At 40.7% G+C, this 144,179-nt stretch overlaps 1 protein-coding gene and 1 pseudogene across 7 annotated transcripts; one reads left to right on the forward strand and one right to left on the reverse strand.

Annotated features, from left to right (window-relative positions):
• The first annotated feature begins 7,303 nt into the window (after positions 1–7,303).
• Positions 7,304–86,937, forward strand: ATL2 (atlastin GTPase 2). Of its 7 annotated transcripts, none has more exons than XM_015112131.3 (14): positions 7,304–7,433; positions 38,935–39,179; positions 63,942–64,076; positions 64,322–64,426; positions 67,655–67,705; positions 68,326–68,382; positions 69,382–69,474; positions 71,463–71,601; positions 72,415–72,542; positions 81,471–81,527; positions 82,505–82,576; positions 83,247–83,678; positions 85,128–85,142; positions 85,237–85,480. In XM_015112131.3, exons 1-14 carry the CDS (start codon positions 7,316–7,318, stop codon positions 85,342–85,344), a joined length of 1,755 nt encoding a protein of 584 aa, XP_014967617.1. In that variant the 5' UTR covers positions 7,304–7,315; the 3' UTR covers positions 85,345–85,480. The 7 variants fall into 7 exon arrangements, with proteins under 7 accessions (XP_014967617.1, XP_028687586.1, XP_014967618.2 ...); XM_015112135.3 differs by lacking the exon at positions 7,304–7,433 and adding an exon at positions 7,782–8,465; XM_028831753.2 differs by lacking the exons at positions 85,128–85,142; positions 85,237–85,480 and adding an exon at positions 85,717–86,937 and having other exon boundaries at positions 64,322–65,770.
• A 9,132-nt stretch (positions 86,938–96,069) lies between these two features.
• On the reverse strand, positions 96,070–97,182 carry LOC710561 (glyceraldehyde-3-phosphate dehydrogenase-like; annotated as a pseudogene).
• Positions 97,183–144,179: the final 46,997 nt, after the last annotated feature.

The following is a 144,179-nucleotide window of genomic DNA, read 5'->3' on the forward strand; positions in this document are numbered from 1 at the left end:
GTGATCAGGATAAGCTTGAAAGATAAATATTTGCCAGGCCGACCAAGTGGCAGTGGCATTACATGCAATATTTGAGTCTGAACAAAGAACTATTGGGAAAATGAAAAGATGGAACTCATATTCTGAGCATTTATAATTGAAGACAAACCCCAAAAATATTTGGGAAGGGGAGAAATGGTGTGAGGCTGGGAGGCAGTGTTTGAGGTGAGTACAGATTTCACTATCAAAGTATAATGAAACGACTCTAGTGGCAGTGAATCCAATAATTAAATAGGTTATGACATGGACAGTGACTCTAAGACATTGTCAAGGTATAGTGTTTCTTCCTCCCAATCAGCCAGCCAGTTTTTAGAAGTTAGGAATTAAGCTTGAGTGTGAGTTGGAAACAAAGATTTGGCTGCTCTCTTACAGAGAGGTTATGTTGGCTGTAATAAGGCCAATGTATATATTGTCTTAATCTTAAAAGAGGCCAAGATATGCAGTTGCTTCTATGAAGTCTGGATTTCCCACTGATTTCAAAGGCATTCCTGGGGGCAGGCAAGTTATGAGAAACACATGAGGCGTGGTCCAGATAGGTTGTCCAAGGAGGATACCATTCATTACCCCGTTTTCAGAGGAACCTAAAGCACATGGCAATGTTTGCTTCAAGCTACAAGCACATTTTCTGTGTCCTGGTGTTTACTTTCACTCCTTTATTTTTTTGTTTTTATTTATTTAATTTTTGAGACTGAGTTTCGCTCTTGTTGCCCAGGCTGGAGTGCCATGGCACGATCTTGGCTCATGGCAATCTCCGTTTCCCAGGTTCAAGCGATTCTTCTGCCTCAGCCTCCTGAGTAGCTGGAATTACAGGCGTGCGCCACCACACCCAGCTAATTTTGTATTTTTAGTAGACATTGGGTTTCTCCATGTTGGTCAGGCCCATCTCAAACTCCCAACCTCAGGTGATCTGCCTACCTCGGCCTCCTAAAGTGCTGGGATTACAGGCGTGAGCCACTGTGCCTGGCTACTCCTTCATTTTTATTTTTTAAAATGTACTATAGGATATTATACTGTGCCTAGAGTTCCTGCCAGTGTTCTTTTGTATGAGAATTGTAATTAAAAAACCAGTATCTATCTACTTTTCAGAACATAAACAAGTCCAGTTTCTGGATTTGAACTTTTGTTCCTCCTGCTACTAAATCATTTCAGTAACTATAAGACACCTATGAACTCTATAGAAGTCAGTCGTTCAAGTAGGAGCTACCAATTGCATCTAAGACAGTGCTGGTTATCTTGATCATGGGTGACCTAAATCTGAACCTTGTCCTCTCCAGCTATTCAAAACAGTCTCCTGGACACCCAGAAGCCATGCTTCTAGCTATTTAGTTGTCTGTAGAAGGTGATTATAGAGTTTTCAGTACCTAGCCACAATGCTAGTCTGTTATCTGAAGATACATGGTTAAGAACATAGGCTCCAGCCTGACCAATGTGGTGAAACCCCATCTCTATTAAAAATACAAAAAGTAGCCAGGCATGGTGGCATGTACCTGTAATCCCAGCTACTCGGGAGGCTGAGGCAGGACAATCACTGGAAGCCGGGAGGTGGAGGTTGCAGTGAGCCGAGATCGCACCATTGCATTCCAGCCTAGTGGACAGAGTGAGACCCTGTCTTTTTTTTTTTTTTTTTTTTTGAAACGGAGTCTCACTCCGCGCCGGGACCAAGACCCTGTCTTAAAAAAAAAGAACATGGGCTCTCGCCAGGCGTAGTGGCTCTCGCCTGTAATCCCAGCACTTTGGGAGGCGGAGGTGGGTGGATCATGAGGTCAGGAGATCGAGGCCACCCTGGCTAACAGTAAAACCCCATCTCTACTAAAAATACAAAAAATTATCCAGGCATGGTGGCATGTGCCTGTAGTCCCAGCTCCTCGGGAGGCGGAGGCAGGAGAATTGCTTGAATCTGGGAGGTGGAGGTTGCAGTGAGCTGAGATCGCACCACTGCACTCTAGCCTGGCTAACAGAGCGAGACTCTGTCTCAAAAAAAAAAAAAAAAAAAAAAGAAAAAGATAAAAAGAACATGGGCTCTCAGAACAGACAGAATTCAGTGGTTCAAATTTCAGCTCTTCAATTTACTAGTCATATGGCCTTGAAGCAATTATGTAACATTTTAAAGTCCCTGTTTCTGTAGAATGCTGATGGTGAGGATGATGTCAACAATCCTTGCCTCATGAAAGTATTTCGTAGATTAAAGGAAATTATGAACAGGTATTATTACTAATTGTGTTCTTGCTCTTTAATCCCTTCTTAGACTTAAAAGAGCTGTTTTATTGGAGCTCACGATGGCTATCATTTATTGCCATGTGCCAGCACTGGGCTACTTTATCTATGTGATCTATAATCATAATGAAAAAGGCAAGGAAGAGACCTTTACTTTTTACAGCAGAGGAAACTGAAGGTCAGAGAGGTTAATGATCTTGGTCATAAAACCACGAGGTAGATAGAGCTGGGGTGTGAACTCAAAGCTGCTGTTCTTTCCACTAAGCCCTTCTGATACTCATGTATCCCAGTTTAAGTCATTGCCCCTGCAGAGGAATACGGCTAGGAAGGATCATTATTTCCCTCTTGCATTAACAAGGGACAGCTGTCTATCCCTTGCTCTAGAAAAAAAAGAACTTTGGCTGGGCGCGGTGGTTCATGCCTGTAATCCCAGCACTTTGGGAGGCTGAGGCGGGTGGATCACGAGGTTAAGAGATTGAGACCACCCCTAGCTAACATGGTGAAACCCTGTTTCTACTAAAAATATAAAAAAAACTTAGCCAGGCATGGTGGCGGGTGCCTGTAGTCCCAGCTACTTGGGAGGCTGAGGCAGGAGAATGGCATGAACCTGGGAGGCTGAGCTTGCAGTGAGCCGAGATCGTGCCACTGCATTCCAGTCTGGGCGACAGAGCAAGACTCTGTCTCAAAAAAAAAAAAAAAAAAAAAAAAAGAAAGAAAAAAAAAAGGAAAAGAAAAAAAAGAACACCTAATATTAAGCAGTAAACCCAGGCAGAAACCCATCTACCCACAGTGTTTCATATGGGGCTAATACATGCCTTTGAAGAGAGGTATGCGCCCATGTCCAGGCTCCTACAACAAATATTAGCCCCAGAAACCCTTGATGTTCTTTTCCTTTCTTGTTTTTTTTTTTTTTTTTCTAGACAGGCTGGAGTGCAGCGGTGGGATCTCGGCTCACTGCAACCTCCGCCTCCCCGGTTCAAGTAATTCTGCTGCCTCAGCCTCCTGTGTAACGGGAATTACAGGCACGTGCCACCATGCCTGGCTACTTGTTGTACTCTTAGTAGAGACTGGGTTTCACCATGTTGGCCAGGCCAGGTCTCAAACTCTTGACCTTGTGATCCACCCCCCTTGGCCTCCCAACACTTTGGGGTACCAAAGTAGCGTGAGCTACCGTACCCAGCAATTCTTGATGTTCTTAATTTGATCTCTCTTAGAAGGTCTTCTTAGACCCTGAATCACTAGCTTTGGACATAAATAAAATTTTTCTGCCAGTCAATAACCCAGAGTCCCTATGCTATTCTCTTCTATTTACTTACTTTTCAAGTACAAAGAGAAAGCCAAGACCAGAGTCCATTTTCTTGTTCACATCTACTCCAGCAGAAACTCCGATTTCCCTCTTTCCCTACAAAATATTTCCTCCCGGGCCCCTCCCCCACAAGAAGCCTCGCCTGTGGCAAATCAGTTCATTAGCCACAGTCACTGTACAAGTTCTGGGACAAATCAGTGGTCTCTACCCCTCAGGTCAATGAACGGAGCCTACAGAGTCCGTCATGAGAATATCGGCGACTGGGTCAAGCACATTGCTTTGTAGTACCTCCAGTGCTTCAGGTCTCTGAGGCCAATTTACCAGCTCTGTTCTGCTTTTTGTAACCTGGGCCTTGAAGCAGCTCTGCCTGTGTCCAGAACTCCACATAGTCTCAGAGAAACAACTTCTTCATTTCTGTAAACCATTCTTGCACAAGAAAATACATATCTTCAGGAGCAACAGTTTGCAAGCAGGGTGTAGCTTAAACAAAATTTCCAGGAAACACATCACTGAAAAGATAACAAGGTCTGCAGAGATGCGATTTGCCCGCAACATAAACAGCCTTTTTCATTCTCAGAGAGTGTAGTTTATCTCATTTCAGCCTCAGCAATATCCAACACCTTTTCTATTGACAACACTGCTTTATATTTGTCTTTGGCTTTTCCCTACTCTAACCTTGCCCTATCCATCTGATACCACCCCAGGCAAGAGAGTGGTTGCCACAAATGGATATCTAAATTGCTACCTCTCACAGGGGGGACCTTTCCTTCTATCTTTTTTTTTTTTTTTGGTCACCCAGGCTAGAGTGCAGTGGTATGATCTTGGTTCACTACAGCCTTGACTTCATGGGCTCAAGCAATCCTCCCACCTTGGCCTCCTCAGCACCTGGGACTACAGGTGCGTGCCTGGCTAATTTTTGTATTTTTTGTAGAGACAGGGTTTCATTATGTTGCCCAGGTTGGTCTCAAACTCCTTAGCTCAAGGGATCCACCCACCTTGTTCTCCCAAAGTGCTGGGATGACAGGCATGAGCCACCGCGCCGCCCGGCCCATTCCTTCTATCTTACACCATCTCCATGAAGGTTAAAATGATCTAGGGCAAGTTCTTGTCAGTTCTCATATTCTCAGTACCCTGTGCTTTCCCATAGGAGACTTATAAGAAGGAATGTCTCCCTGAGAGGTGGCAGGGAAAAAATTTCCTTAGGAATCACTGACTTTTTTCTGGACAGCAAAAAATTAATTAATTAATTCTGTTTTTTGAGCTGGTGGTGTCAGGCAGCAATCTTTTTTGAACGGTATCGCTTCTTGCGGAGCAGGGCTAACTCACAGGCAGTGTACCCAGGGTCAGCCTTTTTTTTTTTTTTTGAGATGGAGTCTCACTCTGCCATCCAGGCTGGAGTGCAATGGCATGATCTCAGCTCACTGCAACCTCCGCCTCCCAGGTTCAAGTGATTCTCCCACCTCAGCCTCCCAAGTAGCTGGAATTACAGGCACCCGCCATCATGCCTGGCTAATTTTGGTATTTTTGTGGAGATGGGGTTTCACCATGTTGGCCAGGCTAGTTTTGAACTCCTGATTTCAGGTGATCCTCCCACCTTGGTCCCCAAAGTGCTGGGATTACAGGCATGAACCACCAAGCCTGTTTTTTTTTTTTTTTTTTTTTTCCAGTAAGGGTTTGACTTCTCTTGATTCAGGTATAGTAACCACAGATTGGGGAGAGAGTGGGTTTGGGAGACAAGATAGGCAAAACACCAAAAAGAGAAGAACATAGGCAAGGGAAAAAAAAAAAGAAAAGAGCAAAGCAAAGCAAAACACGAAACACACAGGGTGGCAGCCTAGATTAGTAGATAGAATTGAAGTCCTTAAAATCGAAGGCACAGTGAAAGAAACCATAAGGTCTTTTATTACATGTAAGATGTTCAATATCTTCCAAAGGAGTGCCTATGCTAAGCATAGAGAGTGATCTGGCTTAGGTAAATACTGCAGTTTGGTAAGGATTCAGGTAGATTTTTGTTGTCATTGACTGTATCAACCTTAATTTAGCAAACAGCCTATGCTGTGCTGTTTGTAAATGGTTTCTTTTTTCCATGTGCCTAAGCAAATGTTGTTTAGTGAGTAAATGACAGCAAATAAATCTTTGTAGAACAATCCTTGTGAAGATTGTTTGCCCTTCTCCTCCTCCTCCTCCTTCTCCTTCTTCTTCTTCCTTTTCAATACTATGTTTTTCAGGCCAATGATAAAACAGAAAATGTCTTGACAAAGTGAGCTCTCCAAATCATATATCACAAGGACATAAGAGGAATATCACTTAACAAGTTGATAAAGAGCCTGTCACCAATATGAAGGAGGGGGAAGGGTAACTGTTCTTTGGATTGTGGAGGTGGTTCAAGTCCCAGAACTAGAACCGTAGTAACTCAAAGAATATTGCCAAGAACACGTATATAGTTATTCACCTAGATTTATATGACAATGAGAACAAACTCCATATTCTGTTGAAATATATTTGGATGGGCCGGGCGCGGTGGCTCACGCCTGTAATCCCAGCACTTTGGGAGGCTGAGGCGGGTGGATCACGAGGTCAGGAGTTCAAGACCAGCCTGGCCAAGATGGTGAAATCCCGTCTCTACTAAAAATACAAAAATTAGCAGGGTGTGGTGGCGGGGGACTGTAATCCCAGCTACTGGGGAGGCTGAGGCAGAGAATTGCTTGAACCCAGGAGGCGTGAGCCACCACGCCCTGCCTAAAATGGGATTTTGAAAGCTTCAATAACACCAATGCTTTTCTAGAGATCGTGCAGGGTGTGAATTTTAGACTTATGAGAAGACCTGGACAAAACAGCTGTTTGTACACCCGGACATCTGTTTTTACTGGAGAAGAGGAATTTCTAATGCAGCTGGAAGCATGGTAAAAATCCAAAGGGATCATGTTTCACAGACGCCTCCACAGGCTGACTTGTATTTTAAAAAGTGACCTGAACTTTCTACTGGATGTTACTGGATCCCCAGAAGAAGGTTCATCACAATTAGGAAAGAACCTGCCACGATTCATTTTACGATTAGAGTGCTTTGTGGCTTGCTTCTGCTAGGTGCTAGGAGCACAGGGCCAGCGTATACACAGTTGAGAAGATGGGGGAGGGTCTCATAAGTAGATGGGGAACGAATGCAAACAAACCTTAGGATGGTGGCGAGGAGGGGAAGCAGCAGTAGGGACTTGGGTGAGGAGAGAAAAGATCAAGCGGAAAAGCACGGCGCTGGCAACATCTTGGGGGGTGGGTGGGGAGAGAGGAGGGGAATGGCTGTGATGAGGAGGGGGCGATGAAAAGGAGAGAAGAGGTGCGAAAGCCACCTCACGTGCAGGACGCACGAATCAATTAGAGATGTAAAGCGAATTGGGAGGGAGGGACTTAGTTCTGTGGAGATCCCTTCTGCGTTTGCACAGCCTGGCCCAGCGCTAAGGGGGTGTGGTGCTGAGCTCAGGGAGGTGGGGGTGTGAGACGGCGGCGACAGGGACATCCCCGCTCCAGTCCGACCAGAAGCTTGGAGCCGGGGAGACGGATCTGCAGGCGGGCAGGGCGGGGGCGGAGCGAGAGAGCGATGGGCGGGGCGGGGGCGGAGGGAGGGCGAGGAGATACTGGGCGAGGAGATACGGGTCGAGGGAGGCGCTAGGACCCGCCAGCCGCCCCGCCGGCTCCCGGGAGGTTGATAAAGCGGCGGCGGCGTTTGACGTCAGTGGGGAGTTAATTTTAAATCGGTACAAGATGGCGGAGGGGGACGAGGCAGCGCGAGGGCAGCAACCGCACCAGGGGCTGCGGCGCCGGCGGCGGACCAGCGACCCAAGCGCCGCGGTTAACCACGTCTCGTCCACGACCTCCCTAGGTACGGGCCAGCGGGGCAGAGGCCGCGGGTCCCTGGTGGGGAGAGGACGCTGGCTGCTCGGGCTCGCGGGCACCGGCCGCAGGCGGCGGGGTCGGAGTCCGCGGCTGGCTGAGGTCTCCTCCCGCCGCCCCGCCTGCCCGCCGGGCCTAGCCTCAGCCGCGCCCCGCGCTCCCGCAGCGCGCGGCCTGAAAGGGCTGCTCGTGGGCCGCGGCTCCAGTAGCTGCTGCGAGAACCAGTGGCGCGCGCGTCTGCGCCCGGCCCGGCCCCCTGCCCGCCAGACCGCCGCGTGGCTGCAGCCGTGTCCGCCCCGACCTTAGGGGGCGGCCTTGAGCCGTGGCCGCATGCCCAGGGCGCGGGGAGGTCGGCTGCGGCTCCGCTCTGCCCGGCGAGCTCCGGACGTGGCGGGGCGACCCGTTAGCTGGCGGGCGCTCGCTGTCCCTCGCGCGGACCGGGAGGAAGGGGTGGCCGGGGCACGATGGGCCCCGCGGAGGAGGAGGTCGCGCGGGGAGCAGACACCTTGCTGCCGGGTCCGAAAGCTCCTTAGACACCCTTCCTGGAGGGAACCGCAGTCCGCAGGCCAGGGCTCTGTCCCCGGGCTCGCGTTTCGGGGCTCCTCGGCTCCCGAACCCATTCGCGCGGGTTGTGCGTGGCTAGGGTGCAAGTCCAGATTTTCGGTCTAACTGGGGTTATGAGCCGTTTACGAGTCATTTGGACGATAGTAAGGCCTGATCACTCTGAAAGTGTCTGTGGTGTGAAGTCACCTGATCCTTGACTCCCTGCTTTTGCTGAATGTGAGCTCCTACTGTACGTGGACCAGGAGCGCCCCTGCCCCCTTGAAGACGCAGTTGCGTTGGCAGCGCAGTGTTGTGTATCCCTCTCACTCATAACACCCCTATTTATAGGAGTTTAGCATTTGATCTCGCACTGTGGTGCGAATTGATCGCATGAAATCCTGATTGAAAATTTTGATGGTACTTAAGAAAGGCGTAAAGTTTTTTCAAAGGCTTATAAATAGTAAAAGCCTACGGTTTGGTAAGTACGGCCAAGATAAGAGTTTATTATTAAATACACTAAATACGAGCTTGGGTCTTAAGATTCCTTTTTTTACAGTCTGTAAAGGTTTTGCTGGATACAATGTAAAACATTTTGGTATGATATTAACCACAAGGACTCGCTTTAATAGGAAAGTTTATTTGAAATATACTTCATCATTCCCGGTAGTCCTTGGCGCATGTCAGAGGTGATGACAGACTGGAGTTTTGCTAAGGGAGAAAGAAAAGGAAATAAAGCTTATTTTATTATTGTCTGCCAACCAAAACACTTGACAGAACTGTTTGTACAATGGTAGCACTCTGTAGAATAAAATACTACCAAAGAAGAAGCTTCGCCTTAGATCTGTGCTGGTTGGATTTCTTAAGTAATTAGTTGTTTTGGAATGCGGATGGATTAATTTCGCTCTTTTGGTTGGACTCTAGGGGAAGATGTGTGTATTCTTTTCTTTCTTCTTTTCCTTTTTTTTGAGGTAAGAGTTTTAGATGCAGTTTCAAAATATTCTGTGTATTTACCTTATGAAAAGAAACATACATTTATACTTCAGTTATGGTTATCAAAGTTTTTGTGCTGTGGTACCTTGAGAAGAGGTGATACTCTTCAGATTATTGTTGAAATAGGGCCCACCATTTATTATTTAATAAATGCTTTTGTCTGCTACTCATAGGTTTTTGTCCTTTATTTTTTAGGACGGGGCAGGAAGACCTTCACTTGATAGCCATTCCTAGCAAATGATTGCCTAAAACAGCTCCTATATCTGCTTATTTGCTCCGAGTCACTCATTAATGAGTTAAAAACTAAATGAAGTTGGTAGGATTTGTGTTTAAAGTAAGAAGAAACAGGCTGTGAATGAACAGGGAATCATCTATTTTTGACTGTGTAGAAACTGTTTGTCTCCCTCTGCTTCCTGGAGAAATAAGCTTCAAACACCAAGTTGGGGTGACTCAAGTGTCACTTTAGTAGTTTAGTGTTAGGAAGATGATTTGTGTTTATTCTTTTAGGAATGTAGGATCTTTAGAAAGCCAATAAGCCCTCATTTTATTTGCTTTTAAAGTTGATAGGATTCTGTAGATATGATTAAATCTATTTAGTAAAGTGTTTTGGAATACTTCAAAATTATTTAGGGAGAAGGAGCTGCCTTACAGTAAAGATATTATAGGGAAAAGAAACCCTGAGTGAAAATAAGATTATGGCCTTAAGTACACATAGGTGTATTTCAGGATTTGTTTTTCTGTGACTGTATTGTAACTTTAAAGTTTTGGAATATTCACAAGTATAAGTAACTTTCTTGAAATTGTTAGACCTTTTCCAAAATTATGCTTTTTCCACAGTTGGTATTAGGCAGCTGCTAAGAATACGGGGAGACTGGTTAACTAGTTTGATGATGCTGAAGTTCAACATATGTTTTTTAAATTTGAGAACTTCATAGCAAGATGTATTAAAAAATTGTTAACGGTCATTTGGAAGACCTGTTTGACACACACAATTGTCAGCAAAGCTGTTTGGCAGGCTCTTAAAGTTAACAGCCAGAAATGTAAGGCATAGGAGTAGAAGTTAAACATTTTTTTGGTAATGGTGGTTTAGAGCTTTACAGAGCAAGGATTTTCTCCAGATAGGTGCAGTGAAGCAGTTTTTTTATTTTCTTTCTTCTTTTTAAAGTGTAATGGTATTCTGATTTTCTAGACATTTTGGGTTTTCAAAGTCCAGGTGTATTATTTACTTGCTCGAAAATTTGCCAGTTATTTACTTTAAGGAATGTAGATGTGAACATAGAATAACTGAACTTGATTCCACGGTTAATTCATTACTCTAGTTGGTTTCTTCCTATCCGTTAGTCCTCCACACCACGCGTGATACAGAACACTTGAGGGCTTTCTCTACGGCTTTAAAAATGGATAGCAGTCTGAGTGTGATGGCTCACGCCTGTAATCCCAACACTTTCGGAGGCCGAGGCAGGTGGATCACCTGAGGTCAGGAGTTTGAGACCAGCCTGACCAACATGGAGAAAACCCGTCTCTACTAAAAATACAAAATTAGCCGGGTGTGGTGGCGCATGCCTGTAATCCCAGCTACTTGGGAGGCTGAGGTAGGAGAATCACTTGAACCTGGGAGGTGGAGGTTGCAGTGGCACATGCCTGTAATCCCAGCTACTTGGGAGACTGAGGCAGGAGAATCATTTGAATCTGGGAGGTGGAGGTTGCAGTGGCACATGCCTGTAATCCCAGCTACTCGGGAGGCTGAGGCAGGAGAATTGCTTGAACCTGGGAGGTAGAGGTTGTAGTGAGCTGAGATCATGCCAGTGCACTCCAGCCTGGGCAACAAGAGCAAAATTCTTTCCCCCCAAAAAAAAGGATAGCAGGAAGAAAATACCAACCTGAAAATATGATGGCATTAGGATAACACTTGGTAGATATTATAGAAAGAAGTAGAACAATTAGTAAAGGAAGTGGAACAATTCTGTTACGGACATGGAGAAGCATGAAGTATTCAGAAGTGCAAGGCCAAAATAACTTTTACAAATGATTTTCTAAGTTATGGAACATGTCTCTATGTGCTTGGGTGTACACACATATTGCTAAACTTGGATACAGTTTTGTAAAAATATGTGTATTTAAGTAGCCACCTTCACTACCTATTCTGAGACAAATGGCTGTGTGGTGTATGGTCTGATAATAGTTACTAGAAACAACTTTCAAGTCATAAAAGACTAACATCCTCTGTTTTCCCGAGAAGATAGTATGTACTTTTGATTGATCTTGGATTTGGTCTTCTGATCAGTACAAGTAGAATCTAGGGGATTCCCTTGCTTAAGCTACTAGCTTAATAAAAAGTAGTATTCATACAACTCTTGTTCATACAACTTTATAATTGGCACCCAAACAACCACTTAGAGGCTAGCTGGATATCCTGCTGGCGGGTAACTGTAATAACTTGTTGGAGAAGTATGTAACTGGTGAAAGATACTTATCTAGGATCTCTAGTACATTTTATCTTTTATTGCAAAGATGCTCTGATTGTGGCAGCATTGCAAAGATGCTCTGATTGTGGTGGCAATGCGTCTTTAATCATAAAGAGGATATAATGTAGTGGGAAAAGAACGAGGAGTCAAATGAGTGATTTCACTTAAGCTCTCTGAGCCTTGAGCCCTCATACAGTAGTGATAATCTGTAACAAGGCTGTCGTGGGAAACAGATGATAGGGTACAAGTGTTTTGTAGTGCTTTACAGTTTGTAAAAGTGTCTTAAGGCATAGTAACATATATGTAACAATGTACCAGTGTGGCTACTTGTGTTATTATGCTATTATATATAACGTGCATATTTGCAATAAAAAGTTATCATTTTTCCTGTAATGTGGACAGAGATTTAGTTTGGGCAAGGGTGGTAGGCAAATTTTAAATTTTAGCTGTAAAATGTTGATAATATGTTCATGATAGAGTTATTGTAAGTATCAAATGTGTTAAAAGTGCTTAACCCAGTGCCAAATAGTCTGTTGGAGGTGGTGGTTACTATAACGGGTGGTTATTTAAGATGAACCTTTGAACTAAAAAGTAATTTTCAAAATAGGCAACTTGGAAGGTGTTTGTTCAGTTTTTAACATAAGATATGATTATATATTCATGCTTCTTAGCTATCTTCATTTTAATAAACGTGCATTTTAGACAGTTTAATCCTGGGGGCAAAGTAGTTCTTCTGGAATTGTTTATTTCAATTATAGGATTTCATGTGAGTAGTTACAGCAGTTTCCAAGTATGCTTGTCCCTTGGTATCCATGGGAGATTAGTTCCAGGACCTTCCTCTGATGACAGAGTTCAAGGATGCTCCAGTCCCTGGTATAACATGGTATAGTATTTGCATAGAACCTATGTACATCCTCCTATATACTTTAATCTCTAGACTGTAATACCTAATACAATGTAAATCATTGTTATACTGTATGCTTAGGGAATAATGACAAGAAAAAATTGTACATGTTCAGTACAGATGCAATTAAAGAATTTTTCTATTCCTGGTTGGTTGAATTCATGGATGTAGAACCCATAGATATGGAGGGCTGACTTGACTGTATAGTGCATTGGCTTTTCAAACAGTAAATCTGCAAAATCTAACTTGGATCTGTTATGCACAGGATTGCCAAAAAAAAAAAAAAAAAACAAAAAAAAAACCCTATTAACTTGAAACCGTACTAACAGTGAATCTCATAAAACCTTATTTTTCCCTTCATTTAATCCTTTAGAATAGAGTCATGGACAGTGATTAGAGCTACATCCATCTTTAACATTTTAACTTTAGTTCTGTAAACTTCCTATGACTTTTGAAATGGATTTAGAATGGAGACTTGGGTTTTAATACTAGGTCTGTAATGTTTTATTTTTATTTATTTATTTATTTATTTATTTATTTATTTATTCATTCTGAGACAGAGTCTCCCTTTGTCACCCAGGCTGGAGTACAGTGGCGTGATCTTGGCTCACTGCAATCTCCACCTCATGGGTTCAAGCGATTCTCGTGCCTCAGCCCCCCAAGTATCTGGGACTATAGGCGTCTGCCACCACGTCCAGCTAATTTTTGTATTTTTAGTAGAGACGGGGTTTCACCATGTGGGGCAGGCTGGTCTCGAACTCCTGACCTCAGGTGATCTACCCGCCTTGGCCTCGCAAAGTGCTGGGATTACAGGCATGAGCCACTGCACCCTGCCTGGGTCTGTAATGTTTTTCTGTAACATTTTTTTCCCCTTCCCAGTGGTTAATATCTACCCTAGCAAACTTATAGTGATTTTTTTTTTTCAATTTTGTTTTGTTTCTATTTTTTGAAATGAGGTCTTGCCCTGTTGCCCAGGCTGGAGTGCAGTGGCGTGATTACCACTCACTGCAGTTTTGACCTCCCTGGCTCAAGTAGTCTTCCTGAATCAGCCTCTTGAGTAACTAAGACTACGGGAGTGTACTACCATGCCTGACTAAGTTTTAAAATTTTTTTGTGGAGATGGGGTCTCCCTGTCTTGTCCAGGTTAGTGTCAAACTCCTGGACTTAAGTGATCCTTCCATCTCGGCTTCCCAAGTGTTGGGATTACAGGCATCAGCCACCATACCCAGCCATTTCTTTCTTTCTTTCTTTTTTTTTTTTTTATTAAAGAGGTAAAACCTATAAATGCACTTTAGAAATTTGAAAGCCTTCTATAAAGAAACTCGTTAAAGGAGGAAAGTTGGCGCAGTAAATGGGGAGCTTTTTAAACATTTCAATGAATGAATTTGTGGGATGCCAAAAGTTGGTTTAATTTTACCTTTATCAGAATTGGGGAGTTGATTTTTGCCATTTCCTAATCTTTTTTTTATCTTTTTATATTTTTTTCTTTAATTCCACCCCCCCCACCCCCCCGAGATAGGGGCTAGTCTTGTTGCCCAGGCTGGAGTGCAGTGGCTCTGTCACAGCTTGCTGCAACCTTGAACTTCTGGGGTGTGCCCTCCGCCCCCACCACTTCAGCTTTCTATGTGGCTAGGTCTACAGGCTTGCACTACCCTGCTGGGCCAGGGATTGATTGATTTGTTTTGTTTTGAGATCGAGTCTCGCTCTGTTGCTCAGGTTGGAGTGCAGTGGCACCGACTTGGCTCACTGCGGCCTCTACTTCTGGGTTCAAGCGATTCTTCTGCCCCAGCTTCCAAAGTAGCTGGGACTACAGGCACCCACTACCATGCCTGGCTAATTTTTGTATTTTTTAGTAGAGACAGGTCTTACTACATTGGTCAGGCTGGTCTCAAACTCCTGACCACAAGTGATCCGCCTGCCTTGGGCTCCCAAGGTGCTGGGATTACAGGCATGAGCCACTGTGCCGGGTGGGTTGATTTTTTTTTTTTTTTTTTTTTTTTTGAGACGGAGTCTCACGCTGTTGCCCAGGCTGGAGTGCAGTGGCGCGATCTCGGCTCACTGCAAGCTCCGCCTCCTGGGTTCACGCCATTCTCCTGCCTCAGCCTCCTGAGTAGCTAGGACTACAGGCGCCCGCCACCGCGCCCGGCTAATTTTTTGTATTTTTAGTAGAGACGGGGTTTCACTGTGGTCTCGATCTCCTGACCTTGTGATCCGCCCGCCTCGGCCTCCCAAAGTGCTGGGATTACAGGCTTGAGCCACCGCGCCCGGCCTGATTTTTTTTTTTTTTTGAGACAGAGTCTCACTGTCTCCCAGGCTGGAGTGCAATGGCGTGATCTCGGCTTACTGTAATCTCCACCTCCCGGGTTCAAGTGCTTCTCCTGCCTCAGCCTCCCGAGCAGCTGGGATTACGGGCGCCCACCACCGCACCTGGCTCATTTTTGTATTTTTAGTAGAGACAGGGTTTCTCCATGTTGGCCAGGCTGGTTTCAAACTCCTGATCTCAGGTGATCCGCCCACCTCGGCCCCCAAAGTGCTGGGATTACAGGTGTGAGCCACCCTCTGGTCTTGATTTTTTTAAATGACAAATCTGAGAGAAGTTTTGACGGGAAAACACCCCTGTTCTTAGATTTTTTTCAAGATGGCTATTAATAACATCTTCACAAATTGCTCTTTTCTTTTTAGCAGCACTTTTTATTTTTTATTTATGTACTTATTTTTGAGACAGGGTCTCAAATATGCAGCCTTCACCTTCTGGGCTCAAGTGAACCTCCTGCCTTAGTCGCCTGAGTAGCTGGGACTTACAGGTGTGTGCCACCGTGCCTGGCTAATTAAAAAAAAAAAAAAATTGGTTGGTGTGGTGGCTCACACCTGTAATCCCAGCACTTTGGGAGGCAGGTGGATCACGAAGTCAGGAGTTCGAGACCAGCCTGAGCAACATAGTAAAACCCCGTGTCTACTAAAAAAAAAAATTGTTTTTTCTTTGAGACAGAGTCTTACTCTGTCACCTAGGCTGGAGTGCAGTAGAGCAATCTCGGCTCACTCTACCTTCTGAGTTCAAGCGATTGTCGTGCCTCTGCCTCCCAAGTAGGTGGGATTACAGGCATGTGCCACCATGCCCAGCTAATTTTGTATTTTTAGTAGAGATGGGGTTTCATCTCTACTAAAAATGGGCTGGTCTCGAACTCCTGACGTCAGGTAATCCACCGATCTTGGCCTCCCAAAGTGCTGGGATTACAGACGTGAGGCACCGCACCCGGTCTGGCATGTACATTTTCAAGAGTAATGCCACACATGGCTAGATCCATTCAGAAAGGTTTTACCCATTTGTTCTTCATGAGGGTTAGGTTTGTGCTTGTTTGCAAGTACCTTTGTTCACGGTGGGTGTTGTTAATTAAAAATAAATGCCAACGTATAGGTAAAAATGGGCATAGTACTAGTTTAATTTGCAAATTTTTGATTGTAGTTAATGTTGGAATAGTAATATGGTAATTGAAAATGTGAATTAGTTAATTTACTTTTTTAGAGATGAAATATCAGTATGTAGCCCAGGCTAGTCTCGAACTCCTGGGGTTAAGTGATCCTCCTACCTTCACCTCTCAAAGTGCTGGGATTACAGGTGTTAGCTACTGTGCCCAGCCCTGAATTCTTTTTATTAATTGCTTTTTAATATTTTTTGAGCATTTCTCAGTATTTCCTTTATTGTTTTATAAAAGCCTGTTTGCATGCAGGAAATTATTTTTCATATTTGCTTTTTAATTTTGTATTTTTTGGTGAGAATTGTGTGTGTTGGTTTCTTTTGTGTTTTTCTTAAATAAATTGGCAATTTTTTTGAACGTATTAGTGGTAGTCTGTTAGTCTTTAGGCGTGCTATTGGAGTACTTTTAAAAAGTTGTTTTAGGCCAGGTGTGGTGGCTTACGTTTGTAATACCAGCACTTTTGGGAGGCCAAGGTGGGCAGATCACCTGAGGTCAGAAGTTTGAGACCAGCCTGGACAACATGGTGAAACCCCATTTCTACTAAAAATACAAAAATTAGGTGGGCCTGGTGGCTAGCGCCTATAATCCCAGCTACTACAGAGGCTGAGGCTGGAGAATCACTTAAACCCTGGAGGTGGAGGTGGCAGTGAGCCGAGATCGCACTGTTGCACTCCAGCCTGGGTGACAAGAGTGAAACTCCATCTCAAAAAAAAAAAAAAAAAAAAAAATTGTTTCAAATTGTTTTTTTTTGAGACGGAATCTCGCTCTGTTGCCCAGGCTGGAGTGCAGTGGCATGAACTCGGCTCACCGCAAGGTCCGCCTCCTGGGTTCACGCCATTCTCCTGCCTCAGCCTCCCTTGTAGCTGGGACTACAGACGCCAGCCACCATGCCCGGCTAATTTTTTTTTGTATTTTTAGTAGAGACGGGGTTTCACCATGTTAGTCAGGATGGTCTCGATTTCCTGGCCTTGTGATCTGCCTGCCTTGGCCTCCCAAAGTGCTGAGATTACAGGCATGAGCCACCGCACCTGGCCTTAAATTGTTAATGATATATTGATTGTTTATTCCTATCTCTTTTTATTGTCAGAGAGTGGGCATCTCTTTTTAGTGCCTAGTAGTGTGGTAGAAGAGAAGCAAGCTTAGGAGCTGGGTTCAGATCTCTACAAACAAGTTTTAGTTTCCTGAAGTAAAAACAACCTACCTGAAAAGTTTTAAGATTGAAAGATAATGTCTTGGCTATGTGTGGTGGCTCGTGCCTCTAATCCTAGCACTTTGGGAGGCTGAGGCTGCAGGATGGAGCTGAGCCTGGGTGACATAGTGAGACTCTGTTGCTAAAAAATAATAGTAATAGTAATAAAGATAATGTCTTAAAGTGTTTGGCATGTACTGAGTGCACAAAGTTATCATCTCTTCTCTTGAGGGTAGGACATGAAGGGACTGGGGTTAGTTTTCTTTTGGGACTAGAGGCCGGAATGGGACAGACAAATAGAGGACCATACTTAGACAAAGAATTAGCTTTTTTCCCTTGATGGTTTTAGTTGACATATTGTGTAGCTACCTTATAAAAGGGCTTTTGAGCTGCTTGTAGCTAATACCTACAAAAAATAATGTGGGACAGGTGCTTCCTCTAAGCTTTCGTGTAGATCATAGAGACTTTATGCATATTTGTGAGTTAAGTTTATTATTAAGCTTATATGTTCTGAAGTAGAAATTGCCACGTGTTAAGAGTTGTAGAGGAACATTTCATGGAAGAGGGAGGCTTTGTCACACTTTGAAGAATGGTTAGATTTTAGAGAGCAAAGTGTAGGCTTTGCCACTGGTTTGAAGATAAAAAGATAGGCAGTATTTTGGTAACTTTTTTATGACATAATTTAAACATTTGACCCTGATTTCTGAGAATTTTTCAGTCTAAGAGAGATGCTTAAAAAAATACTTAAAAGCAATTAGAGGCAACTGAAAGACCAAATGGTATTAGAGTATGCCTAATAAAAAAAAAAGAAATGGGGCTGTTTTTCCGTAGCCAAATAGAGCAAAGAATTGGTTTAAATAACTGGACAATTCCTGGAAAAACTGTCTGAGGGGCTCAAAATGCAACTTAAAAACTGTGCTAATGTCTCCTTCCTTCCTCCTGTTTTTGAGTGTGTGTGTTTATTTACTACAAAGAATCCTGACATGTACCCTCAAATTGCCAAACTAGAGAGGGGACAAAAGGAGAATATAGTGCGAAGCTCTGACTTTATTTTTGTTTTTTTGTTTTTTTCAAATTAGTCACATTTTATCTAGTTGGAAGGATGTTTATTTGTCTTCTTTTGGCACCATTCCCTTCTTTTCACAGCTGCTCTTGTAGTAGGAATTTTGTCTGTATTGAGCCAAGTCTGGAATTTGAGTGAATACTTACCTTTTGTTTTATTGAGACAGAGTTTTGCTGTCGTTGCCCAAGCTGGAGTGCAGTGGCGCTGTCTCGTCTCACTGCAACCTCCGCCTCCCAGGTTCAAACCATTCTCTTACCTCAGCTTACCGAGTAACTGGGATTTTAGGTACATACCACCACAACCGGCTAATTTTTTTCTTTTCGAGATGGAGTCTCATTCTGTCACCCAGGAGTGATCTCTGCTCACTGCAACCTCTGCTTCCAGGGTTCAAGCGATTCTCCTACTTCAGCTTCCCAAGTAGCTTGAACTACAGGCGCCTGCCCCCACGCCCAGCTAATTTTTTTTTGTATTTTTAGTAGTGATGGGATTTGACTATGTTGGACAGGCTGGTCTCGGACTCTTGACCTTGTAATCCACCCACCTTGGCCTCCCAAAGTGCTGAGATTACAGGTGTGAGCCACTGCACCTGGTCAATTTTTTGTATTTTTAGTAGAGAAAGGTTTCACCATGTTGGCAGGGCTGGTCTTGAACTCCTGACCTCAGGTGTTCCGCCTGCCTTGGCCTCCCAAAGTGCTGGGATTACAGGCGTGAGCCACCGTGCCTGGCCTTCTCTTTTTTTAAACTGCTGCCGTAACAGTCATCAGAGGTAGAGAGATGTGGCAGAATGGAACTTAGTGTCTAAATTTCCAGAGTATTGGCATAAAGCTTTTTGAAATTTGTCATAGTAGCCCTATTCAATCTAAATGTCTATTCTAAATTTAAATATTCTAACTTTAAGTGTGTGTGTGTGTATATATGTATGTATGTGTGTGTGTGTGTGTGTGTGTGTGTGTGTGTGTGTATGATTCCCTTGCTAACTGGCTATCCCAAATTTCATAGTTCTTTTATGGGCTTGATACTTTACAACTCTTACAAAGTTAGTTTTTGAGCCTAAAAGAGAATGCTTAAACTATATGCCCGAGTCAAGGAAACCTTCTCTGTTTTTGAGTAATTCTTGATCCCTGTGCTACAAAATCTTGAAGCTCTTAGAGTCATTGTACTAAAAATACTTCCGGAAATAGAAATGTAGTAAATTGTTTTTTTATAAGGCATGTAAAAAAGTGAGTGTCTCTTATAACAAATATGGAATAATTTAGTGTTATCTGTGGCCTTAGGCCAAAGAATGATGTTCAAGAACTGGCTCTTCCATTTTTACTGTCACCTCTTGACTTTGGACTTCTCACTTTATATCCAGGCTCTTGAAATTGCCTTATATCTGATTTGCTCATTACACTTCTTACTCATCACTTTGAGTTTATCTCTGCAACACATTTTTGAATCTCTCTCTCCTCTGCTCTGAAATTGTCAGTGGTACTCCTCAGGGATGATGTCCAGCATTCTTAGACCATACTTTTATTTTTGTTTTATTTTATTTTTTTTTTGAGATGGAGTCTTGCTCTGTGGCCCACGCTGGAGTGCAGTGGCGCAATCTTGGCTCACTGCAACCTCTGCTTCCTAGGTTCAAGTGATTCTTCTGCCTCAGCCTCCTGAGTAGTTGGTATTACAGGCATCCGGCACCACGCCCGAGTAATTTTTGTATTTTTACTAGAGACAGGGTTTCACCGTGTTGGTCAGGCTGGTCTCCAACTCCTGACCTTATGATCTGCCTGCCTTGGCCTCCCAAAGTGCTGGGATTACAGGCTTGAGCTACTGTGCCCGGCCCAGACTACATTTTTAAAGTTAGCCTGAATCTGATCCTCAGGGCTTAAGAGATGCAGCCGTCTTCAGAATGTCTTTATTGATAACCCTAGTTTAGATAATCCAAAAAGGACTGCTTTTTTTTACTCAAATAGCATTTCCTTTATATTATAGTATCCTTTTATACTTGTTTGTGTTAGAACTATTAAGAGTAAGGACTGTTGTTATTGAATTGTACTTCTGTCTAGCATAGTGCCTTGCTCTCTAGTTACCAGTGTGAAGTAGGTATGGTGGGAGGTCTTCCTCGTAATTCATGACACATTGGATAGTAGGTGTCCTGAGAATTGTTGGAGTCAGTGAATAGGAAACAGGGAGTTGCACATTTACTTATATTTAAATATATGTGCATATCTTGCCAAAGATGGGCAAATAGACTTTTATTGCATCCTATATTTTAAAGGTATGCAATTTAACACTTGCCCTTCTAGAAAGTTTATGAAGAAAAAATTTTTCCCCAAATATTGGGAGACTATGTAAATGATTTGCTGACTGTATAAATAAATATTAACTAGGAAATTTTTGGAAAAATAGCTGTATGCCAAGATTTGTTACAAAGATGATAAATAACCCCCCCCCCCACCTTTTAAATAAACAACTTGTATTTTTGGTAACTTTTTTCAGGTTTCTAGAAATACTAAGCATATAAGAATTCAGTTCTGAGTTTATTCAACAAACATGCTCATTTGATAATGAAGACACTAACAGTTTGGCTTAGTTGGAAGATGATGCATTTTGACAATTACAAAGACCTGGTTGTGCATCCTGAGCTGACTACTTACAAAATGTGTGTCCTTGCAGATTGCTTAATCTGAGCTTCAGTGTCCTCCTTTATGGAAACGAGGAAACTCATAGCTACTCCACAAAATGATTTTGAGGTTTAAAGAGATAATAGGCACATAGTAGGCACTCTGTGTTTTTCACTCTTTGTAGTAAAAGCTACAACACCTAAAATTATTTCATACAGTAAATTATTTTGAGGGATGAGAAAGTTACTAATAATATTTCCTCTTTTCCTCCAGATGTCCATGTCTTTCAGTTCTTTGCTCAAATGTCATCTTGTAGGAGAAGCTATCTCTGACTATTGTCTTAAATGACAACTCCTGCCTCCATTTCCCTTGGCTTGCTTTGCTTTTTTCTCTGTAGCACTTAACACTCGCTGATGTCATACATGTTTTCTCTTGCTCTATCTTTAGGATGTAAGCTCCTATGGGCAGAATTTTTGTTGTTGTTCTTAATTTTGTTTTACTACTGAATCTATAGTTCTCAGAACTGTGTTGTAGGTGTTCAGTGACTATTGAAAGAATAAAGATTTATGCATCTCCAGTTCTAGACCTTTCACCCCTTGTGTCAGAATTGCCACGGTGCTGATTAATGGGGTGCTTGTTAAAAATGTAGATTTCTGGACTCCATGGATCAGCTGAATTAGACTCTGGAGGTGGGGTCTAAGAATCTGTATTCTGAGCCGGTTACCCAGATGGTTCTTAAACTCTAGTGGGTGTGAGACTCACTGTTCTACGGTGTGGCTATGGCTCATTCAATATTGACAGTATTAACTCAGTCATAGGTCCATGATAAATAATTGAATTACAAATGTGTTGACCTTTCTTTAGTGAGCAGTTTTTTTACCCTGTGATATGTATGGTGAGGAAGGGTTATGTGTATTTGTAATTGTGATTATTTTGGTTACTCTAGTTTTTTTCCCAAACATCTAGTTTAATGTGGAACTTTAGGGAGCTAGAAATCTCAAATACCAGATGTTAGTGAATCCACCTTTCCCAAGCAAAAACAAGCTCTTTAAACCCATTCTTATTCTGCACTTGTAGTTTTGTACTCATAAGAATTTATTAGCTAATATTAGGGATTTATTTTAAATGATAAGCACCATTATGTGGACTGATTTGAATCTCCTTTCTATGGCTGTATCACTGGGGAACAATGATTGATCTGTTTAAGAATTAATCCTATAACATCGAAAAGCAGTTTGGTATAGTGGAAACAGCATGGGTTTAAAAGAAATCTTGATGCATGCATTACCTTTTAGCTGTAGAATCTTAAATAATTTTTTAAAAAATATTTGAATATCCACATTTCCTCTCTCTGAAATGGGACTAATAGCTAAGTTACTGGGTTGTTGAGAGGATTATTTCATTGAGTCATTTCAGTAAATGTAAGTTTTCTTGCCTGTGGAAGTAAATTTTTAGGCAAATTAAAATGTTTCATTCAAAGCAATTGTAATGTATTTCAAACTTACAAAAATGACAGAGAAAGATAAAATAGATACCCAAGTAGCCATTGCATTAATCTAATATATAATATTTGCCATATTGATTTCAAATCCTTTTTAAAAGAGAAATAAAATGTTACTATGCAGTTGAATGGTTCTCCTAATAACCTTTCTCTTTTCCCCTTTTTTCATAGATATACACCTGTCCTGAAAGTGGTGTATGCTTTCTGGTTTTTAAATAGTTTATAACATTTGCCTATTTCATAAATAATATACAGTATTTTGTTGTGTTTAAAACATGATGAGTGGTTCAGACTGTATTCTTTTGTAGCTTGATTTAATTTTTTTCATTCCACATTGGTGTGGAAGCTTATCCATATGTAAATATTTAGATCTTATGCATTAATTTCAATTCTCTGACTTTTATTTATCCATGCGTATTTAGGTTGTTCCAAATTTTTTTTTTTGTAATTACAAACAATACTTTGGTGAACAAGGAACCATGTTTCGTTCTTTTTGTATATGTATGCAGGAATTTCTCTAGGATGTAAACAACTTACCTAAAAAATATTAAAGTAAGAAAGTTTCAATATTGTGTGCTCTCATTCTTTAAAAATCTGGTCCACATAACAAAAGTATGTTCTCCCTCATCTCCCCCCAGAAAAGAGCCAGCCCAAGACCCTTTTTTTTGGTCTTGACTTGAGGTGAGATTTTCTTCAAGACTTCTCTGTAGAAGGAAATGAAGAGCCTTAATGCGAGGACTTGCAGAACCTGAATAGAATGTCTGAATTTCTGTCTTGTTGATTATAGAGTTCCCCGAGGCTCGAGGCTGGGTGTGGTGGCCCACACCTGGAATCCCAGCACTTTGGGGAGGCCGAGGCAGGAGGACCCCTTTAGTCCAGGAGTTTGAGACCAGCCTGGGCAACATAGACCTGGTCTCTATAAAAAATAAAATTAGTTGACTGTGGTAGTGCATGCCTGTAGTCCCAGCTACTCAGGAAGTTGAGTTGGGAGGATCACTTAAGCCCTGGGGGTCAAGGCCACAGTAAGCTGTGATTGTGCCACTGTACTCTAGCCTGGGCATCAGAGCAAGACCTCATCTCGAAACAAACAAGCAAAACACCCAAAATCTTAAAAAAAAATTCCCCTGAGCCATCGTTCATTCTAGAATCTCCTGACTAGCTAACAAAGTTGACTTCATAAATTTCAACCTCATTTAAAATACCAAATTTAAATTTACTTAAGTATTCTTTTTTTTTTTTTTTTTTTGAGATGGAGCCTTGCTCTGCCTAGGCTAGAGTGCAGTGGCACGGCGATCTCATCTCACTGCAACCTCTGCTCCGGGGTTCAGGCGATTCTCCTGTCTCAGCCTCCTGAGTAGTCGGGATTACAGGCATATGCCACCATACCCAGCTATTTTTTTGTGTTTTTAGTAGAGATGGGGTTTCACCATATTGGCCAGGCTTGTTTTGAACTCCTGACCTCAAGTGATCCACCTGCCTCGGTCTCCCAAAGGGCTAGAACTACAGGCGTGAGCTACCACGCCCAGCTAACTTTAGTTTTTTTTTTTTTAGTACACTTATATTCAGGTGTATGCTTTAAGAACTGGTTAATATTTGATGACAAACTTTGGGAAAAATAGTTTGAATTTATACATTTATAAACCATTTTACATTTTTCTTCATCTATTTTAATAAATGCATAAAGGCATTTTTATGCTTTAGTGTTCTTTGAGTGGGAACAGCAAAAATTCTGTGACATCAGTGGTAGTTACTATGGAAACGGGGTACATTTCAAGTGGAAAATAGTGTGTGAATCCTATAGGAAAAACAACTCTTTGTTTCCTGATTTAATAGTAATGAAGGAAGATGAATGATATTATATACTCTTTAAAGCTTTTGTTTTTTTTCTTTTCGTGATAGAGTCTGATTCTGTCGCTTAGGCTGCAGTGCAGTGGCGGGATCTCGGCTCACCGCAACCTCCGTATACCGGGCTCTGGGGTTCAAGCGATTCTTCTGCCTCAGCCTCCCAAGTAGCTGGGATTGCAGGCATGTGACACCACGCCCAGCTAATTTTTGTATTTTTAGTGGACACAGGGTTTCACCATGTTGGCCAGGCTGGTCTGGAACTCCTGACCTCAGGTGATCCACCCACCTCAGCCTCCCAAACTGCTAGGATTACAGGCATGAGCCACTGCATCTGCCCTCTTTAAAGCATTTTTCAGAGTCTATTTTAGGGTGGTCTTTTGTTGTTGGCTAGAAAGGGACAAGGCTAATGCAGAAACTACTTGGTAACTGAAATTGTTAATAGGTCCTTTCCTGGAGTCTTTAAAATTTTTGCTTTTGTAATTTGCATTGTAGTTCTAATTTTATATGAGATAAATTTGACTTTATAAGTTCTTAATGTTTTATAGGACCAGATTATAAGTTAAAATATTTTCTTGTAGTATCTGTTTGACTAATAGCTGTTTTTTTCTTTCAAAAAAATTTATTGAAGTCCAAGTTTGTGTCTTTGTCAGTACTTGTAATTCTCGTATCCCAGGGCGCATCGGTCTTGTGGGGGAGACCCAGCACTGTCATAAAAGCTCACCCAGGTGATTGGATGAGCTAGACTAATAGTTTAATAAAGCTCAACTAGCTAATAGTTTTCAATCCTAGCTGTATATCATGTTAACATTTTAAAATAATTTCTATAGCTTTTTCCTTTTTAAAGTAGAGATTGTTTTTTGTACCTTGACTGTTTTGAACTTTGGTATATCAAACCCTTGATAGCAACCCTGGAGTGGCTAGTTGTGTCAGAGTATTAGCAGTCTCCCAGGAAAAACAGAGCATTACAGTTTTAGCTTGAAAACTTTTTTCCTTCCTTGAAAATTTTATTTTAATATTGTTAGAAACTACATGAAATAAAATTAAATGAATGGCACTTACCTAAACACTTGTGAAACAGAGTGAACCTTGTTAGTCCTTATATCCTGAGGACCAACAATGTTGGCATCTTCTTGGATTTAATAATGTGGTTTCAAGCTCAAGCCCAGATTTATTGAATCAGAATATGTATTTGAACAAGATACTCAGATGATGTATATTCATGTTAAACTTGACAAGCACTGCTGTAGACAAAATAACATTAAATAAGACCTGGCCTTGATTTCCCCCCAAACAGTGGTTTAATTGTATGTAAATGAGCAAATTGGGCTGCATAATCTCTAAAGCCTGTGGGAGTGATATAATCATTTTAATTTTAAGTGTTGAGGATAATTTTTAAGCCTATGTACTAGAACTTGAATGTTCTCATGTATCTTGATATATATTCTAGGGTATATATGTATATTCTATTAATGCCTAAAACCTTGTAGTTCTTAGAAAATGCTTTTCCTCCCCAATATAAAAAAGTATCTCTAGAGGTTGTTTTTTTTTTTTTTTTTTTTTTTTTTGAGACGGAGTCTTGCTCTGTCGTCGCCCAGGCTGGAGTGCAGTGGTGCAATCTTGCAATCTTGGCTCACTGCAACCTTCGCGTCCCGGGTTCAGGCGATTCTTCTGCCTCAGCCTCCCGAATAGCTGGGAATACAGGCACGCCACCACGCCTGGCTAATTTTTGTATTTTTAGTAGAGACGAGGTTTCACCATGTCTACTACTTTTTTTTCCTTAATCCCAAATGTGATAGGAAACATTTGTGACTGAGGGTTCTGTAGGAAGTTAATCATAAATATATTAAACAAACATATGTATAGTAACTATAAACTTTTTATTTTATTTATTATTTATTTTTGAGATGGAGTCTTGCTCTGTTGCCAGGCTGGAGTGCAGTGGCACGATCTTGGCTCACTGCAGCCTCTGCCTCCCGGGTTCAAGTGATTCTCCTGCCTCAGCCTCTCGAGTAGCTGGGGTTACAGGCACCCTCCACCATGCTCAGCTAATTTTTATATTTTTAGTAGAGACAGGGTTTCACCATGTTGGCCAGGATGGTCTCGATCTCCTGACCTCATGATCCACCTGCCTCAGCCTCCCAGAGTGCTGGTATTACAGACGTGAGCCAGCGTGCCCAGCCGGCTAAACCTTTTAAATTAGAGTTCCAGCATTAAATTATGTACTGTATACAAGGTACTCCAGTTTACAGGCAACACAAAGTTTTTTGAATTAAAAAACCTGTCTGTAAAATACTGTTTAAGCATCTGATTTAGTATAGAATTAAAGGGACTTTAGGGTGGTAATTTAAATATTTCTTTAAAGCTATCTAGATGGTGAATAGACAGTTCATATAAGAGGAAACACATAGAGAAATGGTTGTTAGTGAAAGAAATGAGTATTAAAGCAGTTTGAATGGTGTGACTGAAGAACTTTTCAGTTTTATTTAATTTTACTAATTTACATTAAAAACAGTTTTGTTAGTATGGATACACATATGAATGGAAAATGATTAATATTTGATTCAGTTATTATGCTGGAAAACTTTGTTGGAACAACTTTTATACATAAGTCTACTTTTTCAGTTGTAAGTTTTATGAAATTAAATGATTATGTGTTTCTGATAAGCATTTAGTGTCTTAAGTTGAAATGTGCTGTAGGTGTAAAATACACAGCAGATTTAGAAGACTGTATGTAAAGTAAAAATCAGCCAGGCATGGTGGCTCATGCCTGTAATCCCACCACTTTGGGAGGCTGAGCGAGGTGGGTGGATCACTTGAGCCCAGGAGTTTGAGACAAGCCTGGGCAACATGGTGAAACCTTATCTCTACAAAAAATATAAAAAAAAAATTAGCTGCCTCACGCTTGTAGTTCCAGCTACTTGGGAGGCTGAGGGAGGAGAATTGCTTGAACCCAGGAGGAAGAGGTTGCAGTGAGCCAAGATTGCACCATTGCACGCCAGCCTGGTTAACGGGAGTGAAATCCTGTCTCAAAAAAAAGAAAAAGTAAAAAATACTGAGTAGGTTGAAATGATAATATTTTGGGTTAGTAAATAAAAATATTATTTAAACGATTTTTTAAAAAATGTGACTTAGAAAACTTAAAATTACATATGTGGCTAATTTTTCTTGTGGATAGGGCTGTCTATGCTATATAGATATACACGCACATATATATGTGTGTGTGTGTGTGTGTATATATATGTATTTTTTTTGAGACAGAGTCTTTTTTTTTTTTTTTTTTTTGAGGCGGAGTCTTGCTCTGTCGCCCAGGCTGGAGTGCAGTGGCGGGATCTCAGCTCACTGCAAGCTCCACCTCCCGGGTTCACGCCATTCTCCCGCCTCAGCCTCCCAAGTAGCTGGGACTACAGGCGCCCGCTACCACGCCCGGCTAGTTTTTTGTATTTTTAGTAGAGACGGGGTTTCACCATGTTAGCCAGGATAGTCTCGATCTCCTGACCTCGTGATCCACCCGCCTCGGCCTCCCAAAGTGCTGGGATTACAGGCTTGAGCCACCGCGCCCGGCCTGGCAGAGTCTTGCTCTGTCGCCCAGGCTGGAGTGCAGTGGTGCAATTTTGGCTCACTGCAAGCTCCGCCCTCTGGGTTCACACCATTCTCCTGCCGCAGTCTCCCGAGTAGCTGGGACTACAGGTGCCTGCCACCACACCCGGCTAATTTTTTGTATTTTTAGTAGAGATGGCGTTTCACCGTGGTCTTGATCTCCTGACCTCGTGATCCACGCACCTCGGCCTCCCAAAGTGCTGGGATTACAGTTGTGAGCCACCACGCCTGGCACTATTCTATATTCTTAATGGTAATTTTTTGTTTTCTTGTTATATTGATTGCTTAGAGTTGTTAAATTCTCCAAATGTGTCCAGGCATGGTGGCTCATGCCTGTAATCCCAGCACTTTGGGAGGCCGAGGTGGGTGGGTCATTGAGGTCAGGAGTTCAAGACCAGCCTGGTCAACATAGTGAAACTGGTCTTTACTAAAAATACAAAAATTAGCTAGACGTGGTGGTGCACGTCTGTAATCCCAGCTACTCAGGAGGCTGAGGCAGAATTGCTTGAACCCGGAAGGTGGAGGTTGCAGTGAGCCGAGATCACGCCACTGCACTCCAGCCTGGCTGACAGAGGGAGACTCTCAAAAAAAAGAAAAAAAAAAAAAAAAAAGAAAACATCTAAATGCGACTATGCATTTATCTATTTTTCTTTTTAGTTCTCGGAATTTTTGCTTCATGTATTTCGAGTTTCTTACTTGGCATTATTATAGCTTTCTGATGAGTACACATTTTATATTTGGTAATGCTTTTAGTCTTGAAGCCAGCTTTGATGTTTATGTAGCTACTTTAGCTTTCTTAATGATTAATGTCTGTATAGTATACCTTTTCCCCTTTTACTTTGAAACTTTTGCTTGAACCAAGCTCTGTCTTTCTATTAAAAGGGCACCTCTAAAATATAGTATGACCAGGCGTGGTGGCTCACGCCTGTAATCCCAGCACTTTGGGAGGCCGATGTGGGTGGATCATCTGAGGTCAGAAGTTCAAGACCAGCCTGACCAATATGATGAAACCCTGTCTCTACTAAAAACACAGAAATTAGCTGGGTGTGGTGGAGGGCAACTGTAATCCCAGCTACTCTGGAGGCTGAGACAGGAGAATTGCTTGAACCCAGAGGCAGAGGTTGCGGTAAGCTGAGATTGTGCCGTTGCACTCCAACCTGGGCAACAAGAGCGAAGCTCCATCTCAACAACAACAACAACAGCAACAACAAAAAAATACAGTATGTAGTGTTGCTTTTATTACCCAATCTGACAATCTCTGCCTTTTTATTGGAGTGTTTAGTGTATTTATATTTGATGTATTTATTGAATTTAGTTGGGTTTAAGGTTGCCATCTTGCGTGTTTTTCATTCATCTCTTTTGTCTTTTGTTCTTATTTTTTTACTTTGGGTTCATTGAATATTTTTTAGTATTTTATTTTGGTTCCTTATTGGCTTTGTTTTTGTTTTTGAGAAAGAGTTTCACTCTTCTTACCCAGGCTGGAGTGCAGTGGCGCAATCTTGGCCCACTGCAACCTCCGCCTCCTGGGTTCAAGGGATTCTCCTGCCTCAGCTTCCCAAGTAACTGGGATTACAGGGATGTGCCACCATACCCAGCTAATTTTTGTATTTTTAGTAGAGACGGGGTTTCTCCGTGTTGGTCAGGCTGGTCTTGAACTGCCAACCTCAGGTGATTCTCCTGCGTTGGCCTCCCAAAGTGCTGGGATTATAGACATGAGCCACCACACCTGGCCCCTTATTGGCTTTTTAAGCTATACTTTTTTTTTTTGTTTGTTTTAAAGCCATTGCTCTAGGTAGGGCTAATGATACTCATCTTTAATATATCTGTCTATTTAGAATCAAAGTTTTACCACTTTCCACTTTAAAATCATAACCTTAGGGTGTAATTTCATTTACTTTGCCTCGTAACATGTCTTTTAAAATTTTCTACTTCTACATACTTTATAAACCCCATATTGATCAATTATCTTTTAAGGAAATTAGTTGGAGGAAAGAACTAGTCTTTTATGTTTGTATCTATTTACTATTTTGGATTCAGAGCAATAGGAAAGAATAAAGAGACTTTCCATTTGATAATGTTTCATTTCAGCCTGAAGAACATTATATAGCTCTCATGTAATGCACATCTGCTGATGACAGATACTCTTTGCTTTTTTTTTTTTTTTTTTTTTTTTTGAGACGGAGTCCTTGTTCTGTCGCTAGGCTGGAGTGTAGTGGCATGATCTTGGCTCACTGCAGCCTCCCGGGTTCAAGCGATTCCCCTGCCTCAGCCTCCCAAGTAGCTGGGATTACAGGTGTGCACCACCACGCCTGGCTGATTTTTTGTATTTTAGTAGAGACAGGGTTTCACCATGTTGGCCAGGATGGTATTAATCTCCTGACCTTGCGATCTGCCCACTTCGGCCTCCCAAAGTGCCAGGATTACAGGTGTGAGCCACTGCACCCGGCCATACTCTTTGCTTTTGCTGTCTTTATTTACTTTCATTTTTGAATGATCATTTTCACTGAATATAAAAGTCTAGGTTGACACTTTTTTTGAAACGCTATAAAGCTATCAATCCCTTGTCCTCTGGCCTTCAGTGCTTCAGTGATGATGTGATAAGAAGTGGTTATTTGAATTATTCTGCTCTGTATAATAAGTGTATACTTGTTAAATGACTATATAATAATTATTTGAATTATTCTGCTCTGTGTCCTGTTATCTTTGGTTTTTGGTTTTTAGCAGTCTGGCTGATGTGGTTTTCTTTGTATACTGGAGGTTTGCTGAGCTTTTTGGACCTGTAAATCTCTGTCATCAAATTTTGGTAACATTATGACTATTACTTCTTCAAATATGTTTTCAGCTCCAGCCTCACTTTGTTCCTCTGGGATTCTAAATGCACGTTGGTTAGTGTTCCATAGGGTCCTGAGACTCTCTTAGTTTTTCTTTATTCTTTTTTCTCTCTGTACTTAAGATTAGAAAATCTCTTTTGATCTCTTTTTAAGTTTACAAACTTTCTTCTGTTACCTATAGTCTGCTGCTGTCCGTCCAGTGAGTATTTCATTTTAATTACTGTACTTGTCAGTTCTAGAATTTTCATTTGTTTTTTTAATAGTTTCTGTAGTTTTTTGGCTGAGACTCCTCATCTATTTATTTATTAAGACTTTATTTTCCTGTAAGTCCTTGAACATATTTACAGTATCTGGTTAAAAGCGTTTGTCTGCTAAATTCAACATCTGGGTCATGGCAGAATTGGTACTGTTAACTGCTTTTCTTTCTTGACTATGGGCTCCATTTCCTTCTTTGTTTGTATGTCTAGTAATTTCTGATTTATATACTGTATGTTAAATGTTATGCATTGTAGAGATTTTGAATTCTCTTACCTTGTTTTTGGTTTGGCAAGTTGTTTAATTACTGATGGATCTTGACCTTGGCTTTGCTTCATACTTCGTTAGTGTGGTTCTGTGGAAAGCTTAGAGGAAATCTCCCTGACTTAGTGGTACTAAATTTCCAAACTGTGTACCTTGCTTGCAGATCTTTTCAAGTCTTGGTTTTTTTTAGACTTTGATTGGATGGATTGTCAGTAGGCCTTACTCTAGAACTTGACCCTCAATTCTAAGATATGTCCATTCTAGTGTCTCAGCTTGATGCCTGAGGTATAGATGTTTCTTTCCACTCTGGCTGGGCCAGAACTCCAAAGCGTCTCAGTAATGTTTGACTTATGTTTCTCTCTCAACCCTGTAGTAGCTTCCTTCTGGTAAGCGTTGCATAGTATTGTGTTCCCCTGCACCTGTGATGCTTGTTGTCCTTGTCCAAGGACTTCTGGGCTCCATGTCTGCATAGATCCTTTTTCTCTGATATCCTGCCTCACAGATTCCTACTGCTCTAGTAATCTTGAACTCAGATTTTTGTGCTCTAGTTCCTCATGCTATAGTTAGGAAATTGTTCCCAGGCGAAGAGCTGGGAATGATCATGGCACTCACCTTGAAAGTTTCCTTGTGCTGCTTGTTGTCCATTGCTTGAAAAACAGTGCTTGAAAAGCTGCACCTGGCCAATTTTATGCTGTTTAAAACAATACATATATTTTTTGGCTGGGTGCGGTGGCTCACGCCTATAATCCCAGCACTTTGGGAGGCCGAGGTGAGTGGATCACCTGAGGTCAGGAGTTGAGACCAGCCTGATCAACAAGGTGAAACCCCGTCTCTAGTAAAAATACAAAAACAGTTAGCCAGGCATGGTGGCAGGTGCCTGTAGTCCCAGCTACTTGGGAGGCTGAGAGAGAAGAATTGCTTGAACCCGGGATGTGGAGGTTGCAGTGAGCCGAGATCACGCCACTGCACTCCAGCCTGGGCGACAGAGCAAAACTCCATCTCAAAAAAAAAAAAAAAAAGAAGTTAAATATATATATATATATATATATATATATATATATATGTATAATTTTTTAAGAGTGTAAATGTGTTTTTTAGGCTGCATAATATGTCAGTATATGGCTAAAATAACTGTTGGGCCACTTGCCAGTTTTGAGGTATGCAACATTAATTTTTGCCCCCAGAAATAAAATTGGTAAACTTGAACATCTTCATTAGCGTCTTTATTTCCTTATAATAAATCCCTAGAAATATATTTAACCATGGTATAACCTCTTTAAGGCTCCTAAAAAATATGTGCTAGAATAAACTTGAATACCTAGGTACTGTTTTCACTTGGTTATGAAACATAAATGTTGAGGTTCAAGTACATTACTTAGCTTTTGTGGGATAACTAATTTTTATAAGTAGACTGAATAGACTGAATCAAGGTTACTTCCCATAAAAATTTGTTTCAAGTTTTTGTTTGGAATGTGAATAATAAAATATACCTTTCATTCCTTTTGAAAGGTGAATTATTCTTTGTTCTCTTTTTATAAGTTTAGTTTTGGATTCATGTAATCTAACATTAATGCTACATTTTATTATAATGTAGATATGTAGCACTTTTTTATTATCTTAGTTATAATTAAGCTTGAATTTTGCTGATGGATCTAGGTCACCCCTGAAGTGTAAATTTTGCTGTTGGAATACATGCTGAGTGTATGAATTTGGCAGATTTAAGATAAAGTGTGATTAGACAACAAAAAGACAGGTGTCTTATTTAAATAGACTTTTTGTTTTTTTTAAGAGCAATTTTAGCTTCACCGCAAAGTGAAGCGAAAGTGTAGTTCACACATACTGTCTGCCCCTCCATATACACACTCTACCCCGCCATCAGCATTTCACCCACAGTGGTGCTTTTGTTAAAATCGATGAACCTTCACTAACACATTATCATCATCCAAAGTCTATAGTTTTACATTAGGGTTCACTCTTGGGGTTGTACATTCAATGGGTTTTTCACAGATGTATAGTGACAGGTATCAACCAATTTCGTATTATAGAGAATAGTTTCACTGCCCTAAGAAATCTTTTGTGTTATACCTGTTCATCCCTCCCTGTCCCCCAACCCCTGGCAATCACAGGTCTTTTTACTAAGACACCTTCCTTTTGTTAGGCCTTGTGGCAAATAGATATTAGGTAGGTACCTTAGTGTTAATGTATGGAGAGATATTTGAGAAGCAGGTGATCATCTGTAGGTGTCTTTTAGCTTTGACCTTGAAAGACCCATTTGGGGGCTAGAGTAGGGAGAACTGACTTGAAACTGTGAATCACAAAAATGTGCTGGAGGACTGAAATCTACTTCTCCCAGTAAATTTTTGACATTGAAAAATGGAAATAAAATCACTATTTTATACACAGGATGTAACTTCAGTTTAAAATTTTAGTGTAGTGCCGAAATTAAAGACTTTTAATTGTAGGTAATCACTAAATGCTAATACAGTATTTGCAGGTATCCTAATGAACTTTACATACAAGTCTCTTTTATTCAATTGCTTATATCAGTATTTGATGGAGTACTGTATTTAGTCCATATTTGGTAAAGAAATCACCATGGGGAGTAAGTAGACAGATGCAGGTGAATCACATCATTGTTATGCTCCATTATACCTTTGAAATCTATTTGCTAGCCCTTCTCTTTAAAAGGCTGTAGAATAGATAATGGTGACAAATATGTAGACATATTCTGTCTATTTGAAAGGCCTGTCTTTGTCTATGCTAATAAATTTGGTCGCATAGTAACTGTGGCCAACTAATGTAGGTGAATTTTCAAGTTAACAAAGGTTTTCTGCCCAGTGGGGGTTTTTTTTTTTCCTTAAACTTCTAAAAAACCAACTAATGCTTTCTTTACAATAAGAACTAAACTGTTTGTTGGTTTTAGCAAAATCACCAACCTCCACATTTGGTCATTGTGATATTTTAGCAGTTATTACTTTTGAGTTCTTTTTAAAAGTGTTTTACTTGGTTCATAATTGTTTTTTTTTTGGTTTTTGAGACGGAGTTTCGCTCTTGTTGCCCAGGCTGGAGTGCAATGGCGCAATCTTGGCTCACCGCAACCTCCGTCTCCCGGGTTCAAGCGATTCTCCTCCCTCAGTCTCCTGAGTAGCTGGGATTACAGGCATGCACCACCACTCGTGGCTAATTTCGTATTTTTATTAGAGATGGAGTTTCTCCATGTTGGTTAGGCTGGTCTCGAACTCCTCACCTTAGGTGATCCGCCCTCCTTAGCCTCCCAAATTGTTGGGATTACAGGCATGAGCCACTGTGCCTGGCCAAACTTCATAATTTTTATGGAATTTTTGTGTTATATATACTTAATACTCTTGAGTTGCCAGAGGTATTTCCCTAAACTATTTGATTATCACATTTGCTTATAAACTAGGTAAGGACAGGGCCAGACGTAGTGGCTCATGCCTGTAATCCTAGTACTTTGGGAGCCTGAGGTGGGTGGATCACCTGAGGTCAGGAGTTTGAGACTAGCCTGGCCAACATGGGGAAACCTTGTCTCTACTAAAAATACAAAAATTAGCCTGGAGAGGTGTTGGGCGCCTGTTGTTCCACCTACTCTGGAGGCCAAGACAGGAGAATGGCTTGAACCCAGGAGGCAGAGGTTGCAGTGAGCTGAGATCGCACCACTGCACTCCAGCCTGGGTGACAGAGCACTCTGCCTCCAAAAAAAAAAAAAAAAAGGAAGGGCAGATGTAAGACTCCTGAGTAAAATGCTTAAACTAGACACCTGCTAGGCTAGGTGTCAGGCACTGTTCTCGGTGCTGGTAGAGAATGGTTAATGGGGTGATTGGGATCCTTACTTTAGTGGCACACACATTCTGTGGAGCGGGAGATATAAGGTACACATTTAAACAAATGAAAAAAGATTGTTTTAGGAATTGAAAAGAACTATGAATAAACCTGTTTCATTAAAGTGTTAAGGAAGGGGATCTGTGATTTAGATTGAGTGGTCAGGGAGGGCCACGCTGAGGAGATAACCTTTGAGCTGAAGAGCTGGATGATGGAAACATAAACCATGTGAATTTGTAAGGACAGAGCATTCCAGATAGGGGACAACACACGACAAAAATTCTAAGGTGAGAAACAGGGTTAGCTTCCTCAGGGAACAACAAGAAGGCCAGATCGTCCAGGCTTCGGGAATGAATAGGAGTGTGTTGTAAAATGAAACATGCTTTATAAGGTCCCCTGCTCACTTCTAGAGAGAGGAGGCTGGGCCCAGATCGCATACGACTGTGGAAGCCATGGTAAGGTATTTAAGGGCTTTCTTCTTTTGTTTGTCTATTTTCTGCTTATGATGGGAAACTAAGTGGTAAATTGGCAATCCAAGTGGGGAGACATTTAGTAAGTATGTACTTACATAAATATTCAAGTGATTAAAATTTGGGGAGTATAGGATGACTAAACTTGGTTGGAATCCTCAGGGAAGATTCTTGTTCCTGGAAAGTGACTTTTGAGCTGAGATGTAAGGAATAAGTCTGAATTGATTAGGAAACAACACAGGGAAGAGTACTCTAGGCAGAGGAATATTATAGCAGAATCTAGAAAGAGCTTAACAGCAGCCTGAGGATCTGATGAAAGGCTAGCTTGGCTACCTAGTTTAAACCAGGGGTTCCCAACCCTAGGGCTTTGGACTGGTACTTGTCTGTGGCCTGATAGGAAGTGGGTCGCACAGCAAGAGGTGAGTAGCAGGCAAGCGAGAATTAGTGCCTGAGCTTTGCCTCCTGTCAGATCAGCGGTGACATTAGATTCTCATAGGAGCGTGAACCCTATTGTGAACTGCATGTGTGAGGGATCTGGGTTGTGTGCTCCTTACAAGAATCTAACTAATGCCTGATGATCTGAGATGGAACAGTTTTATCCCGAAACCACTGCTCCACGTTCTGTGGAAAAGTTGTCTTTCATCACACCAGTCCCTGGTACCAAAAAGGTTGGGGACCACTGGTTTAAAGAGAAGAATAGCACCAAATGAGGTAACAGAGATTGGAGGTGAGTACGGGACCTTATAGAGCATGTGTAGGATTTTAGTCATTAGTCCTCTGTAACAATGATTTTAAGGAGGGTAACTTGGTTAACTTTACATTTAACTATATTATTTAGTTGCTACTCTGTGGAGATTACATTGCATTGGGTAAGAGGACAAGAGTATTATTAATGAAGGGGGAGACCAGTTAGGTGCTACAATGTGAGATAAGATGGCAGTGACAAGTGCAGGAATGTTATCAATAGAGATTCAGAAATGAAGAAATTAAGAAGATGGTTATTGATTAGATTTAGGGGTAAGTAAAAGACGCATAGATGTATCTCTGTATGTCAAGGACAGCCAGCAGGTCTGTGCCAGAGCAAATGGGTGGATGACAGTGTCAGTACACAGCTACACTGGTCAAGTGAAAATCACCATAGCATTTTGACATTTCAAGGGGAAAATAAAAGCTTCTGTTGGATTGGTTATTTTGAAGTTACTGTTAACTTACACCTATGGTGCTTACTGTGTAGCATACATATTTCAACTCATTGAATCCTGATGACAACCCTGTGAGTTAGGTACTGCTATGCTTGTTTTACACACCCCCATTTTCCAGATGAGAAAACAGGTGCAGAGAAGTTAAGTGACATACATCGAGGCAGTTTTGCTGCCTAGTTCATGGTCTTAAACCACTAATTAAGCTTAGAAACTTATACCATTTGCATCCTGTTTTGTTATTTATCTGGACCTACCTAATGAGGCATTAGCTTAGAATTTATCTGTATTGGAACTTTTCCTGGAAAGTTCACTTTTTTGCATGCATTCAAATAGCATACCTGACTGTTGCTATATACCATTGATACAGGCAGTGATAATGTCCTCTTTAATTAAATAATGATTGCTTTTACTTTCAGAGATTCTCCTTTGAAGCGGCTTGCTCTTTATAATGCATTGTCATTGTTTGCAGCACATGTTGAAATAGTGCTGTTGACTTCGCTATATACGGTTAAAGGTGCCTTGTGATGTGGAGGTAAAGGCTCTAATAGTCCTTGCAAATCAGAGAAATGAGATGCTTCTTTTGGTAATAAGATTAAAAATCCACTAATGTAGTTATATAATCTTTGCTCTGTGAATATTGGTTATGTGGATAAGGTATTACTGAACTGTTGACTAATAATGTACCACGCCTCAGTGGACTGGCTTTCTCCTCAGAGTAGGACAGTCATTGATTGCATTGAAAACAGTGGATACCGTATGTGTCCTTAGAGTGGAAACTGACACTTAGTAGACAGGCTCAAGGAGGGAGTCTCTTAGAAATTTTGATGTGGGAGAAGATAAGGTCCCCTGGAGTAACTAGTTGCTACATGGGATCAAGCAGTTGGTAGAGAAGAAAGTCAGACAAGGTATGTGTCCTCTGAAGCTAGGTGTTTTTTTAAAGAAGAACAGAAACCTAGACTTTGGAAGTTTATCTCTGCTGTTTACATTTCTGTACTTCTTCATCACTATTCGGTAAAGTTATGTCTGCAAAGGTTACCTTAATTTTAGTGTGTTGTGGTGAACAAAGGAAGGGTTTATATGGCTGTTTTGGGGAACTATGTAGTCTTAAAGTGGTGGCTGTAGTGTTTGGTAAGAAAGAGCTCCAGTGGGAGATGAAATTCTGAGATACAAGTGCATGTCACTGACTGTTCTTTACTGAACATTAATCCTATGCTTTGCTTTAATGAGGAGGCTGTAGTACTAGGTTACTGTTATTAAATTAGGGACTCATTGTAAGTGTCATTTTTGGAAACTTGTTAGAACCCTAATTTTCCTCTTTAGGTTTCAGAATGAAAAATAACATGAATAATTTTTTTTTGTTTTGTTTTTTGAGACTGAGTCTCACTCTGTTGCCCAGGCTGGAGTGCAGTGGCGTGATCTCAGCTCATTGCAACCTCTGCCTCCCAGGTTCAAGTGATTCTCCTGTCTCAGCCTCCCAAGTAGCTGGGACTACAGGCATCCGCTACCATGCCCAGCTAATTTTTGTATTTTTAGTAGAAAAGAGGTTTCCCCATGTTGGCCAGGCTGGTCTTGAACTCCTGACCTCAGGTGATCCACCTGCCTTGGCCTCCCAAAGTGCTGGGATTATACCCACTGCACCCAGCCACATGAACAATTTTAATATACGTTTTTACGTTTATAAAGGAGAGTAATGTTTGTAAATTTTCTAGGTGATGCTTACAGGAAAATTGGGATCTGAAGCATTAGGTGAAATTGATTTTTCCCCTCTTTAGTTTTTATGTGCATACAGTTGCAAAAGTTATTTACAGAATAATACAGGGCTCAAAAACAGCTGCTGTTCACATTTAGCTGTTAGGACTTCATTGAGATAGAGGCCATATTTAGTATTATTATCTGTATGTATAATGGTATATGAGTCCATTTTCATGCTGGTAGTAAAGACATACTTGAGACTGGGCAGTTTGCAAAAGAAAGAGGTTTAATGGACTCACAGTTCCATGTGGCTGGGGAGGTCTCACAATCATGGTGGAAGGTGAAAGGCAAATCTCACTCACATAGTGGCAGAGGAGAAGAGAGCTCGTGCAGGGAAACCTCTCATAAAATCATCAGATTTCGTGGGACTTACTCACTATCATGAGAACAGCACAGGAGAGAACCTCCCCATGATTCAGTTACCTCCCACTGGGTCCCTACCACAACATGTGGGAATTGTGGGAGCTACAATTCAAGATGAGATTTGGGTGGGGACACAGCCAACCATATCAAGTGGGAAATCTTAACAGCATTCTTTGTCCTGTTACAGAAGGAGTGAGAAATCCAAAGGAACATTGTAATAATATATAATGAGGGAAGGGGCAATTTTTTATTTGAAATTTTGCTTTAGTTGTGGTCCTTAATGAAAGTTCGTAATGTAGGGATTAAAGTAACCACTTTCTTTCTTTTTAAATTCTAGGTGAGAATTATGAAGATGATGACTTAGTAAATTCTGATGAGGTTATGAAGAAACCATGTCCAGTACAGATTGTTCTTGCTCATGAAGATGACCATAACTTTGAACTTGATGAAGAAGCTTTGGAGCAGATACTGCTACAGGAGCACATACGAGATCTTAACATAGTAGTGGTATCTGTAGCAGGAGCTTTTCGTAAAGGGAAGTCATTTCTACTGGACTTCATGCTTAGATACATGTATAACAAGGTGAATAGTCTTTTAAATTGAACCCAGTTCAAAAGAAAAAAGTACCAACCAAGCCTGTTAAAAAAATAGACAAAAACCAGAACTGTTATCTTTTTTTTTTTTTTTAATTTAAGTGGTCTCACTCTGTCACCCAGGATGGAGTGCAGTGGTGTGGTCATGGCTCACTGCAACCTCAACCTCCCAATCTCAAGCAATCCTCCCACCTCAGCCTCCCGAGAAGCTAGGACTACAGGCGTGTGCCACCCTGCCCAACTCTTAAAAAAACTTTTTTTTTTTTTGTTGTTGCAGTGGGGGTCTCACTTTGTTGTCCAGGCTGACAGAACTGCATTTTTAATTCTACAGAAATATAATTCTTTATAGGACTTCCTGGTCAATACAGTAATGTAAGTTTGAGCTCTTGATTCTTCATTGCCATAATTCCCTTCTGCATATACTGCATAAGGAAGCATATGATTGAGCTTCTGTGTTCCAGGCATTGTAGCTCTAACCTAAGTTGTCTGAGTATATCCTAGAAGTCTCTGAAGTACTATTTATCTTCTTTCCCTTTTTGTTATTTCTTCACACTTTCCTTTTGGCCACCTTTACAGTGAGTAAAGTAGACGGATAGAGACCTTTGAAAAAGTGTGTCTATGTTCCTCAGACAAGTTAGTTTTAGTGACTATTACCTTTGGAGATAAAGTCCAGCTCCTTAGAGTGGCTTCTGCAGGCATCCATGATCTTTGAATCTCATCTCTTGCCCTTCATATGTCAAATAAACTATAGTTTTTGCTGTTCCTTGAGTATGCCATGTTTTTTCTCAAATATTATGGTATTCTTGTCTCATCTTTTCATGGGGGCCTTCCATGACATTTAGGACTATATTACATCCTCTTCCTAACTCATGGTTGTATGTTTTATTGATATTACTTTAGTTGCTTATTTTTTTCTGGCTACTTTAATCTCTGTCATGGGTGTGGGCCCTCTGTTGATTATCAAGCACCTGGCACAAGAATTGGGTCTTAGGAGATACTTACATTTTAATTGATGAATCTCTTTCCCTTCTATGGGTTTTCACTTTGAGATGGTACCAGACAATTGTTACTTACCTATCTCTACCTGACTCTTTCTCTCCTGAAAAAAAAAAAGGGGAAAAAAAATTTTTCACTTGAATTGGAATGTTTTTCTGATAATTGCAAGTTTGACTGAGGGAATGGGAGTTTGAAAGGGAACAGGAGAAGGAATTGGAAATTTTGGAGTGGAACACTTAGTGGAATTGCTATATAGGGAACTTGTGACATTCAGAAGCCACATGAATTATTAGAAATAACACTTTGACAGAATTATGTAATTGTCTAAACACCTGTGAGGATGATCACCTTTATGAGTTCTGTGTACATTTGTAATTGGGTGTGCATTCTCTTCGAGTAAGAAATAAGGTAAACATTCTCATTTTGTTTGTTTTTCCAGGAAGCTTTTCAGTAAAGTTTTTTCATGGGGATCATTTCAGGCATTCTCAAATATACCCGAGTATCAGTAACGTAGTTTATATTAGAGAACAATATTTTACATGTTTGGGACATTGAGAAAGATAAATCATTTTGAAGTTTTTCTCATTGATTGAGACACGATCTCACTCTGTCACACAGGCTGGAGTGCAGTGGTGTGAACATGGCTTACTGCAGCCTCAACCTCCTCTGCTCAAGTGATCCTCCCACCTCAGCCTCCCAAGTAGCTGGCAGTACAGGCATGCGCCACAATGCTTGGCTGATCTTTAAATTTTTTTGTGAAGATGGGGTCTCACTATGTTGTCCAGGCTGGTCTTGAACTTCTGGCCTCAAGTGATTGTCCCACCTCAGCCTCCCAACGTGTTGAGATTACAGGTATGAGCCACCACGCTCAGCTAAGGGTTTCCCATTTAGACTTGATCTAGAATTTGACATCTGAAATACAGAAATGTTTAAGTAGTGACATATTTTTTTAAAAACTGTACATTTAAAGATGATAAAAGATTTCTATATTTTGAGGTCCCCTTAAGTCCTTAAGTTAGCTTGTGTATATTGTATTTATCTGTGTCTAAGCTGTTCAGTGCAAATGTATTTTGTTGCAAGTAGGTCACAGACAGTAGAAAGTTAGAAGGGGAGGGAAGCTTAGATCACTTATCTAGGAATGGCAGATAAGTTTCACCTCAGGTGCCATTTCTGTTTCCATCTCTGATCCATTAGTAGTGGCTGTTCAGAGTGGAGTAGCAGCCCTGTTGTCGTATATTTGCCATATCTGTGCAAACGGAACTCTCTTTCCTGGGGGAGTTGCAGAAGCCTTGCAAAAGTTAAGGTGGCTTGAGCGAGGTTGTACATCTAGTTAATGGCTTTTAAGCTGAAATATCTTTATTAGCTTTCATTTATAGTATTGCCCTATAGAATTCCTGATATAAATCACCTTATTCTGTCAATCAAAAATTGCATTTAAATGATAATCTGATTTTTGGATAATGTGCCTCCACTACACTGATGATGTGGTGGGTCATGCTTTTCCTATGAGATAAAAGTTAAGAAGGAGAAATAATGGGATAGTTGGATTTATTTTATTAACCTATATGCCTGCACAGGTGGTATGCTAGCTGAAAGAAAACTAGTGACATACTGACAGTGTAAGTTTTCCATGTTGACCTGAGTCAATGTGTGTAAGTATGCAGTTGACGAAAGTAGTGAGTAGTTTTACAAGAGGAGATTAAAATCTAATCAAAGACAGAATTGGTGGGTATGGTTCTGGTGTGAGGGATTTTTTTTTTTTAATTTATTTATTATTATTATACTTTAAGTTGTAGGGTACATGTGCATAACGTGCAGGTTTGTTACATATGTATACTTGTGCCATGTTGGTGTGCTGCACCCATCAACTCATCATTTACATCAGGTATAACTCCCAGCCGAAACCTCTGCAGACGCAAACGACTCTGTCTGACAGCTTTGAAGAGAGCAGTGGATCTCCCAACACGGAGGGATGTTGACTTTCCCCTCCTAAATAAATGTTACACTCAAGTATTCTATGCCCCGCCCCCCCACTTCTAATTCTTATTTACTTATTTAGGGGTGTGCTTTAGATAAATGTATCTTTTCCTTAAAAAGTTTTTCCCCTTGAAGTATAATTTACATGCAGAAACGGTGTACAAATCTTAAGTGTACAGCTTGATGAAATTTTACATAGGTATACACCCTTACTACCACCACCCAGATGAAAATATAGAACAACCCCCATTTTGTGTTCCTTCTCAGTTAATATCTACCCCCGCAAAAGTAACTGCTGTTCTGAACTTCTCACCACAGGTTCATTTAGCTGTTTTTGAACTTTACATGAATGAAATCATACCATAGGTATTCTGTGTTTGGCTTATTTTGTTGACATTCTAACTTTGAGATGTACCCATGTTTTTGCATTATTTTTGTTTCCTTAATCTACTGTATGAGGGCAGGGCGCAGTGGCTCACGCCTGTAATCCCAGCACTTTGGGAGGCCGATGTGGGTGGATCATCTGAGGTCAGGAGTCCGAGACCAGCTGGGCCAACATGATGAAACCCCGTCTCTACTAAAAATACAAAAATTAGCTGGGTGTGGTGATGGGCACCTGTAATCCCAGTTATTTGGGAGGCTGAGGCAGGGGAATCACTTGAACCTGAGAGGCGGAGGTTGCAGTGAGCCGAGATTGCGCCATCACATTCTAGCCTGGGCAACAAGCGCGAAACTCTGTCTCAAAAATAAATAAAAATAAAATTAAATATTCTACTGTATGATTATGCCACATTTTACTTATCCATTTAACTGTTGATGGGGTTTTGCTTTGATATTACAATTTTTAGTCAACTGATTTTTTTTTTGTTTTGTTTTTGAGATGGAGTTTCGCTCTTGTTGCCCAGGCTGGAGTGCGATGGCACAATCTTGGCTCACTGCAACCTCCACCTCCTGGGTTCAAGCGATTCTCCTGCTTCAGCCTCCCAGGTAGCTGGGATTACAGACATGTGCCACCATGCCCAGCTAATTTTGTATTTTTAGTAGAGATGGGGTTTTTCCATGTTGGCCAGGCTGGTCTCACTCCCAACCTCAGGTGATCCACCCACCTCGGCCTCCCAAAGTGCTGGGATTACGGGCGTGAGCCACCATGCCCAGACTGATTTTTTTTAAAGTTGTTTTTTCTTTCTTTCCATTTTTAACACAATATTAGAGGTCATATGTTTTTTAAGTTTTCAAACACATTTTTTGTATTGAAATATAACAAAGAGAGCATGTATACCTGTTCCCTTTACCTAGTTTCTTCTGATGTTATCATTAGTGTGATACGTTTGCAAAACTAAGAAACCAATATTGGTACAGTACTGTTAACTAAACCCCAGACTTCATTCAGGCTTCAGCAGTTTTTCCATTGGTGCCCTTCTTTCTATTACAGGATCTGATACAGAATATGATTCCTAGATTTAGCTGTCATGTCTCCTTAGTGTCTTCTGGTCTGTGAGAGTTTATCAGCCTTTCCTTTTTTTCATGATCTTGACTTTGACTTTTTTTTCTGTTTTTTTTTTTTTTTTTTTTTTTTAATTTTTTTTTTAATTGAGACGTAGTTTTGCTCTTGTTGCCCAGGCTGGAGCGCGATGGCGCGATCTCGGCTCACGGCAACCTCCGCCTCCTGGGTTCAAGCAATTATCTCGCCTCAGCCTCCCAGGTAGCTGGGATTACAGGTGGCTGCCACCACACCCAGCTAATTTTTGTATTTTTAGTAGAGATTGGGTTTCACCATGTTGGCCAGGCTGGTCTCAAACTCCTGACCTCAGGTGATCCGCCCACCTTGGCCTCTCAAAGTACTGGGATTACAGGCGGGAGCCTGGCGATCTTGACTATTTTGAGGAGTACTGGTAAGGTATTTTGAAGAATGTTCCTCAATTTAAGTTTGTCTTACATTTCTGTCATGGTTAGACTGGGGTGATGGGATTTTGGCAAGAATACTACTGAGGTCAAATACCCTTCTTATCACATTGTATCTGGGGGTGCGTATAGTCATGTGATACTGCTAGGAATGTTACTCTTCATCTCTTGGTTAAGCTTGTGTTTGCCAGGTTTCACCACTGCAGACTTGCTATTTTTTAGTCATTAATTCCACCCCAACCTCAAAGAATAGGGAAGGAGGAGGATTAAGCTCTACCTTCTGATAAAAGGAAGGCATCTAAATATATTATTTAGGATTCTTCTGTTGGGAAGAGTTATATCTTCTCCTGGTTTATTTATTTATTCAATCCTTTATATCAGTGTGGGCTCATTTATACTTGAGTTATAATTCAAACTATTTACTTTAAAAATAAAAATTAACTTTTATTTTAGAATCAGGGGCTATATGTGCAGGTTTGTTACTAGGGTATGTTTCCTAATGCTGATGTTTGGGGTACGATTGATCTTGTCACCCAGGTATTGAGCATAGTACCCAATGGTTTTTCAACCCTTGCCCCCTCCCTCCCTCTCTCCTCTAGTACTCCCCATTGTCTGTTGTTGCCATCTTTGTGTCCATGAGTACCCTTATTTGGCTTCTACTTTTAAGTAAAATCATGTGGTATTTGGTTTTCTGTTCCTGCATTAATTTGTTCAGGATAATGGTCTCCAGCTGCATCCATGTTGCTGCAAAGAACATGATTTCATTCTTTTTCATGGCTGCATAATTTTAGTTAAACCCTTTCAAAGTGAAATAGATTGTTCCAGTGTCAGTAGGAACTGAAAAAACAGAAAAATGCTGATTAGATTGTCACATCTGGCTGTTGTAAAAATAGTTTGAATTCTAGGAATCAGTTTACAACGGTCAAAACTTAATTTAGTAGAATTACATACATGAAACTAAACACAGTGCTTGTGATATTGATGCTAAGTAATGGTGATAGCTATTATTACTGAATTCTCTTAGATAAGGATTCTTAATTCTCTATAGAGTTGCTTCTACTTTTATACCATTTCCTGTTTTTTCTTTTTAAAACTTTATTACGAAGAATTTTATTAATAAACACATGTAAAAGTAGACAATAATATAATAAATGCCCAGCTACTAAACAATTTTTAGCACTTATCAATTCCAATCTCATTTCAGCTATAACTCACTCTACACCTGATGTATTATTTCAAAGTAAATCCCAGAAATCATTTAATTTATAAATATTTCAGTATGTGTTTCTTAAAAATAAGGACTTTTTTGAACATTACAACAATTATCATAAAAATAATTTCTTAACATTATAAAATGTCTTGTAAGTGTTCAATTTTCAGTTTGCCTTAACTGCTTTTGTATTTTGTTTTTTTTTTGTTTTTTTTGAGACAGTCTTTCTCTGTCTCCCAGGTTGGAGTGCAGTGGCGTGATCTCAGCTTATTGCAACCTCTGTCTTGTGGGTTCAAGCGATTCTCCTACCTCAGCCTCCCAAGTAGCTGGGATTACAGGTGTGCACCACAACGCCTGGCTAATTTTTGTATTTTTAGTAGACATAGGGGTTTCACCATGTTGGCCAGGCTGGTATCTAACTCCTGACTTATAGTGATCCTCCCGCCTCAGCCTCCCAAAGTACTGGGATTACAGGTGTGAGCCACCGTGCCTGGCCATCTCAACTGCTTTTTGTTTTTGTTTTTGTTTTTTAATAGTTTGAATCCAGCCAGCTGAGGTCCACATTGTGATTGGTTGTCTTTAAAGTGTTTTAATGCATTTTAGGTTTCCCTTCCTCCCTCTCTCTTTCTTGGCAGTTTATTGTTGAAGATACTGATGTTGGTTATAGGGTTTCCCACTCTGGATTTGCTGATTGCATCCCATTGTTGTAGTTTTACATGTTCTGTGTTCTGTGAATCTTCTGTAAGTTGTTAGTTGAATCTAGAGACTTCATCAGACTCAGGTTTGACACTCTTTTGGCAAGAGTACTTCATAGATGATGATGTGTTCTTCCATTAAGATGCACATACTATTTTATGATGTAACGATTTTTGAATCTGAATTCTAGATATTTTCATTACTAAGCATTTAACAGGCATTATCTTACTTAGTATTCAGAAATAACCCTGTGCAGTGATAATTGTATTTCAACTTGGTAGTTGAAGAAATGAGACTCAAAGTAAGTGGCAAGGCTTAAATTCCAGACTAGGCAATTTGATCCCAAAGCCATTATTCTAAAAACTATTATGTAAAATTATGTTTGGTCATTTTCTCATATATCTACAATATGTAAAGTACAGGTTACTTTATAGGATATACCTACACTAAATTATTCTTTTGTAAATATTTACTTTTATTTACTTCAGAGTTGAACTAGACTGATGGGAGGATATGTGTGAGTGCAAATGTAAATTTCTTGCTATCCACTGGTATCTAAGCTTAGTAAATAAAGGGTCCTTGCTCTATTTGCTACACAAGAGTTTTAACTCCATCCACAGCATATTTGCTAATGGCACTTTAAAAAAACTGTCTTTTATGTTTTTATTCTTTGCTATTTAAAGAGCTGCTCCCCAAACTGTTGCCAGAGACCAGGAGTAGAAAAATATGTTTAAGAATCAATATGCACTGCTACATATAACTGGCCACAAGCACAAGTAGCTCAGAATGAGCCCTATGAGATGTTGAACTTGATTTTACTTTCTTCTTTAAGGATAACAGTGTCTGAGATTTCATGAGACATGTGCAAAACGTGAAGAAAAGCTTTGTTTTATGTTCTTTCTCAAGAATGAAATGTATTTGGAGAAGGAACAATATTTTAAAATGCTTCTTCCTTGGGTTATTTATTTATTTATTTATTTATTTATTTATTTAGAGACGGAGTCTTGCTCTGTCGCCCAGGCTGGAGTGCAGTGGCGCGATCTCCGCTCACTGCAAGCTCCGCCTCCCAGGTTCACGCCATTCTCCTGCTTCAGCCTCCCAGGTAGCTGGGACTGCAGGCACCCGCCACCACGCCCTGCTAGTTTTTTTGTGTTTTTAGTAGAGACAGGGTTTCACCGTGTTAGCCAGGATGGTCTCGATCTCCTGACCTCGTGATCCGTCCGCCTCGGCCTCCCAAAGTGCTGGGATTACGGATTACAGGCATGAGCCACTGTGCCCGGCCTATTATTTATTTTTTATTGGGTGTAACTTATATACATAAAGTGTATAAACTTTAATATAGCCAGTTAATTTTCATATACATATGCTATTGTAACCACTGTCTCTCAGATCAGGAGAGAGCATTTCCTGTATTGGAGGCTCTCTAATTCCCCTTCCCAGTTACTGCTATTTCCAGCTCTCAAGGGCCACTTTTGTTCTGACTTGTATTAATGTAGATTAGTTTTGCCTACTTCACATAAATGTGATTATAGAGTATGTACTCCTGTGTCTGGTTTCTTTCACTAAGCATTAAGACTGGTGTATGCACGTTGTTACGTGTGTCAAAAATATGTTGTATGTTATTTTTATTGCTGAGTGATATTTCATTGGATGAATATATCGTAATTTACCCTTTCTACTTAGAGAACTACGGGTTTTTAGTTTTTGTCTGTTATGAATAAAACTGCTAATGAACATTCTTGTACAAGTCTTGGTGATGTAAGCAGTAAATTCTGTTGGGTTTATACCCAGGAGTAGAATTGCTGGGTCATGGGAAAATACCCATTTAATTTTAGTAGGGATTGCCAAAGTTTTTTCCAAAGTGGTTTCACTAATTTTACACTTCCACCAGCATTGTGAGAGACTTACAGTTGCTGTATATCTTGTAAACAGTATTGTCAATCTTTTTAATGTTAGCTATTCTGATGTGTATTTTGTTGATTTAAAATTACCTATATACATCTGTATACAAGTTCATTTGCTCATAAAACTGCCAGATTTAATGTAGTTTAGCTTATTCATTTAATTATTACTTTAACTGAATTCACTTTTGAATATTTATTATAAGTGAAACTATAGAACTTATGTAACAAAATGTTGAAAATTTGAATTTTGTATTATTTTTGCCAATGTGAGAAGCAGGCAAACTTTGACCAGAATTTTAAGAGTCAATAAGGAAATAAAAATTGTGGGCTTATTATTATTATTATTATTACCTGAAAATAAGATAAGGGGATTGGGCTGGGCTTGGTGGCTCATGCCTGCAATCTCAGCACTTTGGGAGGCTGAAGCAAGTCAACTGCTTGAGGCCAGGAGTTCAAGACCAGCCTGGCCAACATGGTGAAACACCATCTCTACCAAAAACAAAAAAATTAGCTGGGAGTGGTGGTGGGCACCTGTAATCTCAGCTATTCAGGAGGCTGAGGCAGGAGAATCTCTTGAACCTCAAAGGCAGAGGTTGCATTGAGCTGACACCATGCCACTACATTCCAGCCTGGGTGACAGAGTGAGACTCTTTCTCAAAAGAAAAAAAAGAAAAAAAAAAGATAAGGGGATTGGATACAGAGGTTATGTGGACTATTTTCCCCTTAGCATATTGGGGTCCCTGGTGCTAAGACTTGGATTTTGGAATCAAAACTAATTTTTAATTCTTCCATATGCAGGTTTTAAATTGGATTAGATTTCAGTTAGAAAAACTTCATCAAATGTTGCCACAGGTAGAGGAATCAGAAATAAACGAGATGGAAGAAAGTGTTTACAATATTGTTTGAAGTCTTTATTGCAGTGTTTTAGGAGAGACTTTCTTGGTTACATTCCTGAACCTGTTGCCTGAAAATACTCTGTCCTTTGCAGCTTTTAGCTCCAAATGTATGTACTGCCTCTTTTGCAGTATCATAAATATTATGGCCCTCCTGTCATCACATATTTCCATTTTGGATTTGAGAGAACATAAATTATAGATCTTTTTTCATTCCAAAGTCTTTGTTCCAGTAGGTTACATTAACTGTTTCTAAAGTAATTTGTTTTATTTAGGCTGTTTATTGAAAAATACTTCAAGCAACAACCCGTTACACATAAACACTGACTACTCAAACACCAGCTTTAGAACATTTAGGGAGTTAAGCCGTCTTGTATAATGTAAGTTCCTTTTATGTTAATATTAACTGTTTTTGGAGGAGACTTCTTTTTTTTTTTTTTTTTTTTGAGTTGGAGTCTCGCTGTGTCACCCAGGTTGGAGTGCAGTGGTGCAGTCTTGGCTCACTGCAAGCTCCGCCTCCCAGGTTCACGCCATTCTCCTGCCTCAGCCTCCCAAGTAGCTGGGACTACAGGCATCTGCCACCACGCCCGGCTAATTTTTTGTATTTTTAATAGAGACGGGGTTTCGCTGTGTTAGCCAGGATGGTCTCAATCTCCTGACCTCATAATCTGCCCACCTCTGCCTCCCAAAGTGCTGGGATTACAGGTGTGAGCCATCATGCCTGGCTGAGACTTTTTTTTAAAGGTAATTAACTCCCTACCTCCTTCCCTCACTCTGCCAGGACAGTTTTGCTTTTCAGCTTGTAAATTTTTTAAAAAATTATTATTTGTTTAAAGATATGGTCTCAGTCTGTTGCCCAGGCTGGAGTGCAGTGGCATAATCACAGCTCACTTGAGCCTTGAACTCCTGGGCTCAGGTGGTCAACCCTGAAGGACCTTACTCTTTAGCCCAGCTTGGTCTTGAACTCCTGGGCTCAAGCATTCCTCCTATTTTGGCTTCCCCAAAGTGCTCGAATTGTAGGTGTGAGGCACTGTGCATGGCCCAACTTATAAATTTTAGTTCAGAATTTCTTTTTCTTTTTCTTGTGAGACTGGGTCTCACTCTATTGCCCAGGCTGTCCTTGAACTCCTGGTCTGAAGCAGTCCTCCTGCCTCAGCCTCGCAAGTAGCTGGGACTATAAGACATGCACCATTGAGCCTGGCTTCAGAATTTCTTTCCTTTAATAGGATACATTTTCTATGGATTGGAGAATGTATACCATAATTCTTTCATCAAGAAGCAAGTTCAAGCCGTAAGATTTATGTCACATTGCACTAATACATGGATGGTTAACAGAAACTTCAGTGGGCCATTTGTTCTCCCCTAGACTCTGGTAGTGTTATACAAGTGGGTTTCATGTGACTAGGAGTCTTTGTTGAACTTGTACACTAAGGGTATTTGATTTTTTTGTTTTTCCTTTTAACAGTGTTACTGAGAGATAATTCACTTACCGTATAAGTCATTCACTTAAAGTGTGCAGTTCAGTGGTTTTTAGTATGTTCACAGAGTTGTGCAACTATTACCACAATTTTAAAATGTTTCCATTGGCGGAGCATGGTGGCTCATGTCTGTAATCCCAGCACTCTGGGAGGCTGAGGTGGGAGGATTGCTTGAGCCCAGAGTTTGAGACCAGTCTGAGCAACATAGGGAGACTCCATCTCTACAAAAAATTAAAAAATTAGCCGAGCGTGGTGGTGTAGTTCCAGCCACTCAGGAGGCTAAGGCAGGAGGATGGCTTGAGCCCAGGAGGTTGAGGTTATAGTGAGCCCTGATTGTGCTACTGTACTCCAGCCTGGGAGAGAGAGCAAGATGCAGCCTCAAAAAGAAACAAAGTTTCCATTATCTCAAAATGAATCCCGGTAACAGCCCTTTAGCTGTTACCCCAGATCCTTTCTCCAAACCCTCAACCTGAAGGAACCACTAATCTATTTTGTATCTCTATGGATTTGTCTATCCTGGACATACATGTAAGTGGAATCTTAAAAAATGTGGTCTTTTGTGACTGGCTTCACTTAACATAATATTTTCAGGGTTCATCCATATTATGTTATGTATCAGTACTTCTTTTTATGGCTGAATAATATTCTCTCGTATGGATATACTACATTTTATTTATCCATTCGTCAGTTATTGGACATTTGGTTTGTTTGCAACTTTATGACTATTAGGAGTAATGCTATAAATCATATTAATATATAGTATGTTAATTATGTAAAATATATGTGTATATGTTATAATAATATGAAAGATGGTTCTTCCTTCATTTTTTGGTTATTTGTCCCAGCACCATTTTTGGAAAGACTGTTTAACACTTTATTGAATGCTCTTGGTACCTTGTTGAAAACCAGTTGATTATAGACATGAATTTATTTCTTGACTCTCAGTTCTATTCCATGATCTATATATGTGTTCTTTTTTATGGAGTCTTGCTGTGTTGCCCAGGCTGAAGTGCAGTGGTGTGATCTTGGCTCACTGCAACAACCTCCGTCTCCTGGGTTCAAACGGTTCTCCTGCCTCAGCCTTCCAAGTAGCTGGGACTACAGGCATGCGCCGCCACACCCAGCTAATTTTTTTTTGAGACAGAGTCTCTCTCTGTTGCCAGGTTGGAGTGCAGTGGCTCCAGCTCAGCTCACTGCAACCTCCGCCTCCCGGGTTCAAGCGATTCTCCTGCCTCAGCCTTCTGAGTAGCTGGGACTGCAGGCACGCACTACCATGCCCAACTACTTTTTGTATTTTTAGTAGAGATGGAGTTTCATCATGTTGGCCATGATGGTCTCTATCTCTTGACCTCGTGATAGGCCTGCCTTGGCCTCCCAAAGTGCTGGGATTACAGGTGTGAGCTACCGCACCTGGCCAGTTTTTTTGTATGTTAGTAGAGACGTGGTTTCACCGTGTTGCCCAGGCTTGTCTTGAACTCCTGCGCTCAGGCAGTCTGCCTGCCTCGGCCTCCCAAAGTGCTGGGATTACAGGTGTGAGCTACCGCACCTGGCCAGTTTTTTTGTATGTTAGTAGAGACGTGGTTTCACCGTGTTGCCCAGGCTTGTCTTGAACTCCTGCGCTCAGGCAGTCTGCCTGCCTCGGCCTCCCAAAGTGCTAGGATTACAGGTGTGAGCCACCACGCCAGGCCATGTCTTGTTCTTATACCGGTACCACACTATCTTCTTTACTGTTGCTTTGTAGTAAATTTTGAAATGAGGAAGTGAGTCCCATTTTGTTCTTTTTCAAGATTGTTTGGCTATTTGGGGTTCTTTGCAATCCCATATGAATTTTAGAGTTAGCTTCTCAGTTTCTACAGGAAGTTAGCTGGGATTCTATTGGCGATTGGTTGAATCTGAAAGATCAATTTGGGAAATATTACTGTGTTAACAATATTAAGTCTAACAGTCCATAAATATGGGATGTTATCTTTTAATTTCAAAAATGTTTTTTAGAGTTTTTGAGTATAAGTTTTGCACTTCAATTTATTCCTTTTGTGGATGTTACTATGAATGGAATTGCTTTCTTAATTTCATTTTTGAATTGTTCATGCAAGTTCATAGTTCATATTTACTTGACTTGCATATTGATCTTGTATCCTTGAAACAAATCCTGAATTTGTTTATTAGTTTCAATAACTTTTTTAGCGAATTCCTTAGAGTTTTCTATATACAAGATCATGTCATCTGCAAATGGTGCTTGTTTTACTTCTTTCTTTCTAATCTGGGAAACTTTTATTTCTGTGTCTTGGCTAATGGTCCCAGCTAGAACCTCCGGTAGTATTGAGTACAAGTGATAAATAGTGAATATCCTTGTCTGTTTTCTAACCTAGTTTCTGGAAAGCATCTAGTTTCTTACTACTATGTTAGCTGTAGGATTTTTTGTAGATTTTTTTTTTTTTAATTGAAGTTTCTCTTTATTCCTAGTGTGCTGGGAGTTTTTTTGTTTTTTTGTTTTTTTTTTTTAAGTCCTGAATGAGTGTTAGATTTTGTCAAATAGTTTTCCTGTGTTTATTGATATTATGTGTTTTTCTTTTCTTTCTTTTCTTTTTTGAGACAGTCTTGTTCTGTCGCCTAGGCTAGAGTGCAGTGACACGATCTCGGCTCACTGCAGCCTCTGCCTCCCGGGTTTAAGCAATTCTCCTGCCTCAGCCTCCACAGTAGCTGGGATTACAGGTGTGCGCCACCATGGCTGGCTAATTTTTGTATTTGTGGTAGAGATGGGGTGTTGCCATGTTGGCCAGCCGGGTCTCGAACTCCTGACCTCAGATATTCTGGCCGCCTTGGCCTCCCAAAGTGTTGAGATTACAGGCGTGAGCCACCATTCCCAGCTGATTTTTTTTTTTAGACTATTGTTATGATGGATTACATTTATTGACTTTGAGTTGTTGAGCCAGCCTTGCATTCCTGGAATAAATCCCACTTGATCATGGTGTGTAATTCTTTTTATACATTGTAGATTTGATTTGCTAATATTTTGTCAGGGATTTTCACATCTATGTTCATGGTATGTACTGGTCTGCAGTTTTCCTTTATTTGTAGTATCTTTGTCTGGTTTTGGTATTAGGGTAATACTTTGAATTAATTAGGAAGTATTCCCTCTGCTTATTTTCTGAAAGAATTTGTAGAGAACTGGTACCATTTCTTCCTTAAATGCTTGGTAGAGTTTTCCAGTGAAGTCACTTGGGCTTTGTAAATCCTTCTTTTGAAAGGTTATTTATTGGTCTTCTTATTTTATTTTATTTTATTTTATTTTATTTTATTTTATTTTATTTTATTTGAGATGGAGTCTTGCCTATCACCCAGGCTGGAGTGCAGTGGTACAATCTCAGCTCACTGTAGCTTCTGCCTCTTGAGTTCCAGCGATTCTCTTGCTTCAGCCTCCTGAGTAGCTGGGATTACAGGCTGCCACCACCATGCCTGGCTAATTTTTGTAGTTTTAGTTGAGATGGGGGTTTCACCATGTTGGCCAGGCTGGTCTTGAACTCCTGACCTCAGGTGATCTGCCCCCTCAGCCTCCCAAAGTGCTGGGATTACAGGTGTGAGCCACTGCACCTGGCCTTTTTTTTTTTTTTTTTAAATAGATGATCTAGTTCTCCTTGTGTGAGTTTGGTAGTTTGTTTCTTTCCAAGAATTGCTCCATTTCAACTAAGTTACTAAATCTGTGGGCATAGAGTTCTTAGTATTCTTTTTTTTTTAATGTTCATGGAATTAGTGATGATGATTCTTTGATTTCTGATATTAGTTTGTCTTCTCTTTTTTTCTGCCCCTCTCTCTCTTCAATCAATTATATTGATCTTTTTGAAGGACCAGTTTTTTGTTTCATTGATTTGTTTTTTCTGTTGTGATTTTCTGTTTTCTTGTTTCAGTTTCATTGGTTCTTGCTCTGATTTTATTCATCTTACTTTAGGTTTATATTGGTCTTCTTTTCCAGTTACGTGAGGTGGCAGCTTAAGAGTATTGGTTTTAGAACTTTTTTCCTTTCCTCCTCTATGCCTCTAATGCTATAAATTCTCCTCTAATCACTGTTTTTTCTTTCCTACTGTATGCATCTAATGCTACAGATCTCCTCTAATCACGGAAATTTTAATAGGTTTTATTTTCATTTTCATTTAGTTCAATGTATTTTAAAATTTCTATTGAGATTTCCTTGATTCCTGTGTTATTTTGAGGTGAGTTGTTTTAAACTCCAACTATTTGGGGAGTTTTCCAGCTGTGTTTCTGCTATTGATTTCTATTAATAGTTCAATTCTATTGTGGTATGAGAGCATACTTTGTATTATCTATCCCTTTAAATTTTTAAAGGTGTATTTTAAGGCTCAGGATATCGTCTACCTTGGTGAATGTTCTTTGTGAGTTTGAGAAGAGTATGTATTGTGCTGTTGTTGAATGAAGTGTTCTGTAATGTCAGTTAGATCCATTTGATTGCTGATTCTGTTCAGCTCAACTGTGTTACTGTTTTTCTACTTGCTGGGTATGTCAGCTACCTATAAAGAGGTGTGAGGTCTCCCAGTTTAATAGTGGATTTGTCTATTACTCTTTGGAGTTCAATTTTTGCTTTACGTATTTTGGTGTAATGCAACTCTAACCTTTGTTCAGAAGTCGTTTTTCTCTTAGTTTGAAAACTGCTTTGTCTGTAATTAACAGAGCTATTCTAGCTTTCTTTTGATTAGTGTTGGCATGGTATGTCTTTCCCATACCTTTACTTTTAACCCGTGTCTTTGTAAAGTGGGGTTTTTCAAATAGATAGCATGTAGTTGGCTCTATTTTTGTGACAATTTCTTTTTTTGAGACAGGCTCTTACTCTGTCACCCAGGCTGGAGTGCAGTGGTGCAATCTCGGCTCACTGCAACCTCCGCCTCCCTGGTTCAAATGATTTTGCCTTAGCCTCCTGAATAGCTGGGATTACAGGCACCTGCCACCATGCCCGGCTAAGTTTTGTATTTTTAGTAGAGACAAGGTTTCCCCGTGTTGACTAGACTGATCTCGAACTCCTGACCTCAGGTGATCCACCTGCCTCAGCCTTCCAAAGTGCTGGGGTTAGAGACATGAGCCACTGTGCCCAGCTGACAATTTCTTTTACTTGGTATATTTAAGTCATTCACATGTAAAGTGATTGTTGATATAATTGGATTCATAGCTGCCATGCGTATAATTGTTTCTGGTGTTTTTTTTGTGTGTGTGTACTTTTTTTTTCTTATCTTCCCCTTTTTTCTGCCTTCTCTAATTTTAGTTGAACATTTAACTTGATTGCATTTTCTGTACTCTCTTAATGTATCTGTTAAATGTGTTTTTTTGGTGGCTGCCTGGAGTTTGCAATATACATTTACAACTCAGCTAAGTGCACTTTCACATATTATACTGCTTCATGGATAGTGCAGTTACCTTAGCGTAGTCCCAGTTCCTCCCTCCTGTCTTTTATACATTGCTGTCATTTGTTTCCCTGATCTATATACTATAACCATCTAAAAGATTTTTTTACCTTTTTATCCTTCTCTGACATTCTTTCTCTCTTTATGTAGATTTGAGTTTCTCACCTATATCATTTTCCTTTTTGCTGATGTATTGGCGACAACCTTCCTCAGTTTTTGGCTAAGAAAGTCTTTACTTCTTTTGTAGGATAACTTTACTGGATACAGAATTTTAGTTTGGAGGAATTTTTTTTTTCACCCAGCTCTATAAACATTTTACCCTATTTCCTTCCTGCTTGCATGATTTTTGTTTTGTTTTGTTTTTTGAGATGGAACCTCACTCTGTCACCCAGTCTGGAGTGCAGTGGCGTGATCTTGGCTCACTACAAGCTCTGCCTTCCGGGCGCAAGTAATTCTCCTGCCTCAGCCTCCCAAGTAGCTGGGACTACAGGTGCGGGCCACCACGCCCGGCTAATTTTTGTATTTTTAGTAGAGATGGGGCTTTTGTCATATTGACCAGGGTGGTCTCGAACTCCAGACCTCAAGTGATCTGCCTGCCTCGGCCTCCCAAAGTGCTGGAATTATAGGCAGGAGCCACCGCACCCAGCTGCTTGCATGATTTGTAATGGGAAGTTCAGTGTAATTCTTATGTTTGTTCCTCTATAGGTAAAGTGTTTTGTTCCTGACTTCTTTCAAGATTTTTCTCTTTGTGTTACTTTGCAGCTAGGCCCGTGACATACATAGTAGAGATTTTTTGGTATTTATCCTGCTTGGTATTGGCGACATAAATGACTTTCTGTCTAACTAAGTCTGTTCACGTTGTTGTGCAGCCATTGCCACCATCCATCTCCAGAACTTCATTCCCCAACTGAAGCTCTGTGCCCGTTAAACACTAACTCCCCATTTCGCTCCCCCATCCCTTGGCATCCACCATTCTACTTTCTGTCCCTGTGAATTTGACTAAGCATCTCATATGAGTGGAATCATAGAATATTTGTCTTTTTGTGTGTGGCCTATTTCATTTAGCATAGTGTCTTCAAGGTCAAAGACACCTTTTAAACACCTATCTTCTTCCTGGATCAGTTTCCTATTTTATAATTCTGAAATATATCCAAGTCTGGTTCTGATGTTTGCCTTGTCTTTTCAGTCTATTTTTTCTTGCCTTTTGACATGGCTTGTAATTTTTTGCTGAAAGCCAGACATGAAGTATCAGGTAATAAAGACTGAAGATTTAGCCTTTTATTATGAGATTATATGTTAATCTAGTTAGGAGATGGGCTGTGTTTAATGTATTTTGTAGCTGCAGATCCTAGCAGTTTCTCCCTGCTCTCACATTGTCTTGGGGATTTCCCAAGAAATTTTATTGAATTTACTGAACTCTGTGTCTTGCAACTTTTTTATTTGTAATCCACTGTCATTATATTGGAGCATTGTTGATGAGGTGGTAAAGTGTAGGAGAGCAGAAGCATCATATGTCACCTTATGGTTAAATCTTAGTTTTATTTTTATTCTTTTTGAGACAGAGTCTCCTTATGTTGCCCAGGCTGGTCTCGAACTTCTGAGCTTAGTCTCCTGAATAGCTGAGACTACAGACACACCACTGCACCTGGCTCCTTAGTTTTTTAGTGGGCCTGAGTCCTGGTCTATGACCCTTTTAAAAAAAAAAAAACTAGACAGGAACCCTAGATGGGGCTGGAGTTGGCTGATTGCTCCTCCCTAGGGTCAGATAAAGCTCTGGTAAGGTAGTTTTCTCAGGAGGGCAGGCTTTTGTTGTGGGGACTGCTGTGTGTGTGTGTGTGTGTGTGTGTGTGTGTGTGTGTGTGTGTGTGTGTGTATGTAGATTAGATAGACAGACAGACAGACAGACAGATAGTGGTTACTTTCCCAGGGTTACTTCCCCTCCCTTGTCAGTCATGAGGGAAACTTTCTTCCGTTATTACTTTGAGAACTTTATGGAGTTCTTTGAGATAATATTCAGGAAAGTGTGGGGTTTGCTAAGACTCTAGGGTTTTTAATGCTTAAACTAGTTCACTCTCAGCTTCTGACAATTCATTCAAATTGTCATTTAAGTGTTCCTACCAGTTGGCTGCAGCAGTTGCTGGTAAGCTGACCTCAGCTCATGATCCTTTGTGTTAGTTTGTCTGTCATGATTTTGTAGGAGTGGTTTGACTTGTGATCTCAGTTCTTTGATCTGAGAAAGGAGAGTTATTGATTTTTCAGTTCGCTAAGGTTTTTTCTTGTTGTAAAGATGGGTCTGATGACTTCTAAATTTTTACAAGAGAAAGTTGAAACTGGAAGTCCAACGGAAGACTCTAAAGTCAAATCTCAGTTTAATTACCAGAGGTGTCTGCTCCTTCCATTTTGTTAGCCTTCAAGGGCACCTTTTTTGTTTTAATTGTGGTAAGATAGGCATAATGTAAAATTTACCTCTTTAACCATTTGTAAGTGTACAACTTCAGTGGTACTAAGTCTGTTCACATTGTTGTGCAGCCATTGCCACCATCGATCTCCAGAACTTCTTCATTCCCCAACTGAAGCTCTGTGCCCGTTAAACACTAACTCACTCCCCATTTCTCTCCCCCATCCTCTGGCATCCACCATTCTACTTTCTGTCCCTGTGAATTTGACTAAGCACCTCATATGAGTGGAATCAGAATATTTGTCCTTTTGTGTGTGGCCTATTTCATTTAGCATTCTGTCTTCAAGGTCAAAGACAACCTTTTAAACAGAACCTTCTATCAAAATATATTAAATTCCTCTTCAGCGTGTACCTGAGTTGTTAGAGTTGTCCTTTTCCTGGGCTCATGACTTGGTTCAGTCATAATTTCATTGATTTGTCCAGCCTCAGATGGGAAGAGTTGGGTATGGGATGAGGATGGGATTGGATAAGATGTTAGACAGTTTTTAACTATTTTAAAGTCAAGTGTTTGATAATTTGTTCCAGGACTTGCAGAGTGTTCTCACATATTCAAATGAAAATAGTAAATACAGTTGGTGGTTAGAATGTGTACAGTATTTATTCTGTCCATCAGTTTGGAGGCTGAGTGTTCATATCCTGTCTCCTGAATAGGTACTAGTTTTATACAGATGAAGATTTTCATTTGTGGTGGTGTGGGGAATGCCATGCAACTAGGGAGGGTCTCGCTTATTATTGTAGTGCTACTTGGATCTTAATTTCATCGTTTTTATTCCTTTTGCTCCTAGTTGTGATGATTTATGGCTTCTGTATGAACCTTTATTTTTCCAGCCTATCCATTGTGAAAGGGAGTCAGCTTGCCAGCAGTCAGGAGCGGGTGTGCTCTGATACATGTAGGCCTGGCAGGAGAACCAACACTTTGTTTGATCACTAGAGCCCAGGAGGTTGAGGACAGCGAGCTATGATTGTGCCACTGCTCTCCAGCTTGGGCGATAGAGCAAGACCCTGTCTGTCTGTCTGTCTCTTTTTCTTTCTAACTAAATAAATAAATGTTTACATAGTTGTTTCACTTTGTTGCTAGGGACTGTACCTTTCCTTTGACAAAATATGAATTTGTTTCTTACTGTTTAGAATAGGTAAGTTTTCTTTATTGCTGATAATTATATTATGTAGGACGTCTTTTTGGCAAGGGCTGTATTTATTCACTATTTGATTATACTTAAACTTTAGGCTGGGCATGGTGGCTCTTGCTTGTAATCCCAGCACTTTGAGAGGCTGAGGTGGGAGGATTGCTTGATCTCAAGAGTTCAAGACCAGCCTGGGCAACATAGCAAGTGAGACCCCATCTCAAAAAAAAAAAAAAACTTCTGGTGATTTTAGATTGCCTTTGGCAGTTGAGATTTATTCTGTAACTACGCGTTTGTTTGTTTGTTTGTTTTTCGTATTTCTGAGTTTTGAGGCTTTTGTCTCCATAGTAGTAAATAGTATCAGATTAGTGTTTTCAAGTTTTTAGGTTTGCTTTTAGTAAATTATCACAGCAAATATTATCAGCAAAGCTGCCTCTAGCTCCCACTAAAATTCTCTTTGAGGGCAGGAATGTTTATTCTTGTTCAGTGCTGTATCCCTAGAAAAATGGCTGGCACGTGGTAGATGTTCCATAAATATTTAATGAATGAATGAATGACTGTATTTTATGAAAGCTGTCAGTATTCACTATGTTAGAGAAATTATAGACTTTTACAAGTTTTGAAGAGTCTGATTAGTTCTCTGATTTATTTTTTCATCTTTGTTGTTGTTGTTGTTAAATAGAGACGAGGTCTCACTCTGTCATCCAGGCTGGAGTGTGGTGGTGTCATCATAGCTCACTGCAGCTTTGAACTTTTGGGCTCAAGTGATCCTCCTGCCTTGGCCTCCCAAAGTGCTGGGATTACAAGTGTAGCCACCACACTTAGCTTCTTTCATCCTTTTGCTGACTAATCAGTTTAGTATTTTTTTTTTAAACATTTCTATTCCAAGGTAACTTAGGAAGAGATGATACATAGTAGATTTTTATGAGACACCAATTCTTTTTAAAGTTTCTTTGGAAGAGGCGGCTAGCAAACATATAAGCCTATTATTTCAGTCATCTATACTTTTAAAAATTTATTTTTACTGTCTTCTTTATGTAATTGTTTTGTTTCTAGGAATAATAACAAAGATCATATTTCTTCTGGATTTATTACCCATGCTCAAAAGGGAGTACATCGAAACTTATAAGTAAACTTTTTTGTTTATTTAAGAAATACTTAGAATACCTACTGTGAGCCAGGCACACTATTCTCTGTGCTGGGAATACTTGTGCTGAGAATGAAACTTGTGCTGAGAATGAAACACAACTTTAGTGAAACTTACCTTCTTGTAGAGGAGATAGAAATAAGTAAAATGTAGAGTAAAACCAGAGTTCTCTTAGAGGAGTTATTTGTGTAGGCTGTAACTTTTACAAATCATAAATTCATTAAGTACCAGGTTTTTTTTTGACATTGTGGGGGAATGAGATTCTCCGTGTGAGAACTTACAACAGTGCAAGGCATTTTGATAGGAGCAGTTTGGTGAACAAAGATGATTCTTTACAGCCTTTGCTCTCAAGAGACTCACATAAGAACTGCAAAACTATATAAAGGTAACAACCATGCAGTATCAATAATATGCTTTAACAGTACAGAAAAGTTGAAGTTTCTTGACTGCTGGCTGAGTCTAGGCAGACAATAGCTGGAACAGAGGTATACCTAAGCTAAACAACATATGCGTTTGGGGAATGGTAACTTTTGGTATGGTAGAATCAGGAAGATGTGTGTTGAGATCTGTGGGGAATATCAGGAGCACAGACAAGAAGAGTAAATTAGAGATGGATTGTTATCAGCCTGGGCAACATGGCGAAATCCCGTCTCTACAAAAAATACAAAAATCAGCCAGGTGTGGTGGTGTGCACCTGCAGTCCCAGCTACTTGGGAGGCTGAGGTGGGAAGATCACTTGAGCCCAGGAGGATGAGGCTTCAGTGAGTGCTGATTGGGCCACTGCACTCTAGCCTGGGTGACAGAGTGAGACCCTGTCTCAAAAAAAGAAAAAGAAAAAAGGATTCTTAATGCAGCAGATCTCCAGATGGTCTTATTGGTAGTGGGGAGCCACAGATGACTTTTCAGCAGGACAGTGGCACGATTACATTTCTTGTGAACATTCAATGACTATGGAAAAATGGATTAGAGGATAGAGCAGGAGTTGCATAGGGACCAATATGAAGTATCCAAATATGCAGTCAAGGGGCAGGATCACCAATTTTGCTTGTCTGGGGAGTGTCAAAATAATCTTCTGAGTCCTGTGAAGGGTGCCTCCTGAAACACAAGTCCATCATATATACTGTGAATGGAATTGTCTCAGGTGGCAGCCTTCTGACCAGCATAGATGAGGTCTTTAAGTTGAAGGTATTGAAAACTGAAGAAAAAGAAATGAATCCAAGAGAAGTTTGTAATTGATAGGATTGGTGGGTCTACTGGGGATGGGAGTTTTGTGGAATAATAATAATAATTAATAATTAAAGATGGTTTGAAGTTTAAAGCTATGTTAGGTGATGGTCTGGATGATACTTTTTGTTCTGTTTTGTTTTGTTTGAGACAGAGTCTCTCTCTGTTGCCCAGGCTAGAGCTCAGCGGTGCAATCTCAGCTCACTGCAATCTCCACTTCCCACAACCCATGTGAAACCTGGGTTCGAGCGATTCTCCTCCCTCAGCTTCCCAAGTAGCTGGGATTACAGGCATGTGCTTTCACGCCTGGCTAATTTTTTTTTTTTAATGTCTTTTTAGTAGAGATGGGGTTTCACCATGTTGGCCAGGCTGGTCTTGAACTCCTAGCCTCAAGTGATCCACCCGCCTCAGCCTTTCAAAGTGCTGGGATTACAGGCATAAGCCACCATGCCTGGCTGACACTATTTTGTTTTTGTTTTTGCCACTGTGTGTCTGCTTTTAATAAATTGCTTCGTCCCTCATTGGTCCTGTCTTAAACGTCTCTCCACTCCTAATTCAGGCTTTGTAATTTGTTTTAGACTAGATATCCAGGCTTATTAGAAGTATTTCTGAAACAAAGGAATTTTTCCTGTGGGGTACATTGAGTAAAGGTTATGTGGACTTTAAGTATACTGAAGTATAGGGATCTTGACGTCTGTCAAAGATACTCGTTTATTATGTCCCAGATTTAATTTTCTAGAAAAATTACCTTATATATTAACTTTCATGTTATTTCATAATAAAAATTTAGCCCTGTGGTTCTAGTTAAAAACTTTTATTGTGGAAAATTTTAAACATACCCTAAAATAAAGAGAATTGTATATAATGAACTCCAGTGTACCTGTCAACATTTTGCTGGTCTTGTTTTATCTGTTCTCTTTTTTCCTCACCTCCCGGAATATTTTAAAGCAAATGCCAGACATATCCTTTCACTACAGATACTTGAGTATCTAATAGATAAAGACTATATATTTTTTTCTTAAGCACAGTATCATTAGCACACCAAACAATCTTCTTTACCCTAATTTAACACCATCTAATGAGATAACCAATTTGGGTTCATATTTTCCTATTGGTTTCAAAAAAGGCATTTTAAATAGTTGGTTTGTTTAAATCAGGTTCCAAACAAGTCTTGGGGTTACTTTTTAAATTGATTTTTTTTGAAAATTTGTGAGACAGTTTCACTCTTTTTCCCAGGGTGGAGTGGAGTGGTGCGATCTCTGCTCACTGCAACCTCTGCCCACAGGTTCAAGTGATTTTCTTGCCTCAGCCTCCTGAGTAGCTGGGATTATAGACGTGTGCCACAACACCTGGCTAATTTTTGTATTTCTAGTAGAGATGGGGTTTCACCATGTTGGCCAGGCTGGTCTCAAACTCCTGGCCTCAAAAGTGATTTGCCCACTTCAGCCACTTAGGTGATCCACCTGCCTCGGCCTCCCAGAGTGCTAGGGTTATAGGTATGAGCCACTGCACCCAGCCTAAAATTGATTATTTTTTAAAGAGGAAATGAAGGCAGTGTGAAAACTTCTTAGTATAAGCTGTTTCTAAAGAGAGCAATGCTGTTTTGACAGTCTTTCTACCTGAAACTTAGTTTTGCTTATCTGTGTAAGATCATGTTAAAATAATTGGTGCCGAGTTTTTTTTTTTATGGTTTTTAACATTTTAGGAAATCTTTCTCTCTCTCTCTCTCTCTCTTTTTTTTTTTTTTTTTTTTTTGAGGCAGGATCTTACTCTGTCACCCAGGCTGGAGTACAGTGGTGCAGTCTCAGCTCACTGTAGCCTCAACCTCCCAGGTTCAGGTGATCCTTCGTACCTCAACCTCCTGAGTAGCTGGGACTACAGGAGTGTGCCACCATGCCTAGCTAAGTTTTGTACTTTTTGTAAAGATGGGGTTTCGCCACATTGGCCAGGCTGGTCTCAAACTCCTGGCCTCAAGTGATTTGCCCACTTCAGCCTCCCAAAGTGCTGGGATTACGGACATGAGCTGTCATGCCCAGCCAGGAAATCTTTCTAAAAAGGAGGGAAGTAAGTATGACCCCACTTATTTAGAAGCCTAGAGAGTAGTAGTGTGAGCTGATTTAAGAAGATTCAAGTTTGGAGGAGACTACATCTCTACAAGAAAAAGAACCCCACATGGGATTTAAGGACTGCTTTGTAACTACTTGTTTGTTACACAGTGTTTTCTCTCTCTCTGGATTTAGTTTCCCCATCTGTAAAATAAAGAATAGGTGATTTTTGGGGTTTCTTTTATTTCTTAATTGTGTTTTATTTTACATTTATCCTTAACTTTGACAGGATTCTCAAAGTTGGATTGGTGGAAACAATGAACCATTGACAGGCTTTACATGGCGAGGTGGCTGTGAAAGAGAAACAACAGGCATACAAGTTTGGAATGAAGTATTTGTGATTGACAGACCTAATGGAACGAAAGTAAAAATCTGTTTATACTTTTCTACCCTGTGTTCTTTCTTGGGCTATTTTCCGGTATCAAAAATCAAAACAACACAGAACTAGTAATGTTTGATAACTTTAACATATGGATTATTATGTCAAATGTATGAGAGATAAGTACTTTTCTTAATTTAATGACTGATTTTCAAATTTATCATTTGATTTTTTTTATAGTCATTTTTGGCCACTGTTTTACTAAGTATTTTAAATTCTCAAATTCCTAGGTTGCCGTGCTGCTTATGGATACCCAGGGTGCCTTTGATAGCCAGTCAACTATCAAAGACTGTGCAACGGTGTTTGCTCTGAGCACTATGACTAGCTCTGTCCAGGTGAGACACAAGAGTAAGTGGTGCAATCAGTTCACATAATCATTTGACCCCCCCCCTTTTTTTTTTTTTCTTTTTTGAGACAGAGTTTCACTCTTGTTGCCCAGGCTGGAGTACAGTGGCGTGATCTCGGCTCACTGCAACCCCTGCCTCCCGAGTTCATTCTCCTAACCCGAGTAGCTGGGACTACAGGCTCCCGCCACCATGCCCAGCTAATTTTTTGTATTTTTAGTAGAGACAGGTTTCACCATGTTGGCCAGGCTGGTCTCGAACTCCGGACCTCAGGTGACCCGCCCACCTTGGCCTCCCAAAGTGCTGGGATTACAGGCATGGTCCACCGCGCCTGGTGTTTGGCCCCTCTTGAAAATGCCGTTTTAATTTTTTTTGAGATGGATTCTTACTATGTTGCCCAGGTTGGAGTGCAGTGGCTATTCATGGGTGTGATCATACATACTCTAGCTTTTTCCTCCTGGGCTGAAGTGATCCTCCTGCCTCAGCCTCTTAAGTAGCTGGGACTATCAGCATGTGCCACCTTGTGCTGGCAAAATGCCTTTTGATTGAAGGGAAAAAAAGGAATTAAAATTAAAGAGAGCTATTTACATTTCTTGAAAGCTATTTACATTTCTTATTGGTTATTTACATTTCCATGCATGGTTTTCTGGCTTAGGATGTGAAATTTTGTACTTTGGATAGTTAAAAAGGATGCAATAAACCAACAACCAGTCTCTTATTTTTTCTTTATAGAATATATACTGTTTTTTGTTTTTTTTTTTTAAAAAAGGAAAAGATATCACATTATCTGTAATTGAAATCAGTTAGATGGCTACCAGACACAGCAATATGGAGAGTATATTTTTGGTTTTTTTTTTTTTTTTGGCTAAAACAAACAAAAAACCCAAGTAATTAAGCTTAGAAGTCTAGTGTTTTATTCTATATCTGTGACAAGTGGTACTCAGTTATTTGAACTAAAGGAGATAAAAGCAGAATAATTAATTAATGTTTAATTTAGGAAACCCAAATAATGCTTATGTAATAATAAACAGGATTTTTAGCATCTTCATTTAGGAAGGGATAAAATCCCTTCTCTTTTTCACTTATATTCAAATTGTATTTGGTGTTCTATCAGGTTCTAGTTTCTTCAGGCTAGGCCATTTCTTTTCTGTATAATTTAGATGGATTGGACTGAATTAAACTATCACATGTCATTTGGTATTTCTTTACTTTTTCTTTTCTGAGATCATCTGTGGCTGATACATCTCTGAAAAATGAATTATTGAAGTATGGCGGTTAGGCCCAGCTGGTGATGGTGTATCAAGAAGTATATTTGCAAATATTTTTTAAAAATGGGTATGTGATCCTCCCAAGATAAGAAATTGTTCTTATCAATGGTAGATCATAGGTGATGCTGTCACAGTGTCTTGGATTTTTTTAATGCTTTCCAGTAATGTCTGGAACATATGACTCGTCTCTCTAAGCTCCCATTTTCCTCCTTCCTCACTTTGAAGTACCTGGCCATCAGAGTGGAAAGAAGGTTGGCTGTTAACATGAGCTAAAGGAAGTATACTCTTCAGCTTGGCTTCAGTTTATTATAGGGTTGGGATATTTGTCATTACCCACTAAGTGATGCTGGTGGGGACCCTCTAAGTCTCTTTTTTCTCTGATCTTGCAAGATGGCACAACTGTGATTCTCTTGAAGCAAGCAGAAGCCCCTCAGGTTAGCTGGCTCTAGAGGGAGTTCTCTGTCTTATAACTTATCCCTTGGTCTTTTTTTCTTTGTTTATTCAACTTTTTGATAGTAAGAGACCTGGTTTTAGACAACCACTTAAAGCTGTACAGCCACTTTGTTGTCTGTAAAATGAGTTTTAGTCATCTTGCCTATCTTGCATGTGGTTGTTGTGTGCAGTCAGAAATGAGAGCTAAATGAGATAATGCATATGAAAGTGCTTTGTAAAGTATAAATAACCAAGAAGATTAAGATTATGATTATTTTCTTCCTTGCCTTTGAGGGGGTAGTTTTCTTTCCTTGTGTAAGATATCTGGCTGATAGATAAATGTTAATTTGATCTTCTTGTCATTTATTCCTTCAACAAATACATACTGAGCACCTGTTATATACAAGACAGTATGCTAAGTACTAGTGATCTAAGTTAAATAAATCCCTTTCTCTGTTTCCTGGCCCTGACAATGAAAGGATCCAGGCTTGTTTTCTAAAAGCAGAGGCCCACATAGGTTAATCATTGTGTCAGAGTTTATGTTAAAAATATTAAAATCTAAAGTCATCACCTCAGTCATCAATTACTTTTAAATCCTTGTTTGGAATTAGTAGCTAAGAATATTATTTTAGGTTTGCTGGCCTAAATCGACTATATTCTTGACCTCCAAGTGGTTTGGCCAGAGTATCACTTATTTGCTCTTAGAACAGATTGTTTGGTCTTTGGAGTCACCCTGGTTCCTTAAGATGTAAGTTATTTTAGCAGAGGTGATATCTGTTGATGGCCACTTTTCTCCTCTGGCAGTGTAGATTACTTTCTAAAGATCTGTCTTAGAATTAATGGATGAAAATCCCCCTTTCCTGAGGATGTTTAGACCCTCCTTTATCAGCTCTAGTTGCCTCCAAAAAATTCTGGAAAGGGCAAGAGTGCCACCTACTGTTATTTTTATTAGCTTCCACAGGCCAGTAAAATTGTCATGTTGAGTGGAAGTAAAAACTAATGAGTAAGTAAACTGAGGAGTGTGAGTAAAAAGAGAACCACACTAGAGTCAGTAGTAGTGGAGGTACCCACTGAGTCACTGTATACTCATTGTACCAGGGAGGAATTTATCTTTGTAAACTATTGCCCCTTATATTCACTAATTTAGAAAAATGGTGGTGGAAATAACCTACACTCTTTAAAAGATGATCATATCATAACATTAAAGAGCTTTGAGAAGGAGTAAAAGAAACCTACTAGATAGCACACTTGTTTTTCTGCCACTTTTAGGCCATGAATATGCATATATTCATGTGTTTTACATATTTTACCACCACTGCTGCTTCCTTAGTATTCTATCTTGACTATTGTTAGGAAAAAAGAGAAAATCCTTTTCACATGTCACTCGTCAAGATAGTAGTTAAGTGATTCCTTTGCGCTGAGGTACAAAATAACCTTTTTTCCACAAGTAAAGTTATATACAAGCCGGGTATTCAAAACAATACACTAATAAAAAACAAAATAAATTTTGTTTTAACAGGTATATAATCTGTCTCAGAATATTCAAGAAGATGATCTTCAACATTTGCAAGTACGTGTTTCTTTTTTTAATTTTAATTTTTTGAGTTGGAGTTTCGCTCTTGTTGCCCAGACTAGAGTACAATGGCACAATCTCGGCTCACTGCAACCTCCCCCTCCCAAGTTCAAGGGACTCTCCTGCCGCAGCCTCCCAAGTAGCTGGGATTACAGGCGTGCGCCACCGTGCCTGGCTGATTTTGTATATTTAGTGGAGATGAAGTTTCACTGTGTTGGTCAGGCTGGTGTTGAACTTCTAACCTCAGGTGATCCGCCCACCTCGGCCTCCCAAAGTGCTGGGATTACCAGGCGTGAGCCACTGCGCCCAGCTGCAAGCACATATTTCTTAAAGAAAATGTGCCAAGTATTGAAAATTTAATTCTCACTTTATTGTGAATTTACACTTGGAAGCCTGTAATATTGGTAACACGATTGAATGTTATATGGGTTTAAACTGATGTATGACTTCTTAACTGGAAGAAATTTTGTATATACCTAGTGTGTTAGAAAATTAAATGTTTGGTTTTCAAATGATTTTAAAGGTTCTAGTACCTGGAGCTTTGATGTAGAACAGGTTTACACATGTCTTCTTTGAATCTCTTTAGAGGCATTATTTTAACTAACTCGATTTAATAGTTATTTACAGAGTATGGAAGACTTGCGATGGAAGAAATCTACCAGAAACCATTTCAGGTAAAAAAGTTATTTTAACATTTTAAAGATTTGCCTGTGAGAAGTGAAGCCACCTCAGTTTGTAATTTTGGAGACACCAGGATATTACAACAGACTCATCACTAGCAACAGATTAAGTGCAATTGAAACTAACCTTTGGTAATGTCATCATCAGCATACTTACCAGTAATAGGCTAACAGGATAAATAGAATAAATGAATCTAGGCTAATTCTTAATGCTTTCACTTAGATTAAGGGGAGTAATGTTTCTCTTAATAGATGTTATTCTAAACTTAATAGGAAATATAAGACAGTCATGCCAATTTTTATTAAGTAGTTGAGCAGATTATGGGTGAAATATACCCTATTTGGCCTATATCAGTTTTTTCTGAACTGGGATAATTTTGCCACCCAGGGGACATTTGCTAATGTCTGGAGACATTTTTGGTTGTCACAGTTTTGTGGGGGAGCTTAGCACCACTTGGATCTAGCACATAGAGGCCAGAAATATGGTTCAACGTTTTATAGTACGCAGTACAGCTACACATAGCTAAGAATTAACTGACCCAAAATATCAGCAGTGCTGAGGTTGAGAAATCTCACCCTCTATGAGTAAAAACATCCTGTGAAAATGTCCTTATTGACACCAGATCTATAATCAGTCTAGATAGCCATCTAGAATTAGTTGGTCTTGTAGTTATACAACCATGATATAAAATTATGATCTGTATGTCCTGATATACCCGTTTTTCGTTTTTAAAAATTCTGTATTATTGCTTGTGGTGACTCTTTATATTTAGTGAAGTTCTTCACTAAATATATTGCTTGGTATAGGGTCTGGGAATGTTGTTTAAGTGGGTCCTTGATATAACCATGACCGGAAGTAACCATTTGGTTACTATAACTTTTGATAAGCATTGTTCAGGAGAGTAAGGGAGGCTTCAATTGTTAGAGTTGTGATTTTTTTTTCGTAAATTTTCTTTATTGTAAAATAAACAATTTTTATTTTTGTGTGTATAGACATTAATGTTTTTGATTCGAGATTGGAGCTATCCTTACGAACATTCATATGGTTTGGAAGGTGGAAAGCAGTTTCTTGAAAAGAGATTACAGGTAAGACTTAATTCTTAAAGAGGAGAGCGTAAGCACCAAGCCAGGCAAAGGGGTGGGCTGTCCGGACTGCTGGTCACATTACCAGTATTTACATGTCGTTGGAATAAAGTATTCCAGGTTAGCCCAAGTGACTCTGTTTGTAATTGATGAAAAGTAAAGTGGTTGCATTCCTATCAAAGAAGATAGTGCCTTGAATCAAAATTAAGGATCATGATCCTTTATTCCTAAAGGTAGCCCCCCCATGGAAGTACTTGTGTATTAGTCTGTTCTCACACTGCATAAAGAGCTACCTGAGACTGGGTAATTTATGAAGAAAAGAGGTTTAATTGACTCACAGTTTCACAGGCTTAACAGGAAGCATGACTGGGAGGCCTCAGGAAACTTACAATCATGGCGGAAGGTGAAGGGGAAAGCAAGCACCATTTTTTTTTTAATTTTTAAAATGAGGTTAAAACCAATTCAACATAATTAGATTATTCGAAAGGCATTTCCAGATCTTACTTTTGGAAATAATTTGAGTCATCGCATTTTCTCTCTCTGGCTCATTCAGAAGAAATTAACACAAAGCACAATAGACATACTAACTAAACTCAGAATTATGTAACTGAAAAACAAGAAAGTTGTTTTGAAAAAACCTTACTGAAATGTGATACATATATTCAGAAAATTGCTCAAATCATAAGCGTGTAGCTTGATGAATTTGTAAAAAAGGAACATAGCTATTTAGTCAGCACCTAGAAGCACCTACCTCCATATACCAACCCTCCCCCAAAACCCTCTACTACTATCCTGACTTCTCACAGGCTTTGTTTTTGTACTTTATATGGATGGAATCACATAAAGAATGTATTTGTTTGAGTCTAGCTTTTTTTTTAACCCAATATTATGTTTCTGAGGTTAATCCATGTTGCATATAGTTTAATTCATTTATCCTCATTGCTGTATAGTATCCATTGAATGAATAGACAACAGTTTTTCCATTCTGCTGTTATTGGAGATTTAGGTAGTTTCCAGGTTTTAATTATAAATAGCGCATATTTTGTTAAAATTATTTTCCAGAAAAGTATTTAGGAGACTATGTGAGTTATATTTGGATACATGAGTAATTATCTAAAATGTTTCTAAGTTTAAGATTTTCTTCCCCCCAATACATGCCAGTTTCCCTTCTCAAAGTTCTGTAACTAGCATAAATCATAAATCACCTAGAGAGGGACCTGAAATCCTAACACATTTCTAAGGTCTTTGTACTGCACTGTAATTTTTTTATCTTAGCTTTTACTTTGCTTAGGGGCTAAACTTTTTATTTGTAGGCAAATTTATACTTTTTTTTGTTTTGTTCTGTTTTGTTGCTGTTATAAGTACTTTAAAGGTAAATTCTTAATTTATTTACTGGTATATAAGTCACAACCATAGTTCATTATTTGGCTATTAGATACTGTGATTAACTACCTTATTTGTAGTTTTTGCTGTTCCAGGCAGCTTACTTGGGAAAAACATCTTTTCTGGTTTAAGAAAATGTGGGGTTGGCTGGGTGCGGTGGCTCATGCCTGTAATCCCAGCACTTTGGGAGGCAGAGGCGAGTGGATCACCTGAGGTCGGAAGTTCGAGATCAGCCTGACCAACCCCGTCTCTACTGAAAATACAAAATTAGCCGGGCATGGTGGTGCATGCCTGTAATTCCAGCTGCTCAAGAGGCTGAGGCAGGAGAATCGCTTGAACCTGGGAGGCGGAGGTTGCAGTGAGCCGAGATCGCACCATTGCACTCTAACCTGGGCAACAAGAGTGAAACTCTGTCTTTAAAAAAAAAAAAAAATAGTGGGATCTTAACATAGTGGTCAGAAATGGGCCTTCGTAATTTTTTGTATTGTCAAAAAAGACTCCTTAGGAGTAGCATCTGAGTTAAGTGTGCATGCGAGTCTGTGTGTGTTTTCTTTAAAGAAATTTTTCTTCTGCTGTTTACAACTTCACCTGTCTCTCTCTGCCCTCAGGTAAAAAAAAATCAACATGAAGAGCTTCAGAATGTAAGGAAGCACATACACAATTGTTTCTCAAATCTTGGTTGCTTCCTTTTGCCACATCCTGGTCTTAAAGTTGCAACTAATCCTAGTTTTGATGGGAGATTGAAAGGTGGGAATTCCCATTCTTATTAAAATTTGAACTTATTTATTAGAGGTGGAAAGTTTTTTAAGAAAATACATGACGCCTTAAATGTCCAGTTTTATACTGGAGAATGTTTAGATGCATTGTTCATGTTGTGATTGTAATGCTCTGTGTTGTTTCTCTAGCATTCCATTGATTTGTTTGCAGCTGTCTAGCATATTGATTAACCTATTTTATAATGTCTGTAGCTCAGCACTGATGTCCTGAAAATTCTGAAGGCTGAGAGCATTTCTTTTCAATGGATTGCAGTCTGTTAAAAGGCTTTATCATTTTATTATATTGATGAAATCAGACATAAGTCTCTGTTTCAGGAGTGATAGTATAGTTGATGTATGTTGGATTATTTTGAGTGTGATGGCAAAACGCTTGGGGATTGACAAAACTTTTACAGCATGGCTGGTAAAACAAAATCTAGTAGTAAAATTTGATACAATTTTATGAATTGTTTGCCTCTTGAAAAAGGACATTTTCATTAATACTAAATGTGAAATTTGTCTTGGTAGTCCACAAATTTATTTATGGTTTATTTATTATTTGAACTGGCAGTGTTACTGGGGGGTTGGGGAAAATAGCCTAGTAGAGTAGGGGGGGATTATATTTTTTCCTATGAGATATGGCATATTGGATGAGCTTTTTTTTTTTTTTTTTTTTTTAAAATGAATCCACTTCAGTAATAGATACTATGTATTCTTATTTCATAAAACAGAATTTTATGAAATCGTACCAATAGGGACCTAATTTTTTTTGGACTAACATGCTGCTCAATTTTGTGTTTTCTAGATATTGATGAAGACTTTAAACGAGAGCTTCGAAATCTGGTTCCATTGCTGCTTGCCCCTGAAAATTTGGTAGAAAAAGAGATAAGTGGATCTAAAGTCACTTGTAGAGATCTTGTAGAATATTTTAAGGTAGGTGAGCTCTAAAATGGCTTTGTCTAAGATAGAAATGTAGTTGACTTAAAACTCATCTGTATATATAAGAAATTCCTTGTCTTTATTTTAAAACAAAAAAGTAAGATTTGTAATTTATCTTTCTGACTTGAATTAGATGTACCTGTGTTTAAGGATATTTAAAAGATTATAGCAGATTTCTGTCTCCTAGACAGTGATTTAATTTATTTACAGAATTATCTTACTTTTTCTCCATCTCAGATATGGAGAGAACAAGCCATTCATCATACTATACTACTACTCTGTCATTAGTGAATGATAATAGGAATGGAGAACATAATTTTACATCCTAACTTCTCACGAAAACACTCCCTCAGAGTTCTGAGGACTTGATAAGAACAGCTGAAAGTATTCATATTGGTTCAAGTAAAGTATTCATAGGTTTTTTTTTCCTCTCTATTCTTCTCTAGTCTTTATAGCTTGCCTGCCAGAACAAGACCGTTGTGAAAGGTTGTATTATTTGTAGTAGTTTTAACTAAGAGTGTATTTTGTTCACTTATTGGATACTTGATAGTTACTCTCATATTATCTTTGTTTAGTTATGAATGAATTTTTTAAAATTTATTTTTACTTTTAAACATTTTTGTGGGTATGTAGTATATATACTTATGGGGTACATGAGATATTTTTGATACAGGCATACAATGCATCATAATCATATTAGAGTAAATAGGGTGTCCATCACCTCAAGCATGTATCCCTTCCTTATGTTACAATCTAATTATACTCTTTTAGTTATTTTAAAATGTACAGTAAGTTACTATTGACTGTAACTACCCTGTTATGCTATCAAATACTAGATCTTATTCTAACTATATTTTTGTACCCATTGACCATCTCTGCTTCCCCTCCAACCTCTAGTCTAGACTAGAGTCTAGGAAAATATAGTTAGAATGAGATCTAGTATTTGATAGTATAACAGAGTACTAGAACGATGGTTTCCTAGACTCTAGTAACCATCATTCTAGTACTCTGTATCTCATGAGTTCAGTTGTTTAAAGTTTTATCTTCCACAAATAAGTGAGAACATGTGATGTTTGTGTTTTCTGTGCCTGGCTTATTTCACTTAACATAATGTCCTCCAGTTCCATCATGTTGTTGCAAATGACAGGATCTCATTCTTTTATATGGCTGAATAGTACTTAATTGTGTATATGAACCACATTTCTTTATCCATTCGTATACTGATAGACACTTAGGTTGCTTCCAAATTGTAGCTGTAGTGACTAGTGCTGCAGTAAACATGAAAGTGCAGATATATCTTCTGTATACCGATTTTTTTTTTCTTTTGGGTATATACCTAGCAGTGGGATTGCTGGATCATATGGCCGTTTTATTTTTAGTCTTTTGAGGAACCCCAAACTGTTCTCCATAGTGGTTGTACTAATTTACCTTTCTGCCAACAGTGTACGAGGATTCCCTTTTCTCTACATCCTTGCCAACATTTGTTATTGCTTGTCTTTTGGATAAAAACGATTTTAAATGGAGGAAGATGATATCTTTCTGTAGTTTGATTTGCATTTCTCTGATGATCAGTGATGTTTTCATATCCTTTGTCCCATTTGTATGTCTTTTAAGAAATGTCTGTTCAGATCTTTTGCCCATGTTTTGATCAGATCATTCGATTTTTTTTTTTTTCTTTTCCCTATAGAGTCATTTGAACTCCTTATATATTCTGGTTACTAATCCCTTATCAGATGAGTGGTTTGCAAATATTTTCTCCCATTCTGTGGGTTGCGTCTTCACTTTTTTGATGTGCAAAAGCTTTTTAACTTGATATAATCCCATTTGTTCATTTTTGCTTTGGTTGCCTGTGCTTGTAGGGTATTACTGAAGAAATCTTTTCCCAGACCAGTGTCCTGGAGGGTTTCCCCAATGTTTTCTTCTTCTTTTTTTCTTTTTTCTTTTTTTTTGAAATGGAGCCTTGCTCTGTCTTCCAGGCTGGAGTGCAGTGGCGTGATCTCGGCTTGCTGTAACCTCCGCCTCCTGGCTTCAAGCAATTCACCTGGCCTCAGTCTCCTGAGTGGCTGGGATTACAGGCACCTGCCACCATGCCTAGCTAATTTTTGTATTTTTAGTAGAGACAGGGTTTCACCATGTTGGCCAGGCTGGTCTCGAATTCCTGAGCTCAAGTGATCTGCCTGCCTCTGCCTCCCAAAGTGATGGGATTACAGGTGTGAACCATCATGCCTGGCCACTGATATGTTCTTTTAGTAATTTCATAGTTTGGGGTCTTAGGTTTAAGTCTTTAATCCATTTGGATTTGATTTTCATATGTGGCTAGAGATGGGGTCTAGTTTCATTCCTCTGCATATGGATATTCAGTTTTCCCAGCACCATTTATTGAAGCCACTATCATTTTCTCAAAGTTTGTACTGAAATACAACTTTCAGTACTGTGTAGAATAGCAGTGGTGAAAGTGGGTTTCCTTGTTTTGTTTCAGATCTTAAAGGAAAGGTTTTCAGTTTTTCCCAGTTCAGTATGATACTAGCTGTGGGTCTGTTTTATATAGCTTTTATTATATTGAGATCTGTTCCTTCTGTACCTTTTGAGGATTTTTACCATGAAGAGATGTTGAATTTTTATCAAATGCTTTTTCAGCATCAATTGAAATGGTCATATGGTTTTTGTCTTTCATTCTGGTGACACGATGTCTCACACTCATTGATTGATTGATTGATTTGTGTATGTTGAACTATCCTTGCATCCCTGCCTGACCCTTGGTGATAATGAATGATTGTTTTAATGTGTTGTTGAATTCAGTGTACTAGTATTTTATTTAGGATTTTTGCAACAATGTTCATCAGGGATATTGGCCTGTAATTTTTTGATGAGTCTTTGTCTGGTTTTGGTATCAGGGTAATACTGGCCTTGCAGTATTGGTTTAGAAGTATTCCCTCCTCCTCTGGTTTTTGGAATAGTTTGAGTAGGATTGGTAGTAGTTCTTTAAATGTTTGATAAAATTCAGCAATGAAGCCATTAGCTTTCGGGCTTTTTTTTGTTGGGAGACTTTTTATTATGGCTTTGATCTGGTTACTTGTTATTGGTCTGACAGGTTTTAGATTTCTTCATGGATCAATCTTGGTAGGTTGTATATGTCTAGGAATTGATCCATTTCTTCTAGGCTTTCCCATGTATTGGCATATAGTTGTTCATGGTGGCCTCTAATGATCCTTTGGATTTCTGTGGTATCAGTTGTAATGTCTCCTTTTTCATCTCTGATTTTATTTATTTGGGTCGTCTCTCTTTTTTTCTTAGTGTGGCTAAAGGTTTGTTGACTTTATCTTTTTGAAGAATCAACTTTTTGCTTCACTGATCTTTTGTATTATTTTTATTTTAATTTCATTAATTTCTTTTCTTCCAATTTTGGGTTTGGTTTGCTCTGCCTTTTCTGGTTAAGATGTATGGTTAGGTTGTTTATTTGAAGTTTTTCCTCTGTTTTGATGTAGGCATTTATTACTATATACTTTCTTAGTACTGCTTAACGCTGTATCCCATACATTTGGTATGTTGTGCTTCCATTTTCATTTGTTTCAAGAATGTGTTTTATTTCTTTCTTAATTTCTTCATTGACCTAGTGGTCATTCAAGAGCCTGTTGTATTAATACAATTTCCATGTGTCTGTATAGTTTCCAAAATTCCTTGTTACTGATTTTATTCCATTGTGGTCAGAGAAGATACTTGATATGATTTCAATTTTTATTTATTTATTTATTTATTTTTTGAGACCAAGTCTCACTCTTTTGCCCAGGCTGGAGTGCAGTGGAGCAATCTCAGCTCACCGCAACCTCTGCCTCCCAGGTTCAAGTGATTCTCCTGCCTCAGTCTCCTGAGTAGCTGGGACTACAGTAACACACCACCATGCCCAGCTAATTTTCGTATTTTTAGTAGAGATGGGGTTTCACCATGTTGTCCAGGCTGGTCTCGAACTCCTGACCTCAAGTGGTCCACTTGCCTTAGCCACCCAAAGTGCTGGGATTACAGGCATGAGCCACCGCGCCCAGCCCTCTTTCTTTAGTTGCTAATAATACTTGCTTTATATATCTGGGTGCTCCAGTATTGGGTGCATATATATTTACAATTGTTATATCCTCTTCTTGAATTGATCCCTTTATCATTATATAATGACCTTCTTTGTCTGATATAAGTGTAGCTTCTTCTGCTCTTGTTTTGATTTCCATTTGCATGGAGTATCTTTTTCCATACTTTTATTTTCAGTCTCTGCGTGTCTTTATAGATTAAGTGTGTATCACCAGTTTTTAAAACCCATTCAGCCACTCTGTGCCTTTTAATTGGAGAGGCCTATTTACACTCAAAGTTACTGATAAGAAGTTAACCTCTGCCATGTTGTTAGTGTTTTCTGGTGGTTTTGTGGTCTTCCTACCTTCCTGTTTTCCTTTTAGTGAAGGTGATTTTCTCTGGTGGTATGTTTTAATTTCTTTTTATTTTTTGTGTATCTGTTGTTTGTTTTTTGAGGTTACCGTGAGGTTTGCAATTATAATATATTTATTTTAAACTGATAACATTGATTGCCTAAACAAACTAACAAGGAAGGAGAAAACTAATAAAAATTCTACACTGTAACTTTATCCCCCCACTTTTTAAACTTTTTGTTGTTTCTATTGATAGTATACTGTCTATGTCTGGAAAAGTTGTGGTTGTTAATATTTTTTATAGGTTCGTCTTTTAGTTTTTCTACTCAGGATATGATCAGTTTACACACCACAATTAGTGTTATAATATTCTGTTTTTCTGTGTATTTACTGTTACCAGTGAGTTTTGAACCTTTAGGTCATTTCTTATTGCTCATTAAAATCCTTTATTGTAGGACAGGTCTGATGTTGATAAAATCCCTCAGCTTTTGTTTGAGGAAGTCTTTATTTCTCCTTCATGTTTGAGGTATTTTCATTGGATATACTATTCTAGGAAAAATGTTTTTTCCTTCAGCACTTTATGTCATGCTACTCTCTCCTGGCCTGTAAGGTTTCCACAGAGAAGTCTACTCCCAGATGTATTGGAGCTCTTTTGTGTGTTGTTTGTTTCTTTTCTCTTGATGCATTTAGGATCCATTCGTGCTTCTTGTTGTTGTTGTTGTTTAATAGAAATGGGGTCTTGCTATGTTTAACAGGCTGGTCTCCAACTCCTGGCCTCAAGTGATCCTCCCATCTCAGCCTCCCAAGGTGCTGAGATTACAGATGTGAGCCACCGTGCCTGGTCTCTTGTTGTTTTTAATAGAGATGTCATTTCTCTACGTTGTTCAGGCTGATCTTGAACTCCAGGGTCAGGCAGTCCTCCCACCTTGACCTCCCAAAGTGCTGGGATTATAGGCATATGCCACCATGCCCAACCAGGATCCATTCTTTACCCTTGACCTTTGGGAGTTTGTTTGGTAGGTAGTCTTGAGGCAGTCTTATTTGGGTCAAGTCTGCTTGGTGTTCTATAGTCTTTTGTTCTTAAATATTGGTATTTAGGTGTGAGTAGTTCTCTTGTTATTGCTTTGTATAAACTTTCTACCCCTATCTCTTTATCTACTCCTCTTTAAGGCAGTGAACTCTCAGATTTGTCCTTTTGGGGCTATTTTCTAGATCTCGTAGGCATGTTTCATTCTTTTTCATTCTTTTTTCTTTTGTCTCAGCTGTGTATTTTCAAATTACCTGTCTCCAAGCTTACTAATTCTTCTGCTTGTTCTGGTCTTGTGTTAAGCTCTAAGGCAGGGTGAGGTGGCTCATGCCTATAATCGCAGCACTTTGGGAGGCTGAGGTGAGCAGATCATTTGAGACCAGTCTGGGCAACATGGTGAAACCTCCTCTCTACAGAAAATACAAAAATTAGCCAGGCATGATGGTGCATGCCTGTAGTTCCAGCTATTTGGGACACTGAGGTAGGAGGATCTTTTGAGCCTGAGATGCAGAGGTTGCAGTGAGCCAGTATTGCACCATTGCACTCCAGTCTGGGAGACAGAGCAAGACCCTATCTCAAAAAAAATAAAATAAAATAAAAAAGGGGCTTGGATGCATTATTCAGTGTGTCAGTTGCATTTTTCAGACCCAGGATTTCTGCTTGATTCTTTACAATTATTTCAGTCTCTTTGTTCACTTTATCTGAAAGGATTCTGAATTCCTTCTCTGTGTTATCTTGAATTTGTTAGAGTTTCCTCAAAACTGCTATTTTGAATTCTCTGAAGGTCACTTATCTGTATCTCTCCAGGATTGGTCACTGGTGCTTTATTTCAGTTTGTTTAGTGAGGTCATGTTTTCTTGGATGGTCTTGATGCTTGTGAATATTTGTTGGTGTCTGGACATTGAAGAGTTAGGTATTTGTTATAGTCTTTGCAGTCTGGGCTTGTTTGCACCTGTCATCCTTGGGAAGGCTTTCTAACTATTTGAAAGGACTTGGGTGTTGTGATCTTGGTCACTGCAGCTATATCTGCATTAGGGACATTTCAAGCCCATAATGCTGTGATTCTTGCAGATTTGTAGAGGTACTGCCTTGGTGCTCTTGGGTAAGATCCAGGAGAATTCCCTGGATTACCAGGCAGAGACTCTTGTTCTCTTCCCTTACTTTCTCTCAAACAAATGGAGTTTCTATCTCTGTGCTGAGCTGCCTGGAGCTGGGGGAGGGGGTGACACAAGCACCATTGTGGCCACCATCCCTGGGACTTCACTGGGTCAGACCTGAAGCCAGCACAGCAGTGGGTCTTGCCCAAGGCCCATGGTGACTATTGCGTGGTTATTGCCTGTGGTCAATCAAGGCCCAAAGGTTCTATAATCAGCAGGTGGCAAATCTAGCAAGTTCCCTCTGGCCTTGGGTGGGTCCCAGAGATGCCCTTTGGTGATCCGCCCACCTTGGCCTCCCAAATTGCTGGGATTGCCGGTGTGAGCCACTGTGCCCGGCCTTCCTCTCCTTTACTCAAGCAGAAGGAGACTCTCCTCATAGCTACAACATCTGGGAATGTGCTGGGTCACACCTGAAGGCAACACATTTCTGAATCTCACCCAAGACCCATAATAAGTACTGCCTGGCTACCACTGCTGCTTATTCAGAGCCCAAAGGCTCTTGAGTCAGCAGGTGATGAACCCTGCCAGGACTTGGTCATACCCCTGAAGACAGTGGGTTCCCTTCCAGCCCAGGGTATGTTTAGACATCTTGTCTGGGAGCTGGGGACTGAAATTGGGGCCTTAGGACTCTGCCTTAGGCCGCATTCTACTGTGTCTGAGCTGGTAACCAAATTGTAAAACAAAGGCCTCTTTCCTCTCCCCTCTCCTCTCCTCTCAAGCAGAAGGAAAGACTCTCTCTTAGAACTGTGAACTACACTGCCTGGGCTTGGGGGAGGAGTGACACAAGCACTCCCTTGGCTGCCCTAGCTGGTGTCTTACTATATCATATGCACCCGAAGTCCAGTGGCTCTGAGCCTAGCATGGCACCAGGACTTGCCCAGGAATTGGTTCTTGGGGCCTAGACTGCCTTTCAAGTTTATTTAGGACCTCAGAGCACTGTAGCCCATGGTGGCAGGGCTGGCTGCCTAGGGCTCTTCTAAATGCTCCCTCCATGGGTGCTGACTGAGTTCTGCCCCGTGTTGCTTTCCACTGTGGCAGGGCAGCACTGAATTTCATTGCAAAAATTCCACAGTCACTGCTTTCTCCTTCCCTAAACACACAGATTCTCTCTCCACACCATGTGGTTGCTGCTGAGAGGATGGGGGAGAGGTGGTGTAGGCGATTCAAGACTATTTTTCCTATCCTCTTCAGTGACTCTTTCAGTGATTTGAAGTTAAAACCAGGTACTGTGATTGCTTACCTGATTTTTGGTTCTTATGAAGGTGCTTTTTTATGTAGATAGTTGTTCAATTTTATATTCCTGTGAGGTGGTGATCACTGGAGGCTTCTATTTGGCCATCTTGCTCTGCTTCCTTCCCAGTTATGAATGAGTTTTGTCAGTAGAAAGTTGAGATGAGCCGGGCACAGTGGCTCAAGCCTGTAATCCCAGCACTTTGGGAGGCTGAGGTGGACGAATCACCTGAGGTTGGGAGTTCAAGACCAGCCTGGCCAACATGGTGAAACCCCGTCTCTACTAAAAATACAAAATTAGCTGGGCATGGTGGCGCATGCCTGTAATCCCAGCTGCTCGGGAGGCTGAGGCAGGACAGTCGCTTGAATCCAGGAGGCGGAAGTTGTGGTGAACTGAGGTTGTGCCATTGCACTCCAGCCTGGGCAATAAGAGCGAAATTCCGTCTTTAAAAAAAAAAAAAGTTGAGATGAAAGACCCTATATGGACTTCTAACAAACTCTCATCTTTTCCTTCTTACTCTTAAACCACAAATTAGGTATTTTTTTTTTTCTTGAGCTGAAATACAATTTAAGCTGGTCAAAGTAAAATACTGGATAAAATTGTTTCTTAAGCTGGATGTGGTGGCACACACCTTGTAGTTTTAGCCACTTGGGAAACTGAGGCAGGAGGATCACTTGAGCCCAGGAATTCGAGGTTACAGTAAGCTGTGATCATCCCACTGCACTCCAGCCTCGGTGTCAGGGTGAGACCCCATCGCTAAAGAAAGAGAAAAAAAATTTTTTTTAAATATTAAAACACTGGCAGTAGGGGGTAATTGTGAATTTATTTTCATAAAGAGGATGGCATTTTATATCTAACTTTATGCGTTACAACTTTTATGTTTTATTTGTTATAGAAATATCTATGATATTATCTAGCAACATATAATTTAATAATACTGAGAATAGGGTTAACTTTGTTGGAATAAGGTGATTTTTAAAGCCTAGAATTTACTTTTAATGGTGTGAACTATTTTAATATTTAATGACTTTTCTTTCTTTGGGGGATGGGAGCCAAATTTCGTAACCCATCGGTCTAACAAATCTTCTCCCTTTTTAGGCTTACATCAAAATTTATCAAGGAGAGGAACTTCCACATCCAAAGTCCATGCTTCAGGTAGAGAGAGTGAGAGAGTGATGTGTGTTGTACATATACTTATTTATGAGGGAGAATAAAGATCTTTGCTTTAGAGAGAAATGCTGAAAATGGGGGGTGCTTTTTTGCACGCAAATACATTTTGCTTAAGGCCGTATGTGTCATGGGTCCTAAGGTTTCATACATTTTTTGTAACTGCAGATTGTAGGCCTTCCATGTGTCTAGGCCACCAGAAATAAGAGTCCACAATACCTTCTCTCCTGATGCTCAAAGTACAGGAAAATTTCTGTTTTATAAGATGACTTAATGTGGGCCTCTCTGAACTAAGCTGCTTCTATTCTGAGTCTTTGACAATGAATGTTGTTTGAAATAAGTCTTATTTTTATTTGGTGTTAATGATTTAGAGCTACTTCTAGTGAATATATAGTCTTTTTTTTTTTTTTTTTTTTTTTTCCTCTTTCAAATGGTGTTCCTTTGGGACAGTGCCATTTTAACCCATTCATATTTTTAAAAATTTACTACTTTAGGCTATTTTTCCATTTTATAGTAGATTAAACAGTATTTGCTGATAAAAATTCGTGCAATAAGTTTTGTGGGTTTGAAAATGTCTTGTAAAATACTGATTATGAGAGAGAACCAAATGAGTAATTCTCGATTCCTAGCACCTGGAGATCCACACATTTTAGGGTTGTATCTGTTTATCTTTATCCATTTCCTGAGCATATGTGGTGTTTTCTACAGACACACTTTAACATCAACCTAAGTGAAACAAAATTAGGCAGGCAGTCCTATTGGAACCACTTACCATTGTATCCTTTATACCAATGTACCCTTCCATAGAAAAGAAAAACTGGAAGTTACTTTATTTGGTTCATTTTCAGAGTTGATTAGGGTTAGGGTTAAGGTTAGGGTTTATTGTACATAACTTATTATGTTAATCAGAATTTTTAGAGTCATAGAGTATTTTTTGCATAATAATGGCACATTTTATTTTTTAGGCAACAGCTGAAGCTAATAATCTTGCTGCAGTAGCAGGAGCAAGAGATACCTATTGTAAAAGTATGGAACAGGTTTGTACCTAAAATTTAAATTTGAAGCTGGAGTGAGAAGATTTTTAAATTTTTTTAAAAAGTATTTAAAAAAAAATTTTAAAATAATTGAGCTAATTCGTGCAGCTTTTGGTACATTATTCCCTAATTCCCCTTTATGGTCTTTGCTGGAAATAAACTATAAGAAAATAATTCACATTTTAGAGAACAGAATTTGAGCAGTAAGTTATTAGATAAACTCTACCGAAATATCTTCTGACAAATGTGTGATTCAGAGTGCTGTTATTAGTGACTTCTGATGTTAGTAGCATTAGTTTAAGGCCAGTAGCAGTTTCTGTACTTGCTTGCTCAAACATTAAAATACCTTTTTGGGGCATTATCTTTTACCCACTCTCTTGCCAACAGTTTTGTGTACTATTATGGTGTATGGATGGTCAAGTGAAGGCAGGTACAGAGCGCAGTGTAAAATTTTTTTGTCTTCAGTTTCAGTTAGTCATAATTGGAAAATTATTTTGCTTGAGTAGGTTCAACATATAAAAAATAACTAGATTATGATAACCTGTGAGGTATTGTGAGTTTAAAACTGAATCATGTAAGTGGTTTGACTTTCTGAGACTAAAAACTATGAACAGGAACTTCTTTCAAGTGTTAATTATTTCCAGCATGTAATACTGTAATTCTCTGTGTCCAGGTATGTGGAGGGGACAAGCCTTACATTGCACCTTCAGATCTGGAGCGAAAACACTTGGATCTCAAGGAAGTGGCGATCAAACAATTTCGTTCTGTAAAAAAGATGGGTGGAGATGAGTTCTGCCGACGTTATCAGGACCAGCTTGAAGCTGAAATTGAAGAAACCTATGCAAATTTTATAAAGCACAATGATGGCAAAAATATCTTCTATGCTGCTCGTACCCCAGCCACACTGTTTGCGGTCATGTTTGCTATGTATATAATCTCAGGACTGACTGGCTTCATTGGCCTAAACTCTATAGCCGTCTTGTGTAACCTTGTCATGGGGTTAGCACTGACATTTCTTTGTACTTGGGCATATGTTAAATACTCTGGGGAGTTCAGAGAAATTGGAACAATGATTGATCAGATTGCTGAAACACTATGGGAACAGGTTGGTATCTATCTTTTGGTTTTTCAGTGGCTAATCTTATTTTCCTGTGATTTTCCATCCTTTGCAGTATTTGTACTCCTACCTTTCCTTCATATGAGAAATGTCAAAAGGATGTCTTCTGTTTTCAGATGTAGAATCTTTATGAATTTAAGATTTTTTCTTTAAAGTTACAATTTTAATGTACTTTGGTTAGCCTAAATCTGTACTGTCCTCTGGACAGATTCTTAGTTGTAGGCCTGATTATACCAGACGGTGGGCAGGGTCAGAGTCTGTAATGATTTTTTTTCTTTGAGTAAAGAAAATATAAACAATGAATGATTTGAAGGTAAGGAGAAGAAGTTTGGAAGTGGTGCTTTTGGAAAGGAAAATAAGTTTCTTCCTAATACTGGCAAGCAGCAATGCAGGAGAAATGCTGGATGGTAGACAGGTCTTCATTGCCTTCCATGAAGATAGTAGTGATTTCCTAATGTACTATGAGGAACAATCCTGTAGGGATTTCTTACCAAGGAAACTTTGACTTTTGTATTATGGAAATATTAATTAGTAAAGCAAAGCGCCATGAGCAGAGAACCACGTTCCATCATAATCTTTTACCTCAAAGCAGAATTCAAAGCCAGGCTGTGAACTCTTGCCCAGCAAGTATCTACTAAGGAAAGCCATTTTGTGTATCTGCCTCCTGTGTGCTGGAATTACCTGTGGACAGAAAATTCCACTTACGGATGCTATTAAAATGATCTTTGTGAAATACTTGAACATCATGTCAAGGACCAGAATGAAAGCTACAGTTATTAATGATGACCACTGTAATAGGCATTTCAGATGCCATTTCTGGGCTCATGAAATATTGCACTTATTTGAAGATCTAGGATATGCGAGTCCGTGTTTGTTTTGGCTATAAACTCCAAGACTGAAGAAGCAGACCATTTTTTTTTGAAGAAAGTTGATTGGATATTGACTTTTCTTGTAATGATGTTATTTTATAAAGTGACCCACTATATTAATTTGGATTTTGTATTTACTCTTTAGAGAAATGCTCTATTTAGATCCGATTGGGAAGTTTATGTTTGAGTATTTATTCTATTTAAATTTTTATCTCAATCTCACTACTTGATGTTTCTTTGATATATTCTAATAGAAGATGGATGCAAAACTATCGCAGCTTCACTTTTAAGAAAAAATTAGCTATTTTAAAATTTTGGATCATTATTTTCTGCAATATAAGTTTCAATAATTGTACAATATCTTCTTTTGAGAAATATTCATCTCTTAAACAGCATTGATTCTAGGATTTTAGAGGTACCATTATTACAAAACAATTAAATGGAAGAATCTAAAGTGTATAAAATCATTTTCAGTATAGTTGAGGTAAGGTGATCAACTAGTCAGATCTGTGCTGTGTCAACAAACCTTGTCTAAATTTCTTTGCATTTCTCTTTTCTTTTGCTTCAGAGGAGTCCCAGGAAGGTGAGAACCTACAGTCTCAAGTTCTTGTAGTCTTAAACTCTTTAGCTTCGAGGCACTCTGAGTCATTCTCCTAACAAATCACTTCATGTTTTAGGTGTTTTCCAAACTCTTTGAAGTTACTAGACGTCGAATGGTTCATCGTGCTCTTTCATCAGCACAGCGACAGAGACTGTCATCCAACAATAACAAGAAGAAAAATTAGACAGTATTTTTAACCTTTTTCTCTATCTGAAGTGTTCACACTTACACATGTAGGACAATAAGCAGGACCGTCTGGGCCGGTCTGCATAAATGCTGTATACACAATACCAGATTTGATGCTGCATATAGGGTATGGAATTGCACATCCATCTCATAGGAATTGTAAATGGTTTGAATAAGAGGAAAGTAATTTTTGTTGCATTATAAAATGTCTAGTAGCATCATAAGTTTTTTTGAGAGAAGCATCTTTTTATTTCCCATATTCCTGGTTATTTTCATCATTGCTTTGAATTGAATTTTTATATCTATTTTTATATGTAACTCTTTTTTTACCTCATGTTTTTGTTTGTTTTGCACATTTCTCATACCACAGGTATTGAAGCCCCTGGGTGATAATTTGATGGAGGAAAACATAAGGCAGTCTGTAACAAACTCTATCAAAGCAGGCCTGACTGACCAGGTGTCTCATCATGCCAGATTAAAGACAGACTGACAGTTCATCTCCTCACGGACTCCACTCTCTTTTTTTTCATGCTTGCTGTACAATGAGAACTCAAATAAAAATAAACCAAAGTTTACAATCAACTGTAGAAGTAGTTTAGTGTAACTGGCTTCACAGATGGCTGCCACAGAGTGTGAAAATTGTTTGTTAGTTTTAAGCATTCTTTTAATGGCTCCTAAGACATGCAGATTTGCTGAGGAGCATTGGTTAATCATGCACCTTTGTGCCATGTTTAATTCTTTTATTTCTTTTTACTTAATCTAATGTTAGTGAATTTGTCTTACGTAAAAGGATATTTCAGGGAAATATTTTCAGAAGTCTATTTAGAGTCTCTTTAACACAGTGTCCCATTGAAATTTTAGTTTTTAGAGAATTTATGAATCACTGTTTCAAGAACCAGATTGGAATGACAATGAAGCCTTTATTGAGCCACTACATTAAAAGTATATATTGCTTTACCGCCTTCAATACCAGTATTACATAAATGCATGTATCAGAAACTTCACAGAAATTACATGACAACTCTTGTAGCTAAGAAAGTAATTCTGAGGTGTACATTTGTCTTGCCTTTTTAAATTTATAAACCTGCCCTAAAAGGAGATGCATATCTGGGAAACTGAACTGTCTTTTGCAGTTTAGCCTTCATGTACATAAAATATGCCATTAATTTTATTGGGGAAGAAATTCCATCCAAAAATGTTGCCTACAGCTATGAGTTAAGAGTGTCTGTACAGTGTGTAGCTTTTATTTTCTAAAATCACAGATAGGGCATGTATATGAATTATAAATATATAAATACAATTTTGTATTAAAAGTTTTGTAGTTTATGGCAAAATCTGGTCCTGTGGTAGGCTAAATAAGTACAGTCCCTGTGAAAGGAATGTTTGTGGCTCATGTCAGTGTGTGAATGCATAGACAATTTGAAGTTTTTGATATATTTGTGATATTTATCTTGAGCACTGCAATCTCACCCCCCGCCCCAAGGGAATTCAATGGGAATGTTTATTGTGACTTTGTCCTCTGTTGCATTTTAAAGTTATTTCCTGTAATTTATTTTCAGTACATAATTAAAAATTTGTTGTATATATAAAATGAAACTTGTGATTCTTTTTAAAGGAATTTTTCAAGTATGTATTCCACTACATAAACCACATTTGTTTATAGTGAAGAGAGCATGAGCAGGAAACACCCCAGTTGAGAGCTCTCAGGCATTGTACCTCAAAGCTAAGCTTGTAAAAAGTTACTTTTCTCTGTCTGTCTCTATAAGGGAAATCCTATGATTAACCTAGTTGTAGATGGGGATTATTAATTTCTCTTTTTAAAAAAAATTTTTTTTTTGGTGGTATATGTAAGGCTAATATTTTTTCAGTACTTTTGTAGTCTTCTTTATGAACACCTATTAAAGTACCTAGTTTTGTTTGTTTTTTGAGACAGAGTCTCTCTCTGTCAACCAGGCTGGAGTACAGTGGCGTGATCTCGGCTCACTGCAACCTCCACCTCCTGGGTTCAAGTGATCCTCCTGCTTCACCCTCCCGAGTAGCTGGGGCTACAGGTGTGTGCCACCATGCCCGGCTAATTTTTTGTGTTTTTAGTAGAGATGGGGTTTCACCGTTTTAGCCAGGATGATCTCAATCGCCTGACCTCGTGATCCACCTGCCTTGGCCTCCCAAAGTGTTGGGATTACAGGTGTGAGCCACCACGCCCGGCCCTTAGTTTGGTTTTTAAGCGAAGAAAATGCAGGTGTTGAGTTACATGCGTGAAAACTCTGAATTTACTTTGGTTGATACATCTTCCCTCCCACTCCCAGATTCTGTTTTTATATGGATTGTATTTGTTTTCATCTGTATTAAATTGCTAACTTACTCATCTGTTCTTAAAGAATCCACCTGAAAAGTGTCTTTATTCTGCCACCCTGTTTTATGAATGCTGTGGACTGTTTTTTTATGAATGAAAAAATAATTTGTTGTATAATAGCAGATTTTCTGAAATTAAAGACTTAGCTTACCTTTAAAAAGTTAAAATCTAGACCATTGGCTTTCTTATATTTCTTACTGGAAAAGCGTGCTTTCCTCAAAGAAGACAATTCTCTGCAGGATTCCAAGAAAGCACTTTGGTGTTTCTGTTGGAAGATTCCGAACATTGTTAGGCACGAAGCAGTAAGAGGATGAAAGACAAACTGAAAATAGTTGATTGACACATCAGCTTTGGTGTTAGCATCTTTTCTGTGGCAAAGGTTTTAGTAATTATATTACCAGTGAGGTTTTTAAAAAGAGATGAAGATTTTCTCAAGAACAAATGATTTATCTTCCTAATTAAGATACAGATAATTCGCTGTTGTGAAAGGGGCAATCATCTGTGACCCTGCTATTTAGTATTCCTTACATACTTCTCATGAAGATAGCTAGTCTTGCTTGCACTGTGAAAATATTCTACTTATAGACCTCAATAGCAGTATTTCCTTCTTGAGGGCTACATTTCCGGAGAACTTTGGGCTGGGGTTGCTGTATTTTTTTTACTTCAGAATTAAGCTTGGCGGGCTAGAGACCTCTTTTGCTGTAGGTATGAGTGCTGTTTTAATTGCATTGTTTTGTTATTATGGGATTTTTTTTAATTTATTTTTTTGGTCTTAGTGTGGTTAAGAACCTATTAAAATATACCACGAAATTTTGGAAAGCACTGTGGTGATGACTGTTAATGGTCTGTTGTGTATATATGCAAATGGCTTTTTGGAAAGCAGATGCTTAGGCTTTTAACCAGGTAATAAATAGGCTTTTTGATTAGCTGCTTATCTGCCAGTGTGCATTGCTTAAGTCCATTTCACACTTTTAGGCTTTAGCCTAAACATTCGTGTCCTGAATTCCCTCCCTCCCTCTAACTTGACCAGAATGGATCTGCACATCTTGGGTTTTTTCCATTCGTGTCATAGTCGTGGAGTGAGGATGAAAATTAGCTTGAGTTGCTGTGCCTCTGGTAGCCGTCTTCTCACTTGGCCGGAGATTACTCATCAAATGACTGTTAGATTCTGTTTGGAACCTCTGCCAGAAAGAGAATGTGACTCTGGGGAGTCTTCCAGTTACTGGTTCCTGTCAAAGCTAGATGGGGGGCATCCCAAGCAGCACAGAGAATTGCTCCCTTACCTTCTCCACAGTGAAGTCTTACATTAGATCCTAGGAACTTCTGTCTTTCAGATTTGCATTTTGCTGGAAGTTAGACTGAGGAATTGAGGTGCCCTTAATGTACTCAGTGAAATACAACTTTCATGTCATTTTAGGATTGTGACATTTGCTGCTTTTCAGAGCCAAATATATCAGCTGAATAGGTCCAAACTGCCTAGAGATATACAGGAAAGGGCTTAGGGGAGGGAAGTCACAGCCTTTGCATAGCTCAATAAAGCACCTCCATATATACGTTAGTTCCCTCCATACTCATGGCAGTCCTGTGTGATAGGTAGGAAACCACTTCAACCAAAAGAACCTTGGGCATCTCAGGCTTGCAACTTAGGACTCTACTATATACACCTCCAGAGGTTTCAATCAGTTAGAAGCTTTAGACAATGACAAGTAATGTTCCCAACTCAAGATGCAAGGACTGTCTTGGCTGCATTCCTAAAGGCAGTAAGTGGAGGAAGTAACATCTTGCTAATACCGAAACAAGCTGAAAATTACCCATAACATTACCACTCTAAAAAATGACGCAAGAAGTAGAAATATTCCTGTCCATTTGATTGTACACCTGAGAGAACCATTACTTTGGTGTGTACTATTGGAACCTTTCCTCTGCTTATTGACATGTCTACATATGCATAAAATATACTCGTTTTTTGTTTTACACAAAAATAGAATTATCCCGCACATGATATATTTTTTTCATGTAACAGGGATATTTTCCTAGGTCATTATATAATTATTTAATGGTTACTTTGATTCTTAGGGTAGGTGGAGTTTTAAGGAGAGAACACTAGACCTGGGATCATTGCTGAGATAGCGTGACTCTGTGTCTCCACCCAAAGCTCATCTTGAATTGTAATCCCCGTAACCTTCATAATCAACAGGTGGAACCTGGTGGGAGATGATTGGATCGTGGGGGCAGTTTCCCCCATGCTGTTCTCGTGATAGTGAGTTCTCACGAGATCTATTTGATAGTTTTATAAGAGGCTCTTCCCCCTTCACTCATTCAATCTGTCTCACCTGCTGCCACGTAAGACGTGCCTCTTTGCCTCCGCCACGATTGTACGTTTCCTGAGGCCTCCCCAGTCATGTGGAATTGTGAGTCAACCCTTCTTTTATAAATTACCCAGTCTTGGGCATGTCTTTCTAATAGTGTGAAAAAGGACTGAAACAACTGCTAAGAGTTTTCTTTTTATGACAATTTTCTTCCTATAATAGGATTGTTGAGAGAATCAAATAAAATGTGAAGGAAGGGTGCTTGGGAAGCAGGTACAAGAACAGAAAATCGTGCCCTCAAGTTTGCTTGTTTTAAGGCTGGATCTGCTGTTTAGCCACCTGTACTTGAAGCTTGTCCATAACTTACTCCCCGACCACCCCCACCCCATCCCCGGCATTTGGGCTGTTATTTAAGAGTTCTCTAACTTTCTGACAAATTTATATGGTAATTAGTAAACAATGTACTCTCATTCTGGAGCCAAATGGGTGTGCAGCCACGGACAGTAAGACAGGTCATCTAAAATGGCATGGCTTAGACTCCTCGGTTACAAAACATGAAGACTACCTAAAAACTCAACCTAGATCTGGAATAATACTTAAATTTCAATTCTAAGCAAAGGAGATGAGCTTATAGTTAAAACTGAACTTTGTTCCTAGCTCCACCACCCAAGCTTCATGAATTGGTGCTAACGCTTATATAGCAGTTGAGCCGCAGCTTCTTCATCTATAAAATAGGACTAATATTACCGCTCACAGATGTTAGGAGGATGTGATGAGAATTTCCACATCCTGGCAGACAGTCTTTTAAATCTTTTTTATGACGCTGATATTTGTAAACAAACACCTATCTTCCAAATTGTACTTATTTTTAACTTCCTCTGTTTCCTGAAGAGGATGAACAAGATGAAGTTAGGAGGGTGGTAGTCATTGCTATTTTTATCTATGGAAGAAAGCATTTTGTCAGTACTTTTCCCCAAATAGGTTGAGCTCCTTGAAAGAAGAAACCATACTTTATGCACCTTTTTTACATTATCAAACATTTTTGTGCATATTAAATGCTCAGAATGTTATAACATGGACTGGATTAGTCAATTTCAACTCCATCCGCTTTCCATACGTAGGCATATGCCACCTACTGTAGGTAAATTTGGTTATTTGGCAACTGTGGGATCCTAAATATTGGTTGCTTTTTCTCCCCTTGGCATCAAAATATCAAAATATGAAGAAATATGATCATTTAAAAAAAAAACCCTCAGTAAAATAACTTTGGGGGGACGGTGAGGGTAGGCTACCTTACAGATTTGGATTATCCTTTTTTTTTTTTTTTTTTTGAGATGGAGTGTCACTCTGTCACCCAGGCTAGAGTGCAGTGGCACAATCTTGGCTCACTACAACCTCTGCCTCCCAGGTTCAAGCGATTCTCCAGCCTAAGTCTTCGAGTAGCTGGGATTATAGGCACCCGCCACCACGCCTGGCTAATTTTTGTATTTTTAGTAAAGATGGGGTTGGCCAGGCTCATTTCGAACTCCTGACCTCAGGCAATCCACCCACCTCGGCCTCCCAAGGTGCTGGGATTACAGGTGTGAGCCACCACACCTGGCCTGTCTTATTTTTAAAACTTTAGTATACTGATTTGATTTAATGCAGTGTCCTGAGTATCTGCTTATATAAGTCCTACCAGAATTGGATTTACAGGCTGTCCTGTGAGGACAGGCCTGTATATGTGTGTGTGTGTGTGTGTGTATGAACACACACATATACATATAAAAATGTGTGTGTGCGTTTATCTCCAAGAGGGATGTTTATATTATTTAGAGAGGACAGGGCAGTTTTTCCTGGGAAGACTGAAGGTTTTGTGTGTGTCGGGGGATATAAACATGTTTGTCATCTATACTAAATGCTGCCAGTGCTCATGTAGTAGCCTTGGGGTGGGTTATTCTTACCTCTGATTTTATAGAGGAGTCATTTCAGGCTCAGAGAGGTCAACCACATTTACCAAAGGGAGTGTGTTCTGGGATTTGAAACCAGGTCTACTGGCTTTAGAGTTCAGAGTGCTATGTACTTACCCACCCTGTCACACCACTGTGAAGAGTAAATAGTCCCTCCCAGAGAGGAGGAAAGAGAGAGAAGGGTCAACATCAAGGAGGAATGCAGCAATGGGCCAGCATGGCTCTGCTAGGGAGTTACTGAAGGGCAGAGATGGATGTAGGAGTGGAATTGAAGTTTAAAGACCTGGGCCAGATTGTGAAGGGCCTTTCAGATCATGTAGAGGGGCTTGATATTTAGATATTAAGGTTACATGGACGATTCCTAGAAAAATAGAACAGCTAAGCGGCCAATTCTAATACTCTAGTTTCTCAAAGTATGAATTTTTATTTTTATTTTTTACGGGCTAGGGGTGGGGTCTCAAACTCCTGGGCTCAAGCAGTCCTCCCACCTCAGCCTCCCAAGTAGCTAGGACTATGGGCATGCACTATTCTACCTGGCTCGTTTTTTATTTTCGATTAGAGTCACCTGGAGTGCTGTGTTGTAAGTGTACACTCTTGGGCCCCACCCACATTGCATAGTGAATTTAAATCTGTATTTCTACCAGGTCTCTCAGATAATTCTAATGCATACTGAAGCTTGAGATCAGTGTTAAGTGTTTCCTAATGAGTAGCAGAATTATGGATTTCTCCTGCTGTTTCTATACTTTCCTGACTAGGAAAGATTTCTGCACAGACAGAGCTGGAATTACGTTGTTGTACTGTGTTCTTTCCCTGGGAGGAAGGTGGAACTTGTATCGGGAGGGAAAGATCTTGGCCATAGATTGGAAGCGTGCGCTTCTTCCATGTTAAAGTAAATGTTGTCTCTCAAATTATAGACACATTCTGAAGCTTGGATATTCTTTCAAAACTATGCCATTTTGCTTCACAAGCTTTGTACTTGTTCTTTCCTTTTAAATACTTTTGTGAAGGAACATAATAGTTTTAGACATAGCTGATTATTGCAGTCTTCTTTCATTTCATTAGGGAAATGTTTAAGAATGATTGTGACACTTCATAATATTCCCTGTTCTTTCATCAGCTTTGGAATACAGAGAAAAGAACCTCAGGACTAATGGTATAAATCAGCAGACCGTACCTCCTATCAAAGTATAATCCTTAAATTTATACATGACTGTCATCCAGATACACAATGAATACATAAGAAAATGTATTCAACTCCTTAACGAGGAAACCAGAGATGGCAAAAGGCTGGTTCAAAGCAGAACTGGAGAAATAGGAGTGATGTAGTCCACCAGGAAGGGCATTTTGAAATGAGTATGCTGAGTGATGTGAGCCCTTAGTAGTAAGTGGCAATGCCAAACAGATCTAGATCAGTGAGTCTTAGACTTTAGTCGCAGGAACCCCTTTGGCTCTTAAAAATTGAGTCCCCCAAATGGTCTGCCAGTATTTATCTTATTAGAAATTAAAACAAAAATGTTAAAACATTAAAAAATAAGCCAATTATATGTTAACTTTTAAAAATTGTATATATTAAAGGTATGCAACATGCCATTTTTATATACATAGTGAAATGATATAGTCAAGCAAATGAACATATTCATCATCTCACGTGGTTACCCCCTCCTTTTTTGGTACTAAGCACACCTAAAAGCTGTCTTAGCAGATTTCGAATATACGATACAATATTATTAACTGTAGTCTTCATGCTGCGTGTTAGAGCTCTAGACTTACCCTTTGACCTACATCTTCCCATTCTCCTGCCCCTGGTAACCACCATTCTACCCTCTGTTACTATGTATTTGATTTTTTCCCCCTTTCTTTCTTTTACTTTTAGATTCCACACATAAGTGAGATCATGCAGTATTTTTCTGTGTTTGACTCTTTTCACTTACCATAACGTTCTCTAGGTTCCTTGTCACAAACAGCAGGATTTCCTTTTTTAAGGCTGAATATTTCATTGTGTGTGTGTATATATATACACATACTCTATATATACTCTATATATATACATACTCTATATACTATATATATACACATACTATATATATACACACTATACACACACCCCCCCCCCACAATCTGCTAGGATTCAATATATAAAGAAATATATAAATTTCTTTAGCAATTTGCCTAGAAGCCTTCTTGATAGGCATGCTAAGCAATGCCCCAGTATAACTTTGAAAGGACATGATCTACTGCTTTTTCCTTTATTTTTAAGTTTTAGATATTTTTTCAAAGCTCATGTAATGCTCCTTTTGCCAGAAACAGATTGGGTCAGACAGACCAAATAAATTCCATGTGTAAACAGTAGAAATTGAGACTGTATTATAAACCCCTTTCTTTAAGCAATCCCCCTCAAACAAACGAAAGCCCTTTTTTAAATTCGATCTGAAATATGCACAAGAAAATTTGAAAGTATAAAGACATTCACCCTTAAGATTCTGATGTACTCATCAGAGATAAACACCGATACCATTTTCCCCCTTCTCATCTGTTATTTGTGTTAGTGTGTGCAAGTAAGTGGTCCTCTGTATTTGTTGGTTCCGCATCCATGGATTCAGCCTACCTCGGATGGACAATTGAAAAGAGTGAATGGTTGCATCTGTACTGAGCATGTACAGTACCGACTTGTATTCCTTGTCATTATTCCCTAAGCAACTAGTTTCATAGCATTGACATTGTACTAGTTATTATAAGTAATCTAGAGATGATTTGAATCATATGGGAGGATGTGTGTAGCTTCTATGCAGGCCATTTTCTATAAGGGACTTGAGCATTGTGGATTTTGGTATCCACAGGGATCCTGGAACTGATCACCCATGGATACTGGGTGATGACTGTATTTGAAAGTTTGGTTACTGTGCTGTGCATACCCTGGCCTTACCCCCTAGAGATTCTAATTCAGTTGATCTGGGTGCAGGAATCAGTATTTTCAAAAGTTCCCCAGATAATTCTGTTGTGCGGCTAGGACTGAGAACCACTACCTAATCTAACCCCATCTTCAGCTCTTCCCTGGCCTCCCACACCTGTCTTTTGTGTTCTCTATATTCCACAGTCTGTTATTAACAATTTGCCTAAACACTTTTTCTCTCTGTGTGCATTCTCTTCATTGTTCACTTTAACTGAAACCCTGGTGTCTTCTATTCCCCTAGTAGAATTTCTCCCCTGCAGCCCTCTCAAGGCTGGCTTTCTCCCTCCCTAGCTACTGTTGGTCCTAACAGAGGTGATGTTCCTGTGCTCCATTGCTCCCTTTCAAGTCTTTTTTCTATTAAACAGCAAATAAAACAGCTTCTTTAAAGTTGTTGGACTTTTCCACTTGTCACCCCAACTTACTGTGGGCAATCTACTGACCTCCCTACCATGCCCCCTCCTTCATTGATAACTCTAGCACCTGGCTTCCAGCCTTTTTCTCTTGTTCCTTCTGTGATCATTCTTGGATCCTTAATGCCACATGAATGACCCATCTTGTCTCTTGATTTCTTCAGCCCCCAAAAGACCTCCTTTCCTCCATGTCTCCTCACTCATAAGTCATACCCTTCTACTGTGTCATTACTACCTCCCAAATCTAGATTTTATGGCTTCCTTTCAGTTCACTGACTGCAGTGTTTCCTTTCAAACAATCCTCTGATCTCATTGAAGCCTCATCCTTTCACCCTACTGCTTGTTCATACATATTGCCCTCATCTCCTTGCCTTCTTCCTCAGCTGAGATGCAGTGGTCCAGCACTACAAACATTCCTTAAAAATATCCTTAGCTACTCTGTGTACCCACTTAATGAAACTTCAACTCTGTTTATAAACCCAAGTCTCTACGTGTACCGACACCTAGCAGTTGAATATTGTTGGAGAAAAATCATGGAATCCTGCTGACTAGAGTTTTTTTTTTTTTTTTTTTGGCTGAGCACAGAGGACTGTATTGATGATACATGACAAGGTGGGGCTCCCTAGACCCCTCCCTCTTCAGGGGGGTCTGCATGGAAACTGTGAGGAGGGGAGATTCTCAGTGTGGTAGGAGACCTAGTGCAACAGGGAATTCCTAGCAGCTGAGGGCCTGAGGCTGGTGGTCTGGGGGTCTTACTTCTTGGAGGCCATGTGGGCCATGAGGTCCACTGCCCTGTTGTTGTAGCCAAATTCATTGTCATACCAGGAAATGAACTTGACAAAGTGGTCACTGAGGGCAATACCAGCCCCAACATTGAGGGTGGAAGAGTGGGTGTTGCTGTTAAAGCTGGAGGAGACAACCTGGTGCTCAGTGTAGTCCAGGATGCCCTTGAGGGGCCTCCGACGCCTGCTTTACCACCTTCTTGATGTCATCATATTTGGCAGGATTTTCCAGATGACAGGTCAGATGCACGACTGACACATTGGTGGTGGGGACGCGGAAGGCCATGCTAGTAATCTTCCCATTCAGCTCAGGGATGACCTTGCCTACGGCTTTGGCAGCACCAGTAGATGCAGAAATGATGTTCTGGAGAGCCCCGTGGCCATCACACCACAGTTTCCTGGAGGGGCCTGGGATAAATAGAAAGGAAATGTCTAGGTTAAGATAAAAGATTGTGGAGACCAAAGTTCTTATTTGCAGAGAAAGTCTTCAGGTAGCAGGCTTCAGAGAGAATAGGCTGTAAAATGTCTTCTAGGGGGCAGTGATGGTGTGGATGGTGGTCATGAGTCCTTCCGCAATGCCAAAGTTGTCATGGATGAGCTTGGCCAGAGGGGCTAAGAAGTTGGTGGTACAGGAGCATTGCTGATGATCTTGAGGCTATTTTCATATTTCTCATGGTTCACGCCCATCAGGAACATGGGGGCATCAGCAGAGGGGGCAGAGATTATGACCCTTTTGGCTCCCTGCTACAAGTGAGCCCCAGCCTTCTCTATGGTGGTGAAGACACTGGTGGACACCACAATGTACTCAGTGTCAGCATCGTCCCATTTAATTTTGGTGAGATCTCGTTCCTGGAAGATGGTGATGAGATTTCCATTAATGACAAGCTTCCCATTCTCAGCCTTGACAGTGCCATGGAATTTGCCATGGGTAGAATCATACTGGAACATGTAGACCATGTAGTTGAGGCCAGTGAAGGGGTCATTGATGGCAACAACATCAACTTTACCAGAGTTAAAAGCAGCCCTGGTGATCAGGTGCCCAGTATGGCCAAATCCATTGACTCTGGCCTTCACCTTCACCATGGTATCTCAGGATGTGGCTGGTGCTACATGAGAAGATGTGGCTGTCTGTCAAATGGGAGGAGCAGAGAGCCCTGACTAGAGTATCTTCAATTGCATTACCACAATTCTGAAATAGGTACTCAGTTGTCAACCCAAAATAAAATTCTAAGACCTCCCCCAACTATCTGAATGGACTTTGTCCTTGGCCAGGGCTCTCTTAAAATTCAACCTGAAAGACCAGTTCAGGCCATGATGGGAAGTGGGGGTTGGATATGCCTAATTAAACCTCTCAGACATTCACATCAACACAGACTTTAAGTCTGATAGGAACCATTTTACAGCCTGTTCTCTCTGAAGTCTACTACCTGAAGACTTCTTCTGCAAATAAGAACTTTGGTCTCCACAATCTTTTATTTTAACCCGGACATTTCGTTTCTATTTATCCCAGGTCTTCAGATAAACTCAACCAATTGTCAGTCAGAAAAATTTTAAACCTACCTGTAGCCTAGTAGATTTAAAAGGTTGTTTAAAGACATTACTATGAAGATTTTCAAACATGAAAGTAGAGAGAATAATGAAGTTTCATGTACCTGTCACCCAGTTTAAATGATTATCAGCACATATCCAGTCTGGTTTTATCTACACACTTCCATTCCCCCCACCTGAAGCTTGACTATTTTGAGGGAAATCCCAGATATTATATCATTTCTATCATAAATACTTGGGCACATATCAGCAACCACAATACCTTTATCCTAAAATAATAGATCATCACTTAATATCAAATATCCAGTCAGCATTCACATTTCCTCAGTTGTCTCATCAATATCTTTGTTATCACCAGTGTCCCTGACCATCCACTACAAGAGGTGAACTTACTATTTATGTGCATTGCCCCACTGGGTGGCACGAGCTCTATGCATCACTGATTTTCTCAAAATTTAAGGGGGATCCATCTACCTTACCTCTTAATTCTTTACAAGTTGCACATCTAGCATGAATCATTCTAGGTTTCATTGATCAGGGCATGTTTTAGTACAAACAAATGAGAACACCCAGTACATTCCTTCTACCTTCTGTTTCTCTTACCCCCCAAACAAAACTGCATTTCAGAATTAAAAGCTTTGTGTTCTTGAGATAGTTATACTTATATATACACTCACTTTTATTTATTGATACCCAGACATACATTCTGGCTGTTGGCGAAATACCATTCGATTCCTGTTAAGAGCCTGTCCTGCACCTGGTAGGACAACACCCACTTTTACAAAGTGCTGTTTCTTGGCTGGTACTGGAGAGTTCAGAAAGCCATTCTGCCATTCTAGAAGGTTACCTGCTTCACAGCAAAAGCATTCACTGGTCTTGCCATATATCTTGTGAGCACTGGCTTATTGCATTATTACTTTCATTGTAAAATAAATTTCTTCATAGAAAGCACCTTTGGGGCTTGGCGCAGTGGCTCACGCCTGTAATCCCAGCACTTTGGGAGGCCAAGGCAGTTTGATCACCTGAGGTCAGGAGTTCGAGACCAGCCTGCCCAGCATGGTGAAAGCCCATCTCTACTAAAAATACAAAAAAATTAGCCAGGCGTGGTGGCAGGAGCCTGTAATCCCAGCTACTGGGGAGACCGAGACAGGAGAATCGCTTGAACCCAGAAGGCAGAGGTTGCAGTGAGCCGAGATCGTGCCATTGCACTCTAGCCTGTGTGACAAGAATGAGACTCTGTCTCAAAAATAAATAAAAATAAAGTAAAATAAAATAAAATAAAATAAAAGCACCTTTGGGTGGAATATTATGGTCATGATTAAGGTATTTAGTACGTCTGAAAAGGATACCATTCAGGGAAATCTAATCCATAACCAGAATGAGTGTCTCAGTGGAGACAAATTGTAGCCTTTCGGTGATGAAAGCGGTCTTTGTAACCATTTTTTTTTTTTTTTTTGATACAGAGTCTCTGTCTCTTACCAGGCTGGAGTGCAGTGGCGCGATCTCAGCTCACTGCAATCTCCGCCTTATGGTTTCAAGCAATTCTCCTGCCTCAGCCTCCTGAGTAGCTGGGGTTACAGGTGCACGCCACAACAGCCAGCTAATTTTTGTAATTTTAGTAGAGACGGGGTTTCACCATGTTGGCCAGGACGGTCTCGATCTCCCGACCTCATGATCTGCCCGCCTTGGCCTCCCAAAGTGCTGAGACTACAGGTGTGAGCCACCGGCCCCGCTCTTTGTAACCTTTTAACCAGATGCCAAACTAATCTCCTTTGGCTCCTGTACCATATTGGAAGCTCAGAGTTGACAGACTGGGCGCTCAGCCATGGTCGTAGGCAGATCAACTTTGGTGTGAAGTCTGTTTGCTGAGCCCAAGTGTCCCGTCCATTCCTCCTTCCATGGTAATGGGGTTCCTGAAGCTATCGAGCAGGCACTGGAGTGGCTGGGGAAACAGTCTTTTACATTGTACTCAGGAATTCCTGACATCTCAACTTTATTTAGTGTAGGCCACCATTGAGTCCAGATTTTAGGACATAATTAGAATCATGTCCTAGGGCAAACAATTAGAACCTCTCCTAGCTTGCCTAATCCTTTAACTTTGGAACCTCTAAAGTGAATTCTTGTGACAATGTAGCCCAATCTAGCATGATCTAGCATCCACAGAATCCATTCTCACAAATAGTATTACTCAGGTTTTCTGAGTAAATAAGCAAAACTTGAAAAGCTTTTTTTTTTTTTTTGTTTTAGTATGTATTTTCTCTAGGGTTTGACTTTCTAATTGGCCTCATGGGATAAGTGGATATAATTATAGTTTTAGGTCCAGTAGAAATGACATGAGGAAAATTGGCATATCATTAAGGTAGTTATTACAGAGTCTTTAAGCAAGGCAGGCTGGGCACGGTACCTCCTGCCTGGATTCCCACCACTTTGGGAGGCCGAGGTGGGCGGATCACTTGAGGCCAAGAGTTTGAGACCAACCCAGCCACTGCACTCCAGCCTGGGCGACAGAGAGAGGCCCTGCCTCAAAAAAAAAAAAAAAAAAAAAAAGAGAGAGAGAGAGAGGGGATAAAGCAAGGTGGGATCACCTTTATCAAGCAGAGAAGAAAAGTCACTTCTCTCTCCAGAGTGGCTCAGGGCATGCCAGCACTCCATCTGTCTCTACTCATTCACTTCCCCAGTGTGAAATGCTTGCTTTCTACTTAGGTGATTCATATCCATGGTTCCCAAGGCTCAGCTTCTTCACGCCTGAGAGCTCAGGCCCATTTGATACTTCCTTTGTGCAGAGTCCTCTAGCCATTGTCTATGTCACATCCATTGCTACTTACCTATATTCCCTTTAGAACTGCCCCACACATGCACATTGTGTTGGCTCCTCAGGGAAGCCTCGGCTGCTCCAAGGAAGGTGTGTAGATAGGTGCAGGCACCCCTCATCTCATTGTGCCTTGCTTTATTGTTCTTTGCATATATCACACTTTTTTTTTAAAATGGAAGATTTGTGGCAGCCCTGCCTCGAGCAAGTCTATTGGTATTCTTCCAACAACATGTGCTCAGCTTGTGTCTCTGTGTTGCATTTTGGTAATTCTTGCAATATTTCAAACATCTTCTTTTTTACTATATTGGTTATGGTGATCTCTGGTCAGTGATATTTGATGTTACTATTGTAATTGGGGCACCACAAACTGTGCCCAAAGATGAAGACAAGCTTAATTGATACATGTGTGTGTTCCAACTGTTCCAACCACTGGCCTTCCCCCATCACTCTCCCTCTTCTCAGGCTTCCCTATTCCCTGAGACACAACAACATTGAAATTAGGCCAATTAATAACTCTATGATGACCTCTAAGTGTTCAAGTGAGAGGAAGTGTCACATATCTCTCACTTTAAATCACAAGCTACAAAAGATTAAGCCCAGTGAGGAAGGCATGTTGAAAGCTAAGATTTGTCAAAAAAGTAGGTCTCTTGCACCAGTTAGCCAAGTTGTGAATGCAAAGGAAAAAGTTGTTGAAGGAAAGAAAAAGTGCTACTCTAGTGAAGACACAAATGATAAGAAAGAAAAACAGCCTTACTGCTGATACGGAGAAACTTTGAGTAGTCTGGATAGAAGATTCAACCAGTCACAACATTTTCCTAAGCCAAAGCCTAATCCAGAGCAAGGCCCTAACTCTTCAATTCTGTGAAAGCTAAGAGGTGAAGAAGCTGTAGAAGAAAATTTGAAGCTAGCAGAAGTTAGCTGATGATATTTAAAGAAAGAAGCCATCTCTGTAACATAACATAAAATCAAGGTGACGCAGTAAGTGCTAAAGTAGGAGTGGCAACAGGTTATCCAAGAGATCTAGCAAAGATCACTGATGAAGCTGGCTACAGTAAAGGACAGATTTTCAATGTAGATGAGATAGTCTTATATTGGAAGAAGATGCCATCTAGGACTTTCATAGCTAGAGAGAAATGAATGCCTGGCTTCAAAGCTTCAAAGGACAGGCTGACTTTCTCATTAGGGTCTAATGCAGCTGGCAACTTGAAGTTGAAGCCAATGCTCATTTACCATTATGAAAATCCTAGCTGGGTGCAGTGGCTCATGCCTGTAATCCCAGCGCTTTGGGAGGCAGAGGTGGGTGGATCACTTGAGATCAGGAGGTTGAGACCAGCCTGACCAATGTGGTAAAACACCATCTCTATTAAAAATATAAAATTAGCCAGGTGTGGTGGTGGATGCCTGTAATCCCAGCTACATGGGAGGGTGAGGCAGGAGAATGCTTGAACTGGGGAGGTGGAGGTTGCAGTGAGCCGAGATCATGCCATTGCACTCCAGTGTGTCAGAGCGAGACTCTGTCAAAAAAAAAAAAAAATTCTGAGACCCCTAAGAATTATGCTAAATCTATTCTGCCTGTTCTCTGTAAGTGGAACAACAAAGCCTGGATGGCAGCACCCCTGTTTACGGCATTATTTACTCAATATTTAAAACCTATTCTTGAGAATTACTGCTCAGAAAAAAAATTCCTTTGAAAATATTACTGCTCATTGACAATGCACCTGGTCACCTGTGAACTCTGATGGAGGTGTATAAGAATATGTATTAATATTGTTTTCATGTCTGCTAACACATCATCCATTCTGCAGTCCATAGATCATGGAGTCATTTTGACTTTCAAGTCTTATTGAGAGGTGAAGCCAGCTGGACTTCCTGGGTCGAGTGGGGACTTGGAGAACTTTTCTATCTAGCTAAAGGATTGTAGATGCACCAATCAGCACTCTGTAAAAACGCACCAATCAGTGCTCTGTGTCTAGCTAAAGGATTGTAAATGCACCAATCAACACTCTGTAAAAACGCACCAATCGGCACTCTGTGTCTAGCTAAAGGATTGTAAATGCACCAATCAGCACTCTGTAAAATGGACCAATCAGCAGAATGTGGGTGGGGACAAATAAGGGAATAAAAACTGGCCACTCCAGCCAGCAGCGGCAACCCGCTTGGGTCCCCTTCCATGTTGTGGAAGGTTTGTTCTTTCACTCTTCACAATAAACCTTGCTGCTGCTCACTCTTTGGGTCCACACTACTTTTATGAACTGTAACGCTCACTGTGAGGGTCTGCAGCTTCATTCCTGAAGTCAGCGAGACCATGAACCCACCAGGAGGAACAAACAACTCCGGACGTGCCACTGTTAGGAACTGTAACACTCACTGCAAAGGTCTGCGGCTTCACTCCTGAAGTCAGCGAGACCACGAAACCACCGGAAGGAAGAAACTCCGGACACATCTGAACATTGGAAGGAACAAACTCCGGGCACACCGTCTTTAAGAACTGTAACACTCACTGTGAGGGTCTGTGGCTTCATGCTTGAAGTCAGTGAGACCAATAACCCACTGGAAGGACCCAACTCCAGACACATCATGATTTAAGAAACATAGTTTGTAAGATATAGCTGCCATAAACAATGATTCCTCTGATAGATCTGGGCAAAGTAAATCGAAAAGCTTCTGGAAACAACTCACCATTCTAGATACCATTAAGAACATTCATGATTCATGGGAGGAGGTCAATATATCAATATAAACAGGAATTTGGAAGAAGTTGATTCCAGTTCTCGTGGATGACTTTGAGAAGTTCAAGACTTCAGTGGTGGAAGTAGCTGCAGATGTGGAAATAGCAAGAGAACTAGAATTAGAAATGAAGCTTGAAGATGTAACTGAATTGCTGCAACCTCATTATAAAACTTTAACAGACGAGGAGTTGCTTCTTGATGATAAACAAAGAAAGCAATTTCCTGAGATGAAATCTATTCCTGGTGAGGAGGCTGAGAACACTGCTGAAATGACAATGAGGGATTTAGAATATTACATACACTTAGTTGGTAAAGCAGTGGCAGCATTTGAGAGGGCTAACTCCAATTTTGAAAGTAGTTTTGCTTTGGGTAAAATGTTATCAAATAGCATCACATGTGACAGAGAAATCCTTCATTAAAGGGAGAATCCATCGATGCCTCAGACTTCATTGTCTTATTTTAAGAAATTGCCACAGCCACCTCAACCTTCTGCAACCGCCACCCTGATCAGTCAGCAGCCATCAACATCGAGCAAGACCCTCCACCAGCAAAAAGACTTGCTGAATGCACAGATGATTGTTAGCACTTTTTAGCAATAAAGTGTTTGTTAATTAAAGTATATCCATTGTTTTTTAGACATGATGCTATTTCACACTTAATAGACTACAGTATCATGTAAACGTAACTGTATAAGCACTAGGAAACAAAAAAATTTGTGTGACTTACTTTATTGTGGCATTTGCTTTATTTCAATTGTCTGGAATTAAACCCACAATATCTCCAAGGGATGCCTGTATATGAAATGTTGAAATCTTGGCCCTCGCATGACTTCCTTCATATTCAATAAATGTACCCCCAATTAAATATAATGCCTATCTTCCAATCTGTGCCTTCACTAATCCTGGAGAGATAGAAATAATCACTGGAGGGCTGGCAGCTGCAGGGGTCACCTGGGGCGAGGAATGGGAGATGGCATGGGGAACTTTGCATGATCTCTGTAAGTTCTGCTGTCTTGGAGACAATTCGATAGTTTTATACCTTATCCCTTTCAGACTCTAAGCTCTCAAAAAGTTATTTCTTGACAGTCACATTTAGAAAATTTACCTATATCCTTAAGTCTGAATATTCTAATTAGTTTCTTTCAGCCTAGTGGAATTATTAGAGGATAGCAAGTTTGAATTGCTGACAATGCATACCCAATGAGCACCAAGTTATTTTCAAAAACGTATGAACATTGCAAAACATTTGCATTTTTTTCCTTGGGCCTGTAAAACTTGGTATTATGCCTACTCAGTCTGTAAGCATACTTTCCTTACCTGTATGCTCATTCGCTCAACACATTTATTGAGTGCCTACTATATCCCAGGTACTATGTTACATGGTGGGGGCACAGTGGTGAACCACGTGCTGTCTTTTTTGCCGTAGCCTTTACATTTTAGCAAGGGATGCCAAATAATCTTGTCTACCAATGCTAAATTAGGAAGTCCTGTTATTTACCTAGAGTACAGCAGGGGGCAGATGAAGCCCATCTTTCAAAATCATTTGCTGTAGCTCAGCATATCTGATGTAGCAGGTTGTGATTGTTACTTAGTCCAGCTTTTAAAGGAAACTACGATCTGCTTTTGCGTTTATGCTCATTCAGTATCTCATTTAAGGTATCCCTGGGGTCAAATCTGGGGAAAAACAATGAACTACAGGTACATTTCATTTTTCAGAGTAAATATTTTTCTGAAACAGTTGCTAGGAGAGGTTGCTAAATAAAATAATTCTACTCTGATTTTTTTTTTTTTTTTTTTTGAGACAGGATCTTGCTCTGTCACCCAGGCTGGAGTGCAGTGGTGCAATCTCGGCTCACTGCAACCTCTGCCTCCCAGGTTCAAGTGATTCTCAGCTTCAGCCTCCTGAGTAGCTGGGGCTACAGGCATTTTACATTTTTTAGTAGAGATGGGGATTTCACCATATTGGCTAGGCTTGTCTCAAACTCCTGATCTCAAGTGATCTGCCCGACTCAGTTTCCCAAAGTGCTGGGATTACAGGTGTGAGCCACCGCAGCCTGGCCTACTCTGATTCTTTTCAAAAATAAAGACTATTAAATTGATTTAATATTAATTTAATACTTTACATAAATCTAAATTTTTATTCAGGTGTTTGCTTAAATTGAACTGCAGCCACATTTTTATTGTTGCTAAGAGGATAGATAAAGAAACCATCATTTTCATTAGTGAATCTTGTGTCTATTTCAGCAATAGGAGCCCCTCCTACATTCTCAGACTTTGAGAGTGAATAAGGGGAAGTTTTCAGAAACATAGAGAAAGTAAATGTGTGTGTGTGTGTGTGTGTGTGTGTTTTATGTATCGTTATGTCCACAAGAATGTTGTCCGCATAATGTTTGAAGGGGCAGGAGAGAGGAAGGTCCTGGGGATGCTGGTCTTGCATTTTGGGTAGAGACCTCAAAAGAATATTTCTAATTTTGGACTTTTTAATGCTATGTTAGATTTGCTGGGTGCGTTAAAGCAGTAAGTATTTATTTGAGGTATGAAGCTAGATATTTGAATTTCTTTTGTAGAGGAAAATCTGAGCTAGAGAGCAAATTCACCTAAGTAAACACCTTTTGTTAACCAGTATCCCACTGGGTCTTTTTTTAATCTAAGGTTCCCCTGGCCTTGCTGTTCTATTACTGTCTTAGAAACAATCACAAGAAAACTGTACTTATTCTCTCGGATTATGACTTCACAGGGAGCTAGTGGTTGAGTACATGTGGAAGGTGAGGTTAAATCAATTTCAAGTGGATCTGAGATCCAATCATATCTTATTATTCTATCAAATTATTTATCTTCCCTGATACTTAGTTCTGTGGAACAGGGTCATTTTTCTGTTGCTCACCATTGACTTTCCTATGTCCATTATGTTTTCCATATACCAGTGCTTTAAGATGATAAATAACAGCCCTCCCATCTACTTCATTTTAAAAAGTCTAAAGAGATTAAGAAACATGGATAATCCCAAGCATGATTTATTTGGTAATTGTGTTTGTGTAGTGTGTGTGTGTGTGTGTGTGTGTGAGAGAGAGAGAGAGAGATTTCCAAGAGGTTTCCAACCATCTGTACCTGATCCACCTATGAATGCGTTAAAATGAGGAGGTACTAAGTAAGAATAGCTAAGGGACTCTTTGAAATGCCCTCTAACTTGACCATCCAACATTGCAGATTCTTTGAATTAAAAGGCCCCTACCTTGCCCCACCCATCACTGAAGGGAAGTCACCCATATTTATCGGATCAGCCACTAAATCTTAAGGCAACTATTCCATTATTAGACAAGTCTCGTTTCTTTTTCTTTTTGGGGACGAAGGGGAGTTTTTTTTTTTTTTTGGTTTTGTTTTTTTAAGACACACTTTCACTCTTGTTGCCCAGGCTGGAGTGCAATGGCGCGATCTCGACTCACTGAAGCCTCCGCCTCCCCAGTTCAATTGATTCTCCTGCCTCAGCCTCCTGGAGCAGCTGAGATTACAGGCATGTGCCACCACACTTGGATAATTTTTTTTGTGTGTGTGAGACAGAATCTTCCTCTGTCGCCCAGGCTGGAGTGCGGTGGTGCAATCTCGGCTCACTGCAAACTCCGCCTCCCAGGTTCACGCCATTCTCCTGCCTCAGCCTCCCGAGTAGCTGGGACTACAGGCGCGCGCCACCACGCCTGGATAATTTTTTGTATTTTTAGTAGAGACGGGGTTTCACCGTGTTAGCCAGGATGGTCTCCATTTCTTGACCTCGTGATCCACCCGCCTCGGCCTCCCAGAGTGCTGGGATTTTAGGCGTGAGCCACCGCGCCCGGCAGATTTTTGTATTTTAGTAGAGACGAGGTTTCTCCATGTTGGCCAGGATGGTCTCCAACTCCTGATCTCAGGTGATCTGCCTGAGATCAGTGACTTAAATAAATTCAGTGACTCGGCCTCCCAAAGTGCTGGGATTACAGGCGTGAGCCACTGCGCCCGGCCAAGGGGCAGATGTTTTAAAACTATTTCAGAAGTCAGAAAACAGTGTAATGACATTCATATGGCCACTGCCTAAGGATTAATAAGCACTAATGTTTTGTCCTTTCAGCCTCAGCTACACATCGCTGGGAAATAATTATTCATGGGTCTCTTACTGTTTTGTGCATCTGTGAGCGAAATACCGACTGTTCCTTATACTGGACTATCTTTTCAAGGTTGTTAGTATAGTAAATAACTTTGGAAGATGGAGATAGTGTTTCTCTTCAGAGTAAAGGGTAGGTTTGCTTACAACCTTGGAAGATACTGCGTCTAGTTATGCTTAATGCTTTTTATAAAACAGTCAGATTCCTAAGCTCGGGATGCCTCTCCTGTGATCCAACCTTTTGTATGTGCAGGTGTCAGCTGTGTCTCTTCACATCGGCCTGGGGGAGATAGGGCTTAGGACATTGGTGCACAGATGCTGATATCTGACTACTGCTATTGCTATGAGTAATAAATTGTCTTTTGTCTCTGATCTAGGAGGGTCGTATCAGTATCCATGAAACAGTAGCAGGCTATTATTTAAACTATCCTAGGCCATAGGAAAATATGAAAATAGCTCCAAATTCATTTTATAAAGCTAGAATAATTAATACTAAAGCATGATAAAGATAGAAAAAACTAGGCAACTTCATCTACAAATACAGAAACAAAAATTCTAAGCAAAAATTGGTCAATAAAATCCTGTAGAAAATTGTAAAAATAATACATGGAAATTGAATCAAGTTTATTTTAGGTGTGTAAAGATAGTTTAAAACTAGAGTATTCATCAAAAAAATATATCTACTAGGTTAACAGATGAAAAGAGAAAACAACTGTTTTGTAACAGTAGATAATAAAAGGTATTTCATAAAATTTAAAAATTACTAACAAAAACTCCATGTAAAATAGGAGAATAAAACTTTTTAAACATAATAACTCTAGCAAGTTATGAAATACTGAAGCCATTTTAAAATCAGAAACAAGAGATTGCCTGCTATTACCATTATTATTATTTTTTGGAGATGGAGTCTTGCTCTGTCGGCCAGGCTGGAGTACAGTGGCACAATCTGGGCTTGCTGCAAGCTCCACCTCCTGGGTTCAAGTGATTCTCCTGCCTCAGCCTCCTGAGTAGTTGGGACTACAGGTGTGTGCCACCACGCCCAGCTAATTTTTGTATTTTTAGTGGAGAAGGGGTTTTGCCATGTTGGCCAGGCTGGTCTCGAACTCTTTTTGTTTGTTTGTTTGTTTGTTTGTTTGTTTGATTTTTTTTGAGACGGAGTCTCGCTCTGTCGCCCAGGCTGGAGTGCAGTGGCGCGATCTCGGCTCACTGCAAGCTCCGCCTCCTGGGTTTACGCCATTCTCCTGCCTCAGCCTCCTGAGTAGCTGGGACTACAGGCGCCCGCCACCGCGCCCGGCTAATTTTTTGTATTTTTAGTAGAGACGGGGTTTCACCGTGGTCTCGATCTCCTGACCTTGTGATCCGCCCGCCTCGGCCTCCCAAAGTGCTGGGATTACAGGCTTGAGCCACCGCGCCCGGCCATTGAACTCTTGACCTCAGGTGATCTGACTACCTTGGCCTCCCAAAGTGCTGGGATTATAGGTGCGAGCCACCATGCCCACCCTTATTACCATTATTTAGTATTGTTTTGGAAGTTTTAAATAATGCAATAGTATAATGTGTAAAATATTAGAGAAAAACAAATTATCTCTTTTTTTTTTTTGCAGAAAATATAAGCATAATTCAGTTACTTAGATAATCTGTTAGAATTTAGTGACTTCAATAACTCACCAGGATGGAGAGGAGAATTAAGGTGACTGAATACGAGAAACATACAAAATCAATAGCTTTTCTCTAAATGAGCACATCCAGTTAGAAATGAAAATAAGAAAAAAACTTGATAGAAACAAAAACTACAAAATACTCAGGAATGAGTCCAATAAGATGAGTAAAAGACATACTTGAAAAAAATATCAAACTGTGTTAAAAGACATGAGACAAAATTGAATAAATGAAGAAATATACACTAATTTTATAATGTAAGATTTAATTTATGTTAATTCTTATTTATAATCCATATTAATATGCAAATATAATTAAATTTAATTGGAATCAAAATGATTATTTTCAGTGAGTGGAGAGGAATAGACAAAAAGATGTTAAAGATGATATAGAAGAATAAGTATCTGAGAAGAGTTAAGAGTGGTGACTTGCTTTACCAGGTAGTTAAATTTAAAACAAAACTACAGGATTCAGACAGTAAGGAACTGGTGCTAAAATAGACCAGTGGAGAGAAGAAGAGAGTCTAGGATCAGACTGAATGAATATAAAAACATAATGAGTGACAAAGGTGTCATATTCAATTCAATGGGAAAAGGATAACTTTAAAAAACAAATTGTACTATCATACATGGGTAGGCCTTACGACAAAAATAAAACCCTCCTAATTCAGATCTCATTCAAAAATAAATTCCAGGTGGATTAAAAATATTATTCTAGGGCGTGGTGGCTTATGCCTGTAATCCCAGCACTTTGGGAGGCCAAGGCAGGTGGATCGCTTGAGGCCAGGAGTTCGAGACCAGCCTAGCCAACATGGTGAAACCCTGTCTCTACTAAAAATACAAAAACTAGCTGGGCATGGTGGCCTTGTAGTCCCTTGAGGCAGGAGAATCCCTTGAACCTGGGAGGCAGAGGTTGCAGTGAGCCGAGATTGTGCCACTGCACTCTAGCCTGGGTAACAGAGTGAGACTCCATTTCAGAAAAAAAAAAAAATTTAAAACAGCATATTAGCAAAAGGATGTTAATAAAAGGAGTTTCCATGTTTCCCATCCTTTCTGCCCCAAGACTTTCACATGAAACTGTAAGTCAAGAATGAGCGCCCCACAAGCAGCCTAAGTACTTTCCTTCATGGGCTCTTTAGGTTCCTAACGTCCTAGGGAAGCCAGTCATAGAATGGCAGTATGATGACACACAAAAACCAGGGACTTGAGACAGACAGACATGGGTCAGAATCTCAGTCTGGCTCCATAACAGCTGTGGGGCATTGGACAAGCTATTTAGTTTCTGTAAACTTCAGTTTTCTCTTCAGTGAAATAGTACAATAACTCTTGGAGGTCTTGAAAGGATCAAGTTCACTGCTGTCTTGTGAAAGGCCCCAGCTCACTGCCTGACACATGTCAGGTATTCAATAAATGCTCATTTCCTTCCATCATTTTCAATTTCTGAGGACTTGCCAAAGAATTAAATTCTGGATGTTTGTGAAAGCTTTCATGATAGCAATATTCACTCTCTGTGACTAGGAAGAAAGCTGATATAGAGATACTCATTTTAATTCTTTTGGTTCGTGCTTCTTCCAGAAACCTAATAGCTTTCAACACTGGAAACCAAATGGATGATTCTGCCTTGTACAGAAGAAAATCAATAAACATTAGCTCTTCTGAGGCAGACAAATTACAGAAACCACAAGTCCCACAGTGTTTCATAATCTTATGACAAACACCATCTGAGTTACTTACAGCTCTGGATGAGGAACCTATTCTCACCAGGATCCCAGTGACCATGCCCGAAGCTGGCCATGTCTCCTTCTCTTAGTTATGTTGCTTTGTGCATGTGATTTGTTTGCGTTTTGGCCTACTGTGAGCTTGGCCATCTCTTGGTTTGGTGGGTTTCCCAGCCCTAGTCAGCCAATCTCTGCAGCGGGTCCTGGGAGACTGCCTGCACTGGCCACCAACTGTTGGCCCTCAGCTCCAGCAAAAACATGCCAGGCTGACACTTTATTTCTTTGGAACTTTTTCCTGGTGTCTGGCTCAACCTCCCCTGCTCATCCAAGAGTAGTATCTTTGAACATCCTCAGAGAATGATCACTCCCACGAATGATCACTCCCACCATCAGCCTTGGGATTCAGTTTGTTCTGGACCAGAGGAGAATCCTCAGATTTCCTCCTGCCTCCAATGAGTACATGTGCCTCAGCCCTTGTGGGTGTCTTTTTCTTCTCCTTGTAGATAAGATTGTACCTGTTAATAAGAGATTGTATCTTGTTTTCCCAGTGTTTTAATGAAAGATTATTTGAGTGTAAGAGATAGATACTCCAATCCCCATTCCAACCCCAGCCTAAGCAAAGGATTTCTTCTACAATGTCAACGGAAAATCTCTCAGACTTCCAAAGACAAGACACAAAGTACAGTCAGACTGGAAATGTGACTGGAATGTTGGGAACTGAGATCTCCTCTCCAATTCTAAGGCCTAGATGATCTCTCTCATCTGTCTCTCTGTCTCCCCTCTCTTTGGTTGCTTCTCGTGTAATGGACCAATATGCCTGTCCCAGCCATGACTCTACATAATGTTTCTGTTCAGTCACCCACTTTCATCTCATGGTTTATTATTTCTGTGACAGTTCAAATACTGGAAGAGTCTGGTTGTCTGTTTGTCAGCCGATAGATGAACAGATTTGAGTTAGGTGTCAACCCTGAATCCAATTGCTTTTGACCAGAGGGCAGGGGCAGGTAATTGGCATTGGCTGTGGGCCAGGGCAGGTCAGCTACCCAGGAACTAGTTAGGTCTCATCCCTGGTCCTTTACATTTAGATCAAGCCTGATAGTTGAAAAGACACTTTCACACACGCTATGTTATTTACTTGCTTGCTGAATTCATTTGTTCATTTAACATTTCTTGAGCACGTCCTATATCAAGTCCCAGAACAGGTATCACTGCACTAGGCCCCATGTCTAAATATGTGTATGTTGTCTCCAAGGCAATTCTATTAATGGCAGGGGTGCAGGTTTAACAGATAAGCAGGGAATGTGATATAAGTACAGTGAAAGAGAAAGTTGGGCTGCTATGGACAGATAGAGAAGGATATAACTTGGGCTTGGGAGTAAAGGGAACGAGTCAGGCTTGATTATCTTTATACATCGCATAAGTCAGGAGGTTGGCAAGGCAGGTAAAAATGTCACCTGATTTGAGAGCTGAGATAACGCAGGCTCAGAGGGGTTAAGTGATTTGCCTAGCACCACACAGCACTGGAACAAGGACTGGGGTCCAGATCCTCAGACTCCTGGTCCAGTGCTCACTCCTTTCACCTGAGGTACAACCCCACCCACTCACCCCCTGTCCTGCCCCAGGTCTGCTTTTATGGTGTACTGGGTAGGCCTTATCACATGAGCAGGTGCTGGGAGACTTGGCTTGGTCACTGCCTTGGCACCTGCTGTGGCCACATTCTAGGCAGATCCTAAAGCTTTCAAGGCTAGAGTGTTGGGGCAGGATGGGAAAGGGGAGGAGGACGAGGAAGAAGAGAAGTTGGGGATTTTGTCACCATTTTTCCTGAGAAGGGGAGACTGGGGCTCAGAAGTCTAGCTCCTGTGATAGGGCACATCTCATTCACAGGCAACATGAACGGGAGAGGAGGGGAGACCTCAGGCAGACCCTCACCATGCCTCTAACAGGCTTCTGAGGAGGAACTGGCAGCACTGGAAATCCAGTGTCTGTGCCAGATGACTGTGTCCTGGCAGGCCACAGGATATCCCCAGGAGGTGATGTGGATTTGGCCTAGGGAAAGGTCTTGGGAGGAAGTCAGGGCAGGTATAAGTTTCACCATCCTTTCCCTTCATCCATCCACTTCCTTTACAGTTGGTTTCCCTTCTGACCCACATCTCTCTTTTCTGTTGCCAAGTAAGAGGTGAGGACCATGTCACATGGACAGTGGTCACAGAGAGTCACATGGAGGTTTTAGAGAGTGCATCCACACTACTTCCTGTTAAATGCGCTTTCCTTAGATTCAGCTCCCCACATTTCTTGCTCTTGCCTTATTCCTCTTGAAGGGTGAGATTATTTGGGTCCGATATGGTTTGGCTGTGTCACCCAAATCTCGCTTTGAACTGTAATAATCCCCACATGTCAAGGGCAGGGCCAGGTGGAGATAATTGAATCATGGAGGTGGCTTCCTCCATACTGTTCTTGTGAAAGTGAGTAAGTCTCATGAGATCTGATAGTTATGTCAGTGGGAGTTCCCCTGCACAAGCTCTCTTGCCTGCCTCCATGTAAGATGTGACTTTGCTCCTTCAGTGTCTGCCATATTGTGAAGCCTCCCCAGTCATGGGAACTGTGAGTCAATTAAATTTCCTTTCTTTATAAATTACCCAGTCTTGGGTATGTCTTTATTGGCAGCATGAGAACGGACTAATACAGGGTCTGTTTCTGTTATTATAGAAATATAAAGAATTCTTTTTTCTGTAAGAAAACCAGCACTATGGACATGATCAATGGTAGCTGATGCTGGACCTCCACGCTGAGTAGGCCACAGGACTGGTGCGACCCAAAGAATACACAGCCCTGGAGGGGCCAACCATTTCTCAGTGCCCACCTCTGACTACCTCGGAGGCCTGGAGTCACTAGCTCTTTCTACTTTTTAAGAGACACTGGAAATCTGAATTGGAAAAAATCAGTACAAAATTAATACAACATTTCTAAGAAACATGGGATGGAACAAACAAAACAGGATTTGGCTTGAAGATAAGTCAGTTTGTAACTTCTTATCCACCTGTTCTTCTTTTAAAAAATCCCTTCCAGTCACTTCACTTTTGGCTTTTCTTCCTCAAACCCTATAACCCTAGTCTAATCAGGAGACAACATGAGACAAACCCCAAATTGAGGGACATTCTACAAAATATCTGAGTAGTATCCTTCAAAATTGTGAAGGTCATGATAAATGAGGAAAAACTACAAAACCATCACATGTCAGAGGAAATGAAAGAGACATGTTGACTAAATTCAGTGTGGGATCCTGGATGAGATCCTGGAATATTAATGGAAAAATTGATGAAATCTGAATCATGTCTGAAATTTAGTTGATGGTACTGTACCAATGTTCATTTCTTAGTTTTGACAAATGTAGCATAGTAATGAAAGATGTTAACACTAGTGGGAACTGGGTCAAAGGCATATGGGAACTCTGTACTGTATTTGCAACTTTTCTGTACTTCTCAAATTATTCCAAAACAGAAAGTTTATTGAGAAGAAAAAGTCCCTTCCTAGCCTGAGATAACCTTTGGTTGTTATGGTTCTGAAAATGAAGCTAGGTTTCCAACATCAAAACAAGTGCGATCTCATTGGTATCTTTCCTTCAACCTGTGAATACCCATAGCAGTGATCTATCAACTCTTTTGGTTCAAATGGTACCAAAGACTCCTATAATGGGCCCGTGGGCCCTCGGGTTCAGGCAGCTTTGGTCTCTCCCTTCCTATTAGTAAAGGATGGTCAATTTCTTGGCCTCACACACTACTACCTTCCCACTCTGACCGCCCTACGGTTGCTGGAGTAAGTTTGAAATTCAGACAGAGAGTTTTTAACTCTGCTGTATAGGGAAGGAGTGTGGGGGCTCCCTCTGCGGGTGGTCTGAGGAGCTCTGCAAGGCTCTCTTGCCCCAGCCTCTAATGCTTGGAGTTGAACTCATTGTTCCTGAGTTAGAGTTTAGTGGAGGAGGCAAACATTGATTAGATCAGATACTATGTTAGAATGTAGGCACTGCTCAAATGCTCCAGAACAGGCCTCAGAACAATGACAAAGGCCTTGAGGGGTTGCATTTGAGCTGGTTCTTGCAAGAGTTTAGATGCTGACCTTGTGCCTAAGGATACGGCGGTTTGACCTGTTAGACAGGCTATGCAGCTGGATCATTTTCTAAGTGGCCTCAGGCTTTGTGTGGCAGGATCTGAGAAGAACCTCCTCTTTTCTAGGAAAACATTCCCAGTGTCAGGAAAATTGATGAGGCAGAAAGGGCTGAAGTGAGCTGTCAGATGAAAGGAAGGGCCCGCGTGGGAGAGAGGAACCTTCGCATATATTGTCATCTCTCCAGAGGAGTTAAGTTTCTCCAAATTTGTGGTCCCTCCAACTGCACAGGAATTAAATTACTCTGCAGGATTCCCAGGCAATTATCCCTCCTTGCAAAGCAGAGCCTCTCCTTTCAGGACCCAATCAAGCGACCACAAATCAAAGATAGCTTGGACTTGTTCCACTAATAGCATGGAAAGCCATGAGCTGAAGTCGCTTGAAAAGAGAAGTGGTTCAGATATCTCTGGTCTCACAAGGAAAGCTTCTGTAATGTCAGATTATGGTTTCCAAATGGCTAAGTGGAGAGAGGCCTCTTATAATGAGAGGTTATTTATTGTACCATAGAACCAACACTCTTCCCCTTGCTCACTTGCACAAGGTAAGACGAAGAGTCCTTTCAAGTTGAATCAAGTCTCAAAAGAAGAGCAACACATGCATTCCCAGCTAATGTTTGGTTTTTAATTCTGGTGTGTAAGGAAGGAGAGTGGGGGCTCCCTCTGCGGGTGGTCTGAGGCGCTCTGCAAGACTCTCTTGCCCCAGCCTCTAATGCTTGGAGTTGAACTCATTGTTCCTGAGTCAGAGTTTAGTGGAGGAGGCAAACATTAATTAGATCAGATACTATGTTAGAATGTAGGCACGGCTCAAATGCTCCAGAACAGGCCTCAGAACAATGACAAAGGCCTTGAGGGGTTGCATTTGAGTTGTTTCTTGCAAGAGCAATAGAGAGAACTGGTCAGGAGGACTAAATTCTTAGTTATGGAATTCAGTTACAGTTACTTTGATTCTGAAGTCAAAGGTACAATCTTTTTGGTTAAGGCATCTTTTCGGTTATAGGAGTTTCCAAGAGAGTCTCTATCGAAATATTTAGAACCTGTGCTGTTCACCATCCAGCTAACAGGGAACTACTTCTTCCTGGTCTCCTTGCCGGTGACCGGGAGGGAGCTGCCAGTCCCAGAACTCTGCACCCTGGCCATGGGGAGAACATGTGTCCATCCCTCTGGCTACAGTGATTGGTTCAGGGATGGGCACATGGCGGAATCTGGACCAATCAGAGGCTTTCCTAGGATTGTTTTAAAAGAAGGTGGTGGTGACGGCATTTTGGCTCAGGGAGTGTGGAGGGATGGGAATCTAGAGCTCCCAGAGGCTGTGTTTGCAGTCACACAGAGAAAACCCATCTCTACTGGAGAGAATGAGAGAGGAGAGGCAGAGAAAGAGGGGTCCTCATGGCACTGAGGCCCGATTCTAGGTACTGGGAGCCCAGGTATGTGTGTGGATGTTCCACTATCCTTCCAATAAAGCCCCGTTTTAATTAAACTTATTTGTATTGGGCTTTGATATGGTTTGGATCTGTGTCCTAACTACATCTCATGTTGAGCTGTAATCCCCATGTTGGAGGTGGGGCCTGGCGGGAGGTAATTGGATCATGGGGGCAGATGTCTCATGAATGGTTTGTCACCATCCCCTTGGTGCTGTTCTCATGATAGTGAGTGAGTTCTCGTGAGATCTGGCTGTTTGAAGCTGTGTGGCTCCTCCCCCACGTCCCTCTCTTGCTCCTGCTCCTGTCATGTGAGATGCCTACTCCCCTTTCACCTTCTGCCATGGTTGGAAGCTTCCTGACGCCTCCCCGGAAGCAGATGCTCCCATGCTTTCTGTACAGCCTGCAGAACCATAAACCCATTAAACCTCTTTTCTTTATAAATTGCCCAGTCTCAGGTATTTCTTTATAGCAATGTGAGAACAAACTAATACAGGTTTCAGCCACTCTCAAGAAAGAATATTCTGACTGATGCACTCATCAATGTGCCTGTCTTCTCTGGTTTTCGGTAAACACCATTCCCGGATGGGCAGGAGAAGTTCTGCTGCTGGCCTGGCACTGCTGGCTTTAGAGGCACTGCTCTACCCATGTTTGTGTTTGGGCTCAGAGATGTCAGAGGCCTCTGCTTGTCAGGAATGAAAAGGAACTAAGACAGAAGAGTAAAATGATGAAAACATCATGGCCAGATAGAAGCAAAACCAGAGAGCAGAAGTGTGGATTGTTCTTTCCGGGTTTTTATAGGTTTTGCCTGTTTGACTTTCCAATAAGGTTCTTTTGAAGAAAGGTTGGGCAGCTAAAAGAGTTTTTTATTCACTGGCTTAGAAGATCATTAGTTGCCTCCCCCAGTCTAAAATCCTTTATTATTCCACTTTCTTGGTCACCTGGCCTTTGCTGTGTTCATGGGAGGGACTGGCTGAGGCCAAGAATGCGGAGGGGAAGGGGGCAGGGAGGTGATCATGTGGATTGGAAATGGGACTAAGCTTACACCGAAAACTCACAGTGGCCTCAATTCCCTGTCCCCACTTCTGCAGCCCCCTGCTGAGATAAGCCTGGGAGTAAGTCAGCCCTGGCGGAGTTTCCGCCTCAGCTGGCCACCCGGTCCTCGCTCTCAGTCTTTGATGCTCCATTGCAGTCAGAAGGGTATGTGTGGGCGTGCAGGTGGTCTGTGGGTCTCAGTCCAGCAGGAAGGCGGCTGTCTGCCAAGCACAGGTGCTCTGAGGCCTGGGGGATCTGAAAAGCCTGCTGTGAGTGTGGTCGGATGTCAGGTCAGAGGGGGAGGTGGGAAAAACAGAGGAGAAACACGTGGGGAAGGAGAATAATACATTCCTTCATGACTCTAAAGGCTCTTGGAGTCTGAATTTCAATGATAAAGGATCCCAGGGTCTGTTCAGAGTTCAACAGCCCCTAGTGCCCTGCAGCTGGGCAGAGCAGTCCACGTGGCTTTTTGGATCTTACGCGTGTGACAACCTCCTGGTTCACAGCCTTTTGAAGTTGATGGAGGAGGGGTTCTGGAAACACAACTGAAAGACGTTTATCAAACTGAAATCAAAGTTACAACCACATTTATTTTCTGGGTTTTTGTGCAGGTATGTTAACAAGGAATGTTGTGCTTGTAGTGGAGAACATCCGTTTCAGACAGCAATTATTTACTGAGCATGTAACGTGTACTGGCATACCAGTCCAGCACCAAGCATTTGGGTGGAAGGGGAGGCCTGGAGTCATTGCTCCTGATTTACAGTTTAGTGGGGGAGGCAACACTATGACACTATGCTAGGATACAGGCCCTGCTCAAGTGCTCCGGAACCAGCTTCAGAGCAACGAGGAAGAATTTGAGGGTTTGCATGTGAGTTGGCTCTCGCAAGAGCAGAACTGGACAGGAGGACTGAATTCTGAGTCCTGGTGACAAAATTCAGGAAGCAAATGAGAATCCAGAAGTCCAGCATGTAGGAGCCAGCGGAAGGGAAGAATCCAGCCAAAGCAGCGGTCTGTAGGGAGGGCCGTGTGTGAGCGGGTGGATCTAGCCAGGCCCACAAATCAGCAAGGAAGCCAGAGAGAGGGCCTTTCTTGGTAAAACCCACTGGTGGTGATGGCCTGAAAAGATGTTTTCTGAGAAAGCTTGGGCAGCTTGAATGCTGGGAGAGGGTGCGGTGGTCCCTGGGGCAGGAGACCCTTCTTTCTGACTCTATAACCACAGCCCCAATCTGCTTCATCACTCCATGGGCAGTGATGGTCTGTGCCCAAAATGCTGTGATTCGGAAAGAGATAATTTGCAGGCAGCATGAAGAAGTCCCAAAAAAGATATCCTTAGAAGAAAATGTCCTTCAAGAGTTTTAATGTAGGTGGAAAGAAGGCAGGGTGAAATTCAAAATCATGTTTTGAAAGGACATGGTGTCCTTTCAAAGCTGCAAGCGTTGCTTTGCTATGCTCTGGGCATGCCTTGCACTGGATGGGAAGAAAAGTGAAAAGAAAGTGTGTGTGCATACATGCATGCGTGTGTGTGTGTGTGTCTGTGTGGTGTTTTCTAAAATATCAGAGGACGGGATGTCTAACAAAAGACTCTTGTTAAGTGTGTTATTGAATCAAGTTGCCTTGGCACGAATTTCTAAAAAAAACCTTCATAATCAATACTTCTCAGTTTCTCAGCAAGGATTTTGCCAGAGCAATAGAAAAAGGCATTGCATTGTTCCCAATTCAGTTCTAGCAATCTCTTTTTTTCCTTGCATACTGTCTTCATAGGAAGGAAAAAGTTGTCTAAGGGAGGAAGACTCAGGGAGTTGCATTGGGACTCCCCGTTCTCCTCTAAATCTCACCTCTTACAATTCTTTTCAAATCTTTTTCCAAATTTTTAAAGGCTTTGTGGACTTCTTAGAAACCAAACGTTCCCAAGAATGGAACACGTGTCCACTGGAAGTCCCCGTAGGTGCCTACGGCTGACAGGATTCTGTTGGTGGTGAAGGATCTTGCTTGGATGTTGAATGTGTGGGAAGGACACCCACTGGGGGAAACCCAGAATGGTGGACACGGGGCCAAAATATGCAGCAGCTGCAAAGGATGCTGGGTACTTGGCTCTACTGCCCTCTAATGTGAAAGAAGCCCAGATCAACATGGGAGGGAGTGGGTGTTAGAGAACCTGGAAAGAGACAGATCTGAGAGGTGCGGCTCCCCGTGGACTTAGTGTCTTTCAGTGAAACTCCAGTTCACTTCTGAAGATCTGACGATGGAGGAAGTTTTTCCCCTTTTAATTTCCTCATCAAAATATCATTTCATCTTTCTCGTATGATGAATGGATTGAGCTAGATAATCTCTAAGGTCTTTCCAGCACTAACCTCCTATGCAAGGTTGGCTGCATAATTTGCAGGGCCTGAAAATGCAGGGCCCTCCTTCAAAAATCAAGGAAAAAGTGACATGAAAATTACTAAAACATAAAATTCCTTCCTTTCCTCTGCACTTTCTCTCTCGACTTGTCATGAAGTTTTTAAAATTTATTGTTGTTCTAAGAAAAGAAAAATTTAAATTTAATAATATTAGCATAAAATGGCAATTTTAAATGTAAATAGAAGAACATTTAAATTTTATGCAGAATCACTAAAATTATACAATTTATATTTCTTAGTTTTTATATGCATATATATTTTGTGTTTACCAGAACAATGGAAATGCTATACAAAATGAACTCAGATTGTTTTCATTTCACTTTTTGATATGCAGACTTTCTACCAACAGCCTGTACCTTTGACTTACTGATGAATAAAGAAAAACTGAGCTGGGTACACAGGCTCACACCTGTAATCCCAGTGCTTTGGGAGGCTGAGCGGGGAGGATCACTTGAGGCCAGGAATTTGAGACCAGCCTGGGCAACATAGTGAGACCCTATCTCCACAAAAAAATTTAAAATTAGCTTGGTGTGGTGGTGCAGGCCTGTAGTCTTAGCTACCCTGGAGGCTAAGCCCAGAGGGTCGCTTGAGCTCAGGAGTGCAGAGAGCCATGATTGAACCACTGCACTCCATTCTGGGCAACAGAGCAAGACCCTGTCTCTTTTTTGAAAGAAAAGAAAAGAAAAAAGAACAACTGAAGGGAAAAGGAAATATGAGTTGCCCATTTCCCCCCGTCCTTCTGTATCTCCATTTTCAGCATAATTGGTTGGCTAATACAGGAAAATCACACGAGTAAGAAAGCAAACAGCTGATACGGGGAAAAAAAAAATCACCTGTTTCTATAAAAAGTAATAAAAAAGGAACCATCACAGGATCTTGTAATATACAAACATGTTACAACAAGAAAGAAGGAAAGTAGCAGGAAAAACAAATATCAAATGAAGTACAGACTCTAGAAGAATGTTGCAGCCCAGGCCATAAAACTATGACATTAAAAAACGAACGAGGCTGGGCATGGTGGCTCATGACTGTAATCCCAGCACTTTGGGAGGCCGAGGTGGGTGGATTGCTTGAGCTCAGGGGTTCAAGACCAGCCTGGCCAACATGGTGAAACTCCATCTCTACTAAAAATACAAAAAAATTAGCCAGGCATGGTGGCAGGCACCTATAATCCCAGCTACGTGGGAGGCTGAGGCAGGAGAATTGCTTGAACCTGGGAGGTGGAGGTTGCAATGAGCCAAGCTCGTGCCTCTGCACTCCAGCTTGGGCACAGAGTGAGACTCTATCTTATTTAAAAAAAAAAAAAAAAAAAAAAAAGAGAGAGATACCACTACATACCTGTTAAAATGGCCAAAATCCAAAACACTGCCAACACCAAATACTGATAAGGATATGTAGCAATAGGAACTCTCGTTCATTGCTGGTGGGAGTGCAAAATGGTAGAGCCACTTTGCAAGGCAGTTTGCTAGTTTCTTATAAAGCTAAATATACTCTTACCATATGATCCAGCAATCATGCTCCTTGGTATTTACCCAAATGAACAAAAACGTGCACACAAATGTTTATAGCTGCTTTATTTATAACTGTAAAACATGTAAGCAACCAAGATATGCTTCAGTAGGTGAATGGATAAATAAACTGTGGTACATTTAGACAATGGAATATTAATCAGCGCTAAAAAGAAATGAACGATCAAGTCATGGAAATACATGCAGGAAAGTTAAATGTATATTACTAAGTGAAAGAAGCCGATCTGAAAAGGCTTCATATGATACCAACTATATGACATTCTAGACAAGACAAAACAATGGAGACAGTAATAAGATCTGTGGTGGGAGGGCTGAATTGGCAGGGCACAGTGGATTCTTAGGGCAGTGAAACTACTCTGTATGATAGTATAATGGTAGATACATGTCATTATGTATCTGTCCAAATACATAGAATGTACAACTCCAAAAGTGAAGCCTAATATAAACTATTGCTTTGGGTGATACTGATTTGTCATTGTAGGCTCATCATTTATAACACGTGTACCCCTCTGGTGGGGGATGTTGATAGTGGAGTGGGGGCTATATGCGCATGCCGTCAGGGAGTATATATGAAGACGGTATTTTCTGCTCAATTTTGTTGTGGACCTAAAACTGCTCTAAAAAATAAAGTCTATTTTAAAAAAATTATGGCTAGGTTCAGTGGCTCGTAATCCCAGCACTTTGGGAGGCTGAGGTGGGTGGATCATTTGAGCCCAGGAGTTCAAGACCTACATGGGCAACATGGTGAAACCCTGTCTGCACTAAAAGTACAAAAAAATTAGCTGGGCATGGAGGTGCATGCTAGTAGACCCAGCTACTCAGGAGGCTGTGGCGGGAAGATCTCTCTCTCTCTCTCTTTTTTTTTTTTTCCTTTTCTTAAGGCAGAGTCTCACTCTGTGGCCCAGGCTGGAGTGCAGTGGCACAATCTTGGCTCACTGCAACCTCCGCCTCCTGGGTTCAAGTGATTCTTCTGCCTCAGCCTCCCGAGTAGCTGGGGCTACAGGTGTGCCACCACGCCCAGCTAATTTTTGTATTTTTAGTAGAGACAGTGTTTTGCCATGTTGGCTAGGCTGGTCTCAAACTCCTGACCTCAGGTGATCTACCGGCCTCAGCCTCCCGAAGTGCTGGGATTACAGGTGTGAGCCACCGCGCCCAGCGAATCTCTTGAGCCTGGGAGATGAAGGTTGCAGGCAGCCAAGATCACGCTACTGCTCTCTAGCCTGGGCCACAGAGTGAGACCTTGTCTAAAAAAAAAAAAAAAAAAAAAGGCAAATATTTTAGAATTAATTTACAAAGTAATTAAACCAAGGACCCAAAACAAAGAGACAAAAAGATCGGGGGGGGGGGGGGGATGTGTTGAATTAAAAGTTGCTGATATATAAATAGGGATAATATGGTTTACCAAATAAGTTTCAAGGGATGATAACATATCTATATAAACCGATTACATTAGAAGCAAGTGAGAACGCTGTCAAACATCTATCATCCCCCACAAGCACAGAGCCTAGAATTAAAACAAAAACAAAACCAAAAACAGATCCTATAATTGAAATTAGGGCTCTGTTGGAAGGAACATGAAGGAAAACCGACACTGTTGATTGTAGAGGATATACATGAGAAATCTGAGTAAAACAAAAAGAAAGTAAGGATTTCAAAGGCTAGGAGACACTATTAGCCTGTGTACTCTTAGAACAGACTCTTACCTTTTACCTTCTGTAAAATGAGTTTCCTCCTTCTACAAATTGATGTATGGATTTTTAAAAATAGTCTCATTTATAGTACTATATTATCTTAAGGATTTGAAGTATAAAAAGTAAAGGCATGCTTATTTGAAACAGGCAAAACTAAAAAGTAAAAAGCAAATACTTTAAAAACAAAACAAAACAAAAGACTTAAAATTTGGTAATGAAAAAGAAAAAGGTTGAAAGAAAATGATGAAATGGGAAGACACGGAAAGGAAATATGAATAACTGAAGGATCAAGAGAAAAATTATCAAATTAATGGGACAGAACACAAATTTATTGATATAATTCAACACAACTTCCTGCGATAAGTGACTTGAATGTGTTTAATGGAAAAGTAAATAGGGTTTCAGAGAAAATTGACCAAGAATGATCCACATGAAGACAGATCTTAATAAATATACTGCAATTGAACTCTATTTAAAGACTCCTGGGAGCATTGTCTGAGTTCATAATCGTAACCTCTATGTTCTTTCTGTTTGGCATTTTGCCATTCTTTTATAGTCAACCTTCCTAAATTTTTAAACATTTTAGTTATTTTCTTATAAGGCAAAAGAAACAATAGATGGAATTAGATTTTTTTTTTTTTTGTGAGATCGTCTAGAAGTCTTTTTCTTTAATTTACACAAGAAATAAGTCTGTTATGTTATTTTATATTGTGCTTTTGTTTTGACCACTTCTGTAAATATTTCACGGTATAGACTCTTTGCTGTGTTTTATCATCTAGGCAATAAGATCAAGTCATGTATAAAGCATAAGCAGACTGAGCTTTGGTTTCTGCACAGCAACATTCAATGTTAGAAAACAGGCTGGGCACGGCGGCTCATGACTGTAATCCCAGCACTTTGGGAGGCCAAGGTGGGTGGATCACCTGAGGCCAGGAGTTCAAGACCAGCCTGGCCAACATGGCGAAACCCCATCTCTACTAAAAACATAAAAATTAGCCAGGAGTGGTGGTGGGCATCTGTAATCCCAGCTACTTGGGAGGCTGAGGCAGGAGAATCACTTGAATCCGGGAGGCAGAGGTTGCAGTGAATGGAGATTGCGCATTGCACTCCAACCTGGGCTACAGAGCGAGACTCTGTCTCAAAAAACAAACAAACAAACAAACAAACAAACAAACAAAAAACAGCAGTGACTCCAAAATCCTCCCAGAAAGAAAGTTTGATTTGCAGATTTTGTATCCAGCTTGTCTTTTATTCAGTTATAGAGGCAGCTTACCATTTGAACATGCAAGAACTCAGGGAATATAGTTCCCATGAACCCTTCTTAAGGAATTTACTAGATAAAAGAGTATATTCAACTGCAAGAAGGCTGGAAAACTGATAAAAACATTGGTGGTGAGCACTGAATGAATCCATCGAACTGTAGAACCTAGACCTAGGTAAATATGGAAATTAGGGTGACATAAGAGAATGTAAATATTATTTTCCTTGATGATATGAACCATATGTAACTAACAAAAGTTGGAAAGTAACAAGAGAAAGAAGGCGAAAAGTTATATAAGTGCTTACTGTAATTGCTACATTAAAGCAGGGATGGGCAAGTTACAGCTCACAGGCTAAATCTAGCCCACCACCTGTTTTTGTATAAATAAAGTTTTATTGGAACACAGCCATGTTCATTTGTTACTGATTGTTTATGGCTGCTTTCATGCTATAATGGCAGTTAAGCTGTTGTGATAGAAATTGAACCACAAAGCCTAAAATATTTACTATTTAATCTTTTATGAAATAAATTTGTTGACCACCTGGGATAAAGGATGCTATTTAAAACTGGCAAATTAAGTAATAAAAGTGTATGTAACAATTCTAAGGTAAACACTAAAAGAGTGCCAGGTGTAGTGGTTCACATGTGTAATCCCAAAACTTTGGGAGGCCGAGGCAGGCAGATTGCTTGAGCCTAGGAGTTCGAGACCAGCCTGGGCAACATGGCGAAACCCTGTCTCCATGAAAAATATAAAAACTAGTCAGGCATAGTGGTATGTGCCTGTAGTCCCAGCTTTCCAGAAGCCTGAGGAGGGAGGATCACTTGAGCCCGGGAGGTGGAAGCTGCAGCGAGCTGTGATTGCGCTGCTGTACTCCAACTTTGGTGACAGAAGGAGACCCCATCTGAAAAAAACAAAACAAAACAGGAAACAAAACAAAATAACAAACAAGCAACACTAAAAGAGTGATCCGGCGTGGAGGAAAGGGAGGAAATAGAATGATTATTGATAGCAACAGGAGGCAGCCAAAAGCCTAGACAGACAGGGGTGGGTCCCCAGTGAAACCCCATCTTCAAGCCAAAAACAGCCTGAGGGCTGAAAGACTGGACCACTGGTCCCGGATGAAACGCACAACCCAGAGTGAGAACCTCTTTTCCTGTTTGCTCTCCCTTTCCTGGTTGATTCTTTCTGAACAACACCTTTTAACCAATTGAATGTTGCCTTTTCCAATACTACCTCCGGCCTGCCCCTCCCCCATTCTGAACCCATAAAAGTCCCGGCTCAGCCACATTGAGGAGTCTCTCCCACCTTCAGGTAGGGAGATCTCCCATGTCCCCTCTCCACTGAAAACTGTTTCATCACTCAATAAAACTCCCCGCCTTGCTCGCTCTTTGATTGTAAGCACATCCTCATTCTTCTCGGCACAGGACAAGAACTCGAGAACCAGTGCGCAAGCTAGAGCTGGCCCCAGCAGGCCAAGTGGGAGCGCCACCTCCTGCAGCAGGTAGTGTGGTTAAGCAAGGCCCAAGCAGGGTGTCACTGGCTAGAGGTCCCCAGCTTGCAAAGTGACCAAGACGAAAATCCTATGTCATTATTTTTATTGATCACAGTAGGGAATTGATAGATTCTACAAATATAGAGTTATAGGGTATCTGATGAAGTTTGAATTTTAAAAGTAGCCTCTAGGATAAAAACACACATGTTTTTAATTATGAGAAGAAACATACAACACAAATACAGCAGATTCTGTATAATAAAATATTTACAAAGGCAATAAAAACAAAAACATAAAAATGAGACACATTGCTTTTATCAATAAAACAAAAAGACTTTTAGATATATCACAAGACAAAACCCAATTTTATGCCATATATAAGAGCATAACTAAAATTTAAAAATTCAGGAAGATTGACTGTAAAAGAATGGCAAAATGCCAAACAGAAAATATCAGGGTTATGATGTTTAACTTCAGACAAGGCTGAATTCAGGCCAAAATGCATTAAATGAGATAAAGAATAATAAGAATATTTATATTGTCAAAGATTGAATCTCACTGTTTATGCTTTTTGGCACCTAGAATGTTTATATTATATATGTATTTATCTCAATATATATAAATTTAAAATATTGTAGGTGCCAAAAAGCATAACATCATCATTTTTAAGCAAAAAAATAAGGAGAAATGGGAAAAAGCATATTAATACTAGGCTATTTTAACTTTTATATATAGATGTCTGAAAGAGTAAATGAACAAAAATAAATATGGGTATGAAAGATGCAAACAATGTAAATGATATACATAATGGAATTATACTAAACATACTGTTCTCCAATCTGCTTTTTCACTTAATATGTGTTAAAGATATTTCCATATTATTACCTATAGCTCTATCTTAAAATGAATTACCTTTTAAAATACGGCAATAGGCCGGGAGCGGTGGCTCACGCCTGTAATTCCAGTACTTTGGGAGGCCGAGGGAGGTGGATCACCCGAGGTCAGGAGTTTTAGAACAGCCTGGCAAACATGGTGAAACCCTGTCTCTACTGAAAATACTAAAATTAGCCAGGTATGGTGGCGGGCGCCTGTAATCCCAGTTACCTGGGAGGCTGAGGCAGGAGAATCGCCTGAATCTGGGAGGCGGAGGTTGTAGTGAGCCGAGACCATGCCACTGCACTCCAGCCTGGGCAACAAGCGAGACTCTGTCTCAAAAAAAACCCCCAAAAACAAGAAAACCCCACAAAACCTGCAATAAAGTAATAAAGTAGAGCTGACCCTTGAACAACATGGGTTTGAGCTGCAAGAGTCCACTTATACTTGGGTTTTTCTAAACCAAATGTGGATGGAAAATATAGTATTCTTGGGTAGTGAAACCCACTTATAAAGAGGGTCAATTTTTCTTACATGTGGGTTCTCCTGGGCCAGGCTGTGGGACTCAGATTTTGGTATACGTGGGGTTCATGGAACCATCCTCTGCAAACCAAGGGATGACTATATTTTTTTTGAAAGGTTACAAATGAGATTTACAAAGAGTTGTGGAAACTAAGTAAATTTAAAAGTTCACATTCCTCTTGGCAAATCATTGCTTACTTGGGTTTTGTTTTTTAAAATCATGTTAAGCTTTTTTGGGGGGTTTATATTTTGTGGCACTAACGGAGGCAATTGTGTCATCTCAGCAAGGCATAATGCCTCATCTTATTTGCAGGGTAAAGTGGGATTGAGGCGAACCATGAGCATGGGGGCAGGAGGACAGATCTGACCATTGGGATGGCTGGAGCGGGAGCAGAATGCCCAGTTGAATGCTGTGTGGCAGCAGGAGAGTAGAGAAGGTGGTGAGGATCAGGTAACAAGGCAAGCAAAAAAGCTGCCAAGTGACGGTGATGTAGATGATGTTGAAAATGGCATTAGCTATCATTTTGAGAGTTTATTACAAGTCAAATATTGGACTAGGCACGTAACTGCAGAACTCAATATAATACATACAAATCTGAATAGATTTTCACAAACCCTGTGCATGTGTTGCTTATGTAAATTGAAGAATTCAAGCCTATTTCACAAAAGTGATATTCCTAGGCACGGTTTTTCAGCCTTTCAGAAACTATGATGTATTTCACTGTATATGAGCCAGATAAGGCTTAAAAAGTGAAATATTTTATTATGATCATTGTGATTTTTTTTTCTGAAAATGTTGGGATTCCTAGATTAGTTTCCTTAGGAATTACCCTCTGAGACAGACATTTGCACTCAGATACTTTTTGAGGAGCAACAGCTATGAGCCTTGAGGGATCCAAGGCTGGGCAGGAAGAGGAAGTGAACTGTGATGCAGTAGTAACAGAGGTCTCAGCCAATCTACAGGGAGCTTTGCAGCTGGGATGACCCTTTAAACATGTCCCGAACTGAGTCAAAGGGACCATGCCTTCATACCTCTGCAGCAAACAATCATTATATGTGAACTCCAGTAGGGAGAGAACATAACCTTTGGCCTAGCACAAATCCTGGGGAGGGGATCCCCTTGGCCAACACAATTCCTATAAGCCATCAGCAGCTGACATTCCTGGAAGATGATGGAATGAGTGTCTTGGTCCTGACAGGGACATCTGAGTGGTCTACCACATCATCCACTAGAGTCTATCTTTTGATTGTTTGGATCCGTTTGCTCTGCATAGTAAGTCTGCTCCATCTGGGAGAGTTCATCCAGGAATCTGTTTAATCTCTTTTTTTGGGGGAAATTATGATAAGAAGGTTAAAACAACATGCCCTGCTGCTGTGGCTGGTCTCACACCTGCAGAGGTACTCATTGTCTCCTTTCTCTACCACCCATTGTAGATGCCCCTTGGCCTTGGTCTGCTCCTTTCCTCATCTAGGTGGCTTATCTGGTGAGGTGACCCAGACTCTCACTCCTGAGAGCTCCAAACTCCAGGTCACCATGCCCTCTTCAGGCTGTGGTGTTGTGGGAAGTCAGGGACCCTGAATGGAGGGATCGGCTGAAGCCGCGGCAGAAGAACATAAATTGTGAAGATTTCATGGACATTTATTAGTTCCCCCAGTTGATACTTTTATAATTTCTTATGTCTGTCTTTACTGCAATCTCTGAACATAAATTGTGAAGATTTCATGGACACTTATCACTTCCCCAATCAATACCCTTGTGATTTCCTATGCCTGTCTTTACTTTAATCTCTTAATCCCGTCATCTTCGTAAGCTGAGGAGGATGTATGTCGCCTCAGGACTCTGTGATGATTGCGTTAACTGCAGAAATTGTAGAGCGTGTGTGTTTGAACAATATAAAATCTGGGCACCTTGAAAAAAGAACAGGATAACAGCGATGTTCAGGGAACAAGGGAGATTAAGACTTCAAACTCTGACTGCTGCTTTTCCAGATGGAAAAGAGCCATATTTCTCTTCTTTCAAAAGCAAATAGGAGAAATATTGCTGAATTCTTTTTGTCAGCAAGGAACATCCCTGAGAAAGAGAGTGCGCCCTGAGGGTAGGTCTATGAACGGCCCCCTTGGAGGCGGCTGTCTTTTACGGTCGAAGCTGAAGGGATGAAATAAGCCCTGGTCTCCTGTAGTGCTCCCAGGCTTATTAGGATGAGGAAATTCCCACCTAATAAATTTTGGTCAGACAGATTGTCTGCTCTCAAACTCTGTCTCCTGATAGGGTTATCAATGACAATGCATGCCCGAAACTTCATTAGCAATTTTAATTTCATCCCATCCTGTGGTCCTGTGATCTTGCCCTGCCTCCATTTGCTTTGCGATGTTTTATTACCTTGTGAAGCGTGTGATCTCTGTGACTCACACCCTATTTGTACACTCCCTCCCCTTTTGAAAATTGCTAATAAAAACTTGCTGGTTTTACGGCTCAGGGAGCATCATGGAACCTGACGACACGTGATGTCTCCCCTGGACACCCAGCTTTAAAATTTCTCTCTTTTGTACTCTTTCCCTTTATTTCTCAGACCAGCCGAGATGCTTAGGGAAATAGAAAAGAACCCACGTTAAATATCAGGGGTGGGGTTTCCCCTGATACTGTGGCTGTTGCACTTGCCCATTTATTATTAAAATTGGAAAAGAGGGTACCAAGAGCCACCCAGTGGATCACTTGAATGTCAAACACATTCTTCTATATTCTCACTGTGTGAAAGCAGCCTATCTCTTCATGGTAAGAGTTGATTACCCTTGTGAGAATAACACCTCCTCTCCTTCCTGGTCATCTCTTAACATAAGGAGGCTAGAGTGACAGGGAGGCTGTTTGTAGTTTAACTTGACTCTTGCTGTCACCTTTGGTGGAGATGTTGCCCTTCTGGGAGCTGGGACCTCTAGGCCCACAGAGCCTAGAGTTGGAGGATGGAAAACACTAATTCTCTAAGTAGGTCACTAGAGGTGATTGTAATTGGGGCTCCTTCCTCCCTTTCATTTCCATAACCATGTATTCTATCTTTTGCAAACACAGCACAATATAATGGCTATTGATTTAGGGCACATGTTGAGTCCTGGAGAATGCCACTCCAATTTCCCAGGGAGCATCTCCAAGCTTGTACATCTGCTGCACTTTAAAAAGGTCATTCCATTATCATACCAGGCTGGCAGCTTCTGCGTGGTCCAGAATGTACCAGTGGATCCCATGGTTATGTGCTGATTGTTGCACTTCCTTTAAATAAGCTATAAAATCAGTTCCTATGTCACATGCAATATTACATGGAATTCCAAATTAGTGGATCAAATACTCTGGAATCCCTCAGATAGTGGTGGTGGCTAAGGAAGTCCTATTGATGGGAAAGATAAACTGATACCTAGAATATGTGTCAATTCCAGGTAATATGAATTGTTGTTCCTTCCTGGGTGGAATGGGCTTGATGTAATCAACTTGCCACCAAATGATTGGTGGATGTACTTGAGGAATTGTGTCAGAGCAGGGATCCAGAGTGATTTCTGTTGCTAGAAGCTTGGATATTTGGCAATGCCAGTGGTTAGATAAACTTTAGTGAGATGTAACCCATGAAAATAGGTGCACGTGTAGCCTTCATCCCTGTCACCATTGCTACTTCATTTATGAGTCCATTGTGCCAGCCTCTGGGTGGTTGGTGATAGAGGCTAGCTAATGTCACCTGGTCAAATGATTCTGTCTACTTGTTTTTTATTATCTCATCTGTGGTAGTTAAGTGGGTGTTAACACGTGACACAAAGATTTTCACACTTTATGTCCACTACCATAGGTCCTCTACATGTCTTTTTCCCTTGTCCCGTATATTCTAGTCTTTGTCCTTCCAGAGCCCTTGCCAACCAGCCAAGCCATTCCTCATTGCCCATGAGTGTTTGTATATTCTTACCTTGGGACATTTCATTTCTCTTTCCATACAAAGTGATGACCAGGTGTACTGCCCAAAGCTCTGCCCATTGGCAAGTTCTCTCCTCACCACTGTCTTTCAGGACCACACCTGGATGGGGCTATTGTGAAGGCCTGAAACATTTTCAGATTACACCCATGTGCCAAGTAGACTCATCTGTGAATCAAACTTGGCCCTTTCCTTCCTCTGACAGCTGCTCATAAAGAATCCTTCTTTACCCCACTCTGCTCTGCGCCATTTCCTGTGCACATAAGTGAGAGCTGAGGAGAGGCACTCGTGTAAAAGCAGTGGATGACTGGGGAATCAGGGCCATCTGCACATGCAGCATACTTGTGCCCTCTGTCCTTATGGACCACTTCCATCTTGCAATGGATGGTTGCTGGGCCTGACCTCATGGCTTTTTGGGTCCAATGGTACCAAGCTCCTGATGCATAACTTTGGTTTCAGGGTCACTTTGGGTTCCATAGGCAGGTGCTTCATCTCCTCCAGGGTCCAGTGGCATGCCAGGAAGAGATATTTTTTATTTTATTTTATTTTTAGAGACAGGGTTTTACTCTGTCACCAGGCCGAAGTGCAGTGGTGCCATCATAGCTCACCGTGACCTCGCACTCTTGGGCTCAAGGGTTCCTCCTGCTTCAGCCTCCCAAGAAGCTGGGACTACAGGCATGCACCACCACACCTGGCTAATTTTAAATTTTTTGTAGAACGAAGTCTCACTATGTTGCCCAACAGAAACAGTTTTTCAAGTATTGTATAGTTCTTTGCTAAAGACAGTATGGACATTCTCTAGAACTTTAGAGGGTCTACACTGTGATATTCCCACTGGAGTTTGACATCATTTCCACATGGTGTCTTTTTCCATCAGAGGTATCCCTAGTAGCAGAGGTTCTGCTCGACATGGGCCTGGACCTGCTGTGGAGCTCTTTCCTCTTCTGGGTTCTTAATCGAAGCCTGTAGCCCTTTGTGCCACGCAGTAAATGGGTCAGAACCTGTATTTCCACGTGTAGAATATGCTGCCTCCAGAACCTGAAGAGGATGACCAGGTGTTACACATCCTTCTTAATAGCAGGTAAAACATGCAGTAATTTGTCCTTAACTTTGGAGGGGAGATTCCAGTATATTTCAGACTACTAGACCCTGAAAACTTCACTGACATGACAAGTCTCCAAATCTTGGTAGGTTTTTCTATCTCCCACGCTCTAGAGTGCCTGTTTTACCAGGGCCTCCAATAAGTACCTCTCCCTTCTTGCTAAGCTGATATGACTGATATGATGTCACAGATATAGTGAACCAATGTCATACCGTTCAGGCTATATTATAAGAAAGGGCAGGAGAATTAGCATTGCTATCGAGCAAATGTATATTGTTGCTCCATAAATATATGGCAAACATATATACTTGTTGATTCAGTATGAATAAGAATGCTTCTGGTTATTCTTCCTGATAGGGTAGCAGAATAATGCACCCCCCCACCCCAGCCAAATATGTCCACATGTTAATCCCAGAGATCTGTTAATATGTTACCTTACATGGCAAGAGACTATGCAGATACGAGTAAGGACCTTAAGATAGAGGAATTATCTAGGTGGTCTGTATATATTTACACGGGTCCTTAAAAAGTGGAGAACGTTTCCCAGCTGGGGTTAGAGGGAGGTGTGACTATGGAAGAATGGTCAGAGAAATGCAATGTTACTGGCTTTCTATGAGCCAAAGAATGTGGGTGGTCTCTAGAAGCTGGAGAAAGAAAGAAAGTAGATTTTCCTCTAGGGCCTCTGGAAAGGAATGCAGCCCTGCTGACCCTTTGATTTGCACCCGAGGAGACCCATGTCAGACTTTTAACCTACAGAGCTGTCAGGTAGTAAATTTGTGCTATTTCAAGCTATTAAATTTGCGGCAATTTTTTACAGCAGCAATAAAAAATTAATGCAGATGGAAAAGAACACACCCACTAGTCAGGAGCTGTGCAGTAGATACCTGAGACCGTGTTCATGTGCCCTGGCCACTGTGCCACATAGGCCCAGCAGCTGCAAGTGGGTGACTACCTGGTTGAGTGTTTGGTAGTCCAGTGTCATCCTCAAGGATCCATCTGTTTTCTCCAGGAGTCAGACTGGTGAATTCAGTGGGAATGTGAAGGAGACTTACCACCCCTGCATCCTTTAGGTCTTTAAGGGTAGCACTCTGCCATTTCTCTCAGGATACAACATAGATTTTGATTTACTGCCTGGGCTAGTTAGAAGGAATATTTTTGGAGGCCTCTACTTGCCTTTCTTCATTGTAATAACTCTTACCTCATTGATCAAGGAATCAATAAGGGGGTACTGTCAACTACCAAGTGTGTTCATTTCAATTCTACCTTCAGGGACCAAGGACATAACCACAGAGGGTACATAGGCCCAGGGGATGGACTGTGAGACAGACCTGGGCCAGGCCTCTATTAATGACCTGGCACTCACTCTAGCAATGTGTGTGTGGGCAGCTGGGGTGGTGGATGGTATCCCTGGGTCAATTTGTACCCTGTGTCCAATAGTCCTTGAAGTGATGAGGTATAGTCCTTATTTCTGTGTATGGTTACCCAAGCGAATGGGTATAAGTCCTTTGGGGAAGAAATGGGGTAATTATTACTGTATATACTTGCCAAGGCATTGCAGGGTCTTCATTCTTGGACCTTGGCATTATCTTTAGTCAATGGGTTCCAGGTCTGAAAACCGGCTCAGCTCCAGAAGAGATCATGGCTTTTTAATTGAGTTGGCCACCCTTAGCCTCCTGATGGTCCATCCTCAATATCTTTTGATGGTAGAGACTGAGCACTACTTCTTTAGGCTGCCCTCCTGTCCTGCCCATGGGGATGCCAAGCACTATTACCCACCTCCACAGCCATCCGTGGGTCAGGCCCTCTCAGCTATCATCAGGTGAGTTAGGGTTGAAATTTCACCCTTCTCTGGAACTCCTCAACTCCTATGAATGAGTCCCAGGTCTGAATCTCAGTGCTTTCTGCCTTCCAGTGTCAGGTGAGCAGAGTCTTCATAATTTGTCAAGGAGGACTTCTGGCTTTCTTACTTTGCCTTAAATTAGTGATTAACCAATATCTCCCAGAGATGGCCATAATTCTTGTAATCCGTATAATGACTACTTCCCGTGAACTTCTCACGGGAAGTTCTACCCGTGAGTACCCACCATGAGTTTACCCACCCATGAGTTCCCTTCTATCTGTATTGCGTTCCAGCTTATGAATAGTGACATTAAAAAACAGCAAGAAGGCTGGGAGTGGTGGATCATGCCTATAATCCTAGCACTTTGGAGGCCAAACCAGGAGGATCTCTCGAGCCCAGGAGTTTGAGACCAGCCTTGGCAACATAGCAAGACCCTATCTCTACAAAGAATAAAAAATTAGCTGGACACGGTGGTGCATACCTGTAGTCCCAGCTACTCAGGAGGGAGGATTGTTTAAGCCTAGGAGGTTGAGGGTGTAATGAGTTGTGATCATACCACCCTACTCTAGCCTGGGTGACAGAGTGACACTCGGTCTCAAAACAAACAAATAAAAAAATCAGTGACAATTGCATTGCTACCATGTGCCAGGGTCTTCCAGCACACCCCCCACCATCATCGAAGGGCTTCTCATTGCCAGCCACCAGAGAGTTATCCAGCTCTAAATGCTATTTCAGAGTCAGTCATCTTGAACCACTCCTGACATCTGCTGTTGTGGGTTGGGTTCCCCAGGAAATAGACTCTCAGAGGGAGATTTGTGTGCAAGCAGTTTACTAGGGAATGCTCTCAGGAAAGATATCTGTTAGGGTGTGAGCAAAGCAGGATGGCAGAAAGAAAAGGTGAACAGTGGTGAAACTGAAAGAAGCCTCAGCCTATCATGTGGGGAGCTCTCGAGCTGGAAAAGCCCTTCACAGATGTTCCAAATTAAGGCCCAGGGCTCAGGCCTCTGTCCCTTTGCATCAATCACCCATTGCATGCCTGCTACCTCCCTGGAGGCCCTGTAGCTTTGAGTAAGGCAATTCCCTTTGACTGAGGGCATCGGCAGACAACACCCCCGGAAGCTGGGGCAATGAGCCTTGTTCCTGAAGTGGGGGGTCTAGGCAGAGCCCCACAGCATTCGCTACATTACAGGTTGGAATTTAAAGCTATTAATTTGTAGAATTTCCAACTTGTGCACAGATTTTTGAAAATAAGGAGAAAAATAATCCCATAGCAAATAATGCTATTTCTATTCCTCTAGAGTTACCAAAACCACGATAAACAAATCTTGGCTGACTAGTTTCGATAACTGAAAAAATGATGAGAGAGAGCAAGAGCTGGAGCTAGAGCTAGCGCTAGAGCTGATAGAACTTCAGAAAGCAAAGCAAGGAAAGGCCACATTTTGCTTGGAGCCCTGTATGATTGATGTTCTTCTACTTCGTTGTGGTTAAAGAACCTTGCTAGACTGACTCCAGGAAGGAAAACCTTACATTCAGAGGCACCTCATTCCTCCATGCAAGGTTCCTGGCCTATCTCCCTTCCTTCCTGAGGACATACAGACCTGCACGTTTAGCTTAGAATCATTCGAATCTTTGGAATGCTATGGTTTCAGTGAAACGAGGCTGTTTTTAGAGCTACTGATGCAGGGCAGGTTGTTGGCTTTGTCCAGGAAGGAATTCAAGAGTGAGCAGGTGGAGAAAGAAATCAGCTTTCCTGAGGCAGTGGCAGTGTGACAGTTTCAGTGGAGCAGGGCTGCACCATAGCCGCATGGAGAGAAGCAGCCTGGGGGCAGTTTTGCAATCATATTTATACCCACTTTTAATGACATGCTAATTAAGGGGCAAGTTATTCAGGAATTGCTAGAAAATGGGTGGTAACTACTGGATGTTGCTATGGTAACAGTAAATTGGCATGACTTTGGTCAGCATGTCTCATGGAGAGGTGCTTTCTGCATCTCTTACTGGTTTGGCCAGTCTTTTTTTTATTTTTATTTTTATTTTTTATTTTATTTATTATTATTATTATACTTTAAGTTCTAGGGTACATGTGCATAACATGCAGGTTTGTTACATATGTATACTTGTGCCATGTTGGTGTGCTGCACCCATCAACTCATCAGCACCCATCAGCTCGTCATTTACATCAGGTATAACTCTCAATGCAATCCCTCCCCCCTCCCCCCTCCCCATGATAGGCCCCGGTGTGTGATGTTCCCCTTCCCGAGTCCAAGTGATCTCATTGTTCAGTTCCCACCTATGAGTGAGAACATGCGGTGTTTGGTTTTCTGTTCTTGTGATAGTTTGCTAAGAATGATGGTTTCCAGCTGCATCCATGTCCCTACAAAGGACACAAACTCATCCTTTTTTATGGCTGCATAGTATTCCATGGTGTATATGTGCCACATTTTCTTAATCCAGTCTGTCACTGATGGACATTTGGGTTGATTCCAAGTCTTTGCTATTGTGAATAGTGCCACAATAAACATATGTGTGCATGTGTCTTTATAGCAGCATGATTTATAATCCTTTGGGTATATACCCAGTAATGGGATGGCTGGGTCATATGGTACATCTAGTTCTAGATCCTTGAGGAATCGCCATACTGTTTTCCATAATGGTTGAACTAGTTTACAATCCCACCAACAGTGTAAAAGTGTTCCTATTTCTCCACATCCTCTCCAGCACCTGTTGTTTCCTGACTTTTTAATGATTGCCATTCTAACTGGTGTGAGATGGTATCTCATTGTGGTTTTGATTTGCATTTCTCTGATGGCCAGTGATGATGAGCATTTTTTCATGTGTCTGTTGGCTGTATGAATGTCTTCTTTTGAGAAATGTCTGTTCATATCCTTTGGGTTTGGCCAGTCTTAAATCTGGTTGGGAGTCAAGTCCAACCTGCCTCCTACCTCATTACAGGTTAACTGGAGACTTAATTCTTTGTGGGGGTCTCAGCTTGCAGGGCTCTCCCACCTTCTTTTGACTTCCTGTCCACAATACTCTTTGTACCTGGGCCCTCCATAGCTGCCCCTAAAACAGGAGGGCAGAGAAAACATCCCATGCCTTCACCTGAAGATGCCAGTCAAATTTTTTCAGATTTAGCAACTCATGTGCTTGTCTTTCTGCCTTCTGCCCTCTCCTCTCAGGATAATTTAACATTCCACATTTCTAGCCCCACCTGCCTGTTGCAATTCCCTACCACACTCCTTGCTCTCCCTTAGGCAATGAAAGAAAGAGCTTTTGGGGTTGAGGGCCTGTGTCCCTAGTGCTCACTATCACCGTAGCTAAAGTCCTCTCAGTCGTTACCTCCTCTACCCAGTGCTGTGGGGCCCTGAGCAGGTAAGGCTGACTGAGGAGGTCCAAACCACGAGAATTCTTCCCTCCTCTTTCCACCTCGTTTCTTGCATCAGTTCAGTGATGCAAAAAATGCTTTCCTTGAGAGCATGAGACACTCAGGCTCAGCACCTCATCTAATCTGAAGCCAGCAGCAAGCCTGACAGTTTGTCTGAACACCTCCCCTTGCCAGTTTTCCAGTGCACATGTCCAAGCCAAGGTGGGGCAGGTGCACTGCCATGCGCCCCAGGAAATGACTCAAGACAGCACTTTGGACGAGGCACTATGACAGCGGTACTCACTCAGGGAGAGTGCTACTGCCCTCAGGGAAGCATTTTGAGAGTTTTGGGGGCGGAGGTTGTTTTACTTTCACAATGATTGGAAGCATTGCTGGCATTTAATAGGTGGGCTCAGGGATGCTGGTCATCCTGCTATGCACAGCACTGTCCTGTGCTTTTTTTTTTTTTTTTTTTTTTTTTTTTTTTTTTTGAGACAGGGTCTCACTCTGTAACCCAGGCTGGAGTGCAGTGGCACAATCTCAGCTCACTGCAGCCTTCACCTCTTGGGTTCAAGTGATCCTTGTGCCTCAGCCTCCCAAGTAGCTAGGATTACAGGCATGTATCACTACACCCAGCTAATTTTTGTATTTTTAGTAGAGATGGGGTTTCACTATGTTGGCCAGGCTGGTCTTGAACTCCTGACCTTAAGCGATCCGCCTGCCTCAGCCTCCCAAAGTGCTGGGATTACAGGTGTGAGCCCCCGTGCCTGACCCCATCCTGTGCTTTTTAATGTTCCACCACAAATTCACGTGGATACAAAACCATTTGTAAGTGCTCGAACCTAGAGGTGAACTCCATTTTACGTATAAACACAAATACTTTTATACATGGTGGTAAAATACACTTGTTTTCTAAGAATGCAAGTACCTTGTAAACAAATGGACTGTTTTATCTTCTAGTAAAAGTATCCTGACTTTTTGCTTATTTGATTTAGGTGCAATTTGAGAACTACAAACTTTTGCTTTTCATTAAAATTGTTCCTGCCTCAGCACAGATCCATGGGGAATAAGTCTGTGTAGCAGAAATATTTAATACACAGCACATGTTGAATAATGTCTTGAATTATTTTATAAAGCGATATTTATGAAAGAGCAGGGATTAATTAATAGACCACATGTCTCAAAATGTTTTTTGCTTACAACTGGATTTCTCAAACGGGAGAGCTACAGATTTATCCTGCATTCTCTAGAAAATGCTTAAATGTGTTTCTGTTACAATGGCAATCTAAAAGAAATTAAGCATGCTGGTTCTGATTACTCAGAGAATCATCTTCTGATTATTGCTGGCATGCAGTCTGGTGCTTGTGTTTGCAGTTGTTTACGATCATCTTGAAAACAGTAGCAGTAGTTTAGTTGTTGTTGGCCAGTGATAAAGTAACGGAAGGGAACTTAACTTTCAGATATCTGGAAAATTAACTTATTTGAAATACCCATTTCTTTTAAAAGCACATAGATGAGACAGACCTCACTCTAGTTCTCAGTCTAATTTGTTGTTGTGTTCTGACATGGAAGAAGAAAAATGGTGGATGTTACTTGGGTACCATTGGTTTAAACTTTACCCACCTTAGATTAATCCTATCCCAGAATAACTGGGAACAGCACTTTAGTGAAGGTCAGGGGCAAATAATTTCTTGTGGAATTTTGCTCAGGCACATATTTTATATACTTTCCTTTCCCTTTTTATGGTTTTGAAAGCAAAGTTCTCTCAATAAAGCCAGTACTACCCTGTGCTATGAGATCCTGGCAAACACATTTTCCTGACCCTCAAGCTCTAGCTCTATCATAATTTAAAACTCAGTTGCTCGAAAGGCATTCCATTAATTTATTAGTGCTCTTTAAGAAAAGAGAAGTGTGATGCTACCTTTCCATGTGAACGTGGATGCTTCAAACCAAGACACCCTATTGCCTGCCAACTATTTTCCAAATATTGCCATGGAATTTAAGGCCCTATAAGACTGGGCCCTGTATTAACTGGGGTCAGACAGTACATATTTGTGATTCTGGAGTTTGTTCCAGAACCCCAATTGCCATTACTTAAATAAGATGAAAGCTTCTTCCTTTCCCATGTGTCTACAGGTAAGTGTCCAGGTGTGGTGGGCAGCTTTGTCACCCTCTGCCTGTGGATGCCATATCTGGGTCCCAACTGGCAGCTGCGCTAGTTGTCACCATTTCCATCCAGGAGAAAGAGGGAAGAGGGAATTCCTGGGGCAGTGCTTTCATAGCATCTCACTTCAGCTCCAGGACTGGCACGCAGACCGAGGCACATGGCCACACGTTGCTGCAAGAGAGGCTGGGAATGGCAGCCTCCTGCCAGGCACTCGAGTGTCAAGAAAAAAGGGGATTTTCTTACTAAAAGAAGAGGGACAAATGAATACTAGGGGACAATTAGCAGTCTCTGCTTTTAGCCATGTCTCCCTTTACTTTTCCTACATTCCAGCAGCACAAAATACGTTACCCAACACGTGCTTTGTTTCTGAGCCTTCATGCTCACCTGCCTTTGCCTGGGACATATTTTTTCTCTCTCCCACTTGTCGAAATACTCCTCATCCCTCAAGGCGCAGGTAACAGACCGTTTTCTCCATGGTATCTTTCCAAATTATCAGTCATCTCTCTCTCTCTCCCCCTCTTCTGGCTCTGTTTACATTGGATAAATCGATGGTATATGCCCACAGTACATCTTATAAAATGTTGTTGACTTGTAAATACGATGAATTTTGTTCTTCTGTGACTATGTGTTATTCGTGGTTATGTTTTATTCTTGATGACAGCTTGGACGTTTCTTGGAGCATGGCTCAAAATTTTTGATATTTTGAGTCTGAATCCCAGCTCTGCCACTTAGAAGCTAAGTGACTTTGGCCAAGTCACTTAGCTTGCTAAAATTTGCTAAACTTAGTTTTTTCTCTTTCCTCTGGTTAAAAAATAGGTGAATAAAATTACCTGCCTGAAGATTAAATACTTCATGTGAAGGCCTTAGCACAGTGCCTGGAGTGTAGTAAGTGCTCAATAAATAGGAACTGTTATCACTGTTTTTTTTCTTGCTGTCACTTTCTCGTGTTAAAAGACTCTCTTATATTCTGTCTGTTGGGTATCATTAAATAAATCATTGTCCTGAGATGAGATATTTATGGTACATTTGCTATTAGTCTATAATACATAAGATTTGCATGGGTCTTGACTAAGTCATTTGGTCTCACCCCGCGTTATTATGCAGGTGTTACTGCTCTCATTTTCAGATAGGACAAAGTGTAAGGGGACCCTGGCCTGCCTGAGATGCTGTAGGTTGTCTCAGGAATGTATGCCTGGAGCACAGCTCTTTGGAACCCATGCGCAATGCTCTTTCCACCTTTCACCCTGATGTCTGGCACTTTAGAAAAATAAAATACTGCCAAGGTTTATGTTATTTTTGTGAAACATAAGGGAATTTTTCTGCAAGATTAGGAATGAAACATTAAAGCAGTTGAAAAGGAGTGGGCTGTTTTATATTCTTTAAAAGACAGATGCCCGAAGGAGACAAGTAGGGATGGTAGCAGGGCAGGTAGAGCCCTCACAAGCTTCTGGATGTGTGCCTCCCCCAATCACAGAGACCTTGCCCTCCCTCTGCCAGCCACTTAGGCTGCCAGGCCTACCAAAGCGCAGTGTCTTTTGGCACATACATGTATCCCATGTCTGGATGACAGTTCCTGTGACAGCAGGTCTTAAAGGTGGACCATCAAGATCAGCAACATGAAAAACCAGGCACAGAAGTTGAAGCCTACAATTTCTGGGAATTAAAAACTCAGTTTAACGGAAAAACGCAAACATAAGCAAAGTCTGTAAATTGGGCCTTACACATCTAAGTGAAACTGATTTCAAAGCCAGAGACCCTCTGTATCCTGAAAGCCCCACAGAGGAGGTGTAAGTTCAGAAGTTGCACTTGTTGGATTGAAGGGAGAGGACATCAGTTGGCTGTGAGCTGCACCTGCTGCTGGTGCTTCCCAGAGCAGGTCCCCGTGAGCCTCAGCTGAGAAGAAAGCATTCCTCTTACCTGCTCACAGCCCCTTCTGCATGTAGTAGGCAGAGGGCCAAGGTGCGGTGACCAGCTGGGATGGCAACCCCTGCTCTTGGCAGGGCTGTCGTATAGGAAACCGTGCTGAGGCACGGACCCCTGGGAGGGACCTGCACAAACCAGAATCACGAACAAGCATCTGGTCTTAGTACAACCTGCAGGAAGGTAGAGCTTCATCCCAGGAGAAAAGCCATCCATGGTCCATAAACAACTGGTGTATCTCAGCCTTAAGTCTTCATTAGTGCTCCCAGCCAGTGGGCGTCTCAGGACAGAAGCGGCCCATTATTTTGCCTCATTAGAGTATTGGTCTGAGTCACCCAAAATGAAACACATCTGGGAATATAGTTATTGAGAAATGTGGAGATTTGATGAAGAATACAAGAAACTTTACTGAGGGATGTAAAAGAAGATTTGAATAAAGGGAGACATGTCATGAATGGAAAGACTCAAAATTCAGCTCAATGCTCTCAAGAAAGTGTTGAGATGAAATCAGAGAACTTGGCTACTGATCATTGCAGGTGGGAAAATCAGGGCACCTTGGGACACTCGGGTCCCAGCATCCCTCAGGGGAGGCCAGACCCCCGGGTCTGTTTTGTGACCCTTGGCTGCACATTCTCCCAGATAGGAGCTACAAACCAGGGCCTCGCCTCAGGCCCTGGGGATAGGGGAGGTCTAGGAAAACCCCATGGAGGAAGAATAGTGATACCAGAGGGAACTTTAACTCCTAGAATCAGGGACTGGGGAAACCTGAAGTTCGGGAAAGCTGCTAATGAAGTGAGATGGAAGCCACATGCCTTGCCAGGAGCTTACTAACATAATGTGGCACCTGCCAGCCTATTCTGCAGACATATTGGAAGACAGAGTGTTTCCACTGCTCATTCCATAGTCAAGCCACAGATCCTGGCCACTCCTCGCCTTGGAGGCAATACAAACACATTCATAGGGTTTAGCTCCTCTCCCTTGAGTTCTGCACCTTAAACTAAAGAAGTCAGTCACGCAAGGCTGGCTTGCTGGAACCGGCTAGAAAACGCAGGCCTGGCTGCTGCAGGGATCTCCTCCCATATGCCCACACATATGAGTTCTGGCAATGCCCATTAATGACTGTCTTGCTTCCAGGAACCTTTTCTTGGTTTGAAGCCACCGAACCAGAAGAGATAATTTTTACCACTTTGGGGACATCTTGTGACGAATCCAATGGGAATTCCATAATGTTCAGAAACAAAACATTTTGAGGGCCAACAAATTATTAAGCCCTGTGCTAGATCTTAGAGATACAAAGATAAAGAAGACTGGAATTTTCTTTTTATTATCTACTAGACTGAAGGATACTGCCTGGGGACTTGATCTAAGAGAAAAAGTATCAGGAGACCTGGGTTTGGCTCCTGGCTCTGCCAGGTGATCATGGAGCAGTCACGTATTATCCCTGAGCTTCCGTTTACTCATCTACTTAATTAGTGGTGGGCCTACAGGGCCTCACTGGGGTCCACTTCTGACGTTCTGTGTTGGTGAGTGTGGAAGGATTGTGAGTAACTGAAAGACTTTTGTTTCTGTATTCTCAGAAAAGCCTGGGCACCTGATTTCTTTCCTTGTATTCTTTTTGTTTTTCTTTTTTGAGACTATTATAAAACTGCAGGCATTATTTATTTATTTATTTATTTGCTTTTTTTTTTTTTTTTTTTTTTTTGAGATGGAGTCTTGCTCTGTTGCCCAGGCTGGAGTGCCGTGGTGTGGTCTCAGCTCACTGCAACATCCACCTCCCAGGTTCAAGCGATTCTCCTACTTCAGCATCCTGAGTAGCTGGGGCTGGAGGCAATCACCATCACACCCCATTAATTTTTGTATTTTTAGTAGAGAAGGGGTTTTGCCATGTTGGCCAGGCTGGTCTTGAACTCCTGACTTCAGGTGATCCGCCCTCCTGGGCCTCCCAATGTGCTGAGATTACAGGCATGAGCCACTGTGCCTTGCCTGTTCATTTACTTTTATTTGCTATTATTATGTAATAGCTGATATGTGCAAAATAATGTATCACACAGTTAAGTGATGAGGCATAGTAATAACAGGAAGAAACCTGTGAGTCGTCCTTAAACAAGAATATGATCAATATCATTGCTGTAGCTGGTGGGCTTCTTTCCTATGCCATCCCCTACAGGTCCCTAGAAGTAACCAGCTTTCCAAATTTTATTTCTGTGAAGCCCTGGTTAAAATAATAATTTAGGACATATGCAGACAACCTTAAGAAACATATTATTTGATTGTGTCCACTTTATCAAAATGGTATTATGCTACATGCAGTCTTCTTTTCATTTGCTTTTTTTCCACTCAATATTTTGTTTCCAAGATTCATCCATGTTGCATGTAGTTCATTATTTTCACTACTGTCTATAGCATTTTATTGTGTGAGTAGTTATAAATAATTGTTTATTCTTTCTCTGAACACTTTGGACACTTGGGTTGTTTCTGGTTGTTATTTTGATATTGCTCTGAATACTCCTATCCATATATCACATGCAAGAATTTCTCTAGGGTTATACTTAGAAGTACAACCACATAAATTTGTGTACATATGCGAGGGTTTCTCTAGGGTGGAATTGCTAGGCTATAAGGTATATGAATATATTTAACTTATTTTTTCTGAGGGATTGTACCAATTTAGACTCCTGCCAAGAGTGAATAAAGATTCCAGTTGAATCATACTTTTCCAAGTTCTTTTTTTTTTTTTTTTTTTTTTTTTTTTGAGGCAGGGTG

Source organism: Macaca mulatta, chromosome 13, assembly GCF_049350105.2.
Source record: "Macaca mulatta isolate MMU2019108-1 chromosome 13, T2T-MMU8v2.0, whole genome shotgun sequence".
NCBI lineage: Eukaryota > Metazoa > Chordata > Mammalia > Primates > Cercopithecidae > Macaca > Macaca mulatta.

Excerpts from the sequence above, each read along its gene's own strand:
- ATL2 (XM_015112131.3), top strand. The coding sequence starts at position 7,316 with ATGGCGGAGGGGGACGAGGCAGCGCGAGGGCAGCAACCGCACCAGGGG. Across the intron at positions 7,434-38,934 it reads CTCGTCCACGACCTCCCTAG|GTGAGAATTATGAAGATGAT; the intron begins GTACGGGCCAGC and ends TTTAAATTCTAG. Across the intron at positions 67,706-68,325 it reads ATGATCTTCAACATTTGCAA|TTATTTACAGAGTATGGAAG; the intron begins GTACGTGTTTCT and ends TCGATTTAATAG.